This window comes from Lepisma saccharinum, chromosome 21, assembly GCF_977018435.1.
Source record: "Lepisma saccharinum chromosome 21, izLepSacc3.1, whole genome shotgun sequence".
NCBI classification, from domain to species: Eukaryota; Metazoa; Arthropoda; class Insecta; order Zygentoma; family Lepismatidae; genus Lepisma; species Lepisma saccharinum.
In genome coordinates this window covers 1,104,999-1,249,177 of record NC_139249.1, presented here as the reverse complement: position 1 = coordinate 1,249,177, position 144,179 = coordinate 1,104,999, and the positions used below count along the sequence as shown (strand labels likewise).

Here is a 144,179-nt window from a genome sequence, read left to right as displayed (position 1 = left end):
TAACTTCTGGTTCAATTGTTGCAACCCAGTTTGGTCCTAAAGTACGTCTGTTGCTCAACGGACAATACAGTCTATTTTTACCAGATCGATACGCTGGCATGTTATCCGACGAGAAACTATCCATTTTAATCGAGAACACAACTCGAATCGTGTACAAGGGGGCAAAAGAACTTCTTGGTAAGAAAACAAAGCACATAATCGAATTTGTTTAATAGCTGCAAAGTATATATAAATAACATACCGTAAAAAAATTACACAGGAGGGAAAACAAAAAATCTCTGAACATATATAAAATAACATACCGTAAAAAAAAAATTACATCATGAAGGCCAAGGGCGTCGTGTACCAGATACCATATTCGAATCTGAAAACGCTGGGTGCCCTCAATGGGTTACTCACCAAGAAACAACGCGAGAAGAAACGTTCATGCTTGTCTAAAGGACACGGAATGAAATTGCTGCTCAGCACTCCACAATTGAAAAAGTTGCAGCATTCGCGGAAGCAGCAGAAGATTGGAGGTTTCATATTCAGCATTCCGGCCATCTTGGCAGCTTTGGGGGCCGTTGGAAGTTTGGCAGGAGGCAGTGCTGCCATTGCCAAAACCGTCATCGATGCAAAAAAGAACAAGGCCGAGCTGGAAGAACAGAAACGTCACAACCTGGCTATGGAGAAGAAGGGGAAAGGTGTGACCAAAAAGCGAAAAAACAACCTCGATGCTTTGAAGAAATATAAAAAAAAGAAGAAGCCCTGTCCAACTTCGATATTGAATCTCTGATCGAACTGTTGGGAATAAGGAACTTCAGGGGTGTTTTCATGTCCGATTCTCTACCCTCTGCTGTGAAGAAAAAGGAGTATGGCGTGGTCAACCTGGACAGTTACAAAAATCCTGGTACACATTGGATATGCTACCTCAAAATTGACGATGACAAAGCATTTGTTTTCGATTCGTTTGGTGGCACACCGCCTGCCAGGTTGGTGAAGTATCTCAGTGTTGCCAACCTCTACTACAATAACGAACGCATCCAGGGTTTCACCGATGTTAACTGCGGCCACCTATGCCTTTCCGTTCTCGCATACATGTCTAAAATAAATAACCCCTCAGTGGAGCATTTTCAGAAAGCATTGTGGTACCTAAAACACCATGGGAGTGTTCCATCTCACCAGCGAGACTTCGGTCTTGAAACTCGCGTTGCATGACGACATCATCTATCCTAAATCTATTGCTCTTCGTGCATTCTACAGCATGTACCTGATACCCAATGTCACGGAGCACAATAACAAAATTACTGTTGGAAATGAAAAAATAGTTATCACGCCAGGACAGTACAATCTGTCTACCTTGCAAGCCCAATTGCCAAGAAATATACTGCTATCTCAAAATTCTGTAACTCACAGAGTTGAAATTGTGTCTGCTACGGAAACAGTAGACCTAGGCACTGTTGGAGAGCTTCTGGGATTCGAGAACAACACAAAGGTCGAACCTGGCATCAAGCACATCGGTGCCAACATTCCTAAATTTCTAGCCATCGAGACTCTGAACATACATTGCAACGTGGCAGAAGGCATGATCACCAAATCCTCGGATGGTATCCCAGGCAGCCACAAGCAGACAGGTATCATCGCTACGTTCAAACCAAACTCTGAATTCATGGAACCGATTATATACACACCCTCACCACCGATATACTTCCCCATATCTCGTAATCGCATAGACAACATAGAATTGGCAGTGACAAACGAAAAAAATGAGGTGGTGAATTTTGCCGGAGCTACTACCACCGCCGTCGTGGAGATTAACGTATAATAAATAACAATCATGGAGCAAATCGAAAGTTACGAGTTGCAGTCCTTCCCACCCAATCGTCGCACGTTCGCCAATTTGAACGAACCGAACAGGGAGATTGAATACGATGTGGACGTTGGGGATGGGTTTATTCACCCTCACAGAGCTGATTTGTATATCAAGTTTGATGTGGTGAAGAGAGACAACAGCGAAGCATTCCACGCCAATGCAAATTTAAGACTTGTGGACAATTTTGTGCCGCATCTGTTCTCGCAAGTGGAAGTTAGAAAGCATGGCACCGTCATCGATAGGGTTGACTACCCTGGGATTACTTCTACAGCTGTGGGAACACTGAAACTCTCCAAGACCGATGCAGCATACTACCAGGCAGGGGGATTCGAAGCAGATACAAAAATCAAAACTCAAAGCCACACAGTATTGTTTCCCATGCGCTTGCTTCCAGGCTTCTTCTCCGACTACACGGAGATTATGTGGAAGGGTGGCTTGCGCGTCACTTTTCGCAGAAGCGCCAACGACAACGATGTGCTGATGCGTTACAGCACCTTGGGTGCAGACGGTGCAGCACTTGCCAACACACTACCCGACGCAGCCAAGTGCGTCATCCAGTTCATGGAGCTGCGCATGCCTGTGGTGGAATACGAATCTAACTACGGTCTCAAGTACAAAGCCGACATTTTGAAGAACCCCCAAGTACCCATCCAATTTTACGGTTACCAGTGTGTGCAGAAACCTGCTTCCGGCAGCCATTTTGAATTTGATGTTACTACGCAGTTCAACAGCATCCGGTACGATATGCCTGAGTTTACGATCGTGCTCTTCCAGACGGGGAAAGATAATAACCAAGAGAAAGATTCTAGCCAGTTTGATAATTGCAAAATTAAAAATGTTTACCTCAAAAATGGAAGGAATGAAGTTTTTCCACGCGAGAACTACAATCTAAACATTACGAACAACGATTACCTGAAACTTTACGAGGCGTACACAGCTTACAAGAGAGTGACCTCCGGCAATGTGGACGTGTACTACAACCCCAACGAGTTCATAGCTCGCAGACCCATGTTTGTCATCAACACATCTAAAAGAAAACAGGTGGTTGTTAACGATCGTACCAACATCAAGATTGTATGCGAGTTCCACGACGCCTTGCCTGCAGATACTCTGTGCAGTGTCATTCTTATTGCAGAGAAAACATTTGTGTATGACGTCAAGAATGAAAGAGTAACTGAACAGTTTTAGATACAAAAAAAAATTAAAAAAAAATAGCACACAATAAGAAATGTGGAATTTTATATACACAAGTACAAACTACAATAAGCAGTTTCCCAGAAGTTTAATTTTGCTGTGCCATGCATGCATGTAATCGAGGAAGTGGAAGTAAATTAAAATTGTTTTTTTTTTTTTTTTGCATTGCCTATTACTCTTTGTTACACTCTGGGCAGGCCTTACTAGTCTGGAGGCGATAGTGGCCCCACGGAAGTGTATGGACCCCACATTCAAGAATACACCTCTTGTCGTCGTGTGCATCCAGAGCAACTTTCCTGACAATATTAGTTGTAAGCACATGATCGACGCTTTGGATACGATGCTCTTTTTGTAGAATGGGCGATTTTGTTCTGAGGCACTCGAGGTAATCCTCAAACTTGAGGTGCTCCCGAACCACTTGCCTGCTTACACCCTTTGCCTTTTTTGTTACAGAACCCTCAGCCCGGATCGCATAGGCTTTGGCACGAAGTCCAGCAAAGTCCACAATCACATCCCCGTCTTTCTCGTCCTTGAGTTTGCCGGGTATTTTTTTGTTCCGGGGCAGAATTCCATACCGGTTTGGCTGGGGATAGCCCGATGTGTCGAAGAGCTCATTAAGAGCTGGAACTTTGGCTATATCACCATACGCATCGGCCGTGCGAACATAGTACACCAAGCTGTCTGTGTCTGTGTAGAGAAGCGAGATATTGCGGTTGTAGTGTGCACGTAGTATGTCGTAATATGTCTCGAACATGCACAACTTGCTCAGATCCAAAACTGCAGCTCCCACATAGATGGGCTTGTTGAGTAGCACCTCGCCCTGGTTCATGTGAATCAGAGACATCTGTTCGTTGTAAATTGTTCGAGATCTGAACAGCGGGCTTGCAACAAGTCGACGACACTGTGTTTTCTTCGTCACCAACCTCACATCAACGCGATTTCGCACATTCTCCATGGTCTTCCCAAATACCGCATTGTTCATTAATTTGAAAAAATCACGATCAAGTTCCGAAGTGGCATCAGTGCGATGTTTGGTGTTCAGTTCGATGTACGGCTTCAACCATGGAGACTGCCTGAACAAGAGCACGCGGTGAACTGCTTTGACCGAGACCTCTTGCTGCATTAACCAATGGAGGTTCCGGTAGTGTAGCACATAACGCTTTTTGGGCTCCAAGTCCATGACGAGCTTCGGTTGATCCGAGCCAGGTGGACATTTGAATTCCGGAGCAGGCGATAGGTCACAGAATGTATCCTGCAGCTTCTCGGGGAAGTCAAGGTCCACCTCGGCAAAAAACCCAAACTCGTCGCACTCTTTTTCGATGTCGTGGTATAAAGGATCAACCCACTCAAACTGTCCTGTTGGGAGTGGCTGCATCATTGAGTGCCCGTAAAGGTTGTTCACGTCAGTGTACATGATGTAGCTTGATGGTTGGGAGGGGTCGTAACCAGTGGCCATGTGGTGATTGTTGGCGTGTGCGAAGCGTTGCGACACTTGGACCATGCCGCCCCGGATAGCTCTCTCGATGAAAAGCATGATATCAACATCGGAGATAAGTGAAAGTTTAACTTTAGTCAGCAGGAGCATGGCCGACCATGCCAGTCCAGGAAGGCTGTAAAAATATACAGGGTCCAGGTTGTAAATGTTTATCGCAGTCGCCCGAAACGCCTGGAACACATCGGCAAGAAGCGTCACATCAAGCTTCAGGTATGCATCGTGGTAATCACCGAAAGTTCGGCAACCCAATTCGACCCACATAGACTGAGCATGCTTGTACTCCTCGTCGGTAATACCTGAACCTCTCAGCTGGCTGTAGAACTTATCCTGGGGAGGCAGCAACTCTTCTTCGAACTTGGAAGGGTCGGTGACGTATTCGTAGGGGTAGACCCCTTTACGTCTGATGAGTGCGACATCTAAGTTCGGGAAACTTGATGTGGTAATGGCTAGTTGGTCGTCTCTGAGCTTCCCAGCAAGAGCATCCAGGCTTGCCTGGAGGAACCTCAGAGAGTCGAGGAACCGAAGCTCGATGCTCCTGTTTTTTGAGTCGGCGGCGATCGGCACCCACTTGCTGACGCTAATATAACGCTCCTCGTTCTGTGCCAGGACATTGATTCTCGCATTGTCGTACCCTAGATGTGTGACCAAGTGATGGAAATCATATCCCGAGCCATTGTGAAAAAAGACCGGTATGAAGCGCGGGTCCCTGGCTCTCGAGTTACACCTCTTGCACCACGGGCCAATGTAGCTTCCGATCCCATAATGGTCATGGTGGTGGACCTTTTTGTTATCGTCAGTGAAGACCGACTTGCAAACAGGACAATTTAGAGCTATTTCGTGCTGATGCTTGTCTTTGGGAGACAGAGGCAGCATGGGCTTGGGGGCCAACAGCACCTTCCCTATCTTGATGGCTTCCTGTTGCATTCTCTCCAGGAAGTGTTTGACCGGGTCGGGACCGCGATACACATAGGGCTCGGAGGCAATATGTTGGTCTCGCCACACCACAACATAGGAGTAACTCGAGGCCTCGTGGATTTGGAAAGGAATGGTAGAGGATGTTTCGGGGTTGGGCTCGCAGTTAGACAGAGGTTGAAGAAAGGCCTCGAAGTCTGCTACAATAAAGGCAGGATGCTTCACCATAGCACTGTGCATGCGAAAGCACTCTACTGCACCAGGTTCGGGCAGGATAGTTCGTGCAGGCTTGTTGGTACCACAGTAGAGCATGTGGCGAGCTAGCTTCTCAGCAGCAATGTTGGGACCTCTGATGCGCCGGTAATCCTGCTGTTCTCGATTATAAAATGTAGACAAGCACCTGCGACAAACTTCTATGTGGTGACTATCACTGCTCCGTTGGGTCGAAACAAGCCGAGAGAGGGAACGGATAAGGGTGTAATGGTGATGGGTTTCGTCCTTGATGAACAGGAGGTTGATTTCTCGTGCCTCGTTGTTGTTGCTCACGTTGCTCACCCGGATGGGGTGGACCTCATGTTCGTTCTCGGTGAGACCGTAAACATTGATGGCTAATTGCAGGCCCAACAAGTCACGAGCACGAACCTCAAACTTGCGAATATGCGAGACTTCTACAGGGTAGGCAATCCCGGCCATTGCATCCTCCAGTTCCGACTCATACTGCTTGTAGTGTGCAACACGGTACGAGTGGTTTTCCCAAGGTATAGGGTGCAATGCTGCCAGCACCGACCAGAGGAAGCATTTGGTGTCTTTGTTCTGAATATTGACAACAGCTTTCCTTGCTTCAACCTCGGGCGGCAGGGCAATATAGCTAGACCCTGCCAGTGGCAGGAACTTGTTAAGTGTCAGACAAAGTTCGTGGGGGTCGCCACACAGCGAACCGCCCGAGCCTTCAGCCTGATGCTCCTCGTGCTTTGCCACAAGCTCCTCGACAAACTTGTCGTAGATGCTGTCGAGGTCAGTGACATCTGCCTGATGCAGTATTTTTGCTTTTGTGGCATGGAAGAATTTATATATTTCATCAGACGGTTTCTTATACTTGCAGCATAGCACAGCATAGAATTTAGTGGAGTGTGTGGCCAATGCATCGTTGAGGATGGATATTATCTTAGCTCGCTCGCTCCCCAGAAAACTGCGCACATCACAGAAGCTGTTTGATGTTATGTCAAAATCTTCTAATAAATGCTCAAACGCAAACCGGTCTGCTTTCTTCGCCAGCTTGACGCGTTTGGCAGGTGGCAATGCATCGAGGGAGGTTACTTCTACCTTTCGCTTGGAAGGTTGCGGTAGGGATGTTCCAGTGCTCTTGCAAGTAAGCTGGTGTCGCTTGAAGTTGGCAATAGAAATATTTTTTCCACACTTAGAGCACAGTTTGGTCGCACATATTCGCTTTTCCGGCACACAAGTACGACAGTGCCTTTGAAAATGTTTACTTGACACAGCAGTTTGGCACGTAGGACAATTTTTTACAGAACGCATAATGCAGAGATTTTTTGAGGGTATGTTATTTAATATCCAATGGTGTGCAATGCAAAATATAATTGTTCACTTTTTTAACTATTCTCTATGACCTTACTTGGGTTGTTTTTTTCGCCAAATTATATGCTTCTAGTCTCCTATACAATACAATATACGTACAATATTGTCAAAAGCGTCATATTTGAGCAGGTCGCTTGTCATCTAAACACTGCAGCTGACAGGTTGGTAAAATTTCACATCAAAGCAGATAATACGCCTCAGTCTTATTTATATATAATTTTCACGGGTGTACAATATTGTCAACAGTATCATATTTGAGCAAGTCGCTTGTCAGCTAAACACTGCAGCTGACAGGTTGGTAAAATTTCACATCAAAGCAGATAATACGCTTAAGTCTTATTTATATATAATTTTTACGGGCGTACAATATTGTCAACAGTATCATATTTGAGCAGGTCGCTTGTCAGCTAAACACTGCAGCTGACAGGTTGGTAAAATTTCACATCAAAGCAGATAATACGCTTAAGTCTTATTTATATATAATTTTTACGGGCGTACAATATTGTCAAAAGCGTCATATTTGAGCAGGTCGCTTGTCAGCTAAACACTGCAGCTGACAGGTTGGTAAAATTTCACATGAAAGCAGATAATACGCTTAAGTCTTATTTATATGTAATTTTCACGGGCGTACAATATTGTCAAAAGCGTCATATTTGAGCAGGTCGCTTGTCATCTAAACACTGCAGCTGACAGGTTGGTAAAATTTCACATCAAAGCAGATAATACGCTTAAGTCTTATTTATATATAATTTTCACGGGCGTACAATATTGTCAAAAGCGTCATATTTGAGCAGGTCGCTTGTCAGCTAAACACTACAGCTGACAGGTTGGTAAAATTTCACATGAAAGCAGATAATACGCTTAAGTCTTATTTATATATAATTTTCACGGGCGTACAATATTGTCAAAAGCGTCATATTTGAGCAGGTCGCTTGTCAACTAAACACTGCAGCTGACAGGTTGGTAAAATTTCACATCAAAGCAGATAATACACTTAACTCTTATTTATATATAATTTTTACGGGCGTACAATATTGTTAAGAGCGTCAGTTTCCGTAGAGCTCTCTTTTTCCATCTTCCCTCTATACAGTAAAGCTGTAGAAGACACAATTAGCTAATCTAGCATACAACATATTTTCCTAATTAACCCATCCGCTTACCTAGTTGTCAAATCGACAGCTTCCCGATTTTTCATCACGTAGTTCCTTTTTCATGCAATAGATGGCAGAGGTTGTATGATCTTTCAAATCTATGACGCGCATATTTTTCAAGTAAACTGCATATGTGCAAACTTATTACTGTACTTCCACTTCAATATATTGAATAGTTTTCACAATATTTGACATTTTGTCTTGCTGTGCGGGAGATAGCCAAATTTAAATAGTATTTCATGGCAAAAAAATTGTCATTTAAATAGTATGCGGATGGGTTAATATGGATATTGTCACATATTCCTTTTATTTTATACTGTTGTAAATAGAAAAAATTATGTACGGTAAATGTTTTGTACATTATAGGGGGGAAAAAATGCAAAATATCCCCCCAATTTTAAATCGATCCACCTCTGAATCGATTTTTTACATATTCTCACGCCGGCATATGTTGTTCTATTTTGCTTCTTTTACTTGCCTTGCTTAATTAACTCTCGCTAATTAGCATTTTTTTGGAAGAAGTCAACTAGAACAACATATGGCGGTATGAGAAATATGCAAATTAAAGAATATTTTAGTAATATAAGGGCCCTAGCAATTAGCTTTGTCGACTAAGAGTACTCTTTTAAACGTCTTGAGCTAGATCGTATTACTACGCGAGGACGTTTAAAATGTTTGGGTATTGAAAAAGTTTGACCTACTTTTTATTTCTATTGTTTGCTAATAAATAACGCTGATAGTACCTCCTCTCTCCCCCCTCTTCTCCTCTGCTGTATAACAAATAGCACAAACATAAAATCAAGATTTTGGAGAGCAAAACATAAAATTTGCATCCATCTGATGTCGAACTAGGAACTTTATCTTTCGGGGAGTCAACATTATTTTTTACTCAGTCGTCATATAACATAAACACACGCAAACATTCACATGTGTTTTTTATTTTGTGTTCGGTAAGTACAAGTATATTTTTACATAAATTATTGTTTAATTTAATAAATTGTAAACTCGGAGCCTGCTATACTAACACTCCTTCTGCTTCTGAGCGATAATACTATTGAAAGCGAATGTTTGCGTGCATACAGAAATAACACAGAAAAAAAAGCGGATGGAAGCAATTTAAAATCAGTGGAGCAAGGTTAGTATTACGAGAACGTAAAAACACGTGCTTTCATTGTTGTCTGAATTCGCGGCAAACGTGGAGTTGGAGGGGAGAGCAGAGAGGCGCGACAGATGCACGCTTGAACTCGCCGTGACCCTGCGCTTGGCAGCCATATTCTTACTTTCACTTTGTACAGACAACATTTACTGATTAGACGATGTAAAACTCAGTGATACTTTAACAGTTTATCGATAAACTGAATGTAGAAAAATTGTAAATAATAAAGTAGCACGTTACATTTTTAATATAACTAGTAAATAGGTGGAAATCATTGTGATGTTTGTTTGGCGTCTGCCTTCTGCTTCCGTGCGGTGCGCCTGCGCCCCAGAGCGCTGTGGGTGAAGTTCGGGCTGACACCTGGCGGGAAAAATGACAGCCGTACTACAAGAGGACATGCAGATTCGGACGACTTGGACGTGACTTCGACGGCACGCGAGAACAACAGGAGAGAACAGTACGGAGCGCTTGCCAATCCGGACACGGCCTAAGTTGTACAATTAGGTACAAGTATTGTACAATTAGGTACAAATTGTTGTACAATTATTTCCCCCCAGTTGCCCAGTTGGAGTTGCGGGCATAACACTAGTACTATTTGTACTCACAGTGCTCACTCATGTATTTTGTTTAATATTTTATTTCAAATTCACTGTCAGAAACTAGTGTTGCCAGTTCCTGGATGTAGGTTTACCTACTCTGTTGGTTGTCACTGTCAAGCTTCCAGTATTCGTACAGCATAAAAAGCCATAACCCCCCTCTCAAAATATATATATTGTATACGCCAAGATGCTCAATAGCCTAGCAACACATCATGAAAAAACATGTCAAGAGGACCCAGTGGGTTTATAAGTCAGTGCTGCCAATTCCTATTTGTAGGTTAGCTTAGCCTGTGAAAGATCATATAGTGGAATTTTTGTAGAGTGGGTAGGCAAATGTAAACAGAGGGCAACGGGTCCCCCTCATAAAAAGCTACAGTAAGGACCCACAGTGTCGCCAACTCTGTGCCCCCCAACAGTGTTGCCAGACATAGGTACATGGGCCCCTCAGGTCCTTTGAAAGTTTACAGTGAACCCAGTAGGTTGACAACACTGTCAAAAAATCTACGGCAGTGTTGCCAGATATAAACAGGGGGTAAACCCCCCTCATAAAAAGCTACAGTAGCCCACAGTGTTGCCAACTCTGTCTACGGCAGTGTTGCCAGACATGAAAAGCTACAGTAAGGGCCCACAGTGTTGCCAACTCTGCCCTCAAATACACCATAAAAGGCTTCAAAATATCAGTTGGTGAAATTTTCGTGGGGTGAGTTGGCAACACTGAGCCCCACATGATGATTCGAGCCCCAAATGAGGGCTGTGAACCGGGGCACTCTTCTACTCTCGACATAGCAATACTCACTTTATGACGCTCCAACCGGTATTTTTTCCTTTACTTTGGAGGAAGCCCCCCCCCCCCCACAGGTCACTCTCGCAGCGCCTGAAAGCGCAGGTGGGAGGAAATTTGCCAGGAGGATCAACTACTCCAAATAAAATATGACGTCAGAAACCCAATCTGAGTATCCGTAATCTTTATATGACGCTCCAGGAGAACTGAGAACTACAACCAGTATTTTTCCCTTGTTTTGGAGGAAGCCCCCCCACAGGTCACTCTGCATAAAATTTAAATTACCATAATTCTTATACCATTTATGGTTTTTAATGCACTCTCAATTAGTTACAAACACACTGTACAAAGTTCAACTGTTATATATGGAAAAATACAAGATTCTTGTTTCGTTACCAATGTGTGCTTGTACCAGATAACACAAAAGCTTTTGAATTAATATCCATGATTACGCTTCGCACCAATTTGTGCAAATAATCCAGTGACACACGCCTCACACGAATGCATGCATTTTCTTGCACTGTTAATTCGGTAGATCTACCCACTTAACGACGACATGAGCTCATGCTAAAAGTATGGAAAACAACAGCTTACCTCTGTAGCCGGGAAAAGACGCCATGCCGCTGTCCCTCTGCGGACTATTTGGGCACGTTACTTTCCTCATATAACTTACACCACTTCATTCTCCAATACTTGCGGACATTCCTCGACCGTTACCGGTGTGGAAACAACACTCAGTTCTCGTCTCGCAAATGTGTGATCACCAAAATTTTACGGGAAAAGATTATCCCTTCACTTCACCAACAAGCTTCTTCCGCTCCATCTTTGTTCGTTTTTTTTTTCGCTTTTTTCTTCCTCTTCTTCTACCCCTTACCACCGTCTTTTGTGTACAACACAATTAACTCGGATAATTTGTCAGTTTATATAGTTGTAAAATATCACAATACTTGCAGATGTATATGTTCAAAATATTTTTGCAATAAATGTTTGAACAAACTTTCTGTCTTTATTCATGCGATAGCATGGAGAATATCACCCTGTAAGTTTTATAGGTTACCGCCATCACTGCAAATTGTCCTTGCGTGCAGCCGCCGTCACATGAAAATGTCCTTGTGCATAGCGATAGCAAACTTTTTTGGCGGTAAATTTTACGACAATGAGATCTTCAACAACAAGAGATTAAAATTTGTTACAAAGGCACTTAAATAACCATGACTTTGAATTTAACTTCAATATAACATTCACGTACAATGTGATTTAAAAATTTTACAATTTAGAAATACTTTCAAATGGTGCCATCTAGCGTTATTTTTTTGAAATTCGTATTGTACCTGTTTACGGACGTAAGTAGATTATCTAAATGTTCTCAACATTCATTACATTCTTTTAATCTTTGATGCCATATGACAGACAATAACAGTCATAACTTGCATCATGCATTTTGATTTCACCTTTACAAACGACACACAAAAATACATCAAATTGTAAACCTGATTTTTGGCAAAGGCCAAAAAACACACATTAATGCATCAATCGCTGCATTTCTGTAGCATCATATAGATTTCATGCATTTAGTTCTTTTGTTTATAAACTTCTTAATGAAAGCTGTAGGTTCAAGGTAACAGATAAATACGTCAGATATTAGACATGCATTAAAATGCATCTTTTTTCATTGATTTGGTTATTTTAGCTTAATCGCGACGATGAGGATGAATTATGATGGAAGGACAGCCACCGGCTGCGAGTCCAGTCAGCAGAGCTTCGTTAGCTTGCAACAATACAGTCCAGGGTGTTTTTACGTGGAAGTTAGGTTAATACGTGAGTACCGTCTCAAAAGCGTACTCCTTACACCCCTAAAATGCATCGGTTTTTATACGAGGGCTACAGCAAAAGTAATGGCATCATTTTTTTTTCGCGAAAATGCGGGACCAGCATGAAAATCCTAAATATACAAATGGAAGGGAGCAGTGTATGGTATTGTGGATTGTAATAAGAGTGCAGATCTAGTGTGCCAGATGTGGGACAGGGAAGCGAGAAAACATCCTTCAAGATAGCCACATGCGTTTACAAGTCTGAAAACACAGGGACATTACAGGAACAAAAGAGGGGCATACTACGGTATGACACTGTTCTCCCATAGTTTCCACCAGCTTCCTGTGGCATATCTTTCCCGAAGAACGAGTACTTTGATACTTGAACGCTGTTCACGCCGTGGCACGACGGTTGACATAACAATGACTTACCACTGCCCTCTGTACAATAACAGTTCATCACACTGCCATCTAGTGATCTGTCCACATACTACGGCTGGGTGTCATGTTCTCAGGGACGTACCATCGTTTAACTTTGAGAAAAAATACAGTTGCCATAACATTTGCTGTAACCCTCGTATATATCATAGTACTAGACTCTCAAGTATTTTATAGACTTTCTTCGAAACAAAATTAAGTTAATTTTGAATTCTGATAGAATAAGGTTTGCTGATAGTGACTAATACTTTCATATTTCAGATCATTAGCAGTAAATTAACAGGAATGATATGAAGAAAATTCATGGATAGTAATGGAATCTTATGAATTAAACTTCAAAATGAAAGAAATTTCATAAAAGTTTGACTGTAGTACAAAAAAGCACTACAGTGTGATTTTTGATGCATCTTTACACGTCATTTTCACCTGCTGCAGCTCGCAAGCTAACCATTACGTTGCAGGCTTCTTGACTTCCTATTGGTTCGCTGCTTATGACGTCGTCGTCTCTCTCCGAGATGATTTACAATCTGATTTGCATAAAAAGGCATAAAAACTGTCATTTGGAAATCCGGCGATAGCAGATGATCTGTAGAACATGCGAAAGCAAAATCCAATACTGCGTCTCAATGACATTCGCCGTCGCTTTGGTGCTTTGAAATTCAAATGCGAGGATTTCGTTCTCCTCTGCCGACACACGTCATCGTTCAAATGCCTCGTTCTCTCACGGTGAGATGAGGAACATTCTAACAAGGATTGGAAAGCAACAACCATCCAGTTCCCCTCTAGGTAAATTTCTCTGTTTTTGCATATAAATTATTCACTTATTTTTCAGGGGCATTGTTCCGTCCGTCTCCCGCAAAGCCTACGACATGTGTAACTTACCTGAACAAAGGGGTCATTTCTCACGCTCCACCATCAGGATCTACCATACAAAGAGGCAACGAAAACAGACTGGTGTCAAGATAGATTGATTGAGTTGGTGTTTTAAGTCCACTTTATGCACAGTAAGGCTAATCGGGACTGGACCTACAGTTTAAAGTAGGACCCGAACCAGCGGTTATCGAACCCGGAATCCCTTGATTACAAGCATGGGCGGAGTTTGAGCTTTTGCTTTAGGGGGCCAGACTCTGGGAGAAGCATATGATGAACCTGAGGGTTTTTGAATATCCCCTACTTTATAAGGGGTCCGGAAGCCTTCCCCCGGAAATTTAAAAAACAACTTAAAAACACTGAGTTTTAGGCCTTTTAGAGTTGAAAATGTTAAATTTCCTCGCTTAAGTAAACAAATATTAATTAGTATATTGGTTGTCAGTTTTAAAAGAAGTAAAACAGTACGATTATTGCATTTTGTATTTTATTAATTTTTTATTGATACAATACTCGTGAAAAAGTTACGGTACAATAGTAAGCTTCAGAAATTTTAGTAAAATTAAATTGAAAGTTATTTTGATGCCCCAGCAGTAACTGTTGACTCAACACAAAGTCATTTTACGTTTTTCTTTCTTCAAACTGTACACATCAATCAAATCGTCTAAGACCCGCTATTGCGGCGTAATTTCCGCACATGCCAACATGCCAAACGTCAAGATTTGCGGTATGGCTTCATAACAAAAATGTAGTAACTGAACTTAATTATGTGTTATTTTTTTAGTCTTTTTTAAGTTGGAGGGGTCAGGCCCCCCCTGGCCCCTCCAGAACTTTGCCTATGATTACAAGGCAACGACGCTACCACTGCGCCATCGGGGAGGCCCGCTATTGTCAAGAGTCCATTATTCTAGGAAATTAGTTACAAATTCAAAACTAAGAAATTTGATGTTTTCATTTTATTTTAACAGTGAAATAGTACCCTCATAGAAATTTAACAACCAACAAGTAAATATTTTATGTAACCGATTTCCTTTTTAATCACGTAAAACCCCGTGTTCTTTATAAATCATTAATCGTATAACTGTATGTCCTGTATGTTAAAATGATAAATGATTGTGGGCAGTGGCGGCGATTGGGTCCCAAAACCGGGGGGGGGGGGCAAGGTGCCAAAACTTGGGACAAAGACAGTACTTTCCCATCGTATATAAGATTTAGCATAGTGCGGGGGCAAAAGTGGCGAAAACTGGGGGGGAGGGGGAACTGCCACCCTCGCCACCCCTAATCGCCGCCACTGATTGTGGGGAATGCGTGAATAGTGAGTGCGGCCATACGACCGAAAATTCTAAGAATAGGTTCCTCAATACCCAAACTGATGTTAATTTAATAAGAAGTTAGAATAGCAAAAACCGAATATAAAACAAATAAGTGAACAAATATACTATATAATTTAAAGGAACTCCAGGCTACGTAAATTCCCCATCATATCGCTATACTTACCATACACGTTGTTAGTCAGAGGCTCAGAGCTATACTGCTCTTTGCCCCGTGACGGTTGCCTCAAGACTATATACCCTGTCCTAGCTAACTGTGGAGCAAAGCCGCACCAGAGAAGCGAGGGAAATCTATTGGTCAGAGCGGGGCAGTAGACGCTGATGGGAAGGCTGGCAACTTCTGTCCCTTTCCCCCACTTCACTTAATTCCATTTCTCTCACGTGTTCATTGGTGGACTTGCGCAGACACTTGTTTCCATTTGGCTGCTCCACAGTTAGCTGGGACGGAGTATAAGCATGCTCGTTCCCCCTAGCAGCTCCGAGAATGCCAGCCAATCAGCTTCAGGCATGACGTCACGCAATATTACCAGTACATGTTGTGGGCAGAGGGTTATACACGCTACACTCAGTGGCGGATTAAGGTGGGTGTTATTGATGCTGCAGCATTAGGCCCATTCCTGAAATAGGACCAGATGAAAACAGACGAGAATTTTCCGAAAGTTGAACAGTTTTCTTTTGCTATATTAACCTGAAAATAAATCTTAGAATGAAATTTGGAGCCCCACCTTCGGACGCCTAGAGACAGCGTTACTTATTATACAGTTACTATTATTCTTTGTGCTGTGACGTAACTATAACGTCCTTGTGTTTATTGTTCACCGAAGATTTCAAGTTAATGCTATCAATTTTACGTTAAACAGTTTACATAGTAATTTAACTGCGTTTTTGCCTTATCTTGACGATTGTTGGCACTTTATTATTGTTCGGTAAGTGAGACGTAGTAAATTTTTCACCTTGAAAGTTAGTTGTAGCTACAGGTTTTGACGTGCAGCATCAGGCCCAATTTCGTCTTAATCCGGCCCTGGCTACACTGTGTAGTCCCGTTTCGCCTAATTGCTTATCAGCACAAGCTAATGTGATTTATGACCCGGGAGCCATTTCAGGCGAAACGGGATATCCCATTGTTTGATTCATGTTCACAAATAATTTTTCAGTGATGCATTAGAAAATTAATGTGATTAGAAGTTTCGAAGCAACAAAGTAACAATTACATGCAAGACTGTATCGATCGATACATTTTAAGTGAACAAATTAAACGTAATGCATTTTTCATTTCTGAATGTACAGTGACCGGCAAGAAAAGTGACACTTAGATCCTGAAATACTGCCTACCCTTCAAGGCGTTGTGTGTGCTGCCTAGCTTTAAGGCGGTGGGAGATGTTGGCATTGAAAGTTTGCTATTAAAATTCCCTCATCGACGTAGATTCAGTCAACACATGTAACTCCTTGCAAGAAAGCTAGTATTTGAGGATCTAACTAACTCTCTAGCATTCTTAAACCCGAAGGTTTATGGCTGCAGCAACACAAGCCATCCATCTGTCATGTCCTGGGCAAGATCGATCCAATCTTTTCCATCCTTATCGATTTCCTTCAAGTCCATCTTCATCTTGGCCTTCCTACAGGTCTCTTACCATCAGGTTTCCCAACAAGAATCCTGTAAACTCCTCTTTCCTCTCCCATTCGTGCCATATGACCTGCCCACCTAAGTCTTCTTAATTTAATCATTCTAATAATATCTGGACAGGAATACAAATTGTGCAGTTCCAAATCATGTAACCTTTTCCACTCACCTGTCCCCTCATACCTTTTAGGGCCAAATGTTTTTCTAAGGATTGTAATTTCAATTACTCTCAATTTATGTTCCTCTTTCAATGTAACGGACAAAGTTTCACATCCATAGAATACTACAGGATCTAGATGTCCCTACTTTATTGCCGATGAGTGTACACTGATATTTGATAAATGCTTCAGCACAACGGTGGAAATTCTACGCTCCCAAGGCATTTCAATCACCTCCACCATTATTGCGGCATGCAGAGCCATCTAGCGCAAATAAATGTCACAATATAGCTTCTGCATAAAACCACTGCTTCTCTCTTTGTCAAGGGTGGGAGATGCACTGCACGTGTGCATTCAAAGGGGTTTATTGCAGCGGGATTACATGTCTAAACCAGACCGCCTGTCTCCACAAAGGACCAGATTAATTGCGTACGTACCTGGCCTGCAACTTGTGCTGGATTAGCCACGGAATTTTGGGAAAATTATTTGAAGCCTATGGAAACGTAATTATTATTGAGACTAGCTTTAATTGCACGTCGGATTCCGTGTGTGGGCAACGAAACAGCAATAATTTCATCTGGCGTAAAAATTGGAATTAAATTTTATGCTTTTACCAGTGCGAAACCTGCTCGTTATAAAAAAAAGTGTATATTTTTTAGCCTTCGCAAAAATGTTTTCAAGTCTTTCATTTTTACTAATTGTCTTTACTCACACAATTTATATAATTTAAAATCAAACACTTGGGTTCGTTCATTTCTATATTTCAACTCCACAAAACATACATAAAATCAACAGCAATATATTTGTAATTTGAAATTATGGCCGATTCAGCCCATGGCTGCATATCTTTAACTTTCCAATATACAGGGCGTCATTTTAATGGCGACCACGTACCACACGAAACGTTTAGAGTACATCTAAACAAACAACTTTTCTCGGCAACATTTTTGTCGTTGGTGTGACGTTTCGTAGCTACAGACGATAAACAAAAAAACAGTTTTGCCGCCTGTATGCTGGCAACCTAATAAAACATTTTATCGCATCTGTGACGTCACAGACAACCAGTATCGGAAGGACAGCGGGATAGACTAACCTGTAGATGTCAACCTGGCAACGAGATTTGTAAATAAATGACTAGTAGACAGACGAAATCCGATATAACTACTTCCTTTTGAATGCGTTGTTTTCCCACCGTTTCATGTACCGTTGGTTTACTTCCAGTTGGGTTACTGAAATCAGCCTCACAGTGTTGCCACAATCTGAGGGCACAATTTCCCTTTCTCCACTCAATTTTCCCTTCACCTAATAAATCTTATAATAATAATCATAATAATAAGTAGTGCAATCTAATATAATATTGTCTTAAACTTTTCATGGAATTTCCCTTCATGTGGGAACACTGGTACCTCATTTTGTTTTACAGCACATAATGTGGCTGGTTGTAGCTATGTTATTTTCCACAGAACATATGTGTTTCTTGCAACCCTGTCACGCACTGCTTCACGACAGAAAGTAATGTCGCAGATACGATAAAATGTTGCGTTGGGTTGCCAGCGTACAGGTGGCAAAGCTGGCGTTTTTGAATGTCTCTAGTGCCGAAACGAAGCACCAACGACAAAAATGTTACTGAGAAAAGTTGTTTGTTTGGATGTACTCTCTACGTTTCTGTGGTCCGTGGGCACCATTCAAATGTCTTCTGTGTATAACAAATGGGTATTGGTTTTTACCGTACTGTCACATTGGATTCGATTTCAGCTGAACTCTTAAACGGCTTTGATCGGCCGTGCTCGAGCGAGTGGCGTTCTGGTGATATGGTGGTCACACTACATCAGGAAAGTCGTCAGGTACTTGCATAGACCTAAATACACTATACAGAACAGTAAAATGTAAGGCAATACTGTGCATACAATTTAAAACCTTGCATTCTGCTTTTTTTGCCTGTCCGGATTAAGCTAAGTCCGGCTTATCGAGGTTTTACTGTACTTCTAGTTTCAACTCTAAAATGCCTAGACTCTTAGGGAGCAACAAGTGTCTCACGGTCGGATGTTCGAGACCAGCTTTCAAATGACTGAGTACGAGATCTTTTGGAACAAACGACTGTCAATTGTCCCATAACGTTCGCTCAATTGAACCTATTACCGCCCGTTATTACATCGTCATCCATAAATTATTAGATTCGTTCGTAAATCGCTTTACGTTAATACCCTTTGTAATGACATTTCATGGAATGAAAAGCTAATTTTATGCTAATTAACACTGTTTCCATCAGTTCAAAGTTCTCACTAAATCAGTCAAAGCTAATTTCATGACTCCCCCCAGATTTTTCGGGTATTCCATACGGTTGAATAATAATAAAACTTAGTTAAATTCCTGTTCAGGAAAAGCACTTTAATAAAAATGTAATTTCACAGCTGACAGAATATTATGTTTATTTGTTTAACCCGCGATCGCTCGCGCCTTCATGTGTCACGCGATAACTCGCGTGTTAGATTTTTTCTAACAACTTGTTTTTTTTTTCAGTTATCACTTAATATTTGCAAAATATATTTTATCAAACATGTTTTATTAAACATTGAAATCATTTTACATTGTTACAGCATTCTTCTTTATGAATATTTAAAACATTAATGCAAATAAGCACATTAAAATACAATTTATTATTGATATAAATTCAAATTCAAAATGTTTTATAATTGAGGATGTTTCTAATCAGATTCAGAGTCAACTTCTTTTGCAGCGCATTCACGGCAAACATAAACAGTTGTTTCTGTATGTTCTTTACATATTGGGGAGGAACACTTACTACATGAATGATATGTGAATCGATTCTTTCTTTTGGGACAATCGCGACTTTTCTTCTGATTCAAGAGTTCTCTCAGTTTTCGGCAGACTTTCAATGCTTGCAATACTTTTTATTTTCTCCTTCAGACGAAGTGATACATTTGGAACTGACATCCGTCTCATCATATGTGGTTTTGTAAGCATCATACTAAGTTGCGTAACAAATTTTCTACGAGCCAACAAGTCGCCTGTATTTGTTTTGTAAATTATCTGAGCATTTATTACTCCAATGTTGAGAAGGCTGAAAAATATTGTGAGAGGCCAGCGATTGCTTATTCTTGAAACAGAATATTCAGATTTCAGACGATCTACAACATCCACTCCTCCTTTTGTGAGATTGTAGAAAGTAATCACTTCTGGCTTTTTTGCCTCTCCACAGTCAGGATCAATGCCGTCGTCATTATGCATGGTGGAAATCATCATAAATTTTTTTTTTCTGTTTCTTCTTTGGCGCATAAGAGCAGAGGAGACAATTATTAGATGGTTTCTCTCCAAACGCAAACATGCTGCTGTTTCCAAGCCTTTCCTTGACAGATAAAAATTCCGGTGGAATTTCTCTTTTATTCAATCGAAGAGTTCCTACTAGTGTCAACCTGTGGTTGGTGTACAGTTCATTAGCTAGAGGTATGGAGGTAAAATAATTTTCCATGGTCACATTCCTTCCGCTGTTGTCAATTGGACGTATTAATCGCAAGACCACGTTTTGTGCATCATTGGGAACTTGGTAAGGCCCAGATGGTTGTTTTCCTGCATAAATTTCCATATTTAGAGTGTAGAATGTTCTAGCATCACAGAGTGCATATATTTTTATGCCATATTTTGCAGGTTTATTTGCAATGTATTGTCTGAACTTGCATCGTCCTTTGAATGCTTCTAACATCTCATCAATGGTAGTGTAAGCACTTGGCCTGTAACTATTCATGCAGACACTAACAAAGTCATCGAATATTTCTCTAATTGGAGATAGGTTGTCTTCTTGCTTCCTTTGTGCTCCTGTAGTGATATCATCAAACCTAACAGCTTGGAGAATAGTGTGAAATCTTCGTTTGCTCATTGACGCGATGAAAAGGTCTGGTGCAGTTCCATCTGTGGCCCACAACTCATCTGTATTTAGGTGCTGTGACTTCTTTACTCCAGCAAGATATAGTACTCCTAGGAATGCTGAAATTTCTTCAAAATCAGTTAGAGGGCAGTCCCGTGTATTACGTGAGTAGGAAGGTGCCATTTCCTTCAGCTTTACGTTTGTGTATTGGACAATACGTATGATTAGAGAATCCGGAAATAACAGTTTCCAACAGTCTAGAATTGACTTCAAATTCTTGGCTCCACCTATCACACCTGGTAACTGTGTGACAATATTCTGTCTGGCAATTTTACTTGGTGGGGATTTTTGCTTGAACCATATTGTTGAACCATCTTTGCCTCGATACGTATCACGATTCACATGTCTTGAAACTGTCACAGGATCATCAGAATCACTAACTGACTGTTCTGTCTCGGTATGCACTTCCTCATGTTCTGATGGACTGTCTGTATCGGTTTCCCAACCTGTGTCTTGAGGTCCAATGGTCACTTCATCTGTGTCTTCTTCTTCCAGCCACATCATGTACTGTTTAGTTTGTTTGTCAGACATTTTACTGCTATTCTCTTCAATAACACAATGCCAAAAACAACAATCATCAGATTGGAAGAACCAATGCACCTTTCCACTACACTGTACACAGATGGAATAATAAACGAAAGCGGTATTTCCCAAAGGAAAACTGTTGTACAATCATTCGCTGGAAATGTGACGCGATAACTCGCATGTTAGAAAAAATCTAACAATGCACTCGGCTAGGATCAAAGCCGCTAGTATAAGGTTTCGCATTCAATTTCAATAACATTTGCTACAGTGTTGACAAGTAGAGACATGGAAGAGCATTAATAGAAAGTGATGTCTGAATGCAGAGGATGAACACATTGTAATGTTTTCTCATAAATTATGGCTTTTATTTCGTAAATAATCTATCGTAATAATCTATTTTCCAAATTCGTCTGCTTCGGCTTTTCTTCCCACGTTCCCTGGCGTAACTAAGCGAGAGAAAGGCTTCACTTTTGCACCGTTTCAATGGTTCTATAAATGCATGAATATCTATTAATTTTCCTGGTTCTTAGTTCCTTCAGCAAAATCCTGGAATTTCCCGCTCATGTGCAACGACTGTCGACGCACATGTCGTATGCCAAAAGCGATATCGCAATGTAATTAATGTATTCGTTTGTGATTTGTGGTGGCCATTATTCCCGAGGGTCTTCGATTATAGGCTTGGTCAGTGGGCCTTGAAGACCAGCAATCGCATTGTGGCTTTGACGTTCAGTGGAACCGCCCCAGGAAATCTGTATTCAACTCATACCACCATCGCGCGATCAATTTCATTGCATTTTAATAACTCCACTTCGTTGGGGGTCTGCGGATGAGCATCTATACCCTGTAGCATGTGGATCAGTATACACACAGCAAAATAAATATACAATCGAACGGCATCACACGTTAATATTCGCTTCTGGGCGATTAGATTGCAATCACTTCTGACCACTGCAGTGACCACAAATATACTAATATTCCCACACGAGTAATTAGGATACAAATGCAAATGATCATATTGTCCAGTGGCGTAGTTACCCCTTTCTTTTGGGCATCCTGTTGTTATATTTTTTTCTTAAGCCCGAAGGGTTTTGGCTGCAGCAACATAAGCCATCCATCTGTCCCTATACTGGGCAGGATCAATCCAATCTTTTCCATCCTCACCGATTTTTTTTACTTCAGTTGACGCAGTTAAAGGTATTGTTTTGATTAGGATTGTTAAAGGTCCAGAAAACCATAAATTCTATTGGGTTCCGCAACAGGACCGGAACATTTTTTCCCAAAATTTAAATCCGGTCCAAGTTGCGTATTGTTTCATTTCAATACGGAACTCGGACCGTATTTAAATTCACCCGGAGGAAAGGTACCTGGACTGAATTGAAGTATTGGGTTGGTGTGAATGAAATGTCCGGCCCAGGTGCGTCATTGCCAAAAGCCAAAAATTCAAAACAACAATACCTGGTTAATCAAAATAGTCGCCGTCTGCAGCCACACACTTTTGTCATCGCTCAGCCAACAATTGGATTCCATGGCGAAAGAAGTCTGGAGTCTGCGACGCAAGGAACTCCTCAACGGCATGTTGCACCGCCAGATCATCAGCGAAGGTCTTCCCTGTCAGGAAGTGATCGAGATGCCGGAAGTGATGGTAGTCAATGGAAGAGAGGTCGGGAGAATATGCTGAATGATCAAGGGTTTCATATTGCAACTCATGGAGAGCCTGCACCGTCCTTTGTGCGACATGTGGGCGAGCATTGTCGTGCAACACGAGGACACCATTGTCCTAGGACCATTGCTGGATGATTGCGGAGAAGTTTGTGGTGCATTTCATGGAGTTCAGCACTGTAACAATTTACATTGATGGTTTCACCTCGCCTGAGAAAGACATGATGGATCACACCCACCATAGACCACCATACCAGCAACAACACCTTCCGTGGGTGGAGAGGTGGTTTCGGAAACCGCCATGGACGTTGATCACGATCCAACCATTGTCCTGATCGTTTAAGATTGTCATAGCAGATCCATTTTTCATCTGAAGTGACAATCCGATGCAGGAAACCATCCCATTTATTCCTTACACTCAGAGAACTGCACACCTCCAGGCGGCGAGTCTTGTTGACCGGTGTCAAATCATGTGGTACCCATGAGTCCAACTTTTTCACTTTACTGATCGCAAGGAGCCCCCGAACAACAGTGGTATGGTGAATGCCTAACTCGTCTGCAATGGCACGAACACTTTTCCGAGGGTCCGCTTCCATTGGGTTCCTGAGGAGCTCATCCGAACATGATGTTGGTCGATGGCCACTGGGTTCATTTTGCAATGCTGTGTCACCGGAACGAAATTTGACAAACCAGCGGCAAATGGTGCGTTCATTTACCATTCCTGGCCCAAATGCACTGTTAGTGTCTTTGGCGGCTTGCTGAGCAGAATGTCCCAGTTTGAATTCTTAAAGACAAATCACTCGCAATTGTGTGTTCTCCATGGTGCACTTTCAGACGACCCTGTTCAGCAACACACTGCCTCCTGACTGTCTGGGTGCTCCAGCCTGTTTGCTGAACGTATACAGAGTTTATGACGTTAGACCTGTGACCTCAGTTAATCCCTGTGTTGTGTTGTTGAGGTGAGTTTCCCACCAGACGTCAAAGCGGACATTTCATTCGAACCAACCCAATACTTTAAACATGAAAAGGTTCTTTATGGCCTAGAACCCATTTACGTTTGTTGATTTTCTTTCCTGGACCTTTAACCTGATCTTGACTTCGTTGAAATGATCGTGGCTGATCTCTTTCTCTTCTTCATCTTTCTCTACCCCTTATGCCATTACAGCGTCAGGGATTCCTCAACCTACTTTTTCCTCTCCTCTGCTCCTGGACATCTTCTTTATTTCTTGGAATCTCTTCCTGTTTTCCTTCCTATTTTTTGCACCATATCCTCATACGTCTTCTTTGGTCTGCCCCTGGCCCATCTTTCTGGTCTTGGCTCTTTCCTTTCCTCCTCCATTCTGGTTTCATGACGAAACCATTTCATCTGTCTTTTGATGAGATGGTTTTCAATTGATGTTTGCTCCAGCTGTTCCCGTATAATTTCGCTTCTTACTGTGTCTCGTCTTCTTATCCTACTATCTTTCGGTGGCATTTAATTTCCACAGTTGCTATCGTACAAAGTTCCTTTCCTTTCCTTGGCCAGTTTTCACTTCCATACAGCAGTATTGGTGTGTTCCTCTAAGCTTTCCTTTTATCATAGTTACCTTTTAAAATTGGTAAATTTGTGATTGATATTTCCCAGCAATGAATTAATAATATTCCGTGGCTAGAGGCACATATTTTTGGTAAATAAAAAAACAAAATTATGGTACAAAAACAGTCAATTTCTGGTTCAAAAGCGGTAAATAAAATGAAATTTCGCTATTATAGCGGTGGAAAAGCGGCATATAAAATGACATTTTGATTTTAAAAATGTGAATATAATCCGAAACTTCATTTAAAAACTGCACTTACTACACAAAATAAACATATCCCTTCTAATACACATTTATGTAGTTACCAGAGTATTAAGTTTATTCCTGTGTAAATGGGTTCATTTTTGCTTCTCAAATGTTTGCAGCAGAATTAATCAATTTTCCGTGAATTTCATAACTCTCAGGATAATTTTGACTTCAGAAAGTGTCGCGTCGGTACATAAACGGTACATTTCGTGTTTAAGAGTCTATTTCGCATTTTGTAGTTCATTTCGCATTATTTCGTGACAAAACAGGGTAGGAAAATGCACCTCACACCTTTCAGAACCATGAACAATTAACATTACAATGTTTTATTTCACATTTCGTATTTTCGTCAAAACCGAAATATGCATGCCTCTACCCGTGGCACAACAGGGCCTACCAGAGACGAGCGATCAACCAACCGGTTACGGGGTGACGTGTGATCAACACGACGAACCCCCAGTTGGTGTTGTAGGTTTCCATGATCAGGTTACAATACCCGTTCGTAGCTTCCTAATTCCCTCACCGTATATCGTTTTTTTCTTTGGTTTTACTAGTACACTTTTTTATTCTCTGCCGTCGAACAACGTCAACAACACAAAAGGAGACCAGCAGTGAATTTTTATATTTAACTATCTAAGCATTTATACACCACAAAATACAGTATTAATATTTATTAAAGGCCCTGGCACCTGACGTCTGTGGTTTACAAACGATGTGAATTTGTTGAGATATAAGTCCAAACTTAGTGGTTACTTCACTGAGTACTTACGTCTTCGATGTAACGTCTTAGGTATTCAATTCACTTGGCGATAAACACGCTGAAAAACACTAACGGTGAACACTTAAGGGGAGTTGGGGGGAAAACACAAATCTTGCTGATACCGAGTTCGACGTCTTCAATCTTCTAATCCTCCTGTCGTTGGTTCATAATAAACATGTAGCCTCTCTTCTTTAGTAACATGTTCTGGTACAGACCGATAGTTCACTCACAGTTTATTCTATAGACTCTATATCTCTCTCCGGCTGAGATCATGGCCATTAGTTCACTCACAGCTTGTTCTCTGCCCGCGAAACCAATAACCAACGTGATATGGGTCCTAACCGTATCAATGCTTGACTCGGACTGTCTTCTCTGCAACGCACGTCAAACGTTCCCCAGAAAAAAACGTTAACGTCTCTTGCCACCCTTTTTTCCTCAGCGAGGGTGGGTCAACTTTTATAATGGGTGCGTCAAGATCGGTTACAACCGGTCCCATGTACAGGTCGAAATCTCAAGAAAGGTTGTTAGCTCCCCCCCCCCCCAGGAGAATCCAACTTGCGCTCGTTCCGTAGCGGAGCCCAAAGCATGACGCCTTAGGCTTAACGCCCACTGAGACGCAGGAAAAAGCGGCAACAGAATTTATGTTGTCTGCTTCTATTGAAATCAAATGGTGCAAACGCCGGAACCGAAGCACGGAATTTCCATGCCAGAAATCTCCAGGCTTAGACCGCACTGCCACGGTGCGAGACCCAGAAACATATTAAGCTAAATTAATTCAGAATCGAATCCTGTCAGATGACCCACCCATTCCCAGAACATATGACGTCATTATTTACATTACAGAACAAGAGTAGCAGACGAATATTCTGCGACTGCCATTTATCAAAATGCATGGAAACTGTGCAAACAATTAGAATGAAGGGACTAATGAAATTTCACGCAGCAAAAGCAAAAAAAACCGAACAGTTTTAATAACGCTGGATAAAAGTTTCCATCGGAAGCAATGAAGCCGCTCCATGCTTCAGGCAGTGTCCCGGAAATTTCTCCCACGCGAAACTCACAGCGGTTAATTTGGAATTCCATTTGACAGACAACAACCCCCCTAATGACTGATCGATCTTCCGAGGCAGCGGTTTTCATTAAAAATGGGGCCCTTGAACGGTCGGCTTGGCAGAAACGGTTGGGTGGGTTGTTTTAAAAGCAAGAGAATGGAGAGACCGACAGTAGTTCACTTCCCTAGGGAACACGGTGTTTATAGCCAGAAGACAGGATGTGACGTAAGGTGCTCATGCGTTGTCTGTAGAATTAAAACAGTTTTTGAAGTTTTTTCGTTCTGTGAAAGCAAACGAATTATGATATTTATCCTCAAATCATTTTTTTTTCAAGATGATAATGTACAGGTTGGAGCAAATAAAAGTCGAACGATGGGTGGAATTGTATGTGTGTGTAACGTTTATGCAATTTATTATGCCAGTCTGTTGTAACCGACACACAGCCGAAGATATATACGAGGTGTAATTTAAAAGTAATGTCGCCTACTTTACCACAACTTTAATAATGAACAGATCAAAACGTACGCAGATTGTAGCCTGAAGTTCCCTACACGAAACTACTGTTCAGCATTACTTTCAATACATTTAAGTCATCGTCGAACGCAAGTTTGAAATCCAGTTTGGCAAAAATCTTGTGGTTGCTTTCGTACCCATGACTTACCAGCGCTGCTTTAACCCCTTACAAGTTTTTGGATATAGGCTGTCCTTCATAGGCTCAAACAGATAAGAATCAGGAAGGGCCAAATCTGGGCTGTAAGGCAGGGAAGCCACAACGATGTCAAGAATGGCGTGTGGGACCGTGCATTATCGTGAGGGATCTCTATGGCCTCTTCTTCCTGATGGAAGTTGTTTGCTGAATATCATCCATTGGTGAAACATCAACAAGGCTTCGGTATTTTAATCTGGTATTCATAAAGTACTGCGCTAAACTAAAGAGATAGGGAGAAAGAGTGCTGGCAAAGGAAATCAGTGACCGCTGGTGGAAACGGCTGGTACCTGCACTCACGATCTCATTACACGAGCCTTCTTGTGCCACTACTTGCTAAGAAACTTGATTTCGTTCGCTCACTCCAGAGATAGACAGGACAGAGTGTAGAAGAAATTCTAAGCAGATTTAACATTTCAGGATTTGGAATATCATAGCAGTTTTACATTAAAAGAAAAATCCTGAATACAGAAAAATCCATTTTACATCAGCATACCAACTGGGAAAGAAATAAACAAAATAATAAGATGGACACATACACACACACATATACATAGATAACAAGAACAACAACTAGGGCAAAAATAATGTTATTTACTCTTCAGCTGCTTTATGCACGCCTTTCTGTAAGTCTGCTTTGATAAATGGAAGCCCGGAGCGTCTTTTAATGAGTTGTAAATGGTTTGTAGCCTGTAGAGAAGTGATCTTTGTTGTAAAGTTAGCCTTGAAGATTTAATGTAAAAGAAGTTGTTGCATTTGCTGTTGGGACGTGGGATTCTGATATTAAGAAGTGGCAAGAGTTTGCTGGTGAAAAGTTGTCCATTAATGATTCTGAAAAGAAGTGTTAAATCTGTGAGTTGACGGCGAAGAGAAAGGTGATGAATTTGTAGAGTGGATAGAATTTCTTGTTTGGAGAAGTTTGCAAGGGCTGGGCATCTGTGTTTGTCTATTCTGACGAAGAAACTTACTACTTGGTTTGTTTTCTTTAAATTGCTTTCACATGCCATTGACCAAATACAGGAGCCATATTCAAGAATAGGAACAACACACATTGTAAAGTAGGGTTTGAGGGCGGAAACGTGTGTTACGTCTGTAAATCTGTAAATTAGTTCAAGTGTTTTCATCGCTTTCGAAGTTATGTAGTCTATGTGATGGTTGAAAGTCAGTTTGCTATCAAAAATGACACCAAGATCCTTGTGCTGTCGTACGAAAGGAATAACCTGGTTGCATAACTTGTAGGATGGCGCTGTGCTATTGGATTTTAGGGTAAAGAGTATTTGAAAATAAAATCCTTACGAAAATATTTGGAACTTGGACCTAAAAGGGATGATGAGACAGGTGAGTGGAGAAGGTTACATAATTTACAACTACATAATTTGTATTCATGTCCAGATATTATTAGAGTGATTAAATCAAGAAGACAGGTGGGTAGGCCATGTGGCACGAATGGCAGAGGAAAGAAGAGTTTACAGAATTCTTGTTGGGGAAACTGCACTCCACTATTTAAAATGCACAAAGAATGCATCAGCATCGAGTTGATGCATTTCGAGCTCTGTGTGTAGCCGGAGGCCATTATTTCGTTTAGTTCTGATCTCTTTAAATATATTGATTTTTCTGGTATCCGAAACCAGGAAGGAGGTGTTTTCTAAGCATTTTAGCTCGTTTCACATTTATGCGTAAGCCTCCCGTATTATTGGGGAAGATGCATTACAAGCGGTTCCTGCATGTAGTTTCTCTCTCTGCCCACGGGAGCTCGCCTGAGGAATCTTTTTCCCTTGATTTGCAACAACGCTCTTCCAGGAGTGTTCCTGTTTCGACTTTTGCATTTCCCGTTTTACGTTTAAATGGGGAAGGGTCGGTCGGAAACTTATTGCGGTGAATGCTAATTCAGCTTGAATGTGGAGATCTTTCAGGAACAAAAGTTTCGCTCGTGCAGAAGCTGCTGGTCATCGCTAGGGGCGCTGTGTGCTCCGTGGAGAGACCTTTCACTTGGGAATGGAGAAGGAGCTTACATGCGAGCAGCAACCTAATTAACGAATTTAGGTTTGGTGCAGTCAATGCATCCTTTCAAAATACTCAAATCACGGTTGTTAAAGGTCCAGGAATTTTAAATAAATTCAATTCCGGTCCAGGAGAGAAAATCAGCAAGCGTAAATGGGTTCCGGACCGTAAAGAACCTCTTTATCTGTAAAGGATTTCAATTCGGTCCAGGAACCTTTTTTCCCGATCAATTTAAATACGGTCCAGGAACTTTTTTCTAAATGAATTTAAATACAGTCCGGGAACCTTTTTTCCGAACCAATTTAAATTCGGTCCAGGAACATTTATTCCAGGATCAATTTAAATACTGTCCAGGAACCTTTTTTGCCGAATCAGTTTAAATACTTAAATACGGTCCAAGTTCCGTATTGAAATGAAACAATACGCAACTTGGATCGAATACGGACCTGACGATAAACAATTATCCACTTGTGAGCATGAAAGACTAATACAGGTGCTGGCTGTGTCGAGAATCTAAGGTACAAGGTAGAAATAGGCGAAACGCAAACCATGCACTCCCGTTGCCCCTCTCCATGTAGCCCCATTCTCTCGCGCGCGTTCCTTCACTTGGTTGTAGCAGCACTGCCGTTCCCTGTTGTGATATCTGCTGGGAACACAGCAGCCTCACGTTACCTCATCGACGGCTCCTATTGGCTGCGGTTCCTGGATCGGATGCCGGAGCAACACGTGACGGGTTTGTTTGAACTCAATGTGGCGCCATATGGTCAGTCCATTGCATTATGCTCAGTAACTCTTCGACAAGGGAGTTTTTGAATCTGGCCCACAAGAGAAGAGCGTTTTGATTTATTCCCTGCGCTACGTTTTCTACAACCGCAGTGTGACATTTAAATGCAAAACGTACTCGCGGACATTTTTAGAAGGCAAGTTTTAATCGGTGAAGCCTGGTCTGTAATTGTAAATAAATTCAATCCCCGACTGGAAGAGAAAATCAGCAAACGTAAATGAGTTCTAGACAGTGTATAACCTTTTCATATTTAAATAATTTTAATTCGGTCCAGGAACCTTTTTTCCGGATCAATTTAAATACGGTCCAGGAACATTTTTTCAATGTAACAATGTGCAACTTGGACCGAATTTAAATTGTGCGAGAAAAGAGGTTCCGGTCCTGCAGCTGAAGCCAATAGAACCCATTAAAATTTATGGGTTCCTGGACCTTTAGCAACCCTGACTCAAATTCTCTCTTCATAACAGACCTTTCTATTTCGCTGCACTTTTCGACTCTCCGTGCACACTCGCGTCTATAGCTCTTTTCCAGTCTTACGGCGGGCGCTCTATATGTTGGCAAGGGAAGTGGGGAGCGGGGAAGCGACCAATCTAGCGTGATAAGAAACGCAGCAGCCTGTAGAACGAGGTGCACGTAGTAGTTCTTCCCTCGATGTTGTAACTATCTGCGCCACCGCTGTTGTCAGCATGTAGAGCGCCCGCCGTAAGAGTAGAAAAGGCCTATAGTTGGTTCCACGGTGAAACACAGCCGTCTACATCGATTTGGTGTCACGTAATGTATTTGGTTTGATTGATTGATTGATTTGCTTCATTTTTCTTCGCTTTTTGTGCAACTTTTGGCTAATTTGCGAAGATGGGGATGAGTGATGATATGATGAAATTGATGAATGGACACTCACAAACATCCATGCCCAGGCCGGGATTCGAACCCGGGACCCTTGGCGTCGTAGCGCGATGTGATAACCACTCTGCCATGGGGGCCGGCGTAGTGTATTTGGTTTCTGCACAGTTTGCACTACGATATGGAGTTGTGGACGGTGTGGCATATGGTCACGTGATGCGTCCCAGCCAATGAAATGTACTTTTACATTTAAAGCAACAGACAGACATTTGAATCTACACCGCTTGCACCTTCACCACACCTGGTGCCAAAAAGTGTAGCGAACTAGACGAGGTTAATTTAAATATATTTCGCATTCAATAACTCTCTGTCCACAAATCTGTTCTGGTGTTGCTGAATGCCATTGTCCCTCAATCTGATTGGTTGTAATGACCGAGGCCTCGGAGAGTTATCTACACGGGGAGGGAGACACACGCTGAAATAACGCTCCACACACACACACACACGTGAATGGTGAGTATGTCTTTAAGATCGGGGAATGTTATAGAATCTTCTTGTATTGTTTTTCCATTTCTGATTAATTTTTTCATTATTTACGAGTTATGTAATTGTACAAAATTTACACATTTTGTGTTACTTTAGTTAAAAGGGAGACCCTTTCTTTACATCTTTGGTCAAATAGACCGATCTTCCAGGAGGGGTGTGAAATATGGTACAAAAAAAAGAAACTCATTCTGGTCAGCAGGAAGCCTACCGGGACAAAATGACGTTAGTCCGCTACGATACCTTCATGTCAACACGGGGACATGATGATATTGAAATGTAACTGCCTCTAGAGCACACGGTAGACATAGGGACTATATTGGTGTTGAAACTAGAGACATCCGGTGATCCCCTTTCCTCGCTGCGATTCTTCCCGTCTCCATTTTGCAAGCGAATTCCTTTGACGAGAAGCAAACGCGACGTGGGGCTTCCGCCCTCTCCAGCTCTCCGAGAAGCGGGAGCATTGCTTTGATTTCCTTCTCTCCCCGTGTTCCTTGAAATCGCTCGCGGGGAGGAATTCTTTCATTTTTTCCCGCAAATGCTTGAAACGAGAGCTCTTTGGAAACGAGTGAATCCATTGTTTCCTGCTGCACGAACTCAGCATTAGGGAATTGAAGAATTTACATGCGTCGTTCCGAACAGTGAATTTAACTTCTTTTCTGGATTTTTGCAAATTTTCATTCTCTATCGTTTCACAGTTTTCGCACAACGTCAAAGTTTATTTCGTCACAACACAAATAGATAAAATAAACCCATTTCTCACATTCACATGCGGCACAGAGACTGAGAATATAGTTTTTAAATCGAGACTGCCTCGAGATTAAGACACAACTTGATGCGATGAGTCATTCTTGTCGCAAACAGTCTCAGTGAAGGTATTACCATATTCCCTTATCGGCGGCCTCGCACCGGACGAAACATTTGACTCAAGTCGCCTTGCTACGGGTTGCAACAAAAAAACGAAGGTCCGTGGAATTTGTTCTCGCGTGGAGCAGCTTGCGATAAAACGCTCTGCGCATGCGCCAATCCATTCGCTTCAGGCACAGACATGTAATCACAGAGCAAAAACGGGGGCAACTTGAAGCCATGTATACATTGAATCTTACATCAAATTGTTAATGTCTTAATTGCTAACTAATTATTTTCTACAATATATTCAATTCACAACATATAAATTGATATATCAATTCTGCATATACATTGATACACTGATTCTGCCCTAAATTGTTATACTTTATAATGCATCGTTTCCCGCTTACCAAATTGTAAAAGACAGACCTAGACCTACTGCTATCAGATTTTGTCAATGTGTCGGACCCGGTGTGCGGCTGGCCTTAATATACAAAAGCCTGTCTAAATCAAAACTTATGAAATGAAAATCTAAGCATGAGAATTTCCACTGGTAATATTTGTAGGTAAGTTATGTGCTTTGTTTAGGGATGTAAGGAGTGACACTGTCTGAAGACACTCAAATTTCTCTTCAGCGTAGCACATCCTGGACTGCATTTTGCGCACTAACGAGGCTCTGGCGTTTAGATCGAGATAAAATAAATGAATCAAAGTACTCGTTTAATGTATGGAAATATATGCTCTTAGCTAGTTTTAATATGTTATTTGTTTCTCTCTGTTCTACGAAAACCTGCAAGACTGCAGTTACCGGACATGACACGTGAAAGTAAGGTTGACATCCAGGCTCTTGCGCAAGTGTCATACCTTATACCCATCAACGCCATTTGCATTTGCTATTAAATGGATTTATCTTATAAAAGATGCAATATTGTCACCCGACGCTCTACACTTGATTTCAAAATGACGAATTCGAATCTAGAGGCATTTGACTCAGCTGCCTTAGTCTCATTTTCACATTAAGCCTCATTACGAACAACACATTCACATTTTCTTCCATGGAAATTAATCTCCAATGTGTAAAAATGAGAGCAGATCATTAAGAAGTCCCCAACCAATGAAACAACTTGATCTTCAATTACCGAGAAGGCGTTTATTAAAGTTCAAGGCCTCCGTTAGGAAACTGAAAGACGCCGAGAGATCCTATAGAAGATCGAAGAGAGTTCAATTCCACTAAAAGCATTTCATTCGATTCCAAACTATCTTCCAACATGCAGATTGAAAAAGGAAGGTTCCATTATCCGCCAGATCGGAATTAGAAAGAGCTCGAATCTCCGGAAAAGAGACATCTATTCAGGGATTCACTTGAAATTTATTTGCTTCTAGGTGAAAAAAGGATGTTCACTACTTACAAGATGAGATCGAAATTAGAATCTTTAGAGCAAATCTGTGACCTAATTTGTCGTTGCGAAGATCAAAAGATCATACAGACATCTTGGCAAGGTGCACAAGCAAGAAGAAAGCAAATGATAAGCCCTTTTCTGAAGGAACATTTATGGAATTGCTTACGATATTTGTAACTTTTGCCTACTTGTGATGACGTCATTCTTCACGTATCTTGAAATGTTATTAAATTCCCTAGGACCTTGTAATCTTGGAACGATGACCGATATATTTTACTGACCAACGCATATCTACAAGGTGACACTTTTAGTTCGTTGTGCGCAATGACATACTGGTAGCAAAGTTAATGTAGCACTTGAATGTGAAACCATGAAGCGATAGTGTCGCAATATGCAGATATTAAACACTTGAACATGAATAATATCTACATAAGGATATTTACCATAAGTTATGGAAAAGCGAATGTGGAAGTCACCAACGGCATCTAACGGTTGGACGAACTTCATAAAGTGATTTAGTACATTTAAGCAAATTACATTGTAGAATGTATTATTTGGATTGCATCTTGTGTTCATATTGTAAAATATTGAAGCAAAATTTTCATATTGCTCATTTTAAGCACGGCAATAGTTTTATTTCGTATTATACATAAGAAGTGACTGATAGTATTTCGAAACCATCTGAAATCAGAAACTGTAAATGGGTTTATTGACTAAGACGACGAAAGTAAATGACATCAGGAGATGGCACTATGTGTACTCGATTCCGTGGTTCTTTTTATCTAACAAGGATAAGCATACTTTATACAAAACTCTACATAAATTAAAAGTATGGTTTCCAATAAATGTGACAAGTTTTGTGATGAATTCAGATGTTCAGCTAGGGCACTGTTCGTTAACATTTTGAAGAAACTGTAAAACTTGATAGTAAAAGGTAAGATGTATGTGCTTGTCTTAATATAAAACTATCATGAAATAAGGGGGGAGGAGATGTAAAGATATATTTGTGTAAAACACTTGTGTACATACGCTGATAAAAGAACGGATAAAGAGTTGTTTGGTGAAAAATAGAAAACTGAAGGAATGGGTTGATGTACGTACACCGTTGACGCTTGGATAAAGCATTCTAAAACAACCTGTAAAGTCGCGGTTTTTCTGTCCGCTGTGTGCATTCAGGGAAATCAACACATGGAATGAAAATTTACGGATCGGAACCAAAACTTTCGCCAAAATAACACGCTCTGGAAAAAAACAACCTCTCCAGTCATCTTTTGGGAATGGGAACTCTGCTTTTGCGTCGTTTGAGATGCAAAGCAGCAGAGATTGAATTTGTGCCATCCCTCTCTACATCCAGATTTTTCCGCTTCAAGGGAAGTTGAGAACAAAGGATCGCCGAACATTCACTCTATACGGCACCATCGCACCCTGCTGTATTCCATTGTTTTAATATCCACTGAAGACTTTTGTAGTGCGGTCTCTAGTATTCTCTTTCTCTCTCTCGGACTGTCTTGTTTCTCTGCAGCACACTGTCTTCTTTCATTGTTCGTATCTTTATCACTTTCTTCTTTGTCACTTTGTGTTTCCTTGCTATCTCTGATTTGCTCTCTCCTTTCCTCTGTCACCATGGTTCTCTGTATCTTTCTCTTCCTGTAACACTGTATCATCATCATTCTGTTTCTTAATCTGTCCCTCTGTTCTCTCTCTCTCTCTCTCTCTCTGCATCTATCCTTTTCTCACTCTTCCTTTCTCTGTCATCTATTTCTACTATGTTCTCTCTCTCACTCTTCTTATCTTTATTTTTTAAAATTATGAATTGTTTTAAGTCTACTTTATGCACAGATAAGCTAATGGAAACTGGACATACAGTTTAAAGTGGTATCAGAACCACTATGTGCCTCCACATGGTATCGAACCCGGACCACTTGATTACAAGGCGACTACGAAATCCTTATCTTTCTGTCATTCGGTTTCTCTTAAACTGTTCTCCCCTGTCATTCTGTTATCGTCTCTACTCTACCATTATGTTTCGCCTTCTTCAGTTCTCTTCATCCCCCAGTTTCTCCCTCTGTGTCTCTGCTTCCACCTCTGTGATTTTCTATAATTTTCCTCTCTGTCACCTTTTGTGATTTCACGAGGACTATTTTTATATGTTGTATATTATAAACAAGCATCTACTTATCTCATTTCCGTGCATATATGTATTGTTGTTCAATGCATAGATTCCAATGTACAAACATATAGTTTCAGGGGAAATATGTGCTAGAAGACTTATAAACTAAAATCTAAAACAGAAGAGAAATATGCAAATAGAGTTACTTATCTTAATTGTCCAACCACACACTCTCCGTCAATGAAAGCCAGTTGCTTTTTAAGCAATGAGGATGTCAGTTTCCAAAGTTAACAGAGTCAGAATATATACTTTATTACCGACAAAAAATATGAAAAAATTAGGAGAAAAACTTTCGACTTTTATGCCTAAAGCCTCTGACCCCTAATTGGAATAGCAATTTGATAATTGATCCATTACTTGTATTAGTGTGCGGTCCTGATGAATGTACGTGGAAGTCGCTGGACATAAAAACATTTCAAATAGGAAAGAAACCAATTTTGAAAATTGCTTTGCTAGAGAGAGCTAGTTTCATTAGGGACATTAAAAACGATTGGCTGCTGCAGGTGGATGGGAATTTTTCATCTCTTCGCAACCAATCTCTATTTAGTTTCTTCCAAATGGGACAATTGTTCAGGACGCAGAATCACACCCCTTTTTTCTCCCTGCTCGCAGTGGAATGCTTCTTCTTAGCTGCTGTGTATGGAAAGATAAAATATACGCTTTCATTTCGTCACATGAAACATCTACTGAACATAGATAACTTTAGTACAGATGGTTAAACTTATACATGAAGCCGAATAGCGCCTCAGTGGCGCCTCTACAGTGAAGGACTGAAAGAAGCCAATCCAAAAAGTAAAAAAAATCAAAATTATTAATGCATGTACAGTGGGATCCATGAGTATTACCGTGCAAATTGTCCATCACCATGTTCGTGCACTGTATTTGACCCAATAAAAGCTTCAAGAGTTAAAGAAAACTCAAAACAAGCTGCTGACAACTTCCGCACCAGCATTCATAAAAATCCATCGCTTAAAAACACACAGGATGTAAGAGAAAAAATAATTAAAATAGTCATGGACAATTTGCACGATAATACTCATGGATCCCACTCTACAACGCCACATGGACACTCTTCACTTTCGGAAATAAAGCTTCCTAGTTTTAGTTGAATTTCAACAGGTTAATGCCATTCATCTTCAACATGTGCGTAAGATAAAATTGAATTATCATTGTATGGACTTAATAGAAATAAACAAGTCACTCTAGACTTGTGGTTTTGTTCAAAATTGTGTGTTAATTCGTACGGCACTGTTATATTAACATGTGAGGAAATCATTTACAAATGACAGTGAATTGTCGAAATTAATATCATTATAATAAATAACCATGTTTGTGGTTATTCTCGTATTTTTAATTTACGGTTGGCCAAACATAAAACGGTTGCTGAAATGTAAAATACTGACAATGGAAAGTAAGCAATAAGAAAACGGAAGGGCTCTAATATTTATTGCAAATTTGTCCACAGCGTGCACAGCATGTATCTCACCACAGATAAACAATTCCCAATCTACCACCAGCACGCAAATAACCACGGCCCGACAATGGTAAAACCCCAACAAATTTCTTCCGTGGGGAATGTTGTGGTTTTTCCTTCACAGCCCTTGGTATTGATTCCAGGGAGGCACAATGATGGCAAATGTCCCTGGAGAGAACCTGTGGGAACACTGGACGAAAACAATGGTTGTGGAGGATAACGGCCACTCACAAAAGCTGGCGTGAATAGCGAAAGGTGAGGCAGACGGAGCCGTCAGCTGGAATTCCAGCTCCAGGCAAGACTGGAAGCTGTATTGTTGCGGTGGGAGCTGTATTGTTGCATAGTGAATATAAATTAGGAAACGTGGAACTTAGCTTGCACATGATACAAATGTTATTGTTATTTCGCAAGGGACCGTGAGTGTTGGGAATTAAACTGTTCATTCTTGTGCGTATACGCTAATGCAGACACTCGTGGTGTAACATGAGCCCGGATCAAGTTTCAAGCCCTTTGTTATGTCCTCAGTAAACATATACGCACAAATGTAAAATTTTCGAAACCCGTGTGTGTGTGTTAGTACAGCGGGCTACGACGCAAGTGGTCCAGGGTTCGAATCCCGGCCTTGCTTGTTCTTTGTGAGTGTCCATTCATCAATTTCATCATTCCATCACTCTTCCTCACCGTCGTGCTTAGCCTAAAGCGACAATAAGCAAATCAAATCTAATCTAATCCCCATACAAACTACATTTTTGGAGCGTCAGGGCAACGACGTTAAAAAAGTGTTAGAGCACCACTTGCACTGCAATTTGCTAATAAAACATTAAAAGGATAGTGCTTAGTTTAGAAAAGGCTGCAAAGGGTAGGGGAAAGGTCAAATAAAAACTTTAGTGGCCATAACTGTTGTAAATATCGTAACGAACTCTGAGGTTCGTGGGATCGAACCAAGAACCTTTAACCATTGATGTGGGTTGATGTAGCTTATTTAATCATTCATCCTCAACGGTGAGCACTCGCCCCTGGCGGATGACTCAATGGAAATGGGCGAGAGGTTACTTTTCACACTCAGAAATGGCAAACACAAGCCATTAGATTTATACCTTCAAGTCTAGATCAACCTGTCTGTCTCTGATGATAAAGTTCCGCTGATGGCTGATCGAATTGAATGGTGATCGACCGCTCAATCTCCTCAGTTGCTACTTGTTCGACGACTCCAGGGAAAAGACCCCCCACCACCCGTTTCTCTCAGTTTTATTCTCTTTCCTGTAACCCTGGCCATAGTCCTGCAAATGCCAGTTGCTCAGCACCTTAACTCTGGTAAACCAGGAAGATTTCTTAATACCTGACATGGCATTGTTTGAATGCCTGACGGAGCAACAGCCGATGACTTAGGTTCAGAATCCTGGCTTGATATGATTCTCTATTTAGAGGAAATTGATCAGTACTGAGGATCAGTACTCAGTACTGAGGATCAGTACTGAGGATCATTACTGAGGATCAGTAATGTAGCAAAGGAAATACTTGAAACACAAAAGCCAGTAAAGAAAGAAACGTGGTTCGATGAGGAATGTCAAAATGTAACCAAAGAAAAGAATGATGTATATAAGAGGATGCAGCAAAGACGTGCAACAAGGAGAGCTAGGGATGAATATCAAGAGAAAAGAAGGATTGAGAAGAGAGTCCATAGGAAAAGAAAAAGGGAATGGATGAAGCAAGAGATGAAGCAGTTGGAAAGCCTGCATGAGCAGAAGAATGTAAGACAGATGTATAAGCTGGTAAATAATACAAAAGATGTTTTTAAACCAAGGACAACAGTCTGTAGAAATGAAACAGGCGATATAATTAGTGACACTAATGAAATTTTAGAAAGGTGGAGAAGGCATTTTAATGATGTATTGAATGGCAGTGCAGATGTAGCAGGTATGCTGGAAGAAGGATTAAATGAAGAAGAGGAAGGAGAAGAGGGCATAGAAAGTCCAAAGTTAGATGAAGTATGGGAGGCAGTCAAGATATTGAAAAATAGTAAAGCACCTGGTATAGATAACTTGCAAGCAGAGCTGCTTAAGCATGGAGGCGAGAGTGTCATTAGAGGCTTGAAGGAAATAATAAACATAATCTGGAAAAAGGGACAGATGCCAAGTGAATGGAGGACGGGTATCATAGTACCTATCCACAAGAAAGGGGACATGATGGAGTGTGCAAACTATCGTGGAATTACATTGTTGAACGTTGCATATAAAGTATTTGCAAGAATTATATATAAAAGACTACTACCATATGTAGAAAAGTGCATTGGACCATATCAATGTGGGTTCAGGCCAGGGAAATCTACAATTAACCAGATATTCACCTTAAGGCAAATACTGGAGAAAACGCTGGAGTTTGGGATAGGAACGCACCATCTATTTCTTGATTTTAAATCTGCATACGATAGTATAAACAGGACCCAACTATATCTGGCAATGAAAGATCTCGGAATACCAATAGGATTAATAAGAATGGTGAGGATAACTATGGAGGGCTCTAATAGTAAGATAAGAGTAGGAGGACAACTCTCAGAACCTGTTGAAATAGAAAATGGACTAAGACAAGGCGATGTGCTGTCCTGTTTGTTGTTTAACATTGCCTTAGAGAAGGTTATACGGGAAGCTCGGGTGCAAATTAGGGGTACCATATATTATAAGTCAATCCAGATACTTGCATATGCAGATGATGTGGACATAGTAGGAAGATCTCTACATGCAGTGGAAGAAGCATTTCTGGCCATAGAAAGGGAAGGAAAAAAGATGAGATTGGTGGTGAATGAAGGGAAGACTAAGTACATGGCAGCAGGCAAAGCACACAGATATAATCCATCACCGACCATAACAATGGCTAATTATACCTTTGATAGAGTGGATGCCTTTATCTACCTGGGTTCTGTTGTGACATATGAAAATGATTCACAGGAGGAAGTAAAGGCACGACTTATAGCAGCGAATAGGGCCTATTATGGACTACAGAGACATTTTAAGAGCACCATATTGTCCAGAACAACTAAGTTAATACTTTCCAAGACACTGATAAGACCTGTATTGACTTATGCTGCGGAAACTTGGACCAGTTCAAGGAAAGATGAAGAGTTGGTAGAGACCTTTGAAAGAAAGATATTACGAAGAATATTGGGACCAGTATGTGAGAATGGAAAATGGAGAAAGCGATTTAATAAGGAGCTCTATGACTTATATCAAGAACCAACAGTTATTGGTGTAATAAAGGCGGCTAGATTAAGATGGGCAGGTCATGTGATACGCATGAGTGATAGTGACCCTGCAAAGAGAGTGATGTTGGATAGCCCAGGTGGACAAAGGAAACGAGGAAGGCCTAAATTAAGATGGGGGGATGGAGTGGATGAGGATGTTCGGAAGGTCCAGTATAGAAATTGGAAAGTTGTGGCGAAAGGTAGAGATAGACGGAGACAAATCACAGAGGAGGCCAAGGTTCATCAGTGGACTGTAGCGCCATAAGAAGATACAATAAAGCTTTTAAGTTGAAATTCTTACAGCTTCTAGATACCGTTAAGAACTCCTGGGGTATTGTATTTGTGCGAAATAGGTCAATAACGCGCATCAAGATGGTGCAAGAAAAAACTTTTGTTCTTCATGTGTGCTACATCGTCATGTACATTTTCCTCATAACTTTTTCTACATTACAGAGCCTCCCGATGTCGCAGTCTAAATGAACACATGCAAATATCAGGTGCAAAAATTAATTACAAAAAATCGTATTTGTTGCCACTGGGAAAGCAAACGAACTTAACATATGGACGTGAAATTGTAACTAAAGATAAAGTAAGAATATTGGAGATAGTTTTTCAGAATAAATTACAATCGACGATAAATATAAATTTTAAAACAATAACAAACATCATACAAGGTTTGATTAAAACAAATGTGTTAATAAATCTATCGCTTATATCACGACTTCATTATTTAAACAGATAGGCTACATATTTGCAAAAGTTTGGTTTGTCGCAGCACTCTTTCCATTGCCAAGAACATTTGCTACGTATTTCTTGTGGCAAGGTCAGGTTTTCAGAGTGGCTTATCACTAGGGCTAGGATTTTGGTGACCTTAAAATTGCCAAGAAATGACCTTCAAGGAATGCATTTATGACCTAAAAATTCTGAAAGATTTGTAAAACAAATTTATAAACTGCCAAGAGAAATTAAAATTACAAATTAACGTTACAGTACCTACCACATGTTCATTGCGTATGGTAGTACAGTCACAGATACTGCCGGCTTGTAACGATTCCATTGAAAGTCAATGTATTAATTACAAGCCAGCAGTGTCCGTAACTGTACAAGTAAGAAAGTTCACTTTTTGTCATCCTTTATACTATAAGTACCGAGTTGCAGTACACAACGAAAATCATATGAAAATTTTCAAAAGTGAATTATTGTCGGTTTCCGGACAAGAGAGCCTTGTACACGGGAAAATTTATCTCGACTTCCACCGACACAAGAGGAGCGTACTTGAAATGAACAATAGCACTTGCTGTTAAGTAACTTTCAATTCCATAGAGTGCAAATTGCTTCCCTGACAAAATGTTCGATACAGAGCACAAAACTTTGTACCCCTGGTTTTTTAACAATAACACCCTGTAACACGATTTTTGCTCCTGTGTAGTGAGTTTTATTTCCTAAAGGCTTCTGACTGGAAACCATAGAAAATGCCTATTATTCCTCTCAAACTTTGTTTTTGTGACCAGGACAGTGTTATTTTTGAATTTTACCTGTTTTCAATGAGGAAATATACGAATTCGTGCTTTTCATTTACATAAAGAAAAAGACAAAGACACATACATCAAAAGTGATATATATTTGCACTCTAGTTGTGAACAAAATTATTGCAAAAGATTTAAAAATGAGTAGTTTTCCGGGATTTACGATTATACTGTACATTACTTTCACGAATCAGTCCCCAAATATAGTCTCCCATCATGTTCTCGTTATACTGGCCTTGGTAGCGACGTTCGAAGTCCAATATATCTTGATGGAAACGCTTGCATTGCTCCTCCGAGTATGCTCCCATGTTATCCTTAAATGTATGAAGGTGAGCATCGAGGACATGAACTTTCAGGGACATCCTGCAGCCCATTTTGCCGTAGTTCTTCACCAGAGTCTCAACCAGTTCCACATACCTTTCGGACTTATGATTGCCCCAAAAGCCCTTAACCACTAAGACAAAGCTGTTCCAAGCTGCTTTTTCATTCTCACTGAGCTTCTTGGGAAATTCTTCGCACGCCAAAAGCTTCTTTATCTGTGGGCCGACGAAGACACCAGCTTTGATCTTTGCATCAGACAGCTTAGGAATGAAGTCTTGAAGGTACTTGAAGGCTGCTGACTCCTTATCTAAAGCTTTGACAAATTGTTTGATCAGGCCCAATTTAATATGGAGTGGAGGCATTAGTACCTTGTGGGGGTCTACCAGTGGCTCCCACTTGACGTTGTTTCTTCCCACAGAGAACTCGGTCGTCTGTAGCCAGTACCTCGTGTTATAGTGCGCTTTGGTGTCTCTGCTGTCCCATAGGCAAAGATAATAAGGAAACTTGGTAAAACCGCCTTGGGGACCCATTAGAAATCCTATGATTTTGAAGTCTCCGATGACTTCCCATCCATACTCATCATATTTCAAGGTATCTAGCAATCGCTTTATGCTGTTGTAATCCTCTTTGAAGTGGACTGAGTGAGCTAGTGGAAGAGACGGGTATGTATTTCCATTATGAAGAAGCACGGCTTTAAGACTTCTGGACGAACTGTCAATAAAGAGGCGCCACTCATTTGGACTGAATTCAATTCCAATTGCTTCAAACAGACCGGTGACATTGTGGCAGAAGCAGAGTTCATCTTGACTTATGAAAAAGCTGGAAAAACTTTGATGATGCTTCCTCTGATCTGTTATTTGCACACTTTCATCTAATAAATTCCACTGCTTAAGCCTGGACGTCAAGAGTTCTGCATTGGACTTCGTGAGACCAAGATCTCTTATTAAGTCGTTAAGATCTTTTTGATTGGGGTAGTACGGGTTTCTCTCCTCGGCTCGAAAATTGTAAGTGTCAAGATCAATGTCTTCCTCGCTCTCTGACTTACTACTCTCGTCTGAAGAGGGCGGCTTTTTCTCCGGAGGAGTGGGCACGGGAAACTCAGGGCAATGTTGTGAAACGCCCTCCCTTGCCCGGGAAAATAAATGCTACCACTACCTAGATAGAGGCGGCAAAATCTCCCTCGGACAAGCGAAATAGCGTTACGGTCCAGGTTAAGTTCGTGTGTAGGAACCGGTGACCGACAGTGCATAGTGATATCGATAGAGTCATATCGAATAAAAACAAAGACATATGTACTTTCAAATTACCACCTCTTTACCTGTAGCCGGGAAGCGGCTAGCTGCATACCTGAAAATCACGGGTAGCGACATGCGTACGAAATGATATAACCCAAAATTAACATGAAAAATAAAAAGTATATTCTATTCATAAACAACAAACAATGGAATTATTACAGGTCCCCACTCTTGCATTCCACACACATTCTCTCACAGATTCTCTCTACGGGGTCATCGACACAAAGAATGATACATGACATGTACAGGTGTTATGACGATAAGCCCTAATTATTTCATTCTCAATTAATTTTACCTTAATTTTTGTCTAATCAGGTCATTTGTGATTTTGCTCCAGTGCTAATCAAATCCTAGCCAGCCCTTACTTAAGTTCACCCTTTTTTTAAAAAGAAACTAGTCGGCGCGGTGACTATACATTATTTGATCGGCATAAACAAAGGCGTCTCAACGGCAATTACATTCACGTGGGCGGACGTTTTCCTTTTACAAGACCTCACGTGGTTCAAACATAACAAATAACCTCCGTTGAGTGACGCAAACATATACTCTCTAGCAGGCGGGACTTAAACACTTCGCCGCGACGAGCAATTCATATTACCAGACAAATACTTTTACCAAATAATCACACATGCTGCCTGACATAGCTAGCACTGACACATAAAAAATTAACACCTCAAGTAGATTAAACAATTAAGTGGGCGGCGCTTTACTCTAATAGTACGCACTTTAAACGAATACAAAGGAGCACAAACAACAATAAATTTAAGACCATTAAAAAAATATCACAAGGAATAAGAAAAATTGACCTGAGACGAATAAATTATAAATGACAAGCGCGACGGGAGTTTGATATAAAATTTCGAGTTGAGTGGGCGTTTTCAAAATGTTGACGAATTTCAAGGGCGTTCTCTAAATCAATCGGGCCGTCACGTGCTGACAATCACACAGATGAATACATTACCAACTCTCAGCTTCCGAGGTGCATCCTGGCGTCGTTATGGGCGATTGAAAAACACATAGTATTCACACGGAAGGTTTCCTTGGTCGCCACGATGAAGATGCGAAAAGTGTTCATACTTCTGGTTCCTCGGTTTCTCTTCCCCTCGGGATCGGTGGTCTGGGCGTCGGGACGTCAACGTGGCGGATGGTAGGCATCATCGGCGTATCAATAGGGCGGCGTTCGACGTTCTCTCTCTCTCCATGGCGGCTGGTAGGCATCATCGGCGTATCAATAGGGCGGCGTTCGACGTTCTCTCTCTCTCCATGCGGCGGATAGGCATCATCGGCGTATCAATAGGGCGGCGTTCGACGTTCTCTCTCTCTCCATGGCGGCGGATAGGCATCATCGGCGTAGTCTCTTCTGACATCGGGCGAATCGACGTAACGCCCTCATCTCTCTTCTTCCTCCAGCCCGCCATAGTTTCCGGTGTTCCTCGTTTCTCAAAAAATTATAAACGGCGTAAGCAATCACAAAAACACGGTCTCGCTTCAACTGCTCCCAGCGGTTGAGGTAGGCGAACTCGTGTAGACTTACTGTCTATCACACACACTGGTGTTCGTAAAACACAACAAAGTCCACTGTACACGCAGAGGTAGCACGAAGGTGCTCTTGTTACAAGAATCGCGGCAAAACTGTATATGGAGAGATAGCACGGAGCTGCTCTCGCTACAAGGATCGCGGTAAAACTGTGTGTCGAAAAACCATGTCCTTCGTTTTATTTAGATTTTGAAAAGAGACGCTAGGCGTTCGTTGAAGTGACGCTTCCGAAGAGGTCAGTCCACTTTGCTCTATTGTCTCCCAAGTGGGACGAGCCGTGCTCGAAGTTGAGTTTGTGCGGATTAAGCCTCAGTCTCGCTGTCGCCATAGCTCAATTGCAACCGGTGTCCACAAACTGATCAATTACAACCGATTTGATCTGGCGTCCGTAATTGTTGCTTGATCGCGACGAAACTCCACACATCCGTCCTTGCACACCTGCCGCTGCGCTGGTATAAGTTTCACGTGAATCTGACCGCTGGAAACCGAGATATTTAAATGTTTGTCATTACGGTCGAATTCCTAAGCTTTAGATGCATAACGAGACCGTGACCCTTCAGGTGCTCACCCTTAAGACACGTGAACGTCTCGTTCCTCCCGTCGGCTTGGCAAAAATCAAATATGTATTCTTACAACTTAAAACTCTCAACGCTTTGAATCAACACATTTTTTACCGCTATGGACAATAATAATAATAATACTAATAATGACGTCGGTATATCTGACTGTCACAATGTGGCACAGGGGCGATGGACGAAGGTATATCCGGATATATAATAGCTTGCGCATTCTTTCCAGCCCGACGTTTGGAAGGATCCACCATGCAAAAGTAGCAATTACTTGAGTGGTCAGTGGGTTCCCGCCAAATTCTTGGGATAGCGAACTTCATGGCTCTCTTTTCTCCTCTGTACCATCCTACAAAAGACAAAAATAAACTAATGTGTATTTTCACAACATATTTCACATGAGATATGTAGATATATATTTAATATGCACAAAATTATATACTTTTATTAACTTTGTCAATCAGGTGCACAAGCAACTTACAAAACAGGATGTACAATTCAACATTAATGTGGGTAAAAATAAAGTATATTGTAGTTTATTAAATGTTAAACATGTAAGGTGTTAGTAAAAGTAATTTTTCAAAATACATTTGAAATAAACAAAAAATTCTAGGCCTCTTCAAGAAAACCCTAAATATTTCATATATAATTGAAATTATTAAAATTTTACATTTTAATTTTCCGTCTTACCTTCCAGAGTTTTTTTGCAGTTCTCGCAGGTGAAATGAGGTGCCCAGGTTTTGTCTTGTTCCCCTACAGACATGCCGAAATATGCTCTGTATGCTTCACACATTTTAGCAGATGCTTTCACAGAGTACTTACTTCCTCTTTTCTTGATAAAATGGCCACAGACATAACAAAATTTGTCTGCCATATACTTGCAGCCTCTTGAAGCCATTGTAAACGTGTATCTAATTAGGCAGCTAGGACGACAATGAACCGCTTCAAACTGCACGATTTGCACTATTGTTGCTGAAAGAATGCCAAGATCTGTCCATTTCAGTTATAGGGGAGACCAGTATATTGCTACAGCGTGCAATATGACACGTTATCTATCTTCTTTATTCGTAATGAGAAAAAACGTGTACTGGAAAAGGGTAAATCTTAAAACATCATTGTCCTGGCTACAAAAACAAAGTATATGAGGAATAATAGCCATTTTCTATACTTTTGGAACACAAGGAATTAGGAAATAACAATTATTACCCAGGAACAGGAAAAAAATATTTTTTTGTTACATTGTGTAATCCGTCTAGTGACAGTATATTTACTGATAGAGGGGAGAAATCACACTGTTTGAGCTGATTTGTTACACAACAGCTTGTGTCAACAATACTGCACAGAATTTCTTTGTTTCTTCAAACACAGTCATTCAGAACTGCGATGAAGACAATGAGACGAGAGTCGGGAACCTCTCTTCTTCAAAGGGTTACATTTGCATGTAAAATGCCCCTTCTTCCACAAAAATGTAGGAGAATGCATAAAATGACTTTTAAAAGGCTGAAAATTGACTTAAACGGTTTAAAAAGTTTAAAAAATGACCCTTACTCCAAAAATGGTCAATGCCCTAACAAAGGCATCCCAATTAATTTACTTGCGTGTAAAACACAAAAAAGATGCATTTGCATCAAAATCTTACCCCTACTATCACACTGCAGTGCAACAGCGAACGGCAGGTGGATTGGGAGTGACGCACGTGCAATGGAAAGCAGCGGCCTTGTTCAACACGCGTAATCTACAGACGCTCACTCAACAGCCACATAGCTACACAGCGACAGTGCTACGGTCGATCCTAAATGAAATTCCCTTGACCTTGCCAATGCACACGGCAGCTATCCCAAAAGACTTTGCTTATCTTCTACCATCCATTGTAGAATATGTGTACAGACTGGGAGCAGGAAGTGCGATAGGGAACCTACAAGTCAATGACTTGTATCGCCAGAAACGTGACCTAAATACGCAGCCAACGAAAGTAGAGCAACAAACTCCCAATAAGGAATGAAACATAGTATGGACGAATGTTTGGGCGAAACATTTAACTAACAAGGTTCAATCCTTATGGTACATACAAGGTGTTTCACTCGGTGCGGAACCCTGTATTTCGTTCATAACTCGGACACTAATAAAGATATTGCAACGAAATTTGGGGTAGACTTACCTCAGTTCATGCGAAGTCAGGTGACATCTAACGAAGTGCTGGAAATGGCCACCATTGGCAGCCAGGCAGCATTGGACGCGGCGTTCCACGTTGTGGAAAGTCCGTCTCAGTACGCCAGGTGTCACTGCTTGGATGGCCGCACTGATGTTTGCTTTCAAGGCCTCTATGGTTCGCGGTTTCTTGGCGTAAACCTGTGACTTCAAATGTCCCGTGAAATCGAGCGAGCGAGGTGGCCAAAGTCCCCTGGAAATTACGCGGTCGCCAAAAAAAGACCGGATTTCGGCCATGCTTGCGCGCGAGGTGTGCGGTGTTGCTCCATCCTGCTGGAAATAACCAATGGATAATTCCTCATCGTCCAGTTGGTTCACGGACGCGACCGATCGGCGCCATTGCTACTCCAGGTCTCGTGATGTTTTGTTGCCTGGACGCCAATGGTGGCCATTTCCAGCACTTCTTATGTTGTCACCTGACTTCGCATGAACGGAGGTAAGTCCACTCCAAATTTCGTTGCGATATCTTTATTAGTGTCAGAGTTATGACCGAAATACAGGGTTCCGTCCCCAGTGAAACATCCGTTATTAGTTCAGGACAAATATGATACCAAAAGTAAAAGATATAGACTTCATATCAGTAACACGTCTTTATGTAATGTGTGCAATGAGGAATATACAATAGAACACAGAATATCTAAATGTCATCACGCAAGTCCCATGTGGCAACAATTACTAAGCATGTTAAGTAGAATATGTCCTACATCAACAGCTAGTTATACGCCACGGACTGTAATAGTACCCGCCCGATCTTAAGTATTATCCTAAAACCAAATGGATCGCAGTACAATGGCTTATTAGCAATTCTATTTACTATATATTAAACTGCACAAATATTAAGTATGCATGTAATTTTACAGATTTCTTACATCAGGAATTAACGCAAAACACTATTGTTTATAACAAGGAATCATACAAATTTCCTATAGGTTCTATATGAATAGGAAGAAAGTATCTTATAGTTAAACATGTACACATCAAATGTAACTTGTAAACTTTATAATAATAAAAAAGTGGTTGCGTCGCTGCCTTGTAATCAAGGGGTCCCGGGTTCGATTCCCGGTGGAGACACAGAAAGGTTCGGATCCCACTTTAAACTGTAGGTCCAGTCCTGATTAACCTTACTGTGCATAAAGTGGACTTAAAACAGCAACCCAATCAATCAATTTTTCGGAACTCAAGAGATTGAACTCGCAGAAATATTAGGGAGTTGCTTTGGGTTACAATTTAGAAATGAAGCTTAAAATATACAGGGTGTCCGAGAAGTCCCGTCGTTCTACTTGCATGTATCCTGTTGCGACCGTGTTGAAAATTAGCCGGTATGTTGCTCGGGAATGATTTCTTTTTCGTGGTTGGCATCCCTGCTCTGAAGGGCCAATGGAACGCTCGCTCGAATTCGTATGTCAGTCGTTGCGCCATGGATGATGTGAACGAACATAGTCACAGTGCTGGGGAACGGCTGGTGACGTTGTGTGTGTGCACGAACGACAACGCACGGGCCACACAATGTAATGTAACGGAATGTACAGACCGCAAGTATGTTATATGTAAATGAATAGATACATACAAGGGTTGGATAGAAAGTAATGGCAACACTGCTGTCCCGTGAAAGGGGTGAGTCACAGCGCCACAAGCGTTTCGTGGCTGATAAAGGAATGTCAGACGAGGAAGTATAGTGAGTGGGAGCGATTGTATGTTATTCAGTCAAAAACAGCAGTGCTCTGAAGCAGAGGACGAGAGTGCAAGCGCCCTAACAATATGTTTAGGCAAGAAGAACAACGTCTCTTAGGCAGACGGTCAACGCAGCCTACTACTGCACCTTCTTGCAACACCACCTTCGTCTCGCATTAAGAAGGAAGCGACGGCACGTTCTGGCACGGTGTCCCATCATCCTGCTTGACAATGCAAGGTGTCACACTGCGACAATGTGACTGCGCTCCTGCATAACTGGTAGTGGGAGGTACTGGAACATCCGCCGTATTCACCGGTATGAGACCGTGTGATTACGACCGTTTTGTCAAAATGAAGGAACCACTGGGCGGGAAGCACTACGACACGGGCGAAGCCATCATACGTGCTATAGGGCGGTCACTGCGGGACATCGACAGAGATGGACGCGCTGACGGTGTACGGCGCCTTCCATACGTGTGACAGAAGGTCGTAGAGATGGGGGGGGGGGGGCGATTACATTGAAGGAATGTAACACGTGCTCCTCTGCCAATACAGTCAAGTACCAATTATACCAGTGTTGCCATTATTTTTTATCCAACCCTTGTATAACAAATAAATACGTCACATACAGCTAGGATAATATGCAATATAATCTAGGAGTACGGGAACTTCTCGGACTGGGCCGTCACAAATATTGTGATCTTGCTAACTGCCGTAAACTTACATTTTTTTACCTGGAACTTTCAAAGTTGCTTGATGTATCCACGGACTGGAGAGATCGGTCAATGTATTTAGATATAAACATATAGAGGTAAGAGAATACCCAAGAGTCTCACTTATCGCACACTACTATAGCAACCTTCGTACTCTGACGTCAGCGCGGAATGCTTTCGTTGTTAGGTTAGGTTTGTTAGGTATAATTATCATAGCATAAATACACTGCAAATGTATAATTTATGCTAAACAAAGAAAAAGCGAACTTGCGCCTTACAGTGCCATGTTCTGTGACTGCTAACGCCTACAATTGAAACGGGGAGGACTACTATCAAAAGACTTTGCATGACAATGCCCGTCCACATACTTAACACCCTCCGTATAGTTCCGATCTCGCACCAACAGGGTATCACCCATTTGTTCCACTAAAAGAGACCTTAATAGGTGGTCGATTCAAATCGGATCAAGAACTCAAGGAAACGGTGTTGCTAGAGCCTTGTGCGATAAGTGAGGCACAAAACTCGAAGTAAACTTTTATACTTTAAACTGATGGATTTGCTTTATTTTACTTCGCTTTTTGTGCCACTTTTGGCTAATTTGCGAAGATGGGGATGAGTGATGATATGATGAAATTGATGGATGGACACTCACAAACATCCATTCCCAGGCCGGGATTCGAACCCGGGACCCCTGACGTCGTAGCGCGATGTGCTAAACACTCCACCACGGGGCCGGCTTATAGTTTAAAGAATTACTTCCCCTAAAACATTTTCTTACAGCAAAAGATATTTATGATAAATTACATTTTAGTTACACTTTTCTTTTTAGGAAACCACTGGGTGGTATTTGAAAAGTTGAAAGGAAAAAATTCCCCCTCTCTGGTTGATAATTTTTGTCACTTGGCGGGAATTGTCTGTGTGTGTATCTCAATGCTTCAAGAGTTTCACTATAATTCTCCGCCTCAACTGGAAAAGTTTTCAAATACCAGTTTGGCAAACCATAATTTTCTTTAATACTTAAACGCACAGAAAAGTAATTTTTAATTTTGTTACTTGTTACCTGAAAAAAAGTAACTGAATTAAGTTACTGTTATTTGAAAATGTGACTGTTACTTGTAATTGTGTTGCCAGTAACTCGTTAACGCCAAACACGGATATCTCCTACTTGACTTCACGGAATTCGAGAAACGGAAGAAAAACAGGCGCCGGCGTCATTCTTTACAACTTCCGGTGCGGTCCGCGACTCGACTCTAATAACACTTAAAGTGGTGTCCAGCTCACCTGCACGAAAAGATTTCTTTTTTGTTCCCACAACACCAGCAGATCCGAAATCGATACAAAACCTACGGACAGAATAACATCGCCGGTGCTGCCGCCACGCGGGATGCTGAGGAATCACGGAATCGCGCGAGGAGAGATCTTCAGTCCGCAGAGCAGTCCGGACCTCGGATGATCTCGTGGAAGTTGCGCACGTTGACCGACCGCCGACCACGTGTTGCCTCGCCGGAGACGCGGCAATAAAACTCACATTTGTCACCCGGACTTTTGGAAGGCATCGTCTCTTGAAGTGGAGTTGCTTGTTCTGTGGAAGCCGTCTGATGTTACCGAGTGTTTTGCTTCCCCCGCGCTGAACACGCGTACCTGTCAGTAACTGGGATGTTCGGAAGTAAACTGCACACGTGAGCGCACAATGTTTTAAATCCCGTTCGTATTTCGAAGTCTGCAATTTCAGTACATTGAAAAGTCTCAACGCGACCATGTGGATGTTGCCAGCAGTGCGACGCGCTTTCCACGCATGGACTCTTGTGCTTCTGATAACAATTATGCGTGTTCAAGAAACTTGCTGCCAAAGGTAGGGTATCATGAATCTTCATCTACGCATTTCAACATTTCTATGGCTGAGACGTTAGCACATCGCGCTACGACGCCAGGGGTCCCGGGTTCGAATCTAGGCCTGAGTGTCCCTCCAACAATTGCATCATGTCATCACTCATCCTCATCTTCGCGATTAGCCAAAAGTGGCAGAAAAGAGAAGTAAAATAAACAAAATCAATCAAGCAATGGATTGATTGATTTGCTATTATTTTGCTTCGCTTTTTGTGCCACTTTTGGCTAATTTGCGAAGATGGGAATGAGTGATGACACGATGAAACTGATGAATGGACACTCAGGCCTGGATTCGAACCTGGGACACCTGGCGTCGTAGCGCGATGTGCTAACCACTCCCCCACGGAGGCCGGCAATCAAGCAATGAACATTTCTATAAAATTTAAAAGCAGTATTTTCGCGATATCACTTCAAAATGAAATTCGCTTCTTTAGTCACTTGAATGCCATCTACCCCTTACACATCACCATTTCAAAGATTTAAGAATTAAAACTTCCAAAACTTTCATCTCGGAATCTGTACGCGAGTTAATATTGTAACATACAAGTAAAATTTCATATAATGGGCTGAGTAGTCTGTTGCTTAGAGCAAAGGATTACTACGGGGCGCCAAATAATGCAAAGGCGTCCATAAACTTGTCAGCTCAAATAAACATGTAAGAAATAATTCACTTACAGAGAAGAATTTAATTTCTATACCTTCAGATGTGGTACTTAACTCTTTTTGTAGTGGTTGTTAGCGTTTTCAAAAATTCACTTGTTTACTAATATAAATCCATGGTTATTATTTTCTGGAATCTTTATACTCTCTTTGGTCTCGCCGATAATGTATTTCTAACTTCGTCGCCTTGTAATCAAGGGGCTCCGGATGCGATACCCAATGGCGGTATATAGTGGTTGGGATCCTACTTAAACTGCAGGTCAAATCCATAGAGTGCGCTTAAAACAACAAACTAAAACTTTACGCTTCTTCGTTAAACTTCCACGAATTAACATAATCTTTTACAAAGTGTAGAACCAATTTGCAAATTTGTTTTTGAATATGATAACCACTAAATTTTGTTTTGTTTTTAACACATTTGTAAATTAAATTGTTTCTTTGACATGTCAGTTGTGGAAATTATTAAAATTTTATGGTGGCGTGGAAGAATTACGTGGAACTGGGGCGGGAGGGAGGATGACGCAATGTATTTATCAGCCTATGGCACCTGAAACCTCTAATCAGGGTTTGTCTAAGAGTGCTCTAAGATTCAGACTAACTACTAACCTCAAAAAAATAATATCCGTGCAGAATCCTCAAAGTACACATGAATATAAACGCCTCAACCATGCCATCTGATAACTTCGTGGGAATGAACGTAGATTCCAAATAGTTTGCAAATGTAAAATCTATTTCCAAAGCCTCATAATGGACTATATAGAAGCGAAAAACGATCATGTGATAACGCTACATTTACTCATTGAAACTAACAATTGGGTATTGAATTTTGTACTTTTCCTAATGTAAAAATAGTCTACAAATAAAATTTAAGAGCAAGAATAGTCATTTCACCTTAAAGTTATACAATATATTAATAACATATATGACAGTTAACTTTTGACATATACTTTTTTCGGTGATTTGAACCCTTTTTTAGATTTGGAAATATATATGTTTCAACCATATTATGAAACCAGAAGGTTAGCTTTGACAATTCAACTAACCAGGGAATGAAAATTCAAAAATCAATTGGGCATGATTTAAGTTGAATACACTACTGAACATTGAATGTAAAAGTTGAATATGTCGATATTTGATTTCCATACTAATGATAATTATTATTTTATACAAATCTATTGTTGACTGATTTCGTTTATTTTACTTCGCTTTTCTACGACTTTTGGCTAAACGCGAAGATGAGGATGAGTGATGATATGAATAAATTGATGCACAAAGAATGCAATTCGGTTTAGTGGATTTATATAATAAAATCTAACATGTAAGTAGATGTATTATTATTATTAAAGTTATCGTTCTTATTATACAAGACTAGAGAAAATAATTTCTCACCGTAAATGTAACATTTTAATTCAGAATTATAATGATGTTACTTTTGTCTGAAATCGATGTTTTTTTTTCACTCTTCGCTGATATTTTTGTCAAAATTCGCATATTTGGTTCATAAACGTTTCACTACAAATTTATATTTTTATTTTTTTTTTCGTTTCATTGCAGCAAATAGTAAGTATTTAAAACAAATGCCAGCACACGCCTTAACAAGATATGCTGAAGTAGTTTGTACACCGCCGTATTTGAGAGTTTTTGTTTGTTTCGGACATTATGAAACTTGGTCAATAATAATTATACAGCACTTTAGATACCACTTCAAGCATAATTGATACGCACCCACTTATTGTATCATTTTAAGTGTTTGATATGTTTAAAATGTTAATTGTCTATTATGACGTAATTTGTTTTGTTCAATTGGGTAGTCTTTTATGGTTATGGACTAACCTTAAAACATTTGATTGTAAGTTGTTAGGATAGAGATATTATGGAGGTTTCTGGAATAATGGAAGTGATTTTGGAAATGTGAATGTTTTAATTTGTGTAGTGGAGAAGTATTATGATCAAAATACACTTTTGTTTCTAATAAGAAGTTTAACTGTGAGTTCTAGTGTAATATATTAACATTAGCATATCCTTATCTCATTTCCCACAACCTGAGGGCTTCATAGTAGGCTGATAAGTCTCAGGCTCGCCGTTGAGGAATAAAAGTAAGTTGTTCCATTGAAAATAATCTGGGGAACGTAGCAGGTGTAAACTTTTTGGCGCCGCAACGCGGGACTCGATAAATGTGTTTGAGTAGGGTATGCAGAAGCATAATTTAAGAAGTGATCGTCGTAAGTTAAAAATGGATACTTTAAGTTGCTGTTCCGATAAAGGGAAAGCTGATGATGAAGAGGTTGAGTGCAACGATTGTAAAAGAAGCTTCCACTTACGTTGTGCTGGTTATCCTTTGCCAAAATCGCAGTATAAGGGGGAAGAATTGAAATGTCTTATTTGTAAAGAGAAGGGTAACAAAGGAAGTCCTTGTTTGGAACAGTTGTTTGAAACTCTGATGGAGAAAATGGAAATGGGAAGAAAAGAAGATAAAGAGGAACAGGAAAGGATAAGAAATGAACAAGAAAGAATCAGAAGAGAAGATAAAGAGGAACAGGAAAGGATAAGAAAAGAAGATAAAGAGGAACAGGAAAGGATAAGAAATGAACAAGAAAGAATCAGAAGAGAAGATAAAGAGGAACAGGAAAGGATAAGAAAAGAAGATAAAGAGGAACAGGAAAGGATAAGAAATGAACAAGAAAGAATCAGAAGAGAAGATAAAGAGGAACAGGAAAGGATAAGAAAAGAAGATAAAGAGGAACAGGAAAGGATAAGAAATGAACAAGAAAGAATCAGAAGAGAAGATAAAGAGGAACAGGAAAGGATAAGAAAAGAAGATAAAGAGGAACAGGAAAGGATAAGAAATGAACAAGAAAGAAAAAGGAATGAAGAAAGAGGAGAATTGATGAAGTTGCTCAGCCAAGATAAGGAAGAATTATTATTTAGAATAGAAGAGGGGCGAAAGGAATGTAGAGAAATTAAGGAGACTCTGAGGAAGGAAATTGCGTGTGAGAGGCAGCAAGTAGCTGAATTAATACTAAAGCTGGAAGAAAAACAAAAGGAGGATTATGAAAAGTGGAACTTAGACTTGACACAGGAGAAAACATCTAGAGAAGCTAAAGAAAAGGAAATGGAAAATGAAATTGAGAAATTGAGGGGACGAATAGAGAGTGTTGAAATAATTGCAAGGCCAGAAGCAACACATGGTTCCTCAGAATTACTTGATAATTTAGAGTTAAATCAGAGAAGGCAAGAAAGGAAACTTGAAGAAGTTACGGAGAAAGTCGCATCTGTAGATAGGCAGGTCGATCAACTACAGATGTTAATGGCAGGCTGTCGGGTTCTAGAACCTTCTCAAAATGGTGAAGCTGTATTTCAACCGGGAATGAACGGTTCAACAACTAGAGGTGATTCCAAGGGGAAGATGAGGAAAAGAAATCGTTACTCGTCAAGTTCTTGCTCTGCAGTTTCCTCTAGTTCTGAGGAAACTGAAACTAGGAAAATTACAAAGCGCAGGAAGAGACATAATAATGGAAAGTCCGAGAGATTGGTACAGGATGAGATATCTCGTGACAATGCCTATAAGAATAGCTCCTACAAATCTTTTCGCATGTCTGATGTTAACGCTCTTTCAAAGTTTGCTGGAGAGATTAATACTGTTTCTGCTGAGAGGTATTTAAAAGAGCTAATAACGTACCTGGATCTAATGAATGTCCCTATGATTTTTAGATTGAAGTTATTGCCCTCTCTTATGGTAGGAAAGGCTAAGGCGTGGTTTGTTGCAAATGAGAAGAAGTGGAAGACTTTTGAACATTTTTGTGCTGCCTTTAGAAAACAATATGCCTCTGCTGATGCCAAGCAAAGGGAAATGCAGACGCTGAGAAACAAACGGTATTCGAGGAGCTGTGGCCTCTCACTTGAAGAATATTGCTGGGACACATATGGTTCATATTGTAATCTTGTTGATAACGTTGACCAAACAGAGGCGCTGAATTTGGTTATTAGTCAACTTCCGCTGCGAGTGCGTCAGTTGGTACTTACTCGCGATCCACGCAACATGGATCAACTTACCAGCTTCTTGGGAAGATATGAAGCCTCGGAGCAACTCGACGGATGGAGGACAGAAAACCCGAGATTCGAGGACAGAAGAACCAACCAAGCTAGAGTTAGGCAATTGACGTTCTCCAGAAATCAACAAAATTCAGCGAAGGTGAGTGCTGGTAACGGAAGATTTGATAATGAGAACTTCAGTGGTAGCGCTCGACAAAGTAACAATCCTTCAGGAGAAGAAAATAGAAGCGGGTTCTACAGAAGAAGGAACTGCGAGGGATCACAGCGATCTTCTGGAGAAGAAAGAAGAACGCCATTCCGAAGAAGTTCGTATGGAAATAATAATTTCTCCCCACATCGCTATAACCGGTATAGAGGTAACTACAATTGGAGGAGGAAAGAAAGTGCTACACAGACGGAAGATTTCGATAGTGGAGAAACTAGTGTTAAACAATTAGATGTTACCACTTGGAATACGTCTGCCCCGTCCTACACTCCAAGAAACTGAGAAGCAGTTGTTGAGTTGAGTGGATGGCCCTAGAGTTTTGAAAAAGAAAATTTACTCCATTTTCATTTTGTTAATTTTCTTTTTGTTTGTGGGAGGATGCCATGATACGCACCCACTTATTGTATCATTTTAAGTGTTTGATATGTTTAAAATGTTAATTGTCTATTATGACGTAATTTGTTTTGTTCAATTGGGTAGTCTTTTATGGTTATGGACTAACCTTAAAACATTTGATTGTAAGTTGTTAGGATAGAGATATTATGGAGGTTTCTGGAATAATGGAAGTGATTTTGGAAATGTGAATGTTTTAATTTGTGTAGTGGAGAAGTATTATGATCAAAATACACTTTTGTTTCTAATAAGAAGTTTAACTGTGAGTTCTAGTGTAATATATTAACATTAGCATATCCTTATCTCATTTCCCACAACCTGAGGGCTTCATAGTAGGCTGATAAGTCTCAGGCTCGCCGTTGAGGAATAAAAGTAAGTTGTTCCATTGAAAATAATCTGGGGAACGTAGCATAATATATTCAATTTTTGTTTATTTGAGTACATAATATTTACTAGTCAGATGGAAGGGGATTTGAACACTTTAGATCTTCCATTATATACTGCCCCTAGGCGAAGGCACGCTGTAAACGAGAGAATTTCCTTGTAAGAATATATTTGTACTTTAAACACAGCAGCGGCTGTGAGCATCCGGGGATAAAACACATTCCCGACGAAGTTCTGTATCGCCTTAGGTGCTGTCCCCTCCATGGAAGGCAAAGGAAACCGCAGCATCCCGTTCGCTCAAGACTTCTGGAGCAAACTTTATCCAGCCGAAGGAAATAGTTCCAGCAAATGCAATGGAGTCGGGATTTAAACACACGAGTTGAACTGCTAAATCACACTCTCTGCACTTACGAACATACAATACACGAGGTTACATTGAGGCATTATTTATGAATGACTAAGTCGCTATTCTCAACTATATTCTCAAACGACGAATTACAAGCAAATAACGTAAAGCGATTTCCTACGTGAAGTGAAACGGAATCACAATGCATTTGTAATGTATCCTGCAAGTTGAATTCAACGTTGGTATATGAAACACACACACACACACAGAAAAACTACAAATTGACTAAAAATTGCATGTTCATACTTTGAAATTCTTCTCCTTTACCCACATAAAACTTGACAACCACCTCACAGTGGTCCAAATGAATGGAAAACCTTATCAAAATCGCAAAACTTTCAAGTTGAAAAATTAGGTTTGGCACCCTTGTAATTCGAGAATAGGGTCTATTGTATTGAAAACTACTTGCTGTTACACGATAAGTGTCGCTCTTGAAGTGTGGGGATGATGGGAGAAATTTTGAAAAAGTTAGAGGACTCTAGGAATTCCAGCTATTATTTCTATATCATGTTATACCTACTATATACCTAGTGCGTAAAAAAAAAAAGGTAAAGTGTTCCCCTGTGCTTAGCACCACGCCATGAAACCATGAAGGCGTATAGGGGGTGTGGGGGGTAACGCCCCACACTTTCTTGATCCGGTCGTGAGTGGGAGTGATGTGATCAGCACCACACCCCTGACCGCCTTTACCCCCCAGGGTTTCCCCCAGGTACCCATGTTATTCCATATATATATATATATATATATATATATATATATATATACACACACACACACACGCCGTCCTTCTTGTAAACTTACACGATGGTTTGGCGATAACGTTGTCGCCTTGTAATCAAGAGATCCCGGTTCGATCGCCGTTAGAGGCAAATTGTGGTTCGGATCCCTCTTTAAACTGTAGGCCCAGTCCTGATTAGCTTACCTGCGAACTTTGAAGAAACTCTGAGTCTCTATCACTTTCGACCTCCACAAAAATTTCCAGAGTTTTACGCCCAACGGCAAAAAAATAATAGGTGATGAGTATCACCATTTTCTTTCACTCTTTTTCGACTTAGAAATACAGAGACAGCTTGATAGTTGGAATGAGGAAATCAGAGAGCAGGAATGAAATTCAGCCCAGAAAAGAGCGAGGTGCTAATAACAACAAGAAACAGAGCCAGAAATGAACCAAGAATAAAGATGGACACGGAAGAGTTGAGGGTAGTGGAGCGCTTCAAATATCTAGGAAGCATAATTAAGAGAAGTGGAAGAATAGATGAGGAGGTAAACAGAAGAGGACAAAAGGGGGAATATATCAAAGTGTTCGAAGATTAATATGGGGCAGGGATGTACCTATGAAATGCAAGAAGTTAATATACAGGGTGGCTCAATAAGTCACTTAACACCCCCAGTACAAGGTCACTGCAGCGCGCAACATGGAAATGGTGATGACCAATCGTTATCAGGCCAAGGGGGAACCACATTGACGCCACCCACACGGTCGGCGGCCATCTTGATGTCCGCCATCTTGAATTCAACTTCAGAATTTTAAATGGGAAGGGGGTCGTGCGAAATATCAAAATGGGCTAGAATTTCACGAGAAATGCAATGGTGAAGGTTTTTTCGACGTATCTTTAACCAGTAAAAAGTTATGACTGAATTCTTGTACCAATTTGCTCCTTTTCGAGGTGTTAGAAAAATGTCTTAAAATTTGTTTAGCGCTTTGGTAATGCATCGAGATCAAAGTGACGTCTATGGAGAGACGTTCGCATGCCATTGCACATTATTTTAATCGGATACATCCATGAAGAGCTGTGCATTATGAATGGTTGTCGCGAACAATTTACAGTGTGACGCTTCCATTGAATTAAAAGTCCTTCACAGTGACAAGGCTAATGTTTATGTTCATAAGGAAGTTTATAAACAGAATATGTGACCCTTGTCATCTGATAACTAACTTTGGACAAAACTGGTTCATAACGTTCCCATAAGTGTTCTGGTGTTCTTCCCTATTGAAAAAACTCTGTAAAAAGTACCTTCTTCCATAAGCAAGGATGAAAAAAACTGTTTATTTAACAAATCCAAGTAGCCCTAAGCATTTAAGGTTCCGTTGATGGAAAATTGACTAACCAATCGTGTTCCACACAGCACGCCACACCATTAACTTACCAACACTAACCATTCAGCTTTTATCTGTCGAAAATGGGTTATCAGATAAAAATCATCGAATATTCTGTTTATGAACTTCCTTATGAACATAAACATTAGCCTTGTCACTGTGAAGGACTTTTAATTCAATGGAAGCGTCACACTGTAAATTGTTCGCGACAACCATTCATAATGCACAGCTCTTCATGGATGTATCCGATTAAAATAATGTGCAATGGCATGCGAACGTCTCTCCATAGACGTCACTTTGATCTCGATGCATTACCAAAGCGCTAAACAAATTTTAAGACATTTTTCTAACATCTCGAAAAGGAGCAAATTGGTACAAGAATTCAGTCATAACTTTTTACTGGTTCAAGATACGTCGAAAAAACCTTCACCATTGCATTTCTCGTGAAATTCTAGCCCATTTTCATATGTCGCACGACCCCCTTCCCATTTAAAATTCTGAAGTTGAATTCAAGATGGCGGACATCAAGATGGCCGCCGACCGTGTGGGTGGCGTCAATGTGGTTCCCCCTTGGCCAGATAACGATTGGTCATCGCCAATTTCAAATTCCATGCAGCAGTGGCCTTGTACTGAGGGTGTTAAGTGACTTATTGAGCCACCCTGTATAACACATACTATGTGCCAATAATTATGTATGGAGCAGAGACTTGGACAATGACAGAGAGAGACAAAAGATGCTGCAGGCAGTGGAGATGAAACTTTTAAGGAGTAGAAGAGATAGAATGAGGAATGAGGAGATCCGACAGACAGTGGGTGTGGTCAGTAGCGTACGCAGGATTTCATCAAGGGAGGGGGTTATTTCGAAAACGTTCTACAAATTCACATTACTATTGTTTTATTATGCTTTAATTAATTAATAATGCTTATAATTAATTAATTCGTTTAATTACTACAAATAATACTACTAATACAGCTGCTGTTACTACTTATATCACTACTATTATTAAGTAGTAGAGATCTACATAAATATATTTATGAAAGCAATAGGACAAAATTACATTTTTTTGTTTCTTTGTTACGAAATAATTGTCTAGTCAACGGTTATTTGTATATCATAGGTGAGACATTTCTAGTGTGAAGAAAATCCATAAAAACAAGCAAATATATTAAATTTATTGAAATAATCAAAATATGAAACTCATCCAAGGAGCCGCGCTGGTCTAGTCTGACAACCTGGTGGGAGATCCGGGTTCGATTCCAGGAATTGGTTGGAATTTATCCAGCTTTGTCTCCGCACCAAGCCTCATATCAATGGATACCTGAGAGCAACCCTGGGAGATAAAAGCTGCAGGAGAATGGTGCTGATCACATCACCTGCAAGGTGGGCGAGATCGAGAATGTGTGGGGCCCACCACACTGCTACGTGTGCCTTCATGGCACGCTGCTATATGCACGGGGAAATTTACATTTATGGAACTCACCCAGGATGAAGATGAAGCGCGAGAATACATGTTGCTAAATTCCACTGAGTGTATGTTCTGGTTCAAAAGTAAGTTTATAGACATTCCAAAACATTTATCACTTCTAGGTGATTCACAAAGCACTTCTTCAACATTATTTAATGATGTGGATGTAGACTCAGCATAACTTGAGAGTTCACAAGGGGATGTGAAATCAGTACCGGGAAGAACGTTTACAATAAGGTCGGCACACTGCGACGAAGCAAGGAATTTTCACAATTCTCGCGAGAGTCGCTGCGAGACTTTTTGCAAAAAAATTGCAAAATTGAACTTTACGGTTGCTTAGATTGTGTTTGGAATGTTTTGTTTTTCTCAATGCTCCATGGGAATAATAATTCAAATTATTATTATTATTACTGTTGCAGATTTTTGACTATTAATAAATTAGCCATTTTTATTTTTTTTCTACAGTCTTTTCCATAATGTTTCAAAAGCTCAAGGGGGGGGGTTAAACCCGGTAACCCCCCCTTGCGTACGCCACTGGGTGTGATGATGTGACAGGATAGATCAGGCACAGATGAGACGATTCAGACACATGAAGAGGATGGATGCAGAAAGACTCCCAGTAAGAGATTACAATACACAAGGAGTGGGAATAAGGCCAAGGGCGAGACCAAGATGTCGGTGGAAAGAGCAGATAGCAGAGAGTGTTAGGAGAAGAGAACAATTTTGGAACACCGTGGAAAGAGAGGAGTGGTGCATTACCAGGAAAGAAGGGGGACGCTTGACATCTATGCCGACCCAGCCACAGGCAGGAAACTGTGAAGGATGATGTTTTTCCCAATACGATGATCGCAAATTGTGACTTGAGAGTGCTCGACCATTGAACAAGTTCGAGGGAACTGAATTGCGTGGAAGGGGAAATGAAACTGCAGATACCAGCCTCTACAGCAGCACGTACTGCTCACTCGCTTTTCCCCCTTCTTTACCCTTATGCGCGGCCTTACTCCAGTGTTGCAAAATTGCCGGATTCATTGTTGAACCCTTTATATTTTTTAAAACAAGGCAAATAAATTAAAATAGAAAATGGAATCAAGTTCATCTGGAAATTCGTGCGTACATATTTTCTTCCATCTGTATCCATGCAATGCGTAGACTCTGAATTTACGATGCCTTTTAAAGAAGAGTGGGGGCAGATAAATCCACATTTTTTTTTTTTCGGCAGAGTGTGATGGAAAACCTCCGTATTTCCATCCCCAAGGATTCGAACGCAATTCCATTAGCTTAGCCAACCGTGAAACAGCATCACCTGCTGACCAATCAATCGTCGGAGTTTCCTGGGACCGATCACGAACTCTGAGCGCGTGAGGACCTTGAACGGTTCGGAGGACAGAGAGCGGTTTCTAATGGGGTGGCAAGGGGGAGATCAATCCTTGCCTTGGAGCGGATATCGGCTAATTTCCTGCTCCCTTGTCGGTTCCTCGTTCTTCCGCAATTTGTTCCTACGCTATCTTCCTTCCTTATCTTTCTCGTGTGTATCGGGAGACGATCAACAGAAATTTTAATTAAATCTAATCCCTTTGACAAGGATGCACCATGTTGGTTGCTTCATTGCAGACGGAAGGACTATAATTGACATTTCTATACAGCGCAGCCGCGCAGCGAAAACCCGATGGCCGAACTCTATATCTGTAAGGAAAAAGTAACTGAAAAAACTGAAACACACACACAACCCAACCACTTACTAAGCGGTAAGGTAATTATATGTAGTAACATGCATTATCCCAACCTGCGATCTAATAACACCAATAGTATCCGAGTACCAAAATGTAACAAGGCAAGATACGGATCAAAATCCTTATCATCGCTGGCAAGTAAGGCGTGGAATCAACTGCCTGTGGCCTGGAAAAAGGAGAGAAATTTGGCAAAATTTAAACAACAAATTAACATGTTAATCTAGGAATACTGACACCGTGCCCCATTTGCCTTATTGCCTCCTTCACATATACTTACTTAATTTCTATTTCTTGTGTGTTGTTATTCCTTGTGTGTTTCAATTATATAGGCACACTTATATTTTTCCATATTTTATACATTTATAAACATTTAGCAGAATTGTATAGCTTAACAAATTAATCCATGTAGGGCAAAAAGCTGTTTCTTTAGTAAGATAATCCTTGTAAAAATACTGTATGCTTAAGTGTAACCCTACTTCAAATAATAAATAATAATAATAATAATAGTAATAACACAAGCCTCCAGAGAGGAAATCTTGCAATAAGTGTCCGATGTGTACTGGATAAAAACCTATCCTGGCCTTTCGAACGTGTTGTGTTTGTCTGGTGCAACTTTTCTCAACGGTCTTCTTACTCCCCTTTTTACCCTTAGGTTAGGGGTTTAGATAATGGGATATTACCAGGGATGTAGTCGAGGGTATGCGGTGGTTTATACAATTTGGCCAGTGAGCAGTGGCGTAGCAAGTGGTGGGCGAATTGGGCGACCGACAAAAAAATGTTATAAATAGAAGTGAGAAAAAAAGATGGAAAAGGTTAATTTTTATGAGCAATGAAATTAAAACATTCAGTTTTCATTTGGCTTTAAATTCTAGTTGAACGTTATAATGATGTGATCCATATTTTTATGTGACGTCACAACTTTAAAATATGTCACTGATATATTATATTTTTATGAAAGGACACATAAATGTTTTGTTATTATATGTAATATTGCACCTTGTTTGTAATGTATTACTTTTGTTTAATGTTTATTGTAGTTTATGCTCTATTATGAGTAGTTTAATGTATCTTCATGTTTGCGAGAGTGCACTATGTGAATTTGTATTTCTAAACACGTGTAGATGTCAGTTTTGTTGATAGTATCCTTTTGTAGATAGTGAGTGATTCATCTGTACTTGAATCTGTGCTTTCGAAAATAGTATAAAAGCGAGGATATCGCGTAAGAAATATCACACTTTCGCCACGGATCGACGAAGATTTTAAATTTAAAAGGAACTCCTCGGTGTTGTGCATACATCTTGGTGTGGTAGTTCGGGTCTATCCGACCATAGGTACGCTGATAGCCATGCATTGATGCTATGCACAATACAATATTGCAACCATTCTACGTTCAATAATAAAGCTAGCCTACGGATTAATTTGGAAATAAAAGGCTAAAGAACAAATATTGGCTCAGTTATTATTGCATATCTCTTGGTGTGGTAGTTCGGGGCGCAAGCTAGGCCTAATCTGATCATAGGCATGCCGATAGCCACGCATTGAGTTTATGCGTTTTAGTGGAGTCAATTCATCGACAAAGCGAAATCCTCGCCTTCGACTCAAGTATATTTGCATTATAATTGCAATAAATAAAGAATAAAACCTTTCAGTTTATACATACTGCAGTGATGTGGTTCTCTGTGCTGTGAATGTTGTCTTTGCCTAACACTATCCCTGTACCTGAGAGGAGTCTGTGTACTTCACCGAGTCTCATCGTTCACCGCTGGGTATTATTAAGTTAATATTAATAGTATAATAATACAACGCGTCTATTCTAGAACGTTTCAATAATTTGAACGAATACGTCAAATCAGGGGCGTAACGTACAGGCAGGTTGGCCCGAAAAAGTAAAAATTATCGTCGTGTTTTTCATGTGAAACATTTACGCAAAAATTCACCATAAGTTGCTTGGCCATTTTTTACGCATTTATTCTTTTCTTGATTAAAAAACACTTTGTCTTGTCTTTCTTCATTATCTTGACCTTGCACTCACGATTTTAATAGGATAGCACCTCCAACTGCCACGAAGCGAAGCACGTGAAAGACAGTAAGATGCTTGCATTGTTCTCAACTCAAGGAGACCATAAGTTCTTCCTACAGCTTCAGATTTTAGCTCCAGGAAAACAGAGAGAGACATTTTTATAGTGCGTGAAATTATTAAATTAATGTTCGTCAGTAATTAACTATTATTATTTAAATATGATAAGTTGCTGACGTATCCTTGAATATTTTGTATCGATTCACATGGAATTTCAAATATAAAGAACGTATGCATTCTAATCTTGCTCAGGGCCTCGGGATATGTCGCTAGCCCACTGCCAGTCTTATAAATCCTCAAGCGATATGTTGCTTCGGTGTGAAATATCTCTAAATAATGTTATTTCTTTTCCCGAAACACTTGACGGCAGACTCTTAGCGTTAAATGCGACAATTGAGGTGTTAAGTACTGAGGGACAGAAAACAAGAGTTGTTGCATCTTCTGTTATTTTTCTTTTTACATAATAGTAAGTATATTCCCAAGATTTTCACTTCTAGTGTAATTAACAGTATTATTAAAATTGTTAATAGTATACAAACTGCTAATGCACAAAAGCAATATCGAAAGGATTTTAAAATAGAATAAAATGCTGTACTGAAGCCTTTATGCTGTTATGTTATTGAAATACCTATTCTATCGGAAAATGACTCATTTTTGCGAATTATGGGTATATCATCATCAGTATTCTACCAACAATGGTATTTTTTTTGTATATTTAAATGATTTCATCCGCATACTTAATGGAAACATGGTCTCCATTATATCCTCTAAAAATTTTGGAACTCCCGTGTGTGTGTGTGTGTGTGTGTGTGTATATGCACACACACACACACTAACACCCTGGGGGGTAAAGGCGGTCAGGGGCGTGATGCTGATCACATGACCCCCACTCACGACCGGATCAAGAAAGTGTGGAGCGTTACCCCCACACCCCCTATACGCCTTCATGGCGTGGTGCTAAGCACAGGGGAGCAATTTACTTTTTTATATATATTTATATATATACACACCTTTGTCAGAAAAGTTCCAGGGTTGAGCTCGTAAAAAATAATTTATTCAACTTAGGAACTAATGGTCCTAGGTCTTGTCAAACTAGTTCCCTCGGCTATCTATACACAGCTGGCACCGTTTCTGGAGGTCATGGAAGCAAGCAGAGAAAGCTTCATACGGGATGCTTCTTAGTAATCTTCAGCACATCTGTCGCAAAACTCTTTGGATTGCTACAATATCTTCATTACACTTCCCTTTCAGCGGCTTTTTCACATGGGGAAAAGAAAATAAATCACACGGCGACAGTTCGGGTGAATATGGGAGATGTGATAGAACAGGGATACGATGCTTGGCCAGATTTTCCTGTACTGATAAAGCAATATGGGGCCTTGCATTGTCGTGCAATAAGAACCACTGTCAAGATGCCGACAAATCAGGACGGCACCAGCAAATTGCTTGACAAAAACGTTTCAGCTCGTCAATATAAAAGTTTTGATTTATCGTTTATCCTTCAGGCAGATATTCATGATGCATCAAACCTTTAGCATAAAAAAAATGTGATCAACATTGTCTTTGGATCGTCTTGCACTGAATCTTTGTCCTCCCAAAACCTTCTGTGCCAATCAAAGACAATGCTTCTCGATAATGCCTTGTCACATACTTGCTGTATCATATTCCATGTTTCACTAGAGAACTTAATGTTAACTCTCTGCTCAGAATCCACGTCCATCACGTCCCTCGAGTAACTTCCAACTAAATGTGCCAACAAGCCGAACAGTGGGTTGCAAAACCCAGCCCTGCCACCTAGTGAGTTTACATGGAAACACTTCCAAGGCCATGTCTATTCAGAACACATATCAGGTAACTGAATAACACCCATTTCTTGTGTTTCAATATCATAGGTAAAGAATTAAAAAAATCAGTCCTGGAACTTTTCTGACAAAGGTTGTACATTGGAGAGTGCAAAATGGCCATATGTGGCGAAGCACCCAACAACGTTCTTAATTCATTCCTTACAAGCACTGACCGACTCACTGCCGTGTGATAATGAACCACGGACACTGAAGACGAGTTATGGATGGATCTTATGACTTGACCTTTATCCGACGCCAGCAGAGCAATTTTTCTCATTCCTTTCGAGAAAAAAAATCCAAAATCCTGAAAAAAAATCTACATTTCTTCTCAGCCTTTTTCCAGTCGGGGACTCACCTTGAAGGATATTATACTCCATGGGACCCATATGCATGGGCGGAGGGAGAATTACTTAAAGGGGTGTGCACATAGTTTATAACCATATTTTTGCATAACATCCAGTACTTACTGGCTTGCTTAAACAAATTACACATGCACGTACTTCATTCTATAAAAGTATGTAATTTAAAAGACAAATTTACTTTTCTTTAATTGAAACCTCTCGGCAACCACACACACACACAGGCGTCGGAAATATCAAGCGACACCATAAGTCAACATGCATGTGACGCACAGATAATTAAGAACTCATTGGTTTCTGGAAAGGAAAGGATTTTTCGGAAACGGTCTAACTGAGCTTCAAGGGAAACTACAAAATAGCCTGTTCGATAACAGAGGGCGCTTGACTGCATTAGATTTAAAATGGTTGATTTTACTGCATATGAAACCTAATAACATAAAGATCTATTTGAATTAAACTGATAAAGATGTTTTTACAAGAAAGTATGAACATTTTGGTTCGAACGAGGAGCTGAAGGGAAATAATTATTATCTTTTCCTTAGCTCTCGCGGAAGGATATTGCATTCGTCGGCATTATTTGAACGTTGGCTACTAATTTTGCGATTTTAGTGAACTGGTTAATTCTCACTAGATATTTTACACCTACTTATACGGAGGGAATGTATGTATCATGCGATGCAACAACATAAAAAACGGAACTATATTTTCCGGCGCAGGTGGCGGTTGTGTCTCTCTTAAAGGTATGGTTAACATACAATCTTTATAGGTATTATGCATTTTCTTATTTTTAACCTATTTTCGCTACGTCTCGACAGAGCGCCTCTTCTTTAGTCTGGAGATAAAAAGCAATATTTTTGGAAGCTATGAGTATCGAACCGATGACGGATCTGTTAGTTTACTAGAAACTGGCTCGCTAATAAACCACAACAACTGCACCCGCTTTATGTCACTTTTGGCTAGTATGATGACGATAATGAATGACATTCACAAAGAGAGTCCTTGGTGCCGACATCAGTGGCCAATTCTCTCGACCACCGAGATTGCGAATAATCTATCTACAATCTTCAAGTAGGGAAGGAAGGGTAAAATGGCCACTCTAAGGTTTGATGAATTCTTATCATACCTTTTTAATCAGCAAAGTTATAGAAACATAGACCAATAGTAAGTATAATAACTTTACTTCCAATTTCTATTTTTTTTAATTCTTGTTGTTTAGAAATGTACACGTTACTTTTTTTTTTTAAAAAAAAGTACGAAGTGGCCACTTTGCCCGCCTAGGTTGGGTAAAGTAGCCATCCCCTTCCCATTTTACCTGCATAGGTAAATGAACAAATCACATTGATTCAGAGTGTGTATATAATCAACACAAGCTGAAGTAATACACATTAAGAATAAGTATTATGTTTTTTAAGTATTATCTTAAATATGAAATCTTTACAAGATAAAGTAAATAGTAATTCGTAATCAATAGTCTATCAATAAAGGATTAGGTGTAGGCCTACTTGCAAAATTCACACTCAAACTCATCATCTTCTTCGTCACAACCGCGGCACTCTTCATGTGCCCACTTCTTACATTTTAAACATCTAATCCATCCTTCATTGCCTTTCGAGTATGTCTGTTTCGTGGCCACTTTTCCCGGAATGTCGCCATTACAAAAACTGGGGTCTAACGTCTAACCTACATGACTTAGCGTTTTCAAACGCACATCATTTAAAAGGTCATTTCACGCTGATCAAACAGCACAAGAGCATATAATTATAACACTTACTATTATTTAGCTATAATCAACAATTTGTACCACTTAGCTAAAATCAGACTTGCGAAAAAACAATAAAATGAGTTCACATCTAGAAAAGTGCAGCCTCCCGCTTCAAAGTCACAGACAACACTGACAGTATCCGTGGCGACTGTTTCGCCCGGCTCCCGCGTGGCGGAAGCACTATACGGCGAGGAAAACTCACGTGGCCACTTTGCCCGCACTGGCCACTTTACCCTTCCTTCCCCTATCAGGTTCAGGTGTTGAGGAGTCAAGCATCAGAAAATGTGTGTACATGAACAAAAATAAATCCATTATCTTTTAGCCTGGTTAGAAAACCTGAAATAAATTTGGAGAGTCTAAAAGAGGGTTGTTAAAGGTACAGGAACGCATAGATTCTAATGGGATCTATTGGGTTCCGCTGCAAGACAGGGAACCTTTTCTCGTACAATTTAAATTCGGTCCAAGTTGCGTATTGTTTCATAGGAAAAACGTTCCTGGACCAAATTTAAATTCATCCTTAAAAGGTTCCTGGACCGAATTAAAATACATTACAGAAAAATGTGTTCAGAACCCATTTACGCTTGCACATTTTCTCTCCTGGACCGGAATTGAATTTATTTAAAATTCCTGGACCTTTAACAACCCTGGTATAAAGGTTTCCGGTCCCGTTACGGAACCCAATAGAACCCATCACATGGAGTAATGCCGTTGCGTCAACACTGTCATTAGGCCTATATCTGAAATTTCAATTCCATGCGTACAAATTTACAAAGTCTCAAACACTGATCTATTGAGGACAATCAAATGCAAATAAAAAATCTTGAACAAAATTCGCAAGCTGATATCACCTCTCTGGTACACTCAACGGCAAAAGTGAAAGTAGTAATAGTCTATCACCATGCAGTGGTGCAACCACAGGGGGGCATTGCCTCCCACTAACCTTGGACTGAAATAAGTTCTAGGGGGCAAACATTGACAGCCAAGTGCACCTGCAGGCGGCAATTACCGCCCACAACTTCAAATTTTATGCAAATAAAAATACTTTTCGTAAAACTTTCTTCCTCGTTTCGCTCGCAATGACTGCTTTTCTTACTCTTATCAAGTTCATAACCGTAGCTAGGGCCGCGGCACCGAACGATCTAAATGAAAAGAAGTTGTAAAATTGATTGATTGATTTGTGGTTAAAAGTCCACTTTATACACATAGAGGCTAATCGGAACTGAACCTACAGTTTAAAGTGGGATTCAAACCACTATGCAATGTGCCTCCACCGGGTATCGAAGCCGGGACCCATTGATCACAAGGCGACGATGTTACTACTACACCATCGGAGAGTCAAAAAAGTTGTGAAAGAGAGAATGCATTTGCGTCGCGAGAAATGATTTGCACCCTATTAAAACAATATTGATTACAGCCTGCAATAAAAGTGGATCCAAAAATTTCTTCATTTCTTTGCTCACAACATATTGTTCTCTGGAATGCATTGTAAATTTCCAGACAGACTTGTCTTAATAGATTCTGTTTTAAATGCATGAACAATTGTTTTGAGGAAAGGAAACGTGCACATTTGAGAGACAATTTATGTAATTTTTGCTGTTGGTTTATTGCGAGATTGATGAATTGGTTGTGTAATGTATGTAAATAATATAGGCTATGTTGTATTAGGTAATATGCATTAAAGAAACTTTGAATACGTACGCAATTTAGTGTCCACGTCGTTCCATGTTGCATATGTGTGAAACATATATCGTGCATGAAAGTTATACATGTTAATGTAAAAGAGAATTATATTTGGAATGCATTTATCAAGCCTTTTCTGTCTTTCAAAAATAGTTCGTGCGCTTCTTTTCCATTATTAATGTGAAATAGAACGTGTTGAAAAAATAATTCAAATTGTTTGTTCGAACACAAATGCTTTAGCAACAACTTCTACTCCCTTCTTGCATAATTTACAATGGTAATAACGTCTTTGATACTACTACTACTACTAATAATAACAACAACAATAAAGTTCGTTCCGGGTTCGAATCCCGGCTTGGGCATGGTTGGTTGTGAGTGTCCATTCATCAATTTCATCATATCATCACTCATCCCCATCTTCGCAAATTAGCCAAAAGTGACACAAGAAGCGAAGTAAAATAAAGCAAATCAATAATAATAATAATAGGCCTAATGTTATAATAATAACATTATTAATAACATTATTATTTTTATCATTATTATTATTATTAGTTATTATTATTGGTAGGTTTATCCTAGTACTTACCCCCCAGACAAAAATTCGTGGTTGCGCCTCATGATCATCAATTGAAACACAAACTTCAGTAAGCAGAGAACAACATCTGCTTCAGCATCAGCAGAATTCCATTCCTCAAATCAACACAGGAACGTAGAAAAAGACTGAAAATAGCTGTTGGTGTAACTAGAAGTGGTTATTTTGATTGTAACAATAAACATGAAATGTAGGTATTCTTCAAAACAATTCTAGCTGCTTTGTTACTTACTGAATTCTCTTTTCCTTTCAGAGGAGAAAAATCGACTGAGGTAGCAACGGGAACCCTTCGCGTGCTGAAAGATGAACATCACAGGTACGTGAGAACAACAGGATTATAAAATTTGTTTTACATGTAATTTAAACACAGGACGATTATAAACAGTCAGGTCGTTTGAATGTTTTTGCTAACATTCTGAAACAAAATTATTCAACTTAAATTACAAATCTTCATACTCAATGTATCTGAATGCCATACTTAAAAACAAAGGATTTTTCTTGGAGAGTTTTGGATTTGAACCCGCGACCCTTAATTCCTAGGAAAAAATATCCGTGACACGAGCACTTTACCAATACTCTACAACATCGCTTGTGGTAAATTCCTTCAAACGTGTTGATGATTGCGCACTTTTCTATACGACGAACACATTTTCGCTCAATATTGCGAGAATTATTAATTTTCGCTCATTGCACAGTGAATTACAAGGTGTTGTTATATTTTATTTGCATAAAACTATTTGTAATTATGGTATAATTTAACAATACAGGGAATTTCTCCAATTTGTTTGAATTTTCGGTTACTTACTAATTTGGGTCTCCTAATCACGAATCTGCACTTAAAATTTGGCCACTTTCTAACATGCCCTTAACAGGGAGTCTATAGATATAGGCGGGGCCGCGATAGCGGTTGGGGGCGGTAGGTCGATTACCCCAGGGGCGGAGCCCGGAACCGGCGGGAAATTCGGAAATCGAGGGTGTGGAAATAAGAACTTAATTTCGATTATTTTGCTATTTCCACGTGTGAGCGCCAAATTTTGACTGCAGATTCGTGATTAGGGGGCCAAAATTAGTGAGTATGCCGAATTTCAAACAAAATGGAGAAATTCCCTGTATTGTAAAATCGCTCCGTAATTATGCCCGTTTGTGTTCAAACTCGACATCGATTTCATGCAGGTGCACCACGAGCGAGTGCAGTGTTTCCAACCTCACAACAGTTTCTCTGATTCCTATTTTAACATGCCGAATCGCTAGTATTATCTACAATTATTCCTCATTCTTGAGTTTTCCGTTATGTTGTCTATTAATATGTTGAGCTAATATAGTTTCTGACCATGTTATAGACAAGAATGTAAATCTTTCACCACAAGGTTTCTCGCATAGTAGAGGGGTCTGTAGTAAAGTTGGCTACTCTCTGCTGGTTCTCAAGAGGTATGTTGACAAATTAACGATTTCTGGACTTGGAAATCTTTCAGGGCTGTCAGGTAACATTTGGAGAAGTGTGCAATGAAGGGAGACTTAGTCGTTTGAATTTCTTAAATAACGTTTTACACGATTCTCTGGTCTGTTTTCCCATAAAAATCCCAATGGCTTGCTTCTGTTTCCTAAATGTCTCTAAACTTGCCGGTGAGTTCCCACAAAGATCTATTCCATAATTCATTAGCAATTAATCAGTTAGAAGTAACTCCATATGAAGCATCTTAAGAATAGCGAAGAATGCAAACAAGAAAAAGGAAAACAGAGAAGAGGAAGAGGAAGGGATTATCTAAGAAGTGAAATGTAAAGAATGTCAGAGTGTGTACATAGGACAAACAAAAAAGAGGCTGAAAGACAGGTTGAAACAACATTGGGATGATGTACGACTTAAGAGAGAGAGAGAAAAATGCGATATTTAAACACACGAGAGAAACAGGACATGACATACAGTTGGATGAGGCTAAGCAGATAGTAAGGGAGAAGAGAATACTAGTGAGAAAATGGAAGGAGACCAAGGAAATAGAGAAGAAAGGTGAAGAAGACACAATGAACTGGAATGGGGTACTGATGATAAACAAAGAATGGAGGAAGGTGTTAGAAAGAGTGGAAAGGACAAGAGAGAAAGAGGAGAGAAGAATGAAGGAAATAGAGCGTGAGATAAATATTCCAACCACATTCCAGATGGAAGAAAATGTTAAGCCTTTTAAGTGAAAGTACAGTTGACGAGGGAAAGCCACCTGCTAGAATGTTCCAGAACAACTTTCTAATAGTCTGGAGGGAGTAATGTTTGTGTATATATAATTCCCTGTTTTTGTACCTTGTTACATTTGTACTTGGTGCAGAGTCTGAAGAAGACCTTGCTACAAGGTTGAAACGTTACGTTTAGTTTATGTTTTATAATGAAATAAATTACTGCCTTGGTCAGCATATTGAGTTTTTCATAACATGGAAACAAGGCTTAATGTTTCCATAACTCCAGAGTTGTTAAAGATCCACGAATTTTAAATAAATTCAATTCCGGTCCGTAAGAGAAAATCAGCTAGCGTAACTAGTTTGTGGACCGTAAAGAACCTTTTTATCTGTAAAGTATTTCAATTTGGTGCAGGGACCTTTTTTTCCGGATCAATTAAAATACTGTCCAGGAACCTCTTTCTTTTCGGATCAATTTAAATAATATCCAGGAGCCTTTTTCTAATGAAACAATACGCAACTTGTACCGAATTTATATTGGTCGAGAAAAAAGGTTCCGATCCTGCAGTGGAACACAAAACAACCCTGCATATCTCCCCCGCTTTCTAGTAACCAGCACACAAGTTGGCGAATAAATGGAAATGTTTATTGCGTAAACTCAAGACGTACCGTAAAAATTTTCGACTTCGGGAATTCAATTTCGAATATTCCATTAACGTACATGTTTACAAGGAAGTTTCAATTGTGTCTGTTCAGTCGGCAATCTTCAATCAGAGTGGAAGGGCCCCTGAAATATTAACAGGCAATTTTCTTGGCGAATAACGACCCCTGGCAGGGTCGATCAACCGGTGAAGGATGACTCTTTTGTCGCCTTCGCCCACGCCGAAGCGTTCCGTCATGGAGAGGAGCCATTCTGTTTCCGCGGAGGTACTTCTAACGTTTATGGTTCTCGTCTTGCGTGAAGTTTCGTTATTAAGAGCGGCCCTTCATCTGTCGCGGGCAACAGTAAAACTCCTTCGTAGATTGGGTTTCCTGGCAACGGGAAAGCAGTAAACATTAGCGGGGGCTAGGCCTTGAGTTACGTAGTATGCGCGAAGCCCGTAACAAAAAGTTTTCAGATTAATGTAAGAAACTTGATTCTTTCGGTCTGAATCTTTCATAGTCATAATAAACAGAGTGGTGATCAATATACAATTACATCTTATTGCTATTTCGTACCGCAATAAGTACAAAGTGCTTGAGTTTGTGATTGTCGTTCTAACACTCGCACTTTTATTGTAATGACGACAAAATCTTTGCTAAGAAGAAGGATATCTCATTATCAGTATCACTCTGAGGCGTCTCGTGAACGCATGCGTCAATTATGGGAAAAAGGACAGCTTGCTCTGCGACGACATTAATGAGCATTTCTACATTCTAATTTCTTCATATAGGAGAAGTATTTATTTTACACGAGAGCGCTGAACTAAGCTTATATTACATTTCTTGGATCTGAAGTGATGCATGCATCAATTGTGGGAAAAGAATTATTACTTTCTTTCACTTCAGATCCAAGAAATGTAATATAAGCTTAGTTCAGCGCTCTCGTGTAAAATAAATACTTTTCCTATATGAAGAAATTAGAATGTAGAAATGCTCATGAATGTCGTCGCAGAGAAAGCTGTTCTTTTTCCCACAATTGACGCATGCGTTCACGAGACGCTTCTGGTATCACTGTTATAAAATGTTGTATGACGGCATATAGTGCAATATAATGAAAACTTGTAAGTTGATTACCCGCTTAAAAGCTTTTGGGTCAAAAATAAAGGAATGAATTAGTGATTCCTGTCTATTATTTGATTATCAATTTTACAGACTTATGTTTGTTTTTCCGAAGGTGAAAACAACAGCTACAATTTTAATTATTTCTCTGGAACACAACAGGAAAATGTCTAACTACAGTGTTGTGTATTTTAATTTCAAGAAAACAATCAAGAATAAGTTCAAAATAGGAATATAATTTGGCATTCTACAAATAAGATGAAGTAAAATCATTACAAAAGTACTAAAAAAACACAAATTCTAGTAATATAACTAGTTACATTTATATCGAAATAGGTATATGCTTTAATTGACTTTAGAAGCTACGTTTCACCAGGAAATCTTTCAAAGAGTGAACGAAAGCTATTGAAATTTCGAAATTGTATTCTTTCGTTTTTTTTTTACATTTCTGGTGCATCAACAAGATAATATTTTACTTAAACGCGTCAATATCTAACTAATTATTTTTTATATGAAAGTGGAAGTTTCATACAACGCCCAATCACTATCTGTATTAGTGATGGATCAAATTAATCGGGAATCTATCGATTTTAGCCGGTATAGGCGTATCTCTGTATCGTCAAAATGGCAGATAACTCTGCTGGTACGATATTTTAGTTCAGCATTTAACAATTTTGTTACAATTTTTATGAAAGCAAAGGTAAAATATTAAAATTAGTTTGAACAGTTATTGTCTAATGAAACAGATTGTGTACAGTCACGGACACTTCTGGGTTGTAACAATCCCATTAACTTTCAATGTGATCGTTACAACCCAGACGTGTCCATTACTGTACATGTACATTTCAACTGGAAAGCATGCAGTTTGCTGGTTGAGAAGTGTGGTACCAAACACTGAGTTTTGTGCAGCTCAATTTCCACACACTGTTATACAGCGTGTCCGTAAAGTCATGGTACACTTTTGACAGGCCACAGGAAAGCAACAAGATAGAAATGTGAAATCTTCACCCAATAAAAGGAAAACTCTCCAAGTTTCCGTACTATGATGCGTAAGCGTGTGCGCACACAGGTGATGACGTAACACCACGAACTGCGCAGCAGCGGATCAGCCCTCGCCCGCGCCAGTCGAGATGTGGACGGTACAGAGGAAAGTCCAGTGTGTTCTGTGGCTTGCGAAGTTCGAATCCGTGAGCAAAGTGCAACGTGAATATCGTCGCGTGTACAACGAAGTGCCACCACATAGGAATAACATCAATCGGTGGGATAAGCAGTTGAAGGATACCGGCAGTTTGTTGGACAAACCCCGTTCCGGTAGGCCATCGGTAAGTGACGAGTCTGTAGAGGCTATACGGGAGAGCTACCTAAGGAGCCCTAAAAAATCTGCCCGTGCGTGTGCTCGACAATTACACCTAAGCAAGACTACAGTTCATAAGGTGTTAAAGAAACGTCTGCATTTTTCGGGTTACAAATTGCAGCTGTTGCACCCTATCAAACCGGCGGATAGACCCACACGATTCGCGTTTGCTACAGATATGCTTCATAAGATCGACAATGCTGAACGATTTCTGCAGAAGATTGTGTTTAGCGATGAGGCGACATTGCATGTCTGTGGACATGTTCATTGCCATAACGTCCGAATATGGGCTGCTGAAAATCCTCGTGCCTACGTATCGTGTGGCCTGATGCATGATAAAGTGATAGGCCGATTCTTCTTTGCGGAACAGACTGTGACGGCAAACAACTACCTTGACATGTTGGAAATGTATGCAGTGCCACAATTTCCAGAAGGTGTCTTCTTTCAACATGACGGCGCGCCTCCACACTACGCCAACATTGTTCGTGAGTTTCTGGATACAACATTCCCCCAGCTGTGGATAGGCAGGGGTTCTGTCCAGCCATGGCCACCACGATCCCCAGATCTGACGCCCTTAGACTTTTACTTGTGGGGTTATGTGAAGCAACATGTGTACAGTAAACATATCAGCGACATTAATCATTTAAAACAGAGAATCACAAACGTTATTCACTCTGATACACCTGACGTCCTTAACCGTGTGTGGGAAGAACTTGAGTATCGTTTAGATGTGTGTCGGGCAACAAATGTAGTCCACATCGAACTGCACTGAATAGGAGAGAACCTTGGAGAGTTTTTCTTTTATTTGGTGAAGATTTCACATTTCTATCTTGTTTTGTTGCTTTCCTGTGACCGGTCAAAAGTGCACCATGACTTTACGGACACATGTATTTGTATTCTGGTCATTTCACTCGTTTTCACCTCTTTAGGCAAATCGCGTCTATGAAGATGAAAGATGAATTGATTGGACATAATGAAACGTTCATATCGCAACCAGAATTTAAACCTCCTGTAGCTGGCTTTGTAGAGAGCTATGCTAACCACTCCACCACCGAGCCTGCCACTCACTTCGTCGTGGAATTGACATACGGTTAATGAATCACACAGGGGACTCTCAATTAGACTGCACTTTAGAGTTCTGTTTGTGAAGCACCGTGGATTTTTCCGAACCGGGAAACGTTCGGCAGTATGCAAATGAACGCAAACAGAAGCTCGCCATAGTCACTCGAATGGTGCGTCGCGTTCACGTTTGAGGAATCGTGGAAATCCCACGGGACATCCAGAAAGGGACAAACATAATCCCTCTAGCGTTCCATCGGGACCCATCAATGTTTCCACAATCAACAGATACAGGCGCAATTAAATAAGGCTGGTCGGTGTAGCGTATTTGTATTGCAAAAAGCTTCATGCGAGTAACATGTTGGACAAGACCCCTGAGATGCCTGGAAAACGTTCTTATAATTGTAGCGATACTTTTTTACATATAATGTTATTTTCAGCGATTTATAAGCTTTCAGTTAGAACGCTGAAGTATTTTCAATTAAATTTGAATTTTATGATTTGTAAAGTAATAATAGTAGTTTCAATTAGGGATGTGCGGGATCCCGAAAAGGCGGGATCCCGTCCAGATCCCGACTTTGGGAAATGACTTCCGACTTTTCGGGATCCCAAGCAGTCGGGAAAAACCGAATGGTTATTTTAAAAGTCGTTAATTCTCGACGTTTTCTGCATTGTAAATGTCTGTAACTTATCGAAGATTGTTAGTTTTTGTACCAGAAATGCAAAAACAATCACTTAAGGTGAAAATGACGTGTAGAATTCGAGTTTTCCAGAGCTTTGGGAAATTTCGAACATTTCCCATCCCGATCTCGTCCCGACCCAAAAATTTCTATCTCGCACACCCCTAGTTTATATGAATTTGTCCCCCCATTGAGAAAAAGTCCTGCGGGCACCCTTGATGTTGGAGATACGTAAGCACAAAGTGGGCATAATTGAAGATCCTTACGTTTTTTTTATTAAAAGAGTGCAACGCAACGTGCCACCACTCGCAACTCCAGTGTATGGAGTTGCGAATTGGCAACACACCGCTCCTTGCTCCGACTGGTCAGTTGGGAGCACCAGTTCTCACCCAGGGATCGGGATTAAGACGATCCACCCTTCCTTCAGGAAGGAAACCACCGAATTGCGACACGTGACATTAAATAAAATTCCAAATACTTTATAATTAAAATGGCCAAAATCTTTAATCACGAATCGCGCGCGTACATACTGATTCGCACAAGTTAAAAGTTATAATTTGTTGGGTCATGCACGCTCGCAGGCAGTCATAAGCAATTTATTTAACACGAAAGTCCGCGCACCGCCTTCACAGTTAATAGCAAGACCTCAACTGCTACCTCAAGTGCGAGGCGCAGCATAACAGATTGTTCTAACTTACAATACAAACTCATAACATAAAAAAACACAAGAAAAACTGATGATTTATATGACACATCAATGTTAATTAGCGATAGTAAGCTAAAGTTCAGGTTGGCAACAATTAAAAATGCCAACGTGGAAGTTTTTACATCGCCAAGAACACGAAGCGTGGTTCCCCCACTCCTAACATAAACAGCCAATAGGAATACGATATTTTATTGAAAACGAGGGAGAAATACTTTGCTATAATATTACAATGTTAAACTATATAGAAATAACTAAACTGCTTTTATCAAATAATTCATATTTGCCCTTGAACATAAAAAAATGATTAAATAAAGATTTAGTTTATAACGAAGACAAATTATTTCAATCTTGTACATTGTTGAACAAAAATCGATATTAAGAAGAGATGTATTTAACTTGTGCTTGAAAAACAATGAAAACGTTGCATATATTATTTGGTATAATTATTAGCCTATAAATTCTGAATAAATATTGCAAAAATACGCGAATAATATAAGATAGAACGTAAATATATACATGAATTATGAAAACAATTAAGTATAAATAATTTAATCCAAGTTCTTAACTTGAAAGTATACGAATAAAATAAATGCCAATATACAACTGAAATCTGCCTAACATGGCGGTCGTTACAAGAGGCTCATTTCCAAAACTACCACTCGCCAATTTTAACATTTTGGGGCAAATGTTCCCTTCCCTAAAGCACCCATTGTAGAGGGCATTCCTGAGTGAACTGAAACTCCATGGTGCAACAACCCTCCAAGTGCCAGGGCCTTGCAGGATTGCTGAAGGTTCAGGAACCTATAACTTCTAATGCGTTCTGTTGGGTTTCATAACAGGACCGGAACCTTTTTCTAACACAATTTAAATTCGGTCCAAGTTGCCCAAGTTAATTTCAATACTGAACTTGGACCGGATTTAAACTGATTCGGAGAAAATGTTTCCTGGACCGCATTTAAATTCATCCGGAAAAAATGTCAATTTTCCGATGCAAGAAAATCTGTAATCACATAAATAAGATACAATTTAAATTTGGAGCATGGTGAAATTTTAATCACTCGGTATTCGAATGCTGATTGTTTGAATAAGTCCCATTCGAAAATTTGCAATGCTAACTACAGCATGACAAATTATATTTCATCAACAGCATCATTAATAACACGAATTTCCGATTGCTTGTTTGCAAACGTTATTAATATTTACTGATGCATTCGCGATTGTATTCAATGATTGATTATTCATTTGGAGAGCGTCCGTGTTGTATTTGAACGATTGAATTGGGCGTTGTCGGAGTAGAATGGGGACTAATCGCTGGTTTTGACACCGCAAGCTTGATTGGACCGGCGACATTTGGACGAACTCTTGTTTCCAACTTGTCGCCTGTGATCGATTGCATGCAGCGGTCACGTGACTTGATTGATAGCTCAATTGAAATCTAGATGGATGAAAGACATTGTGTTCCCCGATATCAATGTTATTATTTACAGGCGTCGTTTGCAAGTCAATAGACATGTTAGGTTTGTTTCATGCACCATGAACAGTGTTGCCAGAGAATTTACTTGGAGTGGTGTGCAGTGCTTCTGAGTCATTCCATGCCAAATCAACACAGATATGTGCAATTTCCAACCTGACCATCTCCGATTTTCATGAAATTTGGGGAGTTGAAACTATGCATGCAACTTAGTAACTATGAAAATTTTTAGTCTCGTGCGTCTTGTAATTGTTAAATTATTCAAGGTCAAAGTTAGCAGAAATTGCCCTTTTTGAGCCCGCTTAGCTATACTAAATGTGCTGTAACTCCGCCCCTATTTCGCCTAGAAAGCTCAAAGAAAGCTTATTGTACAGGGAATTGAACAAGCTTTTCAGTGATATATAACAAGCCCACCTTTCGATAAAAATTTAATTTTGTCACGTGCCCTTGACCTTTGACCTTGAATATCTCAAAACATGTCATCACCAAAAATCGTGAAAAAAATATATTTGGTTCCTCATTTCATACTCCAAAACATATCAAAAAATCATTCTGAGACTGCAATGGAATCAGAAGATACAAAGTAATATGTGTAACTATGTGACTGATAAAAGCCCCATTACATGAACTATGACGAGTCAAATGTCCCTTAACACCCCTACAAAATGTAAATGAGTTATCCTGGTCAGCAAAAAGTTATTACTGCATGCTTGTAACCATTTTCTCCTTTTCGAGGTGTTAAAAGCAAAGTATTAAGAATGCTCCTAACGTGTTAGGAACTCGTCTAGATCACGCTGACATCTTGGGAGAGAAAGAAGTATACACACCATTGCATAACTACTTGAATAGTGAACAATATTGGGAAAAGCATATCAAACAATTACTTGACACTTCCTTTGGAATGAAAAATTCTTCAGTGCGAGGCTAATTTTTATAATCACGGTGAAGTTAATAAAAATAATATGCAATACCTGTGATTTGATAATCTACAATAGACAGATCCCAGCCGAATGGTTGATGCTGGTAAGCTAGCTAATGATGTGGTATAGTGTATGGAGAACGGGAATGGTTGGTCCATATTCAACAACGGAACCTAAAATGGTGAGGGCTTCTTGGATGTGTTAAGTGAACATTTTTTTCATCCTTGCTTACGGGATATGGCACTTTTCCAGAGTTTTGAAAGAGGACAGTGTGTGACCACACTATGTGAACATTTTGGCAATTTCTTCATGGTAAATTGCTAGGTAGATTGATGGGCAGATGGGGATCTATTAAAAGGACTGCACATTCCCCAGATCTAACATCTTAGAAGGACTTTTACCGTCAGAAACATTTGAAGAGAATGGTGCATGCACTAAAAGTCCCTGATATTGACCATCTGAGAGAAGGCATAGTTGCCGCTTGCGATGATGTTGCACCTGCTACATTGCCAAACGTTCTATGTGAGTGTAAGAGACGTCAACGAGCGTGCTCACAGGAATATTGACAATACTATAATGGGCATATATCGTAAGTGCAATATATGCGTATAACGTTTTGCTGCCTAAAAATAAGTTGGAAAAACCTTCGCTGCTTCATTTCTCGTGAAATTCTAGCCTGATTTGATATATCACATCACCCCCTTTCCTTTGAAATGTTTACGTTGAATTCAATATGGTGGTCAACAATATGCCGGACCTGCGCTTGACACACACAGCTAGAGATCTCCCTGTGCCTAACCTATTTCTTTCATGACCAGGATAACTCATTTACATTTTGTAGGGGTGTTAAGGGACTTTTGACTCGTCACAGTTCATGTAATGAGGCTTTTATCAGTCACATAGTAACACATATTACTTTGTATCTTCCGATCCCATTGCAGTCCCAGAATGATTTTTTGATATGTTTTGGAGTATGAAATGAGGAACCAAATATATTTTTTTCACGATTTTTGGTGATGACATGTTTTGAGATATTCAAGGTCAAAGGTCAAGGGCACGTGACAAAATTAAATTTTTATCGAAAGGTGGGCTTGTTATATATCACTGAAAAGCTTGTTCAATTCCCTGTATAATAAGCTTTCTTTGAGCTTTCTAGGCGAAATAGGGGCGGAGTTACGACATATTTAGTATAGATAAGCGGACTCAAAAAGGGCAATTTCTGCTAATTTTAGCCTTGAATAATTTAACAATTACAAGACGCACGAGACTAAAAATTTTCATAGTTACTAAGTTGCATGCATAGTTTCAACTCCCCAAATTTCACGAAAATCGGAGATGGTCCGGTTGGGGGCTGTGTTGATTTCGCATGGAATGACTCTTCTGTGGTAGTGGCTGGAAACATTGTCTTCTTTTCTCCCCTTCATTCTTTATTACGGCTTTTTTATGTCTCTTTCTTCCCATTTCCATCCTTTTCTTCTTCTTCTGCTTTTCCTATTGCTTTCTCTCTCTCTTCCCCGTTCTGATTTTCCTCTATTTACCGTATCTCTTTCTTCCCTTATAGTTGTTGTTGTTGCTTTATATTGGCTCACACCGCCTATCCTTTGCGGTTTCTAGCCATCGGTACTGCACGAGAAGAAGAAGGGAGGGTGAGAGAGGGAGTGGAAGAGGAAGAGGGAATAGACAGAGTGGGAGAGGAGAGAGGAAAAGGGAGAAGGAAAGAGAGAGGGAGGAAGAAAGGGCAAAAGAGAGGAGAGAGAGGGAGGGAGAGGAAGAGGAAGAAGATGGGAGTGAAATAGGAAGATGGAAAGGCAGAGAAGAAGAGGAAAAGAGGGGGAAGGAAGAGAAGAGAGAAAGGGGGAGAAGAATTGATTCATTGAGTTGGTGTTTTAAGTCCACTTTATGCACAGTAAGGCTACTTGGGACTGGGCCTACAGTTTAAAGTGCAATCCGAACCACAATGTGTTGTATCGAACCCTGGGCACAAACACTACCACTGCGACATCGGGGGGTAGAAAGGGCGAGAGGAAAAGGAGAGAGAAAGAGAATGGTGCGAGACAAGATTTTCAATCAATCCTGTCCTAAATGGCGGGATTTGCTCAGGTTGTGCGAACGCAAATCCCATACGCAATCCATAGTTCCCGAAAGGACGGGCAAAAAACTGAGGATCTCCTTTCGTTCGCCGGGTCGGTTTCAACCACGAGGGAATCCCATCTGCAGGAATGGTTGTCGAGGGATGCTTTCGGAGGAGCTCAAGTCACGTGATCCGGATACGAGCTTCTCTAATTGGATTTCCTTTGAGGAAACACTGCGCCGACATCGCGGTGGCGCTCGGAGGGAAAGATATCGCAGGGCACGTACGCGCAACAATGGAGACGCACTTTCAAGAACAACCCTTCATTTGTAAGTTATCTAGTTCCGACTTCAAGGCTGTTCAAGAGAGTTTGTTGTGAAGCGTTGTCGTTAATTCTTATCACGAATATTAGCCCAGGATTCTCCGTGACTGACTCGTAATCTCTGGTTCTGGGATCCAGCCCCAGTCATTGTATTTACCCCTTCGTCTATTTCATGTGATCATCATTCATTCTCATTGCCGAGATTATCCTAAGAGGCGCAAAAGCGGAGTTAAATAAAGAATTGCAAACCACTAAGATAATTTTGCAATTTCAGAAGTTCTTCTACTATTCTTTCAATTTGAGACACAGTCTAAATTTCTCTTCTCGAGAATAATTTTAGTTCCCTCTCGAAGATGGTCTCGAAGATGGCGTCATGGTAATGATGTTGCCTCGTAATCAACCGGTTCTAGGTTCGATCCCCGGTGGACTGAATTCCAGTTGACAACGTACCAGATATACCCTATTGAGAGCCGTTTGGAGAATATTCGAAGGTGAACTTGGTATGGAGACAATGGGCAAGCGAATGCTGACGAAATTGATTAGTTGAAATTTTCACCACCAGGTGGAGACGTGGAGTTGAAATTTGGTGCACAGTGAACAACACCCTGCTGTTGAATCACTGATAACGCGGTCTTCTCCTTCCAAAGGGCCATTCACGTTAGGGCCATTCACGTTGAGGGCGCGCATATTAAACACTTCTTTACTGACAAAAACTTAATCAAAGTTTTGCATGTCCGATTTCTAGATACTGTTTTTTCAGCGTCACATTTCCACCTTGTGGTGAAAATTTGAACTATTTTTTTCTCAGCAGCATTCGCTTCCCCGTGGTCTGCATAGCCTCTACACTAGTGTTGCCCACGAGACGAGGCTTTGGCCTGTCTCGTCTCGTGGAAATGCTGTGAAATGCTGTCTCGTCTCGAAAATATTCGTTTGTCTCAGGACACATGATCAATCTCGTCTCGCCTCGAATTTTTAAAAGCCTGTCCCGTCTCGTCCCGTGGGCAACACTACTCTACACCAAGTTTCAGCTCAATCTGTTGCTTCGAACAGGCTACAGAGGGCTCTGAATATGACGAATTTAATTCTAAGCGCCACATTTCCACCTGGTGGTGAAAATTTGAACTATTTTTTCTCATCAGCATTCTCTTCCCCATGGTCTGCATGGCCTCTACACCAAGTTTCACCGCGATCTGATGCTTTGAACGGGCTCCAGAGGGTTCTGAGTACGGGAACCTTAATTTTGACCGCCCGATAACTTATCTTGAGCATAAAGTGGACTTTAGCGAAATTAGTCTTTAATAATTACTATGATTATTTAAATGGTTTATAAAGATAAACATTTACGGGCGATGAAAATTTTGTAATTACGTTCTTCCATTCGATTTAAAGTCGATCTTGTGTCTCCGTGATGGCGTAGTGGTAATGCTGCCGCCTTGTAATCAAGAGGTCCCGGGATCGATCTCGACAGAGGTTCGGATCCCACTTTCAACTGTAGGTCCAGTGCCGATTAGCCTATATCTGTGCATAAAGTGAACTTAAAACAAACTTTGATCAGTGGATTGCGTATTTATTTTATCACATTCTGATCCTTTATTTGGTTGAACTCTTGTGCTGTACATGCAATGTCATTCTACGAACAAAACCCACTGTTTCCAATTCTATTGAAGCATGGACTTCGCTAATATCCTGCTGGGAAACTTGGCTGTGGGCAGAAGCCAATGCGAAAATGGTATGCTAATATAAAAATGATTGGATTTCAAACAGCCAATCTGTTTTTCATGGAATGCGTTTCGCTGAGTTTTTCTCGGCTCGGTTCTCGAGATAATCGAAATGATATCAACCGGAAGTATGGCCTGTGGCGAGGCATTTGTTTATTTATGTATCTAGGTCTTCATTCCTACAGCACGTAACATTCATATTTCTCATTATTGCACACAGGAAAATGTGTTTTTATTTATAATAGAGAATCAAATTGAGGTACATTCACGAAAATACAGAGCAGTAAAACATGTCCTCTTCCTTGTGGACAAATTATTGTTGTTATAGTCATATTTTGTCTATTTTTGATGACGTAAAAATGAATTGAGGTACCTTTATTTCTACATCCTATTATTGTGGCAGATGTCAGTGTGGTTCAACTGAAGGAACACCTGATCATATTATATAACAAAACTACGCGTAATTCTTACGAGAACTAAAAGAAACTGGATATATTGGGACATACGCCTTGTCAACAATTTTGAGGAATCTGACTAAGAAAATAATATATATACTTACCAGCTATATTAGAAGAGAAAATATTTTATTGTAAAATTATGAAATGTAAAACAAATGAAACTGGTGCATAGCCGAAAAGCTAAATCCAAATATATACTGACACAAATATAAGAGAGTATGTGGAAGAATGTTAATTAGAAGCTGTAATGTCTAAAATAAAATAATGGATGAATGAAGGAATGTTGCAAGATCATGAGATGTAGTATTTTGGAGGGCAACGTTTAGCAGAAGTGTTTCTAGTTGTAAGATAAGTATAGTACGTTGAAAAAAAAGGAAAAGGGGCAAATTACATTTCTTAAAACTTTGATTTGTTTCAACTAAGCAGCAGACCAAAAGTATTTTTAGTAACCTGAGCACCAGCTTGTGTTTACTGCAGAGTCTCAGTAGAAGATTACATTGAACATCTTGATGTCTCATATTAGCTTCCAGGTAGAGACACTGTACAGTTCTTCGGATTCCATTTCAAACTGTAGGTTTAGTCCCGATTAACGTATCAGAGAATAAGAGTGGACTTGAAACAAACTTTTCCAAGATTACAATGAAATTTGAGAGATCGCGCACCGAACATGTTTAGGTGAATGATTAAGGTGATTAGCTTTTGTTTTTTAATTGAGTGGGATCAAATTCAGTTCTCGGGCATAAAGACTCAAGCTTTATCCATGGTTTTCCTCAGCCATTGCAGACGAATGCGGTGATAGTACCTTTAAGGAAAACCGTGGATAAGTTCTCCTTTCTTATTTAACAATTTTCTACAGATTAGTTTAACTGCACAGTTCAAAGAACAATGTTAGTTACCCAGCTGGGTAATCAAAATGTATTCGTTTCCAAAATGTTCTCCCATTCTTTTGAAGAATTTACACATGCTGCGCTGAATACATTATTAACACTAGACTTGAATGTTTGTTTTTCACTATATGATGTTCACAGAATATGCAATGGATTATTACAGGGGGTGGACAAAAATATGGAAACATCACGACATCGGAACGGGTGATATCGACGCAATTTTTCCACTTGAAATCGGACGCGGTGCGACATTCTTTTGTTTTGCGCCATGAGATAGGGTCTCACTTATCGCACAACACTTGAGCAATCTTGTGTTCTGACGTCACGGGAGAAAGCTTTTTAATTTTAGGCTAGATGCCTACGTTTGTCAGGTTAGGCTAGCTACGTTTAGTTCTCTTAGCCTAAAAAATAATTTTTAATTGTATTTATGCTAATGGAACTTAAACTAACAGGCTTAACCAAACCTAGTAGGTATTCCTCATCTGACGTCAGAACACAAGGTAGCAAAACTGTTGTGCGGAGAGGACCGGACCGGCAGGAGTCGACAGTTGCGCTGTAGATGGCGTGCAGCGCAGTTGATACTGAATCATGTCCGAGCTGACAGAGTTTCAAAGAGAGCAAATTGTTGGTGCCCGCCTTGCAGGGCCTCTGTTACCAAAGTAGCCATGTTATTTGGCGTATCGAGAGAGTAGAACACAATACCGGGTTCACAGCCCTCATTTGGGGCTCGAATCATCATGTGGGGCTCAGTGTTGCCAACTCACCCCACGAAAATTTCACCAACTGATATTTTGAAGCTTTTTGGGGGGAGTTGGCAACCTCACACAAGCAGTGTTACCAACTCGGCGTAGCTTTTTGGGTGTTAACCCCAGTGTTTCTCGGCGTAGCCTTTCACGGTGTATAATTTTTTAGTTTTTTGAGGGGGTTTTGCCAACCCATCCGAAGATTCCACTATATCTTTCACTGGCTAAGCTAACCTACAAATAGTGGCAGTACTGACGAGGCTCGAATTATTATTTGAGGCTCGAATTATTATTTGACGCTCGAATTATTATTTGAGGCTCGAAACGAATCGCTAAATATAAAATAAAATAACAATGCCTATGAACCTGTTTGGCTTCAGGAAGCAGGCTATGGAGGCATTCGCCCAAAGTGCACCGTCGCCACCTGCGAGCTTGGACCTGTTGCCCTCCCTATTGTCTAAACTCAACGGTTTGTTGATTATACACTTGAATAGCATCCTGACCCAGTACGACGAGGATGTGGGCAAGACTTTCTACATATTCAACAACAACTTGAATTATTACCAGTTCCCCATCTCCGGCAAACTGCAGTTTGACATGAATCCCGAGAATAAAGGAGAGTTGCCAACATTTTACTCGAAAAGTCACCAAGATTTTTGTTTTTGTCTAACCTAACCTAAAGCGAGGAGCTGGCAATTCTGCTTGAGGCCTTACAGTGCATAAAGCAATTTGCCAACCTACTGGTATTTTTGCCATAGTTTTTTACAAAAAAAAAAGAGAGAGGGAAGAGTTAAACAACCGGCAGTATTGCCAACACCTACCTACAGCTTTTTTACTTGGCAAGGGTTTAGCCAATTTAGCAAGGAGTGCCGGCAACAAATATATACTGCCGTAAAAGAGAAAGAGATGGATGGATAGCAACACAGTATGTGTGTGCGTGTGTGCGTATAATATGTAGTATTATTAACTAGAGTGTGTTGGCAACCCATCTGCAACTAAAAAAGATAGAGATACCTATTGCTGTAAGATAAAGAGAGAGACTAAGCTGGCAACAGTGGTGAGCGAATATGTATTATTTCCAAGTCCCGGGCAACACTGGCAACATCAATTGCGGTTCAGTGTTGCCAACTCACCTCAAGAATATTTCACCATATGATATTTTACAGGCGAAGCTAATCTACGAATGGGAGTTGGCAATACTGACTAGTGGAGGTAGCCAGGGCTGCGTCCGAATTAGCAACAGATGTTACCTAGAGCGCTGTTCCATCCGGGACTCAGCCAATCTCTGTTGTCCGAATTTGCGGTAGACGTGGAGTTGGAGGGAAGAGCAGAGAGGTGCGACAGATGCATGCTTGAACTTGCTGTGACGCTGCGCTTGGCAGCCATATTCTAACATTTACTGATTAGACGATGTAAAACTCAATGATACTTTAACAGTTTATCGATAATACTGAATGTAGAAAAATTGTAAATAATGAAGTAGCACGTTATATTTTTAATATAACTAGTAAATAGGTGAAAATTATTGTCATGTTTGTTTGCGCCCCAGAGCGCGGTGGGTGAAGTTCGGGCTGATACCTGGCGGGAAAAGTGACAGCCGTACTACAAGGGGACATGCAGATTCGGACGACTTGGACGTGACTTCGACGGCATGCGAGAGCAACGGGAGAGAACGGGATGGAGTGCTTGCCAATCCGGACACGGCTTTTTCTCTCGGGAACGATGTGCCACACACACACGCGCGCGCCTATTTATCTATCATGGGTAGATCATGTTCTGCGCATTTATTTGTTGCGCTGACACAGCGTGATGAGTAAATGCTTTTTCTTATTTTTGAAGTATGAATGCATTTTATCGTAATCTTCCAAGTCTCGGGGACACCAATGTTTGTATATCGCGATTTTTGTAAACCTCTCTCGGGAACAATGTGCCACACACACACACACACACACACACACCAACATTGCTGTAAGATGAGGAGGGAGAGAGACCTATAGCTGGCAACAGTGGTGAGCGAATACGTATTATTTCCAAGTCCCGGGCGCCAATGTATATCGGGATTTTTGTAAACCTCTCTCGCGGGAACGATGTGCCACACATGTGTGCGCCTGCTTCTTATTATTTTTGTATTGTGATGCAAACAAACAAATAATATTTTTTTTTATTTTTTTAGGATTTCTGGCCTCTATAACCTCGCCAGGGTGCGTGGGTGCTCAACACCAGTTCTAACGGTCATAGCTATCAAAAGCCTAATGTCTCTGTAGAGTTTTGTGAGTTATTATTTTTTTAATTTGCGCATCGAACTAACTTATATTGGATTTTGATCGTAGTGTGCAGTGTTAATTTGATCAGAGGTGCCTTATTGGCTGGATTGTTGTTATTCTGCAGCACTGTTGAGGTGAAATCCAAATTGTACATGTGCTTGTCGAAATGTTTTTGTATGCGTGGAAGAGTGTGCTTGGACCAGTAGGGAAATTTATTTTTCGCACCGAGGTCTGTCGCGAAAGTCTTCGTGCTTGAATTATGCGAGAGAGTTGTTGTCGAAGATTCGTCCAATAGGAGTTGGCAACACTGACTAGTTGCTTCACAATTTTTTTTGTTTTTTAAATATATGATATTTCACAGGTGAGGCTAACCTACAAGTTACAAGTTGACGGCGTAATCTTCTATAAGATGATAAGTATGCAATAAGATGAAGAAGATGCTAACTGGCAATAGCGGTGTTAATGTTTCTAGCTTTCTACCCCCTCTCACCGGGCTTCCTCCCTCTTATGGTGCAGTGGTATTTAAGGATTCGATACTTGCACAAGTGGTTTTTGAAACTGTAGGTCCACCCCTGATTAGTCTTACTTACAGGGGACTCTTGTAAACACTACGAGGACGAAAAAAAGCATATTTTTGTTTTTCTACATGTATGTATGTATGTAATGCGATTTGTGTGGGGGTCAAAATTTTGAATTTACGGCTTAATTAATCTGCATGAATGCTTAATGTTTGATTTTTCTTATTTCTAGTTTGATATGAGATATACACAATTTTATTTTTTGAAGTACAGTTAATATTACCTAGTTTGGGTTAAGCTGTAACATACAACTAGCGATCGACACGACCACCTGACACACAGACAGAGAGAGTGTGAGTAAATTCAAAGTGTGATTTATTGTGAACTAAACTAACCTCACTTACCTACCTACATATAGTCTTACAGGTAACTCAAAAAGCAGAAAGTAGTACATAGCATGACAAGTCGATCTATCGTAAACTAAACTAACCTCACTCGCCCACTCACATATAGCCTTACAGGTGACTCAAAGGCAGAAAGGCAGCTATATCACTTGTAAGGGTCAACACACAAGATTTATTGCAAACTAAATTAACCTACGACATAAGCCATGGACACATCTTCCAGATAGGGTATAAGCAACTCACCTCTTGCAATTGTATAACGGGGAAAATTAACCTACAGCTGGCAACACTGTTTGAGTTGCTTTCGACGAGCCAAACTCAAATAGGCTAAAGCTAATCTTCTACAGCTAGAAGCTTGAAACATATACCCTCGCAGAGTATGCCAACTTACCTCATGTAAAAATATTACCTAGTACGGTTAAGCTGTGACATACAACTAACGATCAACACGACCACCTGACACACATACGGAGAGAGTGAGACAGCTTATACGCAATATATTCCTACACATGTACTGGGTTTAAAAGGTAACTTGCAACAACTATTTCACTCACTCCCTATCAAAATCTCCTAACCACATGTTTTTGACACTTGCCGCCAGAACATGGTGGTTTTAGACTGTAAATTCAACCCGATTATTCTATTTGTGCATGATGCCTGCATTTGGAATATTTTATTCTTGGCATACGGTATTTTGCGTGCTCCAGTAACCTTGCGCTCGATTCACGGAAGCTATGACGTGTATTTCCTGTTTCGCGAACATGCGAGAATTTTTCACAATAGATAATATATTGCAAGAGTGAGTTGTTTGTGTATATAAATCTAGTTTTGGAAATAGACATGAATATAATGTCAAAAATTATTGCATAACTTAAAAATATTGATATTTATTGCACTAGCAAAGGTAAATGTGGAATGCCCCGGCCCCTCAGCTGTTAGGTTAAACACCATAAAAATTTTATTACTGATAGCAAGCATTCTCATATCGACAAAAACAGATCTAGTAATGAGCTGTCTTGCAAGTCTCCCGAGTGAAGGAATATGATGCTATTATAAACTGTAAACAAGATATGCAGTCCCTCGCATGAGATGTACGAGGCTTATGAACCTCGACCTATAGAGTTGTACAATGGATGTTTTTTTTTTTAAGCATAGCGGTGTGTTTTCGCTTATTTCAATGTCATCGAGCGGGCATGTAAAGAAGGGGAGAGAAAAAAAAAGGAGGAGGGGTTATAACGGATAATTCATATTTCGATTTCAATATTTTTGCTAGTCACGATTCACCTGCTATCTAGAAGGACACTGGACGAAGGCTAAAAGCGAGTGAAGGAGAGAAATGTTATTTTTTTTATCTTTTTGATTGTGTGTGATGAAATAGTTTTAGATAATAATAGTAGGCTAATAGAATTGTAGAAAACGGCTGTATCGTGATGCGAGGCTGAAAGCAATTTCGAAAGCAGTCTCGGGCATCTTCGCGTTCAGCCAACAAGGAAAATGCACATGGAGGGCGCAACGGTATTGTCCATGGATGGTTTTTCTGAATAAACATACATATCAGTTTTTGCAGTCTCCAGATGGGACCGGAGCTTTTGTTTTGGTTGGACAAGGGGGTTCAGATAAATACATGGACATCAAAATAAAAGAAAAAAAATTTACTCCACTGCTCACATGTATTGAGTCTTCCAATAACACACCTCGCGGGGGCGTACCTACATGTATGCAAAATATAGTTAATGTCTTATTTCTCGAACCTGTGGTCTGTAGATTTGCTTTTGTTGGCAACAGAAACAGAAAAAATGGCACCATGTTATTGAATACTGATATGGGTGTACTGTAATCATAACAATTTTTCTAGTTAAAAATCTATGTCGAAAAGCAATGTTGGGTGACTTGTCTGTGTTGGGTCTTATTAACAACTTCACAGCTGTACCTGCACAACTCATCGACTACAAGGCAACAATGTTAGGAAATGTGTGCGTGGCTCCGAGAATACAATTTAAAATCACTAATGTGGCATGAACCCCCTCCACTTGTGTGTATTTGAATATGCGAAAATTAGACATTTTGAATAATCGATGAGAACAATCACAAAATCAGGTTGCACCTGTATGACGTGTTCAAACTTCAGACGATTTTTGTTAATCTACAAAAGCCAAGTGTGAACGGAGATTACTACGAAAATTGGGGAAAAGAAAAGAAGCGAGGCTATTTTGGCTAATGGCAACGATGAGGATGAATAATGGTTGTTTTGATAAAATTGACGAAGTCAATATGCCTAGCCTAAAATAAAATTCAACAATTAATGTTAAACATTTGCCACTCTGAAATGGCGACGGCTATCATCATAATATCACTTGTTTCTAACCTGTTCATATTGGCCCTCTCTCTACCCCTCCATAAATTCGATTCGAAAGGCACAATCATTCCAGTTCTTGAATAAGACTCGCATATGCCCTCAGAAAAAACAAGAGAAGAAATAAATAAATCAAGTCATGTATATTCTTCATCCCCCCAATTTTCTTCCACAACACCGCACGAAGCCTCGAGTTTCGGATATTGTTGTTGTGCGACAGGATAGGATAGATGAACCGTATGTTTACCGAGGACCAGACGTAATCAAACATTTTTTTTGAAAAGATAGTTGAAGAGGTTGAGACCATTGGCAGCCTCTTACGCGAATCGAAACCAAATGCTCCTATTATCCAGCGATGAACTTCAATCTCACAATAACATTGAAACGTGTCCGGTGTGCGATCAAAGGTTTTACCGACGAGAACCGGAAAGTAATTTCATCATAATTATTTCACCGGAAACTACATCGGTGGAATCTGTAACATAATGTATTTATGTATGTGTTTGACAATCATATATCACTTACTAGAACAATTTTCACATTGTTTTCACTATGTAAGATGATATTTTATTTATATTTACGATAAAATAGAGGTTTGGGTGTAATAACAGTTTTTTATTAATTAATTTAGAGATGTATTTTTTATTTGTTGAGTTAATGATTAGGTTAATTTGTTATTTTCTCGCGAAAAAAAAGAGGGGACCACAGCTGAAAGAAAATACACAACTTGTATTATTGAGGTCAAGAGTTTGTTTTAACATCACTTTTTGCACACATAGGCTAATCACGACTCGGGATATGTTTAAAATGGAATCTGAAACATTGATTATGCGACCTGACTGGAACTCGGAATAGGACACACTGATTACAAAACGTCGATATATTACCACTTGGTAAGAAATTGAAGTGTTTCAATTCACACATACACTCACAATTTAAAACAACTAAACTGATCGCAGGCCCAACTGGTGGCTGGCATACACAACTATCCATCCACCAGTTGTCTTCTGGGGCGTGTGTCTCGATGAGTGTCAACAACCTCCATTGTGAAGTAAAATCTGTAGGGGTAACATCACTCTCCAATTACAATGTTGGCAAACCTTCCAACTTCATCGTGAACGACGACAAAGGTATCGGCTACCTGATAAAAATTATCAACACGCTGCCTCCGAGATTCTGGAACGTTGCCGAAGGAAAGGGACTCGTGAACGACATCATCAACAAGTTATTTTTCGAGATGCATTTACCTGGCTACCAATACTGCGAACCGGGTACCAAACTCGAGAAAAGATTGGAGAGAGGAGACAAGGGTGTGAATCCGTTGGACGCGGCATGCAAAGATTACGATATTGCTTACAATACGCACACGAATTTGGATGCACGTCACGAAGCAGACAAGAAATTGGAGCATGTCGCTTTCAGGAGGGTCATGAGCAGAGACGTTTTTTTTTGTTTTTTTTTGGGGAGAAAAAGTTGTAGCATTGGGCATCACTATCGCCATGAACACGAAACAAAAATTTGGATGGGGAATCCTACCTAGAGTTATTTTTAACTGGCAACGAGGTGATCTTGGTCAGCACGACGAACCCTCAGCTGTTATAGAAGATATCTGAAACCAGCTTACACTAGTTACTTATAGCTCCCCCAATTTTCTCACGATGGTGGGTTGCTACCGGCCCTATACGTAGGCCGGATAAATTCCGACCAGAGCCGGATTCGAACCTATGCCGTCTCGCAGCGAACAATCTCAAGACGAGTGAACGCCGTAACTCGCTCAGCTACGGAGGAGGACTCTCTCTCTCTCTACTCTTTCTCTAATTTTCATCATTATTGTTAAAATTAATCCAAGAGAAAATATATATTTTGTGTTGACATGGGAAATATGCAATAAAAAAATGCATGATCAATAGTTAAGGTCAAAATCTGAATAAACAGTGAGGGTGATACACGCAAGCTTCCAGGCATGTGATTTGCACAGAATTAAATATAAAATGAGAGATGGAAGGTTTTTGTTACTATTAGAATTTAAGGACGGAAAATATGTACAGCGAATGAATACTACGTTTGACTAATCGTGAAGATGAGTATCACAGTACGTTTTTATCGTTCTTATATAACGTTTCAACGTTTATATAAGAACGATAAAAACGTACTGTGATACTCATCTTCACGATTAGTCAAACGTAGTATTCATTCGCTGTACATATTTTCCGTCCTTAAATTCTAATAGTAACAAAAACCTTCCATCTCTCATTTTATATTTAATTCTGTGCAAATCACATGCCTGGAAGCTTGCGTGTATCACCCTCACTGTTTATTCAGATTTTGACCTTAACTATTGATCATGCATTTTTTTATTGCATATTTCCCATGTCAACACAAAATATATATTTTCTCTTGGATTAATTTTAACAATAATGATGAAAATTAGAGAAAGAGTAGAGAGAGAGAGAGTCCTCCTCCGTAGCTGAGCGAGTTACGGCGTTCACTCGTCTTGAGATTGTTCGCTGCGAGACGGCATAGGTTCGAATCCGGCTCTGGTCGGAATTTATCCGGCCTACGTATAGGGCCGGTAGCAACCCACCATCGTGAGAAAATTGGGGGAGCTATAAGTAACTAGTGTAAGCTGGTTTCAGATATCTTCTATAACAGCTGAGGGTTCGTCGTGCTGACCAAGATCACCTCGTTGCCAGTTAAAAATAACTCTAGGTAGGATTCCCCATCCAAATTTTTGTTTCGTGTTCATGGCGATAGTGATGCCCAATGCTACAACTTTTTCTCCCCAAAAAAAAACAAAAAAAAACGTCTCTGCTCATGACCCTCCTGAAAGCGACATGCTCCAATTTCTTGTCTGCTTCGTGACGTGCATCCAAATTCGTGTGCGTATTGTAAGCAATATCGTAATCTTTGCATGCCGCGTCCAACGGATTCACACCCTTGTCTCCTCTCTCCAATCTTTTCTCGAGTTTGGTACCCGGTTCGCAGTATTGGTAGCCAGGTAAATGCATCTCGAAAAATAACTTGTTGATGATGTCGTTCACGAGTCCCTTTCCTTCGGCAACGTTCCAGAATCTCGGAGGCAGCGTGTTGATAATTTTTATCAGGTAGCCGATACCTTTGTCGTCGTTCACGATGAAGTTGGAAAGTTTGCCAACATTGTAATTGGAGAGTGATGTTACCCCTACAGATTTTACTTCACAATGGAGGTTGTTGACACTCATCGAGACACACGCCCCAGAAGACAACTGGTGGATGGATAGTTGTGTATGCCAGCCACCAGTTGGGCCTGCGATCAGTTTAGTTGTTTTAAATTGTGAGTGTGTGTGTGAATTGAAACACTTCAATTTCTTACCAAGTGGTAATATATCGACGTTTTGTAATCAGTGTGTCCTATTCCGAGTTCCAGTCAGGTCGCATAATCAATGTTTCAGATTCCATTTTAAACATATCCCGAGTCGTGATTAGCCTATGTGTGCAAAAAGTGATGTTAAAACAAACTCTTGACCTCAATAATACAAGTTGTGTATTTTCTTTCAGCTGTGGTCCCCTCTTTTTTTTCGCGAGAAAATAACAAATTAACCTAATCATTAACTCAACAAATAAAAAATACATCTCTAAATTAATTAATAAAAAACTGTTATTACACCCAAACCTCTATTTTATCGTAAATATAAATAAAATATCATCTTACATAGTGAAAACAATGTGAAAATTGTTCTAGTAAGTGATATATGATTGTCAAACACATACATAAATACATTATGTTACAGATTCCACCGATGTAGTTTCCGGTGAAATAATTATGATGAAATTACTTTCCGGTTCTCGTCGGTAAAACCTTTGATCGCACACCGGACACATTTCAATGTTATTGTGAGATTGAAGTTCATCGCTGGATAATAGGAGCATTTGGTTTCGATTCGCGTAAGAGGCTGCCAATGGTCTCAACCTCTTCAACTATCTTTTCAAAAAAAATGTTTGATTACGTCTGGTCCTCGGTAAACATACGGTTCATCTATCCTATCCTGTCGCACAACAACAATATCCGAAACTCAAGGCTTCGTGCGGTGTTGTGGAAGAAAATTGGGGGGATGAAGAATATACATGACTTGATTTATTTATTTCTTCTCTTGTTTTTTCTGAGGGCATATGCGAGTCTTATTCAAGAACTGGAATGATTGTGCCTTTCGAATCGAATTTATGGAGGGGTAGAGAGAGGGCCAATATGAACAGGTTAGAAACAAGTGATATTATGATGATAGCCGTCGCCATTTCAGAGTGGCAAATGTTTAACATTAATTGTTGAATTTTATTTTAGGCTAGGCATATTGACTTCGTCAATTTTATCAAAACAACCATTATTCATCCTCATCGTTGCCATTAGCCAAAATAGCCTCGCTTCTTTTCTTTTCCCCAATTTTCGTAGTAATCTCCGTTCACACTTGGCTTTTGTAGATTAACAAAAATCGTCTGAAGTTTGAACACGTCATACAGGTGCAACCTGATTTTGTGATTGTTCTCATCGATTATTCAAAATGTCTAATTTTCGCATATTCAAATACACACAAGTGGAGGGGGTTCATGCCACATTAGTGATTTTAAATTGTATTCTCGGAGCCACGCACACATTTCCTAACATTGTTGCCTTGTAGTCGATGAGTTGTGCAGGTACAGCTGTGAAGTTGTTAATAAGACCCAACACAGACAAGTCACCCAACATTGCTTTTCGACATAGATTTTTAACTAGAAAAATTGTTATGATTACAGTACACCCATATCAGTATTCAATAACATGGTGCCATTTTTTCTGTTTCTGTTGCCAACAAAAGCAAATCTACAGACCACAGGTTCGAGAAATAAGACATTAACTATATTTTGCATACATGTAGGTACGCCCCCGCGAGGTGTGTTATTGGAAGACTCAATACATGTGAGCAGTGGAGTAAATTTTTTTTCTTTTATTTTGATGTCCATGTATTTATCTGAACCCCCTTGTCCAACCAAAACAAAAGCTCCGGTCCCATCTGGAGACTGCAAAAACTGATATGTATGTTTATTCAGAAAAACCATCCATGGACAATACCGTTGCGCCCTCCATGTGCATTTTCCTTGTTGGCTGAACGCGAAGATGCCCGAGACTGCTTTCGAAATTGCTTTCAGCCTCGCATCACGATACAGCCGTTTTCTACAATTCTATTAGCCTACTATTATTATCTAAAACTATTTCATCACACACAATCAAAAAGATAAAAAAAATAACATTTCTCTCCTTCACTCGCTTTTAGCCTTCGTCCAGTGTCCTTCTAGATAGCAGGTGAATCGTGACTAGCAAAAATATTGAAATCGAAATATGAATTATCCGTTATAACCCCTCCTCCTTTTTTTTTCTCTCCCCTTCTTTACATGCCCGCTCGATGACATTGAAATAAGCGAAAACACACCGCTATGCTTAAAAAAAAAAAACATCCATTGTACAACTCTATAGGTCGAGGTTCATAAGCCTCGTACATCTCATGCGAGGGACTGCATATCTTGTTTACAGTTTATAATAGCATCATATTCCTTCACTCGGGAGACTTGCAAGACAGCTCATTACTAGATCTGTTTTTGTCGATATGAGAATGCTTGCTATCAGTAATAAAATTTTTATGGTGTTTAACCTAACAGCTGAGGGGCCGGGGCATTCCACATTTACCTTTGCTAGTGCAATAAATATCAATATTTTTAAGTTATGCAATAATTTTTGACATTATATTCATGTCTATTTCCAAAACTAGATTTATATACACAAACAACTCACTCTTGCAATATATTATCTATTGTGAAAAATTCTCGCATGTTCGCGAAACAGGAAATACACGTCATAGCTTCCGTGAATCGAGCGCAAGGTTACTGGAGCACGCAAAATACCGTATGCCAAGAATAAAATATTCCAAATGCAGGCATCATGCACAAATAGAATAATCGGGTTGAATTTACAGTCTAAAACCACCATGTTCTGGCGGCAAGTGTCAAAAACATGTGGTTAGGAGATTTTGATAGGGAGTGAGTGAAATAGTTGTTGCAAGTTACCTTTTAAACCCAGTACATGTGTAGGAATATATTGCGTATAAGCTGTCTCACTCTCTCCGTATGTGTGTCAGGTGGTCGTGTTGATCGTTAGTTGTATGTCACAGCTTAACCGTACTAGGTAATATTTTTACATGAGGTAAGTTGGCATACTCTGCGAGGGTATATGTTTCAAGCTTCTAGCTGTAGAAGATTAGCTTTAGCCTATTTGAGTTTGGCTCGTCGAAAGCAACTCAAACAGTGTTGCCAGCTGTAGGTTAATTTTCCCCGTTATACAATTGCAAGAGGTGAGTTGCTTATACCCTATCTGGAAGATGTGTCCATGGCTTATGTCGTAGGTTAATTTAGTTTGCAATAAATCTTGTGTGTTGACCCTTACAAGTGATATAGCTGCCTTTCTGCCTTTGAGTCACCTGTAAGGCTATATGTGAGTGGGCGAGTGAGGTTAGTTTAGTTTACGATAGATCGACTTGTCATGCTATGTACTACTTTCTGCTTTTTGAGTTACCTGTAAGACTATATGTAGGTAGGTAAGTGAGGTTAGTTTAGTTCACAATAAATCACACTTTGAATTTACTCACACTCTCTCTGTCTGTGTGTCAGGTGGTCGTGTCGATCGCTAGTTGTATGTTACAGCTTAACCCAAACTAGGTAATATTAACTGTACTTCAAAAAATAAAATTGTGTATATCTCATATCAAACTAGAAATAAGAAAAATCAAACATTAAGCATTCATGCAGATTAATTAAGCCGTAAATTCAAAATTTTGACCCCCACACAAATCGCATTACATACATACATACATGTAGAAAAACAAAAATATGCTTTTTTTCGTCCTCGTAGTGTTTACAAGAGTCCCCTGTAAGTAAGACTAATCAGGGGTGGACCTACAGTTTCAAAAACCACTTGTGCAAGTATCGAATCCTTAAATACCACTGCACCATAAGAGGGAGGAAGCCCGGTGAGAGGGGGTAGAAAGCTAGAAACATTAACACCGCTATTGCCAGTTAGCATCTTCTTCATCTTATTGCATACTTATCATCTTATAGAAGATTACGCCGTCAACTTGTAACTTGTAGGTTAGCCTCACCTGTGAAATATCATATATTTAAAAAACAAAAAAAATTGTGAAGCAACTAGTCAGTGTTGCCAACTCCTATTGGACGAATCTTCGACAACAACTCTCTCGCATAATTCAAGCACGAAGACTTTCGCGATAGACCTCGGTGCGAAAAATAAATTTCCCTACTGGTCCAAGCACACTCTTCCACGCATACAAAAACATTTCGACAAGCACATGTACAATTTGGATTTCACCTCAACAGTGCTGCAGAATAACAACAATCCAGCCAATAAGGCACCTCTGATCAAATTAACACTGCACACTACGATCAAAATCCAATATAAGTTAGTTCGATGCGCAAATTAAAAAAATAATAACTCACAAAACTCTACAGAGGCATTAGGCTTTTGATAGCTATGACCGTTAGAACTGGTGTTGAGCACCCACGCACCCTGGCGAGGTTATAGAGGCCAGAAATCCTAAAAAAATAAAAAAAAATATTATTTGTTTGTTTGCATCACAATACAAAAATAATAAGAAGCACGCGCACACATGTGTGGCACATCGTTCCCGCGAGAGAGGTTTACAAAAATCCCGATATACATTGGCGCCCGGGACTTGGAAATAATACGTATTCGCTCACCACTGTTGCCAGCTATAGGTCTCTCTCCCTCCTCATCTTACAGCAATGTTGGTGTGTGTGTGTGTGTGTGTGTGTGTGGCACATTGTTCCCGAGAGAGGTTTACAAAAATCGCGATATACAAACATTGGTGTCCCCGAGACTTGGAAGATTACGATAAAATGCATTCATACTTCAAAAATAAGAAAAAGCATTTACTCATCACGCTGTGTCAGCGCAACAAATAAATGCGCAGAACATGATCTACCCATGATAGATAAATAGGCGCGCGCGTGTGTGTGTGGCACATCGTTCCCGAGAGAAAAAGCCGTGTCCGGATTGGCAAGCACTCCATCCCGTTCTCTCCCGTTGCTCTCGCATGCCGTCGAAGTCACGTCCAAGTCGTCCGAATCTGCATGTCCCCTTGTAGTACGGCTGTCACTTTTCCCGCCAGGTATCAGCCCGAACTTCACCCACCGCGCTCTGGGGCGCAAACAAACATGACAATAATTTTCACCTATTTACTAGTTATATTAAAAATATAACGTGCTACTTCATTATTTACAATTTTTCTACATTCAGTATTATCGATAAACTGTTAAAGTATCATTGAGTTTTACATCGTCTAATCAGTAAATGTTAGAATATGGCTGCCAAGCGCAGCGTCACAGCAAGTTCAAGCATGCATCTGTCGCACCTCTCTGCTCTTCCCTCCAACTCCACGTCTACCGCAAATTCGGACAACAGAGATTGGCTGAGTCCCGGATGGAACAGCGCTCTAGGTAACATCTGTTGCTAATTCGGACGCAGCCCTGGCTACCTCCACTAGTCAGTATTGCCAACTCCCATTCGTAGATTAGCTTCGCCTGTAAAATATCATATGGTGAAATATTCTTGAGGTGAGTTGGCAACACTGAACCGCAATTGATGTTGCCAGTGTTGCCCGGGACTTGGAAATAATACATATTCGCTCACCACTGTTGCCAGCTTAGTCTCTCTCTTTATCTTACAGCAATAGGTATCTCTATCTTTTTTAGTTGCAGATGGGTTGCCAACACACTCTAGTTAATAATACTACATATTATACGCACACACGCACACACATACTGTGTTGCTATCCATCCATCTCTTTCTCTTTTACGGCAGTATATATTTGTTGCCGGCACTCCTTGCTAAATTGGCTAAACCCTTGCCAAGTAAAAAAGCTGTAGGTAGGTGTTGGCAATACTGCCGGTTGTTTAACTCTTCCCTCTCTCTTTTTTTTTTGTAAAAAACTATGGCAAAAATACCAGTAGGTTGGCAAATTGCTTTATGCACTGTAAGGCCTCAAGCAGAATTGCCAGCTCCTCGCTTTAGGTTAGGTTAGACAAAAACAAAAATCTTGGTGACTTTTCGAGTAAAATGTTGGCAACTCTCCTTTATTCTCGGGATTCATGTCAAACTGCAGTTTGCCGGAGATGGGGAACTGGTAATAATTCAAGTTGTTGTTGAATATGTAGAAAGTCTTGCCCACATCCTCGTCGTACTGGGTCAGGATGCTATTCAAGTGTATAATCAACAAACCGTTGAGTTTAGACAATAGGGAGGGCAACAGGTCCAAGCTCGCAGGTGGCGACGGTGCACTTTGGGCGAATGCCTCCATAGCCTGCTTCCTGAAGCCAAACAGGTTCATAGGCATTGTTATTTTATTTTATATTTAGCGATTCGTTTCGAGCCTCAAATAATAATTCGAGCGTCAAATAATAATTCGAGCCTCAAATAATAATTCGAGCCTCGTCAGTACTGCCACTATTTGTAGGTTAGCTTAGCCAGTGAAAGATATAGTGGAATCTTCGGATGGGTTGGCAAAACCCCCTCAAAAAACTAAAAAATTATACACCGTGAAAGGCTACGCCGAGAAACACTGGGGTTAACACCCAAAAAGCTACGCCGAGTTGGTAACACTGCTTGTGTGAGGTTGCCAACTCCCCCCAAAAAGCTTCAAAATATCAGTTGGTGAAATTTTCGTGGGGTGAGTTGGCAACACTGAGCCCCACATGATGATTCGAGCCCCAAATGAGGGCTGTGAACCCGGTATTGTGTTCTACTCGAGAGAGACTCTATCCAAGATCATGATGACAGAATAGTGCGTCCTGAAAGCCATCATCAGATAAACAGCTGCGTGGACGAAAAAGTACACTAAGTGACAGAAGCAGGCGGACACTGAGAAGGGTTGTGACCATGTTTTGCATGAAGAATGGTGCAAGATCCCATTATCCACCATCCAGGACTTGAATCTGTCCATTCCTCGGAGACTGGAGGCCGTTTTGGAAGCTAAACGCAGACCTGCACCTTATTAGCTACAGCATTCCGGCTTTTCTTCGCAGGTGTTTGCATAATTTTGTCCATCCCCTGTATCTTGCTACTGCTAATCATTTAAAGCCTTACAACCGCTCACAACTTTTTACTGTTTCTTTCCAGGTTTCAGAATCTGAGCAACTTACAGATACTGGATACTCTACTGAAGAATTACGACAGAAGAGCAACGCCCACCAACAATATGGGTAAGAACCACGCTTCCTTATTTGCTGTTAAAATTGCATCATTGATTCTTAACTAGGACTGAGCCGATAACACTTTGAACCGATACCCAAACTTGAAAATTACAATAATTAATATTTGTTCAAAATATTCATCACTATTGGTGTGTAAATAATCTTCAACAATTCTATGCATCTATTTACCCAAGATATTTGCTTGAGAGTGTTCAAGAATTGCATCAGAATATTAAAATAGATATTATGTCATCAGGAAATTTAGTTTTCGTGCAAAATAAAAAGAAACTTCGAAGTTTGTATAATTTACAGGATAATTAAGACACTGTGATAATAAATTAAGCGCCATAATAAAAAAAATACTCTTGTCAAAATGACGACATTTAGTTAAGTGTACCACGCAATTTTTATGGTAAGCAAACCAATAACAACTTCTACGATAATGGTAACAAATGGTATGCTTTTAAGTTGGCGTAATTCCAAGATGGAATATAGGAGGGAAGATGATGCATGGGGCTATAGCCCCCTCTGAAATGATAAAAGCAAAATTTTCAAGTGACAGTAGTAAGAAATTCGGCCAAAACCAAAATGTAACCCCCTCCCCCTTAGTCTAGTTTTCAGAAGTGGCGACTTGAATCTTTAAACAGATGTAAAACCAGAAATTCTAGTTGCATCTTGCGACTTATGGCCGCTAATTCCGAACAATGTTGGATATTCTCGCAAATTTCAGAAAATGACTCCTGTGGATTGCCTTTCTCAAAATGTCGACTCTCCAAGAATAATGTGGGAACTTATTGTATAAAAGTAAATTATAATGCAGGGTTTCCTTGTGACGTCACATAATATATTAAACGTTCCCACCTTTGTATATTCCATCTTGGACAGGTTCCTTTGCCGTGCTGTGGCATGTATTACTCAACTTGAATTATATATTCTGCTTTCTGTACATAAATAAATGTCTAACAGATTCAGAGTGAACAGTTTATCTCTCATATGTAGGCTAAACTCTTGTCTTATTTCAAAACTACATGAAGGCCCCGTGGAATCTCCCAATATGAATATATGTTTATTAAAATTATTAATTTGTGTTGGATAATTCACTTTCTATTGAAAATTAAAGACTTATACAATAATAATTTTTGTACAGCTTTGAGTATGATTTTATATTAATCATTTCCGTGCTGTATAAACAATGGCGGCGATTGGGTCCCAAAACTAGGGGGCAAAGTGCCGAAACTCAAGTCAACTCGAGTCAAGTTCACCTGCTCCAAGACGCATTGTGTTATTTCCATACTCTGTCCCGGCTAACAGTAGGCTTACCATATTTTTTTGGGTCCAACCCAGGACATATTCGCGATCAACTCGTTACTGCTGAAATTCAGTTCTCTTTACAAAAATACATTGAAATTACTTAAAAACGTTAACATTTTATTGGAACATTAAACTATAAATTGTACAAGAAAAAATATTAACATTATTTTCTAAACTCAATCAATTATTTTTCAAATGTTTAATTGAATAATACATTTTCTGATGTTTAGGAAGCCTCTCTGTTCTAGGTAGCATTATCTGTTAGTTGACTCAGTTGAACTTTTCACTAGACATGACTTTTTTCAAAAAATGGCTTGTTTGTTTTAGTAACATCATAAAATTCACAACATGAAAGTTCTGAATAAATTTTAACATTCAGCAGATGTTTAACAGTGGATACTGGAAGTCTGCCTCTTTCTGCTTGCCAAATATTCCCCATAATTGAAAATACTCTCTCAACTGGAGCAGATGTTCCAGGCAAAGACATAGCAAACTCAACCAGTTTAGAAAAGTTGGTCCATGAAATATCAGTCTTTTGAAACACCCTAAAAATTGCTTGCCACTTCTCTTCAATAGTATCTGGCACTTTTTCAGAACGTGAACCACAACCTACCTTTTGGATTTGAATTACCTTGTTCAACAATGTACGTTCATCAAACAGGACATCAATATTTATGGCATCTTTTCCAATTGCATTAATAACTTGTGCACTCTCTTGTAAATCACACCAAGCAATTTCAGTTTGTAAATTTATCCACTGAAACTTACTAACTTTATCAAAACTGTTTCTCCACAACTCTAAGTATTGGATACTAGAATTATGAAAATTGTCTCGCTTGAGAAGAATTTTTGTTCCTGAACATCATTATTTTCTTTTGGAGTACATAGCAATTCTTTGGCAGAAGTTGGTATAAATTTATGGGTTTTTCTTTCCTGAAGTTGACAAATTACTTGAGAATATGTTTGAAATGCTTCTGTTGCTGTGATAGAATTAGCTTCCAATTTCAAAACTACATTATTAAATAACTGTAGAGAACCATACAAAAATTTCAAATACAATTCACTTTCTGGATTTTCAAAAAAAAAAAATCAAGTAATAATTTTGGGCATTTGTCACAGCCCTTCAAAAATGGCAAGAATTCTTTCCATTGCAGGAAACAAACTAAGGAACCTTGTGCTGCTATGGGATAATACTTTTTTGTAATCTGTTTTCACAAATCACAGAACTCTTTAGTTACTCTTACTGTATATATGTGAAAATATTTAAAAAATATATATATAACAATAACTTCTATGTCAAGGGGTAGAGAATCACATGCTGTTTGTACTGGATTGTGTACAATATGGGCTGAACAACCAATTCCTAATATAGGCCTATCTAAATCACTTTGAACTTTTCTAAACACATTTTCTTCCCCTTTTCTCTTCACACCACCAAAATTACTGTTAGTGTTATCAGCAGTATAACAAACCAACTTTTCTTCAAGTTTGTATTTTTTCACACACTGCAAAAGATACTGAGTCAAAATTTGAGCAGCTTCACCTGACACTTCATCGAAATGTAAAAGTTTAACTTGAATTCCCTGCTGTATGCTGAAATATCTTACAACAATTGGAACAAGTTTTACTTCAATTTAGGGTCATATAACTTTTTAACCAGTTTAGAAGTGCAGTCTGGTATGTGTCTAGCAGTGCGGCATGAAAATGTAGCTTCTTTCGCAGCACACTCCAGATCACTGTTATTCCCATCTTTGGCTTTAAACAAATCTCTTATGTTTGCTGAAGCAGTAGCATTAATAGCACTCCTATGTGTAACGGTTTTCACATGGTCTTCAATATCACCTCTTCCTTTATGTGCAAGAGAAAATACTCCATTTCAGAGTGTACATTGCACACTGTCACTGTCGTTACACAGTTTCAAGAATTTGTATTCCTGCTGCAGGTTAACGTTAAATACACACTTTATTTTGCCCATTGCCAAATGTAAAGCTCTTGTAAGTAGTTATAATTATCAAAAACGTGTAGACGAGTTACTTCACACACACGCTTGCAAGACCACCAAGACGCTCACGGAAGTACGAAAACGGAATCACTCGGAATCGATATCTCGAAGTAAGAAAAGGTATAATCGATCCTTATAACTAATCGATCCTTATAATCGATCGATCTTTACTGCTCATAAATTCTGGTCGTGAATATTCAATACCGGTAGCTATTTTTATGTTGAGATTCTTAAAACCCCGGACATTTTGCAATTCCGGACATAACACCGGACAGCACTAAAAAATAAACAGGACTTTCCGAGCTAATCACGGACGTATGGTAAGCCTAGCTAACAGGTGGACGAGAACACGTGAGGGGGAACGGGATTGCATGTATTGCTTCGCTCTTCCCACTCGATCCCTCCCCTGCTGCTATGCGCGGCCTTGCTCCAGAGATAGCCGGAACAGAGTATAATCTTCGCCTTCGTGCTTTCTTTAAAGGTTATGTGTGAAGCAATGAACCAATTGAAATTGTATAATATGATTGCGAAGTGATTGTTGTAACTACAAACTGATTAATTTATTTTGCAGGCATGCCAACTGTTGTGCATTGTGACATCTATATAAGAAGTTTCGGATCCATCAACCCTTCAAATATGGTAAGAAGTTCATTTACTTACAAAGGAACAACTTGTATGTTTATTCTTAAGCCCCTATCACACGGAACTGGATTTCTAGTAGGAATGCCCTAGTTGGCGCTGAACTGACTTTCTAGGTAGAAATCATGGCCGCCTGGCTGACTGCTTGACTGGTTTGGAGGAATAGGACTTGCTTCCCTCGACTGGATTCTGTAGAACAGCCAATTAGAGCAAAGTTTCGCCATGTGAGTGTGCAAAGGAGCGTTTTTGTCTGTGGTTTTCGAGTGTTACTCCAGCAATGTATAACGTATACAGCATGAAAGGCGCGTTGAGGTATACCATCTATGCTGAGTGCACGGTGTTTACATTTGAAATAACTAAAATATTCTTCCATACGTGAACAGTAAACGTTGTAAAGTATGTATTTAAGCAGCGCCATTGTTTTGTACCTAATAACGTTTTATACGAAACGCTATTCCTCTCGGTTGAATAGTTATCGACTTTTAAAAATGTGAAGTGATACATTGTTTACATCTCACGCGGCCGCCATTACAACTTCCCTCGTATGGGAACAAAAGTCTATTGACAAGTACGCTGATAAGTATCGTGTGAAGCGAAAACTAGCAAATGGGTAGCCAGTCCAGCGACAACTAGGGTATCCCTACTGGAAATCCAGTTCCGTGTGATGCGGAATGTTTGAAACTGTGCACTATTCTGCAGTAAATTTTGTGTGATTGCTTCACACAAAGGTTCCTCAAATCTTTTGCATGATGTACATTCACACACGTACAAGTTATCTGCTATCGGGGACGTACCGTCCAATTTTTCTTTAACTATAGAATGAAATAATGATGTGAAAATACTATTTTATACAGTAGCGGCGATTAAGGGGGGGGGGCTTTTGCCCCCGCACTACGCAAAACCTAATCTGATAAGGGAAAGTGAACTGTCCTTTTCCCCCTAGTTATGAAACCCAATCGCCGACACATTTCCACGAGTGTCAAAATTCAATGAATATAAACGAAAGGGAAATATGACAGAAGTGATTAAGGATTGCCACCAGTGATGTGCCGTAGACTGTACGTTTACGTCTACATGCGTTGTCTACACAATCTACGCGTAGATTACATTGGGTTGTAGTTTACATAGACTACGTAGACAATCTAAAGTGCATTAAAATTAATTTTCAAGGGTTTCATGAAAGGAAAGTGAAAATTTCAACTATACTGGTTCCTAACGAAATGAAAAGAATCCTATTTACAACAAAATTTCTCTTCTCTTCTATTATCAACTATGGAAGAAGATAAATAGTATGCAAAAACCAACAACAGATGGCAGTCGTGAGGCATGAGTGGTATTTTCCCCATAAAATACTACTAGAATATTTATTATATTAGGCTTCTTCCTAGGTGAGAAATTGTTCGAATTTGGAAGGGAGCGTATGAAAAGTTCTCCTCACACATCAGCAACTGACACGCAGTATAATCTTATTTCAATTCCACGGTGCCCTTTGTTAAGTTATTACCTTTCGTCATGTTGTTTACATAGATTACTTAATCTACGTGTATAAAGTAGTCTACGTGTAGAATGTAGACTATCGTTGTTTACGCGTAGACGCACATCACTGATTGCAACTTTGATAGGTAAAATAATAGTTTGATATCGAATGCACCCGGTTTAGTAATTGAGTACAACGAACGTCGCACCAGTGTCACATCTGAATGAAAAAATAACAAGAGTAGAAACTATGAATTGTAGCTTTCGTGGCGACGTGATTCGAACCAATGTTCTCGGGTTACCAGTCAGGTTAAGTCATGTTGGGATGAGAGCATTGTATGCGATCGAAAAGTTGGAAGCCAACATAGACTTAACCTGGCTGGTAATCCGAGAACACTTGTTCGAAGAATAGAAACTATTAGCCTAGCATAGTTCTTGGTTTTACGCTTCAACATGTCTTCGGTACGATTGTGATAAAGTATCATGTCTTTTGATTATATTTGATTCCTTTCACTATCTATCTCTTTCTTCTTTATTTCGTCTTTCCATTTGATGTATGTATTTGGATTACTACTCTAAACATTCCTAAATGAATATTTCTTCCTGTGTTAAAAAAATATTGCAATCAACAGTATTGTAATTTTTGTTCGAATGGCTTTAAATGTAATCCAAATACAGCTAATAAATCTATATACCTTATGGTCCAAACGTCCCGGAACGGTCACATATCGCGAGAAATACACATCGAATCGGAAAACGAAAAAATACGTGTTTAACAAGTGAAAGAATGATATTACACTTGATTTCCTACCCCCGTCCCCTGAGGGTGAGGTGGGGGCAACTGTGAAATTTTAAATGGAAACCCCAATTTTGTATTGTAGAATCGGAAAGAGAACTTTATTCAGAGTCCAAAGAGCTATCAACCATCCTCCTAGCTCAATTAGGAACGGAGATATGGCGATTTTAAATTTTCGGAAAAGAAAAAGAACTATTGAAAGGTCTTGACGTGCAGATCGCTTTCACTCTAGCTCAATTAGGGGCAGAGAGCGTCCCTTTGAATGTTTTTGGGGTTTTATAAAATTTTCACTTTTTTTTCCGAAAATTATTAGGGGGCGGGGTTGGGGAATCAAGTGTGTTATCATTGAATAGCTTTCTTTCACTTATTAAACACGTATTAAACGCGATATGTGACCGTTCCAGGACGTTTGGACCACCCGGTATATAAAAATGGATGTATATGTGTGGGTGTCTATATTTGTTTGTTCCGGCTTAACTCTCGAACGCCTGGAGCAATTTCAACCAAACTTGGTACACGTATCACTTGCAAAGTGGAAAGAATACTTTGGGGGTAAGACACCCCTGGCACCCCTAGGGGTGGGGTGGGAAAGGGTGACATGTAAAAATAATCGAAAACGAACGATATTAAATTCCGCACAGACAGACATCCGTGACTATGCAATCCGCACAACGGTAGTGTTTCTCGGGTTGTCTAACATTCAAGCTGTGTTGCGAATGGAATTCATAATGTTCGTGACACTCCCAATGCGGTTCAAATCCAAGTTCATCACCTATCGGCATGGGGGGCGAGAGGGGGGTGAAAAATAAAATGCAATAAATAACCTAGATTAGTGTCGAAACCATAGTTTTCGGAGTCGCTAAGGTAATTGGTGACATTTAATATTAGTTACATTTTACACTATAGTTCGAATTCATTATTTTCGTGTCTGATACAAGATTGGGATAAATAAATACCCGGGCAACGCCGGGTATTCAGCTAGTTGATAATAACATAAAAAGAAATCAATATTTAGTTTGACAATTATATAAAATTATAATCGTTGAACTGAAACATGTTGATAAGAGTAATTCTAGAAAAATTGTCAACCTTGATGGTCAAAAGTCTATATCAGTGAAGAGCAATGTGCTGTACATTGTTTTAAAGGACAACATATTTAGATTAGAAACACATGTATTGTATATTCGCAAACACTAAACTTTGTCTGTAAGAAATTAACTCATGAAGTAATATTCCACTAACTTTGATTCAGAAAATCCAGATTCATAGGTTGCCAATTGTGTCCTTCAAATTCATTTTTATACAGCGCTGACAGAATACATTTGAAATTGTGCTATACAAGAAGAAAGTAGTAATTTCCTCTCATATTTTTTTCATCATATGTTTCCTGAATCATATACAAATAAATAAAATATAAAGAGTCAGTCTGTTACCTGTAGAATTGCTCATAGATGCCTTCCTCCTGCAAACTGACATAGCTAATAATTACCGAGATTGCTATCGTATGTAATGATGTGACCGGGTAACATTGGGCTTAGCATATAGATGAAAGCCATTGTTAACGTTGCTATCAGCATCTGTGAAGCTAATTGGCCGAACGAACGTTATGGCCCCCCTGAGATGTAGAACGCCCCCTGCGAACTGTAACACAGGTCGATGAAATCAGCCGTCAGCAGACATGTCTGTGGCTACGCAGGATAGATACAAGCGTGGCTGTTCGTAAAAACAAATTTGAATTCCATCGTATCGTAGAAATTATTCCGAATTCATTGACTTGATTAGTATTTGTGGTCCATTTCTCTACTGGACCGATCTCCATGATGAAGGGATTAGCTTCTTGCGCTGCGAAATTGGAAGTGTATATTTCGCCCGTTCATCATTCATTCTCATAGATGCGATTCGGTAAAGTAGCGGGGTAAAAATAATACAATGCACGAAAGTTCCGCAGACTATGTACAGGGTGGTCAGAATTAAACGTCCCGTACTCAGAGCCCTCTGCAGTCCGTTCGAAGCAACAGATTCTGGTGAAACTTGGAATATAGACCTTTGAAACAATGGGGAAGTGAATGCCGAAAAAAAAAATAGTTGACATTTTCACCACCAGGTGAAAATGTGATGCAGGAATAACAGCAACAAGTCGGACATGGAAAACTTTATTTTCAGTTAATGTAAGTAAGTGCAGCTGTGTTCAATATACGCGCAGTCAACGTGAATTACCCTTTCGAAGCATATGATAGCATAATCAAAAATTCAGCTGCAGTATGTTGTTAACTGTACACCAGATTTCAGCGCCACATTCCCATCTGGTGGTAAAAATTTGAACTTTTTTTTCCCGTCAGCATTCGCTTCCCTATGGTCTACATAGCCTCTATACCAAATATCACCCCAATCCGGTGCTTCGAAAGCGCTCTAACAATAAGCAGGGCAACTTTAATTCTGGCCATCAGCTACTTTATAAACTTCCAACAGATTCCATGTCACAACTCTATCTATTTTTTAAGAAAAAAACTTATTTAGCAGCATTCGTGATAGTTATTCTATCCTCGTTTCCTTCCAACTTCTTGTAACTTATACACCATACATATAATTTATATTACAACACAATGTGAATGTGATTTATACAACACAATAAAAATAACAATAAGTAAATTTTGAAGTTTGTCATAATGGACGGTCAAACAGCATGGTAGCCTTTGTTGAATGCATAGGAGTCCGGAAGGGCAACTAGGGGTCCACGCCCCCCGGAAAATGTCTACTTAAAATTACATATTCAGAGTAGTTTATATTAAGTTACTGTTAAGGGCTTTGTAGGAACATCTTAAATTCAAACAGGAGTACTTTTGAGGGAGCATTGTGAGGGGGAGACATACATGGTTTGTTCCCCTGGATAAAAATACCTTGGTGGCCTCTCCCTGGAATAAAATCCTACATGGCTGAATGTAGAAATATTGACAAAATTATTTCATCATCCGATTAGGTCAGAATTACTAGAGAAAAAATGGCGCTGGTAATAATTCCTTGGGCTTCCTCGATGGACGGCTAGTGCAAACGTTATCAAGATATCCATTTGGATCCAGTCCCGATTAGCCTCTCTGTACATAAAGTGCACTTAAAAACTAAAAAAGCTTAGTTATTATAAATAAACAAACCACGAAAGGAGTTTGGTTATGAGAATGGAATTGAATGTATCTATTCCAGGCGAAGTGAACGAATAGGAATGCCTTCTACTCTGGAAGAATTCTATTTCCTTCGGGATATTGGGTGGATGATGGTCGTTCCGCCCTACTTCCGTGTCCATTCTTCGAGAACGAAAACCGAAGGGGTGGTGGAATCGAGGAAGAAAGAGAGTGATGAAGAAGGCGGGGAAAAGGAGGCTTATCGGTCCCCTCCCTAATCCCCCTCACAGAAAATCTAGTTCGGAATCACGCAGCGGCTTCCAATAAAGAATCGCATAGCCCCAAAAAAAAAACCAAATGTCTGTTTGGGTATTTCCACCACGTGAATCAAAGCGGTGACCAGAAAGCTTCAACACAAGGGCATTATTTCGGAATTGGGAAAACTGAAAGCTTGTAAATAACATTTTTATCCAAAATTGTTGGTAGTTTTAACATGGATCTAGACGGATGAAAGTCTAATTTTGTGTAATTTTCAATATAGCATAATATGAAAAGTACAACTGGTAATAAAAATGATTATTTAAGTCATAAACATAAAATTAAATTTATGAACCAATTGCATCGGGTTCGAATCCTGGCCTGGGCATGGATTTTCTTTGTGAGTGTTCTTTAATCAATTTCAATATATTCGTCCCAATATTCGTGATTAGTAAAGGCAGAAAAGCGAAGTAAAATAGAACAAACCATTCAATCAATCTTCCTACGTAGACAAATAGTTTTCATTGTAGAACAGCTGCTTCCCATGAAAACTTCTACAGTGATGTTAACTTTTTGTTTTGTTGTATTGCTGATATTTGCCGTTGCTTTCTGCCACTTTTGGTTAATAGTGATGATTAGATGAAATTGATGAAAGGACGTTCACAGAGCACCAATGCCCAGCACGGACTCGAACCCCGGAACTCCGGTAACGAGATCGAAAGTCGATTATCTAGCCCCCTAGTGATCTTAGCTGGAAACAAGTTTGGTATATGAATGTATGGTCTTATAATTATACGACATGTGCTAATAATATTAACAACAATAAAACACTGTTGGTAATGCATGCGCTATACGTGGTTAGTTTCCATTTTTTACCCTGTATTAATAGGCACTAAATTTGAGTTTTAGAAATACTTCCATTTGCATCCTAACTAAGATAATATTAGGATACTCCATGTTCTTGCACGGATAGTAATACAACACCATTAAGCCTTGTTTCCATGATTATGAAAAACTAAATATGCTGACCAAGGCAGTAATTTATTTTATTAAAAACATAAACTAAACGTGTTTCAACCTTCTAGCAAGGTCTTCTTCAGACTCTGTATCAAGTACAAAAGTAACAAGATACACAAAAAGGGCATTATATATACACAAACATTACTCCCTCCAGACTATTGGAAAGTTGTTAGGAACTTTCTAGCAGGTGGCTTTCACTTTCCAACTGTACTTTCACCTAAAAGGCTAAACATAATTACTTTCATATAGAATGTGAAGAGATACTCATATAGAATATCTCACGCTGTTTTTCCTTCCTTTTTCTCTCTTCTCCTCTCCTCTTTCTCTCTTGTCCTTTCCAATCTTTCTAACACCTTCTTCCATTCTTTGTTTAACTTCAGTCCCCCATTCCAGTTCATTATGTCTTCTTCACCTTTCTTCTCTATTTCCTTGTCTTCCTTCCATTTTCTCACTAGCATTCTCTTCTCCCTTCCTATCTGCTTAGCCTCATCCCACTCTATGTCATGTCCTGTTTCTCTCGTGTGTTTAAATATTGCATTTCTCTCTCTTTTAAGTCGTACATCATCCCTATGTTGTTTCAATCTGTCTTTCAGCCTTTTTTTCGTTTCTCCTATGTACACACTCTGACATTCTTTACATTTCACTTCGTAGATAATCCCTTCCTCTTCCTCTTCTCTGTTCTCCTTTTTCTTGCTTGCATTCTTCGCTATTCTTAAGATGCTTCTCCCTCCCTTCCTGTAAGTTTTAATTCCCGCTTTCCTAAGCACTTTTCATATCTTTTCTGTGGTCTTCCCCATACTCCTTATTCCAACCTTCTCTCTTTCTCTTTCTCTTCCTCTTTTTCTTTCTCTTCCAATTCTCCCCTTCCTCTTTTCTTCCTTCTTCTGTTTATGTCTAGTCTATCCTGCTTCTCATAGCCATTCTTTTCCAGCTGTTTCCATAGGCTATTTATTTTGCCTTCTTTTTTACATTCTTTCATGCATATTTTCTTGATTCTGTCCTCCATATTCTTTATAAAATTTATTTTTGTCACCTCACTTACATCACTTCTTTTGTGGCAGAATACCCCTGCTGCACACTTCTTCTGAAGAATGCAAGCAAGAAAAAGGAGAAAAGGTGTTAGAAAGAGTGGAAAGGACAAGAGAGAAAGAGGAGAGGACAAGGGAGAAAAATGAAGGAAAAAGAGCGTGAGATATTCTATGTGTATATCTCTTCACATTCTATATGAAAGTAATTATGTTTAGCCTTTTAGGTGAAAGTACAATTGGAAAGTGAAAGCCACCTGCTGGAAAGTTTCTAACAACTTTCTAATAGTCTGGAGGGAGTAATGTTTGTGTATATATAATGCCCTTTTTGTGTATCTTGTTACTTTTGTACTTGATACAGAGTCTGATGAAGACCTTGCTAGAAGGTTGAAACGTTACGTTTAGTTTATGTTTTATAATCAAATAAATTACTGTCTTGGTCAGCATATTTAGTTTTTCAGGATAGTAATACGTGCAGAATGCATTTGGCTTCCAATGAAATTGCATCTTTCTTTTTACAGGATTACGAGGTGGACCTTTACCTGCGCCAAACCTGGACCGACCAGCGGCTGAAGAACCAGCACATAACCAAAGCTCTGGACCTCAACGATCCAAACTTGGTCCAGAGGATCTGGAAGCCAGAGGTAAGAATAACCAGCAGTGCCGTGGGCACAGAAAATCAGGGAGAGAATTTCGCTCGACCGCCAAATAGTTCATACGGACAACGCTAGATAGCGTACGGAATTGAGAGCTTCTTCGTTTAAGCGAATAACGAGCGGTATACGACCGAAGCCCAGTAGTAGAGTAGGATTCATGGGTATTACCGTGCAAATTGTCCATGACTATTTTCATTAATTTTTCTCTTACATCGTACGTGTTTTTAAGCGATGAATATTTATGCATACTGGTGCACAAGTTGTCAACAGCTTGTTTTGAGTTTTAATTCTTTAAGCTCTTATTGGGTCAAATAAAGTGCACGAACATGGTGATGGACAATTTGTACGGTACTACTCATGGATCCCACTGTACACGTATAACCGTAATTTGTCCGTGTTAGTGGGACCTCAACTATGGCTCTCGAAGTGAAAGACGGAGTGCAATTGAAACTTATTTGAACAAAGTCATCATCTCTATGTTAAAATGTAGTGTATTCTACTTACCAATACAGTGATATATGAAAATGAAAATAGATTGTGGGCTGAAACTGTCAAGACGGATATTTTACATACATGTGTCTACGATTATTGTCACATTAAAATGCTACTCCATTTTAAACGCTCAAGGATGGGAGGCTTCAATGAGTACGAGCGAGCGAAAATAGTCCCATTCAGTACTCTAAACAAACCCTCAATATTGCACTCTCGAACTCCGAGCCTTAGCTGGCGATTTCTGCGCCCTAGACCAGAACACATTTTGGCACCCCCCGTAACTTTCATTTTCAAAACCTCTCCGGTTCTGAACGGCATCCATATTAAATATCTCTGGTTCTCACCTTCGAGAGACCTTTGCCCTGTACAGTGGGATCCATGAGTATTACCGTGCAAATTGTCCATCACCATGTTCGTGCACTTTATTTGACCCAATAAGAGCTTCAAGAATTAAATGAAAACTCAAAACAAGCTGTTGACAACTTCATCACCAGCATACATATAAATCAATCGCTTAAAACACATAGGATGGAAGAGAAAAATTAATGAAAATAGTCATGGAAAATTTGCACGGTAATATACATTCTTTTTTAAAAGTCGATGTACCAATTTAAACAATTTTGCTCGAAAATACGTTTATATTTTAAAAACTTCATACATTCGTTAATGTGTACCCTTGAGATTAAATATGAATAAGCAAATAATGGCTTGTTGACAAATATTTAATTAGGTTTAAATTAGTTGTCAACTACTGGATGTAATGAAATGTACTTTCCTCACGCCAAGAGCAATAAATTGATTTGCTAAGTGGGAATGTTCATTGACATGTTACATTTTGAACACCGAAAAAAATAAAATTCGTAGCTACATTGCTTATAGGACTTGAAAAATTGATAACTGTATTTTATTATTAATTTGATTTCAATGGTGCTGGTTTCAGAAAAGCTATAGTGACAAAATATGTAAGCATAATAACTAATCCATTCTGTCAGCTGAACAGGAAAAGCAGGAACAGAGCGTCAACTTGTCGACGAAACACCAATCACATTTACACGATATGTTTATGAATTCATAGGATTATTCTTTATGTTTTATTTAACTTTCTCTAAGCTTCATTTCATCTAAGTTCATTCACTTCTTTACACCAGCTGTCCATTCCTCTCAGGTATTTGAATTGTGCACAGTCGAGTGTTAAGCAGTCTTCCACTTCCTGATATATTGACGCTGCAAGGTTTACAACAGGTAAACAAGGAGTAAGCAGCTGACAATAATAGGAAGGTAAAAACTCACGAATCAGCATATAGGAAGTCACCAGAGACAGAGGTTTAGAGGAGCGGACAGACTGGCAGGGGACTCACTTTGCGATTAGATTGAAAACGGAGAAGAGCACCTTTGGGGAGAGATTGGAAGGAGGAGTTATCCTGACTTAGGTCAAGAAGAGACGAATCCTAGAGAGAGCTCAGTTTTATTTTACTCTACGTTACTAAATTCATCATCATTCTTCTAAGTGTAGACAGGTAACTATCCTAACCATTACATGCATGATTCGGGTTCAAGGTTCTAAAATCCAACGAGTGACTATTTGCCATTTCTAGTTGTTTAAGGTATTTTATTTCAGTTGTGCCTTTTGCTGACAAGCATTTAACTTGTCGTTATGACAAGTGCTCTCATCATTAATGAGGATGAATGATGATTAACTACATCACCCATTGGGAGTGGAAGGTTCGATTCCATGATTCATTACAATGATACGGTATGTATTTTTGTGTTTCTTAGTGAATATTGCTGCACAAACTGAAATAACAAATTAAATTTAAATATAACCTGAACAAGCAATGCTTTACAACTATAATTTATGTTACATTAATATTTTCGTTGCAGGTTTTCTTCGCCAACGCAAAAACAGCAGCGTTCCAGTTTGTGACCGTTCCCAACGTATTAATTCGGGTGTATCCAAATGGGAAAATTCTATACATGTTAAGGTGAGTTTAAAATACAAAAAATAAAAGTGCACTGTCAAATTAATTATACCTGTTGTATGTATTGACGACATATTAGAATGTGTGAATGCGAAATGTATGCGAGATTTTCACCATATTGAAGTACCAGAGCAGTGATTTTCAATTATTACATGAAAATAAAGGAAAAATAAATGAGGCGACAGGGGCGGCGGGCTTTTGTGCGCTCTAGAATCTCCGTGGAATAATTTAATAAATAAAGTTTTTGAGTTTTAAATCTATTTTAAGGGCAGATATTGTAACGGATGGATTTTCAACCATTCCTTACAACAAACCAAATTAATATAAAATACATTTTATCTTTCATAAAATATTTGAACTCATGGTAATTGACTTGGTGCTAGTCTTAACAATACTGGAAGTCTACTTTATTATGCGCCTATCAGCGTCTCTGTCTCTTTGCGAATCAGCAGCATGGAAAGAGGATAAGTCCAATTCATTGGCCAAAAACCAAGGTTGGACTAAGGAGGAGTGACTAACCCGTAAAAGGGTGAACTATTAGTAAACAACTTCAAGGTTCTCCAAAACAATAAAAACAGTGATCTTGTGATATCCCAAATATGGATAATTGCTCTAGGACTAAATATGGGAATCTGATGATTAATTACCCAACATGAGGAAATGGACTTATGTACAAAGAGACACTAAGATCGAAATGACTTTGAAAGGTCACTGGTAAGCTAAGGGACAGGAAGACACTTTGCTATAACCCCCCCCCCCAATATGGAACAGCATGCCAGTTCAGGGAAATTGCTGCTCGACACCAGACTGCACGAGCCAATACCTATGACTAAGTTAATGAATGGACTTCTCTTTATTTTACTATTGCTAAATCTTGGACAATCTCCTACAGAAATATTAGAACTTAGCTAGGTTAGGGTAGGGACTTTGAAATACTCTACCTATGTAAGAACTCTGTCAATAAACTATAAGCAATATGATAGAACGTTTTATATTTCAAGTGTTTAAGGATTTCAGCTACATACCCCATGTAACGACCCTTATTCACCAAAGGAGCGTTACAATAAGCTAATCTGCACTGGAATTACGGTTAAAAGTGGCATTCGAAATTTGGGCATTCCACGAAAAGTGTAAACAAAATTATTAACAAAATGAATTAATAATGAGATTATTATTATTTTTAATTGTATTAAAGTTTAGATTTTTGTGAATGCATATACTCGTAATTTACAAATTTCACCAATAAAATTTACTATCATCTGAAGTTTCCTATGCTTCACAGACAAATGAAGTCAAAATTTGCTACATTTTAAAAGCGTCACACAAGTGACGTACTTTGTTAGTGCTATGTTAGCCTATGCCATCATGCTAAAGGTATTTTAATTTGTTAGCAGACACAAAGTACTTCATAATTCTATGAAACAGATCATTATGAATATTTTAATCCAATCTTATGTCTAGAACTTTAATTTTCTGGGTAAAATGTCACAAAAGTAACGCTGGAATGCCCCAATACCATGTGACTCCACTGAGTATCGAACCTGGGATCCCTCGATTGCCACTACACCATCGGGGAGGCCTCTTCGCCTTGTATTCAAAGGGATTCTTAGTTCGATACCCAGTGGAGGCACCTGCACAGTGATTTGGATCCCACTTCAAACTTCTGACCTCCGTTGTGGACTGGTTAGACACCAGGGACCCCGGGATCGAATCTCAACCTGGGCACGGCTGTCTTTGTTAAGTGTGTATCGATTCCATGATATAATCACTTCAACTTCACGATTACCCGAAAGTGCAGAAAAACGAAGTAAAATGAACCATATCAATTAAACCAGCTTTATACTGTAAGTTCAGTACCGATTAGCCTATCTGTGCACAATGTGGACTTAAAACTCCATTCATTCATGAATGATCAAATATTGAAATTTAATAAAAAAAAACACTGCGTCCCATTTTTGCATATTTAACAGGCCGAAAGTTCAATTTATACAGCGATTGGGTGCCAAAACTGACGGGAGGAAGCCATTTAACCGATGATGAAATAACATACATCCTGAATAGGGAAGGAGATTCTGAATATTACACTAATTACGTATAGAGTGAACATGACAGTGAAAGCGAGATATCCTCTGATAACACCATTGCCGGAACAGCGGATATCGGTGCCAACTCTGCAGAGGGATATCCGTGGTATAGTGCTGCGTATTCTTGGAGCGGCAGATCAAGAAGAACCACCAGCTGTTGTGGTAACTACTGAAAAATCCAAACGAAAAAGATGCGCATTGTGCCCCAGCAAAAAGGACAGGAAAACAAACAACTGCTCCCACCGTTGCAAGTTACCGATCTGTAAAGAATGCAGCCGCACATTATGTTCGCACTGTTCAGAAAAAAATTGATCTCTTTTGTAGCAACTTATGAGAGCATCTATATTGTACCTGAAAACTTTTGAGCAATAAAGAAAATGGTTTAGGTCAAAATTTTCAATTGTTAATAATACGTGTACCAAGTGTACCAGTCGTGTAACTTTTTTTAAGTGTGCCACTCAAGGGTTAACAGGCAGGAAGTTCAATTTATACGACGATTGGGTGTAAAAACTGACGGGGGCAACGATAGTTTCGTTTTATTGGTAGACAAGGCGTAGCATTAAGAGGCCATAGTGTGGGCGCAAAAAATTGAAAAAAGTGGGGCCAACAGCCCTCCACTCCCCTCTAATCGCCGCCACTAACGGCAGAATATTGTAAATTTTATGATGTGTAGAATGAGGAAAATAGGAAGAAGAAATATTGAGCAGGGATGAAGAAGATGATGAGGTATAGTTGAAGTCCTCATTGGAACGCCAGTTTGGTATCTTTGGCACAGCTTAAGAGGAAGCCGACCGGACGCAAGCCAGCACCTGTTTCTCTGAGAAGCGGTCTTGTCACTTTTGCCTGCAGTGCTTAGACATTCATTCATTCACTGTGACGTAATACCTTCAAGGTCTTTACATTGTATAAGAAAAAGCACAGCACAATAACACAACCTGGCAAAGATAACCGCAACCTCACGTTATGAAATCTCTACAGAAACTGAATGGCAACATCTCGTTTACTCCACGTGGACTTGACAAGATCTGCCAGTTCCTAAAACGGACGCTATTGGTGGGAGGATACACTGGGCTAACGTGATGGTTGGCAGAGGTAGACTTTCTTTGAAGTAAAGTGTCGTTTCGATGAGGACTGAAACCATGAACACAAAGGCCCAATCAGCTTCGACTCGAGAGAGAACTTCGGCAGGAAAGCTTCAACATGTATTTTAATTTACGCCCCCCCCCCCCAGTTAACTCTATTGTGTCCGTCCGCTCTGTGCCAGAATACAAATGTTACTTTTCTCTCCCCAGGCTGAAGCTGACGTTCTCGTGCATGATGGACCTCTACAAGTTCCCACTGGACGACCAGATCTGCTCCATGGAGATTGCATCCTTCTCCAAAACGACCTCCGAGCTGGTCCTGCAGTGGAACAACACGGCGGCCGTGAAGATGTACAAAGGCCTGAAGCTGCCCCAGTTCCGAATCCAGGGCTACAAGACCTCGCACTGCAAGGAGGAGTTCCACATCGGTGAGTCGGACCATCTGAATGCTAATGCTGTGTTTTGTCTCCGGCGATTCCGGGTTTTGCATCAATTCCGGTTCGATCCTTTGGAGAGATGAATAATTTATGTGTGGATGATTAGTCAAAGGAAGCGCCGAAATGCCTCCGGATGTGGAAGATAACAACATCGAGTTATACTCTGGCCGTGCCTTTAGCGAACACCCTTAGAGAATGGGCTCGCAGTTCCGTCTTGAAGCCGTGGACTGGAAGTGAAAGTCTTTCGAACTGCACGTCGACTGCAGCGCCAACTACGATCAGTAAATGAAACTGAGGACACGTTGTTTTCCCCGCAGAAATCACACAGCATATTCTTCTTCTTCTCTTTGTAACGACCCTGCGTGGTCGCCACATTTAACGAAGCTGCGAGGTCGCAATATTATATTCTTTTAAGAAGGTATGGATGAAGAATGCCTGCTAAATGTTTAAATGTGTTAACGGATCCACCTCTACGGTTATTAGTTTCGCTTATTATTATTTGACCCTGCGTGGTCGCTGTATTCTGTAAATGTTAACGGGTCCACCTCTACGTTTATTAACTTCGCTCATTATTAGACCCTGCGTGGTCATTGTATTTGGTAAATGTTATCATTTATTGTCATTTATACTGTTCAATTCGTTGAAGAGTCCTGCGAAGCTCAATATCAATTGTATTGTCTGAAGGCACACAGTTTTAGTTTATATTGACACGTGTAACTAGTGATTTTCCCACTAGTGTTTTCTTAATGTTACTTCTTGGATGTTTCTCAGTACGAAGGTTGCAATATGTAGAAAAATGAGTTAGCAACGCGTACTTGTAGTTAAAATTTTCACCACCGATGCGCCACCGCGAGTATAAAGCCAGCGCAGCGAGGCCCGGAATTCAGTTGGCTTTCAGGTCGGCTCCCGTTAAGATCTCTCTTACCAACGGACCTGGAAGAAGGATAACTCCGCTCTTGCGAGAGTCCAAGTATCCTAAGGAAGGAAGGAAGGAAGTTGCACTCCGCTCTTGCGAGAGGCCAAGCACCCAAGAGAAGTTGTCCTCCGCCTGCGGGCGAGAGAAACCGCACTCCGCTTCCCAGCGAGAGAGGTTGAACTCTGCCTTTGGCAAGAGAACCCACTCCACTTTCGAGTGAGAGATACCCCACTCCGCTTATTGGCGAGAGAGAACAACTCCACTTTAGAGTGAGAGGACCCGCTCCGCTTGCTGCGAGAGGTTACCTTCCCCTATCAACCTGCGGCACCCCGCCAGGGTAGTGTGGCGTTGGGTTTCCAGACAACATACTCTCTCTTTCAGGGGAACCCGTGACGACTGCGGCGACCAGGCCCTAAATAAAATTAGGTCCCAATACTCCCCATTGGCGCCTCACTGCGAGGAATGAATTGGATGTTCCCTGCTCCCCCCTTATCTCTTCGAGTCTAAAGGTGGTACAGGTAAATGCACGTGAGTGGTAAGGGTAAAGGTAAAGATACGTGTGTAAGTGTGCTAACGGACATCCTTGTGATAGGATTATAATAAACTGTTACATCTATATATAAACCTGGTTTAGTCTTTCTTTACACCCAGCAAGCCCTGAGATATATCTGAGTCTTTGTACTACGACTGAATCAGTTAGCACATATGGGTAAACTTTTGCCGACTACCCAACTGCAATGTTTAGCGTGTTGAACGCCGCCAGTACCAGTACTCCTGCGCCGTGGTGCTGAGCACTGCGTGGGAGGACGTTGCATCTTCCATTCCCTTATGCCGTTAAGCGTCGGGTACCTCGTTCTGTCCTTCTCATCCACTCCGTCCGGTCTCGACTCATTCTTCTAATTTCGTTTTTAGTTTTTCCATATTTTAATCCTATCTTTTCTATTCTATCTTGCAACGTTCACCCACGACCACAACAACACAGCACAGGAGTACAGGCACTGGCGGCGTTCAACACACTAAACTCTGCAATTAGGTGTTTGGCAAAAGTCTACCCATAGGTGCTAACTACTTATCAGTCGTAGAACAAGGACTCAGAATTATCTCAGGGCTTGCTGGGTGTAAAGAAAGGTGTAATAGTAATAAGTGAAGCTAATAAACGTAGAGGTGGATCCGTTAAAGTTTACAGAATACAGCGACCACGCAGGGTCTAGTAATAAGTGAAGCTAATAAACGTAGAGGTGGATACGTTAAAGTTTACAGAATACAGCGACCACGCAGGGTCTAGTAATAAGTGAAGCTAATAAACGTAGAGGTGGATACGTTAAAGTTTACAGAATACAGCGACCACGCAGGGTCTAGTAATAAGTGAAGCTAATAAACGTAGCGGTGGATCCGTTAACGTTTACAGAATACAGAGACCACGCAGGGTCTAGTAATAAGTGAAGCTAATAAACGTAGAGGTGGATACGTTAACGTTTACAGAATACAGCGACCACGCAGGGTCTAGTAATAAGTGAAGCTAATAAACGTAGCGGTGGATCCGTTAACGTTTACAGAATACAGCGACCACGCAGGGTCTAGTAATAAGTGAAGCTAATAAACGTAGAGGTGGATACGTTAAAGTTTACAGAATACAGCGACCACGCAGGGTCTAGTAATAAGTGAATCTAATAAACGTAGAGGTGGATCCGTTAACGTTTACAGAATACATTTAAACTAAAAGCGTACGCCTCGCAGAGACATTCCGCTTAACTCTTTCATCCAAAATTAAAAAGAATATAAGGACCACGCAAGGTCTGATAATAAGTGAATGGCGATCACGCAGGGTCGTTACAATCTTCCCATGTATTTCTTGGCCTGCCTCTTCCTACTCTACCCTCAACCCTCATCTCCATCACTTGCTTGGCTTTCCTATCTTCATTCATTCTATTTCCATGTCCATACCACTTAAGCTGGCGTTCCTCTACTACTTCAGTCATTGTCTTCGTCCTTTGTTTTACCTCTTCTCTTTTCTATCATTTCTTATTCTGTCTCTTCGAGTTTTCCCCACTGTTCTTCTGAGATATTTCATCTCTATTGCTTGATATTTACTTAGATGTTTATCTTGGAGTGCTAAGCTCTCCGTGCCATAGCCCAAGATGGGAACTACAATTGAGTTGTAGAGTTGCATTTTTGTTTTTGTACTGATATCTCTTTTTTCCACTAAAGTACTACTCATTTGATAATATGCTGATGCTGCCTTCTTTGTCCTATTCATTATCTCTTGATCAATTTTCCCACTGCTACTTATGATGGTTCCTAAGTATTCATATGTTTCTACTTTCTCTAGTTGTTTCCCTTCGCATATTACATTCAGGGCTTCATTTTCCTTGTCCTCTTTAGTCACCACCATGATCTTACTCTTTTCTATATTAATCTTCATGCCTTTCCTTTTAAGTTCTTCATACCATTCTTCCACTGCTTGGTGAAGTCTCTCAGGTGTATCTGATATCAGTATGATATCATCGGCATATAAGAGTACTTGGATATATACTGGCCTTAATCTCCACGTACCTATTTTCGTCCTGTGTGTTCGTCGTTTGCATATTTTAGCAATTTCGTTAATTTCAGCATATTCAAACGTTCTTATATTTATATTGGTCGGTATTGCTGCTACAACTATTTTCGTCTTCTTCTAAGAGAACCAAACCCAACTTGCCTAACCTAACCACCACAGATTATTTACTACCCACAAAAAGGTACCACCTAATGGGAATGCTTGAAAAGGTTGTAGCAGCAATCAGTACCATTTACATTTCCATACATTACAAGAACTTCAACCAACAACTTTCTGGTTTTCTACCTACGTGATTTCAAACAAATGAATAATGAGCATACGAGTCAAGTATTCAATTCCGCAACGATGCGTGCTACTTCCTATGACTCTTTAATTGGCGCCTTCGAACTGCATTAGGTGACGTCACTTGCCAAGACCGTACTTAAAGCCTGCTTTTTTAACCTTTCGGATAGAGCCAATGCACGATGAGTCTGGAGCAAGCGAACGAAAAAATTCGTCTGCGCAAGTAGAGACTCAAGAGGGGGTCGACCAATGAACGCGTGAAGTGAGTGCATGGAGGGGAAAACGGGGTTGCAGCTACCCGACGTTTGCATTGTTCAACAGATTCACGAGACAAAGTGTACGTCTGTGGAGCAACGCCAAGGGGAGCAACGCACCGCGTGTTGCTGTAAACGGCTGGTAGGTGAAACCGCGTTTTCCCCTCCATGCACCCATTTTCCCTTTCTCGAGTCACCACTTGCGTAGAAGACTTGGTTTCGTTCGCTTGCTCCAGTGACTTCTGGGACAGAGTGTAGCATATATATATATATATATATATATATATATATATATATATATATATACACACACACACACACACACACACGTATGGAATGTAATATTGTAATGTAGTATGCCTTCTACAGTCCGTGTGCCTTAGCCTATAATGCGCATTCACTCAGTGTTTCCCAACCCATCAACTACAGGGGATTGACAAAAATATGGAAACACCACGACATCGGAACGGGTGAAATCGACGCAATTTTCCCACTTGTAATCGGACGCGGTGCGACATTCGATTGTTTTGCGCCGTGAGATAGGACCCGGGTCTGCCCGTTCGCACTTCATGTCTGCAACCTTGGGTTCTGACGTCAGACGAGCAATGCCTACGAGGTTAGGTTAGGTTCCATTAGCATAAATACAATTAAACATTATTATTTAGGCTAAGAGAACTAAACCTAGCTAGCCTAGCCTAACAGTGTAGGCATGTATCCTAAAGTTAAAAAGCCTTCTCCCATGACGTCAGTACACAAGGTTGCTAAAGTGTTGTGCGATAAGTGAGACCCATAGGACTCTATCGGACCAGCAGGAGTCGACAGTTGCGCTGTAGATGGCGTGCAGTGCAGTTGATACTGAATCATGTCCGAGCTGACAGAGTTTCAAAGAGAGCAAATTGTTGGTGACCGCTTTGCAGGGGCCTCTGTTAAATAAGTAGCCATATTATTTGGCGTATCGAGAGGGACTCCATCCAAGATCATGATGACAGAATAATGTGTCCGGAAAGACATCATCAGACAAACACCTGCGTGGACGAAAATGTACACGGCGTGAAAGAGACAGACGGACACTGAGAAGGGTTGTGACCATCTTTTGCATGCAAGATCCCATTATCCACCATCCAGGACTTGTATTTGTCCATTCCTCGGAGACTGCAGGCCGTTTTGGAAGCTAAAGGCGGTCCTGCACATTATTAGCTACAGCATTCCATCTTTTCGCAGGTGTTTCCATATTTTTGTCGATCTCCTGTATATCTGGCCGCGAAAGGTTCTCTTGAACTTTATTGTATTCTTCTAAGCATTTCTCATTTTATACTGGAGATATTCTGATTAATTGGAATTTTTCGGTGTCGGAAATAGTACATATCGATTAAAATCAGCACTTACTAAATTTATTTAATGATATTGCCCAGAGGAAACTGAAAAATCTAGTTGTTGTGAACTAATTTAAACCTAATGTTATCTTTATCAACAGGCCTAGTCATAATCGAACTATTATGCTTTATTATTCTTGTTTTGTGTTTTTGTTGTTTCATTACTAACACGAGAACTACAAATAACTAAATATGTTAGGATAGCCATGCACACCGGAGCTGATTTTGTACAAACGTCCGAGCAGTTAAGTGTCTGACTCAACGAATATAATAAAAAACAAATGCTTGTCTTGTTGCAATGCGCATAAAGCACTGTGTTTCCAATATGACATTTCACAGTAAAAATGAACACACACAATTATGGCATAATTAATTTATTGATATCTAATTTCAAAAGGTACTTATTAATATGTAAATTTTAAAAATTAGAAAGGTGTTTACGAGTACAATTGTTGAGATCGCTGCAACGAATAAGCATCAGTTGGTGCATTAAGGTGCAGCTCGACAGAGTAAGAACAACTTATTTGCTTCATATGGTGCACCTTTCAAACGTAATAAAGAACCCATCAAAATCGAAACGCTTCATACCAAAAGGGCAAGAAACACACTAGTAGTTGATGACGGTCGGTGTTTAGTGTTTAGAATTAATTTGCATATATCTATATGCATATTTATAAGTTTTATGAGCATCTCCGACGGCGCAGTTGTAGCGTCTTCGCCTTGTAATCAAGGGGTCGCCGCCCACCCTCCGTGGCGGAGTGGTTAGCACATCGCACTACGACGCCAGGGGTCCTGGGATCGAATCCCGGCATGGGCATGAACGTTTGTGAGTGTCCATTCATCAATTTCATCACATCATCACTCATCCCCATCTTCGCAAATTAGCCAAAAGTGGCACAAAAAGCGAAGTAAAATAAAGCAAATCAATAAACAATCGGGCCGGACCCTGTGGCCGAGTGGTTATCACAACGCGCTGCAACGCTAAAGTTTCCGGGTTCGAATCCCGCTCGGGCATGGTTGTTTGTGAATGTCCATTCATCAATTTTATCATTTCATCACTCACCCCCATCTTCGCAAATTATCCAAGAGGCACAAAACGCGAAGTAAAATAAACTAAATGAATCAATCAATAAACAATCGAGAGGTCCCGGGTTCGGTAGTGTTTTGGATCCACTTTAAACTGTAGATTTAGTCCTCATTAGCCTTACTGTGCATAAAGTGGACACTAACTCAATCAATACGTTTTATGAATATATGAATATTATTTTATTAATTAGCTTTACTAAATACATGTAAATTAGTTCTATATATATGCAAATTAATTATAAATATATGGAAATTAATTATGAATATATGCAAATTAATTGTAAACACTGACCGCCCTTAACTCGGTCATCAGCTACTAATTCTAGAATTACTATTCCGTTAAAATGCAGCAATCGAACAGAACAGAAATTACCATTACAACGTAACCAAAATTAAACAAACAACCTTGCTACTTGCACCACGTATATGCTTTTATGAAACCATGAATTGCAGCTTGTCCTGCGGCTCAATTAACAACAATCTACTAATATTTACATAAGGATATAATAACATTTTCATGGCCGCTTACAGGAACGTTTTTGCACATCTGCAGCTCCCTGGAAAATAAACATAGGAACTCGGTATGCAGGCTGCTGTTTGCTGAATGTTTACCCAACTGGTAAAATGAGTGTGTGAAGCTAGCAACGAATAGTGAAACAGCAGTGTTGCGGTACGCAGATTGAAAAAGTCTGGTTACACGAGAAACTTTTAGTGTTTGTATTTATCTTCGTTTATGTTCTATTCTGCTCCTTTAGGCAAATCGTGACGATAAGGATGGATGATGATGGGATGAAGGAGCTCTGCTAGAAGAACATGCATGTCTACTACAAGACTCGAACCTGGAGCCGAAGTGGCTACAGCACACGGACACGGAGGATCAGTTAATATATTGAAACAAAGGATTACCCTGTTTTCAACTGCTTGTATCTTTTTTATTGAATATAGTTACAACACCGGATTTTAAACAACAGCATACATGAGCATAAAGGTTTTCACTACAATGCAATTTTTAGACACTCAACATGCACGATGACCATACGTTCCGTTTTGACCAGAACAGTCCCGTTTCAGAGGTGTGTCCTGGTCGCCCCGTTGATGTTAAAAACTCACCATTTGTCCAGTTTTATAAAAGTCTAGGAGTTATAGCCTGACAAGTTAAGTCCCGATATGCGCAGACGCTGCGGAGCACTTCCTATTACGTCATCCTCCTCACCACTCTTCTACGTACTATTATGCACGCGCGTTAAGGTTTTTAACGAAGAGAAAGTACTGGGCGAATGAATTCATTTTCTGAATGCGACATCGAGCAGTGGCTTGGTTTTTTTTAAAAAAAGCCGACTGGAGTGGGGTTCTTTTGTTTATCGTACAACAATCACTACGAGAAGGCAATCTGATAACACGCTTGTCTATGTTCTTTTTTAAAGCACTGAAATGTTCTTGCTCTTTAATCTTGGCTGCATATTTTTGAAATGCAAAAATCAAATCATGCCGTTGTGTTTACAATGTTGCAACATATTTGCGAAATCAGAAGGAGTTACATAAACTTAAGTATAATGTTGTCGAGTCCACAAGCGCCGCCACGGGTGTATCTAAATGGATGGTTTCTCAAGTTTTAAAAGAATTGGATTGGATTGATTTGTTGTTTTAAGTCCACTTTATGCACAGTAAGGGTAATCGGGACTGGACCTACAGTTTAAAGTGGGATCCGAACCACTATGTGCCTTCACCGGGAATCGAACCCGGGACCCCTTGATTACAAGGCGACGAAGCTACCACTGCGCCATCGAGGAGGCCAAGTTTTAAAAGAAGGAAAAGAGTTGTTGGCGAAAGGTGAGCTGAATTTCTGTACACGAAGAGATAGGTAGAAAACAGCCCAGGAAAAAGCGAAAATAAATTTCGTTGAAAATCCTCAGACAATTCCGCTCCCTCCAGGTTGCAACACTGCGAACCAACGTCGCTGCGAAGAATGGAGTTGGGAAATGTTGTGCGAGATGCGCAACAGCTATTGGCAGCGTCGTGTTTTTAAACTTGTCAAGTTATAGCTTGAAGATCGAGTCTAAATTTGAGACATATTATTCTGAAACATTACTGATGCAATTTTTAAACTAGCGTCATGGTAAAACAGCTGAACTATGTTTCCAACACTTCCATAACAATCAATATGTTTCATTGTCGTCGAGAACGTTCCAGCAGACGGTACCTCACCGTTAGCTCGAGTCGCGGGTTGTATTGTTTTGTGTGTTCCGTTATTTGCAGAGCAGTGAATAAGCATACATGTAGTTTCAGTACATTCTCAAGAAGAATTGTTGTTCTGATAAATACTCGAGTGTAGGACTAACATCAAAGGTTAATCGGAAGAGAACAGAAACACTATGTAAGCCATGACGAGATTATTATAATTATTACCTTTTTATTTCATTCATTTGTATGATGTTATCATTCGTGTGATCCATACTTCACTGAATAATAATATAATTAGGCCTAATTGATTTTTAAGGAGGGGGACAGAGCACAAATATTATGGTCCCCCTATCAAAATGGGTATCTTCAGCCATATACGAGCTAAGAATCCAACTAACATAAAGCTACACATTTTGAAATATGATCTTTATATATTAATTTATTAATTAATAGAAGATTTGATTAAATTATAAGTAATAAATTCTTGCAAATGGGTCGCTTTACTAAAGAAGGGCGTACTAGTAACAGAATGTATAACTTATACAGTACGTTCTAATATATGGCAACTCGATCATATAGCCGCAGATTTTAAAATTCGGTTAACAGTGAAAAAAAATTATAATGACATGTCTTTATTCTTATTTGATGATACACAAGATACAGAAAGCAGAAAAAAATTGAAGAAATCGGTAAGAAGTCGGATACTGTACTCGTTATTTCAATAAAAGGTGATGTAAATTTCCATAAACAAACTGGAAATATTAAAATATATATACAGTGGCGGCGTTTGGGTCCAAAAACCGGGGGGGGGGGGGCAAAGACAGTACATTTCCCTTTGTAGATAAGATTTAGCATAGTGCGGGGGAAAATGTTGCGAAAAGTGGGGGGTAACTGCCCCCACTCGCCTCCCCTAATCGCCGCCACTGTACATATATTTTGAACAGAATTTCAAAATTCGGGCGCCATAGCGACGAGGCGTCCTATATTTTCTATCCCTGTTCGTGGATAAGTTCACTTGATGCTTAGATTACACTTCAATGGACTCCTCCTGGGAATAGAGGCCATGAAAATCTAATTTATTTGAGCTTATATGAAGTTAATTTATAGCTAAATGTTTTCTTCTCTGTTTCCAGGGGAATACAGCTGCCTCGTGGCTGAGTTCCATCTGAGGCGAGCCATAGGCTACCATTTGGTCCAGAGCTACCTGCCCTCCATCCTGGTCGTGGTCATCTCGTGGGTGTCCTTCTGGCTAGACGTGGAGGCCATCCCTGCCAGAGTCACCCTCGGAGTCACCACCCTGCTCACCATCTCCTCCAAGGCTAGCGGGATACAGGCGGGGCTACCCCAGGTACAGCCATTTATACCACAAGCACTTCCCCCTACACACAAACATTCTCAACACCCTCCCAAAATTTGTCACAAAGGCTGTACTGCACTGGAAATTTCGTTATAGTCGTGTTATTTAGTTAGAATGTTGAGTTTGTTCATTGTTTGTATTTTAACGTGCCAACTGTTGAACTGGCAAACTATAGCTCTCGCCACGAAAACAGTCCCCTCAAGGTCAGAGCTTCCCGTTGCCTCCTCCACACCCCTGGCCCTCCAGGGTTGCCACTGAACTTCTAAGCTGCTCAGTCGACACATTGCGCGTTGTGTGTATACGGTTGATTTCGTCGGTTGAAATGGTTGATTGGCAACACTGTAGGCGAGCGGTGTGACCTTGACTGGACTGTTTTCGTGACGAGAGCTCTAGAATTACAAGCACAAGTAGACTAGCTGGTAGGTGTAAACCTGACAACGAAATTTACAAAGTGATTAATTTAATTAACTTAAACTGTTATAACAATGTATTAAATTTAACGAATATAAAAATAAGCAGTTATTCATGAATCTTGTGAGTAATATTACATTGTTGAAACATAACTGTGAAATAAGCAATCTGTCTTTTACAAATATTGACTGATTGATTGAATTAAAATTATTGGCTGCGTCGGCACATATGGCCATTTTGCCCCCTTCAATGTATACGGGGAAATATTCCCTTATCTAAGATTATTACTTAATTGTTTAATCCAAGGTGTGTAAAAAGCTCCTTGGAAAAAAAATAAAAGTGCAAGGTTATAAAGAGACTTGCACAAGACAAACACAATATAGTAAAAAGTAAGAATGTACTAAAAAGAGACCAGATCTTTGTAAAAATACAAAGTAAAAACATGTGTTAAATAAAGGACTGTCGCATTTTCTCAACAGGAATGACAAATAGTTGGGAAGATGAAACGGCTGCCTGATGAAAGCAATCAACACATTCAAGAAGAATGATACAATGGACGGTCCACAATTATTTTAATTGAACATGTACTGAAATTTTAATCATGGATCCCAAATATCATCAGATAATTGAAAATCATCCTCTTTCTCTTCTGTAGGATTAAATTTCAAAGGTGGTGGCTTACCCCACTTGTAAAAAATATAACTCCACACTAACATAATTGACAATATCCATTGCATAACTGCTTCTTTTTATATTTTAAAATTTACTACATTGTTATAACTATAACTTTATCAAACAAGAACAAATACATGATGAAGGGAGCATGTGTTTTCCTGAAACATTACAACACAAATTGTGTTTTTATGCTTGTGACAGTTGTAAACTACAAGATATATAATTCTACAATGCAAGCAATATGTAGAGTGACTGGCAATAAAAAATGAGACGCCTAGATCCTGAAACATTTTTTCCCCCTGCAATGCATTGTGTGTGTGTTACCAAATCTACGGTGATAAGTGGATTTTAATAGCAAATTTTCAATGGCAGCATCTACCATGCCGTAGATTTGTGAAACACCCTGCAGGGAAGAGAGTATTTGAGTATCTAGCTGTCCCATTTTTATTGCCGCTATCTCTACATGCAAGAAAAACTATCATGGAGTTTTGGACTATTAACCACTGTTAATTAACAGTGGTTAATAGTCCAAAACTCCATGATGAATAAATCACCACTGATTAGCTACAAAGAAGAAGAAAAACTATGCATCTCTTACTGATGGCTTCTCTTGTCTGTTGAGGTATCGTACGTGAAGGCCATGGACGTGTGGATGGGCGCCTGCACCACCTTCGTCTTCTGCGCCCTTCTGGAGTTCACGCTCGTCAACTACCTGTGGCGGCGGTCGGTGGTCTGTCTGCACGAGGCCTTCGGGAAAGTCAAGGAGAAGGGGCAGGCCACGTGCTACGTCGTCAGCCTCAGCGAGGTCAGTCTCAAATCGTTTTCACAACTAACTCTCTAGCCTTCTTAAACCCGAAGGTTTCAACACGAGCATTCCATCTGTCCCTATCCTGGCCAAGATCAATCCAATCTTTTCCATCCTTACCATCTCAACGTTATCCCTTCATCTCCGTCTTGGCCTTCCTGCAAGTCTATTACCATCAGGTTTCCCAACAGGAATCCTGTAAACTCTTGTTTCCTCCCCCAAAAATGTCAAAAACATGGTCCTTCACTTACTGAGGAAATGCGATCGAAGTCAGCAAGTCCCTGTATCAAATTAAAGCGTACATAGAAAGGGTATCTAATAAAGACGGGACATTTGGAAACAGAGGTATAGGGAAGAGAATAAATAGTTCCAAGAGCTTTAACATGGAAATGAATGTTGCAGAGGATGCCATTACTTAATGAGATGCCGCTGAAGAGATGCGTAGGTTTGTGAAGTGCCTTTGGGTGCGCGCCACTGGATTCCCACGTTACGGTAGCTGCCCAATCCCCGTGTGCGGCAGAGTTATGAGACTCCCCTAACGTTATAGTTACACTGAGCAATCTTAGGACGCGTAGTTAGAAAAAATAACTAAAGTTCAAATCACCAACCCTGAGACCTTCTGTAAACAAAACCACGTGCATGCAGAAAGCATTGCAAACTCATAGAAGTAAAATAATCCACACGAAAATCCAGCGTTGTTACAGGATTCATTACGTAAGGTAAAACAACGGCCAATTTGTAGTATGGGATACGCTGCCGCAAGTGACGTCTCACTTTAAACCCAATGCTCTTCTTTCTTTACTTATTGCTCCATCTTTATGGTTAACTCTTTGCACCAGTAATCATTTCCCATAAATTTGGCTTCATTCTTGCATGCGAATTGAATATATTTTACTTGCATTTTTTTCAAACAAAATTATATAACATGGTAATGTATATTTCTAAGGTTTGATATAGATAGGAATGTGTTTGATATTTTTTTGTAGATTTTATGTAAATTGTAAATTGATGATGATGATGATGAAAACAAGACAAAGAAAGTTCGTAAATTTATTGCGGTTAGAAACTTTGACAAGCATCCTAATAACGATTTTTGTTCCGCCAAATATAGTGCACTTCGTAAAATAACTTGGTGACATGTCAAGGCAAGATAAGTGTGAACATTTGCATTGTAACTTTCAATGAGCTTAGAGATTTGTGTACATAATGATATTTTATAACATTGGTTATTTTCTAAAAATAATCATGTGAACAGCAAGGAAGTAGTGCCACTTTCAACATGGCGACTTCTATGCGTGCGGGAAGGTCTCCGCGTTCAGTGATACATCGAATCGGTGAGACGGTTTGTTTACAGAAGGTCTCAGGGTTGGTGATTTACACTATAGGTTCTTGCCATTGTACAACGTTTAATAAAATCATTGCAATATAATGCCATTATATTCACTAACGCGATTACATTGCAATAATAACAATGTTATTCACAAAATTCACATCATCTCACGCAACTCAACTTACATTGTCTTTTCACGTACTGTTCTCATGGCAATTCAATCAACAACAGATACATCTGCTCCAGACTTAATAGTTTCAGAAATGTCTAGAAACCGGAAATGACTTCCGTTTCCGGTATCACTTATAATAAAACATAAAACCAGAACGTATAAAGTTGATAACACTCACAACAATATTAACACAAACAAATAAATCACACACATTACAACGAAAATTACAAATACAACATATACATGGTAAAAATAAGCAAGGCGTATCAGGTTTTATGACTTGATGATGACGTCCAATAGATGACAACCCTTCCTGCAGTCTTCGAGGGACTTTTTTTTTAGCTCTACATAACATGTCCACACGAACCTGGGCGATTTCCTCGCTTTCCTTTCGACTACAACTGACATCATCAAGTCGTAAACCCTACCCATCTCTTCAGCGGTATCTAATTTTGTAATGGCATCCTCTACACTATTCATTTCTATGATCAAATCTCTTGCAACTATTTATTCTCTTCTCTATGCTTCCGTTTCAAAATGTCCCGTCCTTTTTAGACACCCTGTATTTCTCACTAATTGTTAGAATCTGATAACGAGCGGTTTCACACTGCACGAACGTGACTGAAGAAGCCTCACTTCCATCTCATTCCCACCTGTCTTAACGAGAGCGCTTCTTCACACAATGATCCACAATGCCAAAAAATCGGCAATAATCTGAGGCTCCCTATTTCAGCACTATATCCATACAAATGTGTAAGATTATTAATTTTAACTAAATATAAACACTTTCGGTTCGCAGAATTGACGTGAGGCCGATATAATATGAAAAGTATATTTGTTGACCTATCTCATGCTTGGGAGGACAGCAATACTAGGCGAGGCCCTATTCTAGTAAAATGAAACGCGGTTACGGTTAGTTCACATGATTTCTCTAGCCTATCTACTGCCTATTTTGGGAAGAGCAGTAAAAGTTTCATAAAGTCCTTGCTTTGACTCATCTCACCCAACACGTCGGTAGGTGTCGAGGCTTGCCTCGAATTGATACCTTCCTGGAGATGAGGCCTGCACGAAAAGTTTTATTGCGTAATACTAAACGCACGCCCATGAAAATAGGCGGCTGGGCAGAATTGCGCTGGTGCCACGTGTGGGAAAACCAAAGCGACAGCGGAACAAAAGTCGCTGGTTCCCGTACACTGTGTGGCAACGTCAACCGGGCTGCGTTGCCTAGTTCGAGCGTCAGACCGACCTCTCTCCGGGGAACTTTTGCGTCATCCCTGACCTTTCGAGCAAATGTCAGTTTGTATCCAGTGATGTGCGTTTACGCGTAAACAACGATAGTCTACATTCTACACGTAGACTATTTTATACACGTAGATGACGTAATCTTTGTAAACATGGCGAAAGGTGATAACTTAGCAAAGAGCGCGTAGAAATAAAACAAGATTATACTCCGTATCAGTTGCTGATGTGTAAGGAGAACCTTTCATACCCTCCCTTCCAAATTCGAACAATTTCTCACCTAGGAATAATACCTAACATAGGAAATATTCTAGTGTTTTATGGGAGAAAGACTAATTTTGCCTCACGACTGCCATCTGTTGTTTTTTTGCATACTATTTATCTTCTTCCACAGTTGATGATAGAAGAGAAGACAAATTTTGTTGTAAATTGGATTCTTTTCATTTCGTTAGGAACCAATATATTTGAAAATGTCACTTTCCTTTCATGAAAGCCTTGATAATTAATTTTGATACACTTTAGATTGTCTACGTAGTCTATGTAAACTACAACCTAATGTAATCTACGCGTAGATTACGTGTAGACAATGCATGCAGAAGTAAACTTATAGTGTACGGCACATCACTGTTTGTATCAGGTGCATTACAGGGACTAACTCTACAACGAGATCTTTCATTCCCTTAAACCTCCAAACACACGGGATTGTGCTCCGACGTGGCAACAGCGCCAACTTCTGCCACCCGCATCATTTCATGGCGGTGTCTTTAGGCGAGACACTTTGAACACTAGAATATATTCCCAGATTTGTATTAAATAATAATATGAAGTACAACAATGATATAATAATAGTAGTAGTTAAAAGTATCGTTAAAATTTCGTTATGCACAATGAATGTTTGTCTCGAGAGAAAGGAAACTAAGATTTCCACCAAGTCACTTTCAGGATAAATTATTGGACGTATTTCACCGGGGAAGTTCTTTGGTTTTTTAGCGTTTCACTTCTCTCGTCACTTTCTTCAAATCGTAACTATCCCCCACGATGGTGGGTGGCCATTGGTTCCATACACAGGCCGAAATCTCAGGAGGCAAGTTGTTACGCTTCACCCAGGAAACTCAAACCTGTGCGCGTCCCGTAGCCCGTAGCTTTAGACCGCAAGGCCTGCGATTTTTTTTTTTTTTTTTTTTGCAGTCAACTTGTGAATGCGGGTTCATTTCTTGCTCTCTGATTGGCTGTTGGAAAGTTACAGTGCTCTGATTGTGAGAATATCTTATTTCCGATTTTCAGTGCAAATTTGCTGCTTTCTAATCTAATCTAACCTAACCCAACGTACAGCGCAAATAAGATATTCTCACAATCAGAGCACCGTAACTTTCCAAAAGCCAATCAGAGAGCAAGAAATGAATCCGCATTCACAAGTTGACTGGAAAAAGAAAAAGCGTGCAAGGCCTCGTTGCTTGATAACAAATGAACTTATTAACTTCAAATACTAAATATAAATAAACGTGTGTGTTTCATGTATACTCTTTACCGGATGTTTCCCTTTCAGTCCAAGGAGCCCTTCACAGAGGTGACCCAACCAGACGCTCCCCCTGCCGATTCGGACGTCGTGAACCAGGCAGAAGTGGACGATAAGAAGAGAGCAAAGAAGATCGACCAAGTTTGTCGAGTCGCGTTTCCGGTTATGTACATTGTTTTCAACACTTTCTACTGGGTGTACTACTTGGCTTTGTCCCCTTAAAAATTAACATTAATCGGTTGAACATTTTCAAACATTATACAACATAACAGCATGTCATCTTTCGTGGATGCTGCTGCGTTAACATAAGGTATCGTTTCATTACTTTCAATCAGTGCAATACAAATGTGTTCTATTGTAATGTACTAACCTTGAAAATGGACTCACAATATGTAACTATTTGCAGAGGCGCAACCACGAATTTTTGTCTGCGGGGGGCAAATACCGGGAGTACCAAGAGGATAAACTTGCCAATAATAATAATAATAATAATAATAATAATAATGGCATTACAACTATTATTATTGTTATTTTCATTGTTGGCATTTTTTCTAGTATTTTTTCAAAACGTTGAATTTCACATTAGCTAATAATGGAAAACAGCCACAAACTGTATTTTTGAAAGACAAAATGACGAATTTCTTTTGTACATATGACATGTGTAACTTTCATGTAGAACATATGTTTTACACATATGCAACATGGAGCGACGGAAAATAAGAAAATACATATGCTACATGCTAACACAAAATTGTGCACGTATTCAATGTTTCTTTAATACATATATATTACTTAAATACATTACATAATCAATTCATCCACCTCGTAACAAACCAACAGCAAAAATGACATAAATTGTCTTTCACATGTGTGTGCTCCATTTCCTCAAAACGATTGTTCATACATTTAAAACAAAACTGTTTGGCAACAGTCTGAAGTACACATTTGGTCTTATTTCTCTCTATAGTAATTTACAATGCATTATAGAAAAGAATAACATAGCGAGCGAAGCGATCAAGAACATTTTCAGATCCAATTTTTGCAAACTTAAAACAATATTGATTTAATAGGCCGCAAATAATTTCATGGGACGCCATGGCATTATCTCTTTTACAACTTTTTTCATTTACATCGTTCGACGCCCCCTAGCTACGGCTCACAACTTTATAAGAATAAGAAAAGTAGGCATTGCGAGCGAAGTGAACAAGGAAATTTTACAAAATGTATTTTTATTTGCATAAAATTTGAAATCGATGGGGCAATATTCGCTTTGTGTCCCCCTGAAGGTGCCCTTGGCCGTCAATGTTTGCCCCTTAAAATTGATTTCCTTCCAACGTTGGGGTGCAATGCCCCCTGCCTCCCCCGTGGTTGCGTCCTGACTATTTTCAGATTACAGCATTGTACCTGTAAATTGTAACGCACATATCAGATACAACTGTATAATTAAACACTGTAGAAATCCTTGCAACCCTATATTTCACTGTAGCTGTATGAAACATCTCAAGTGTGTACTTAACAATAAATAAATTTATATTTATGCACAAGCGTTTAAATGTCAAAATTACAGATATATCCTCTTGTACAGTGGGATCCATGAGTATTACCGTGAAAATTGTCCATGACTATTTTCATTAATTTTTCTCATACATCCTACGTGTTTTAAGCGATATATTTTTATGTATGCTGGTGCAGAAGTTGTCAACAGCTTGTTTTGAATTTTCTTTTAATTCTTGAAGCTCTTATTGGGTCAAATAAAGTGCACGAACATGGTGATGGATACTTTGCACGATAATACTCATGGATACCATTGTACAATAATGTGTTAATGGTGTGTTTTAGCGAAAAAATTACTTTATTCACGTCACTTTCATCATTTAGCTGCTGTCTGACATTTAATAAATATTTTATGAAAGTATAACAAGAAATATAACCAATTTTGCCCATAGTCAGTATTCTTGATTTCAGACTGGTTCACTAGGTTCTTCTTCTTTATTTTGTTGGCTCACACCGCGTAATTTTGCAATTTCTAGCCAAAGTTGCTGAGTTTAAGTACTATTATGTGTGTTCAAAACTCTTGATGAATATCTTTAACTCTCTTCGAAACACTATTGACTCATTGAGTGTTGTAGTCCATTTTGTTCTTATGATATAACGACTTTGCGAGGTCTTTTGTATTTAAATTGTTGTGAGGGTCATGGCTGTTTAGATTGTAAACCTATGTTTTCGAGCGAAACTATAAAGTATCCAAATACCTGCAGTAGGAGGTTCAGGTAATGTAGATAAGGATATCGGAATCTGTGCGTGTTGTAAGTTTTCATACAAAGAGTGTCTGTGTTGTATCCTTCAGTGATATTGAAGAAATAACTTTTCCGCATTGACAGGAATTTGATGGTACAACCTTTAAACGAGCAAAATGTTGATTTAGTAATACATGGTAGACGAGGTAGATACATATTTTGGTACCAAGGTCTATGATTACTGACTTCAGCATGCCGGTTATAGGATGTGGTATTTTGTAGCTCTATTTTGCACCACTCGTCCCACTGTTTTTGTAACTTATATTTTACTTTGGGTAAGAGATCTGTATAAGGTAATCGAAGAGGTGTTACATGTTCCTGGGTTCTCGCTTTTTTAGCACTAGGTGTCACTTGTGTGTATGTTGATATTATTTTGTTATCATATTGTAATATTCAGTAAAATTGTTTACCACAATTGGTGGGCCTGATATATGTATTTCGTCGTTATCTTTTTAAATTCAAAACTGAAAAATATACTCTGTCCCAGGAATCTGTGGAGCAACGCCGCGCATAACGGTGGAGAAGGTGAGAAAGCGTATGGGCGAAGCAAAGCAGTAAGCCCTGATCCAAACGGTTGCTGGCTAGAGATGCATTGCTCCATCCGGGGTCCGGATAGTTTGCCACCGGACTTTTTGCCACCAAAATCGTATAAGCGGACGTTTTGCCACCAAAGCCGAAGTAAAATTGTAACTAACCAATATTACCTCACAATGAATGTGCAATGTATTCATGAAACACAACCCAAATTTGAATTTTATTTGTTGTTACATTTATATTCCTAAAAAAATGAAAAATGAAAGCGTAATGCAGCTTAGTTGTAACGATTACATTTAAGAACATGTATTCGTTACAATGAAAACTATGTCTTCAGTACATTGCTGTTAACTTACAATAACTTCAGAAGCTTATACAGTTTCCAACCCTATTAAGATACTGTGCAATATCTCAATACTTCGTTTTATGGATTCCATTCTCCCCATCTCTCCTAGATCGTCAGACACACTCCGCAGCGCCTCGGCCAATAACTTCCCAGGTTAGGTTAGGTTAGTGTGTGATTGGCCGGTGGCAAACTGTCCTCAGTCATGAAACAAGCGGTGGCAAACTGTGCTACAACCGCTCCATCCATACTTTTCCCTCCCAAGCGTTCATTGGTCGAGCCCTCTCGAGTCATTACTTGCGGAAGACATGTTTTCGTTTGCTCGCTCCAGAGATACCTGAGACAGAGTATAGAGATGCACAGATAAATTGGTATTTCGTAAGCGGGATGGAAACGTCAGACGTTGTTGCTATATTTTTCAGTTTTCTTGCACAGGATGTCTACCAAAATAAGAAATCCAAAATTCTTGACCTTTTCATGACATTTTCTTGACCTTCCTTTCCTTTTTCTTGACTTTTCCCCCCTTTTCTTGACATTTATTTAATCACTCACTACTTAGGTATAGTTGGAAAATAAGAAAATAGATATTTTTACTGAATGAAAAACTCCTACCACAAGAACAATTAAGATGAAAGCTGAAGCTGTACTTTGACAAGAGATTTAGACTTGCTTTATTATTAATGCATGTAAAAATTGATGCTTCAGACTTGATCCTGGATGGAAAATGACCGCATTACATTATTTAATAGTAGCTGATTACCTGGCGTTGGCAATCTACTATTAGACACGAAAATAATGAATTCTAACTATAGTGTAAAATGTAACTAATTTTATTTACAGGCATTTAAAAGTATAAGTACAGTATGCAAATTATAGACTAAAATATTTTACAAATTCACTATAATATTAATTTAACTCAAAACTTGATTATTAGAGCCCGGACGTTCAGGCATTTATTTTCGTTAAAATAGGCAGGCAAAAAGGCATTTATAATGTGGAAAATAGGCACTAAAAATGAAAAAAAAGGCAAAATAAACCGAAAAAAGGCACATTTGGAAGTCGCTTACTTTTATCCATAATTTCTGGCAAAATGTTAAAATCTAAATTGGGAAGAGCATTTCAATTTTCTCCGTCTTGATTGCACATAACTACAAGGTGCTTTTGAAGTTCTCAACATTCATTGATAGTCGTCTGTCAGAGAGAATGTTTTTCATAATAGAAAATGATCTTTCACGAATTGAAGCCGCTTCATTTTCTGGAAGAGCATCGATCACCTCACTGATTTTTTGAAGGTTGTTAGCATAATATATAGCTGCCCATCTCGTCAAGACTGGTTGCGGAGGTAAACTAAGCTCAATCGCAACTTCCTGAAATTTTCAGGTTTGAGAGGGAGATTTCAGAAATATCTTCTTTGTGTTCGAAATCAACCTGTCCACTTCAGCAGTCAATCATGCACAAGAAATGTTAACGGAAAGGCAATATCCTGACTCAGCATGAAATACTTTTCTCTCACACTTTTCTCCTTCAGCAATGTTGAAACATGCGTGAGTTCAATATTACTTAAATAAGGTGAAAATTATTCACATAATAAACGGAAGAAAAATAAATGCCAACAACGTTTTTTGGGAGAAAAATACTTTTTATACACATTTTTTTTTTAAAAAATTGTCATATTTCATTGAAAACGGCAAAAAAGGCATTATAATTAAAAATAGGCAGTGGGGTCCCAAATAGGCAAAATAGGCAAAATGAAAAGGCTTCCAAAACATTCGAAACAACATAAGAAACGTATATCCGGAAAAATTTTATCAATATATGCAGTAGATAAAAAGAGGCATTTTGCCAAACTTCCGGGCTCTATTGATTATAAACAATATTTTTAGTTTCACCTCCAAGAGCAAGAGTAAATCAATTGAACGGCATTGGGAGTGTCACTATTGATCTTAGCGACCCCGAAAACTATGGGTTCCACACTAATATCGGTCGTTTTCGATTATTTTTACACGTCACACCTTCCCACCCCCACCCCTAGGGGTGCCAGGGGCGTCTTACCCCCACAGTATTTATTTCCAGATTGTAAGTCATGTGTGTACCAAGTTTGGTTGAAATTGCTCCAGGCGTTCGAGAGTTATGCCGGAACAAACATATATACACACATACATCCATTTATATATATA

General features: G+C 39.8%; 1 protein-coding gene across 1 annotated transcript; it reads left to right on the top strand.

Annotated features, from left to right (window-relative positions):
- Positions 1-48,541: 48,541 nt before the first annotated feature.
- On the top strand, positions 48,542-139,312 carry LOC146004434 (glycine receptor subunit alpha-2-like). Its single transcript, XM_083143290.1, has 10 exons — positions 48,542-48,618; positions 72,416-72,478; positions 104,228-104,310; positions 108,186-108,253; positions 116,466-116,588; positions 118,974-119,074; positions 122,448-122,665; positions 132,457-132,671; positions 134,389-134,571; positions 138,859-139,312. The coding sequence occupies exons 1-10, from the start codon at positions 48,542-48,544 to the stop codon at positions 139,048-139,050; spliced, it is 1,323 nt and encodes a 440-aa protein (XP_082999416.1). The 3' UTR covers positions 139,051-139,312.
- Positions 139,313-144,179: the final 4,867 nt, after the last annotated feature.

Excerpts from the sequence above, each read along its gene's own strand:
- LOC146004434 (XM_083143290.1), top strand. The coding sequence starts at position 48,542 with ATGTTTTGTTGCCTGGACGCCAATGGTGGCCATTTCCAGCACTTCTTA. Across the intron at positions 104,311-108,185 it reads AACGCCCACCAACAATATGG|GCATGCCAACTGTTGTGCAT; the intron begins GTAAGAACCACG and ends TTTATTTTGCAG. Across the intron at positions 134,572-138,858 it reads ACGTCGTCAGCCTCAGCGAG|TCCAAGGAGCCCTTCACAGA; the intron begins GTCAGTCTCAAA and ends TTTCCCTTTCAG.